Below are 144,179 nucleotides of genomic sequence, written 5' to 3'. Positions count from 1 at the left end.
TATAAGGAGCATCTATGGGGCCATAATCAAAGGTGCAGAGCATATATGGCACAGCATTATAAGGAGCACCTATGGGGCCATAATCAAAGGCGCAGAGCATATATGGCACAACATTATAAGGAGCATCTATGGGGCGATAATCAACGGTGCAGAGCATTCTATATGGCACAGCTTTATAAGGAGCATCTATGGGGCCATAATGAACGGTGCAGAGCATTTTATATAGCACAGTTGTATATGGAGCATCTATGGGGCAATAATGAACGGTATGGAGCATCTATTTTTATTTTTGAAATTCACCGGGAGCTGCTGCATTTTCCACCCTAGGCTTATACTCGAGTCAATAAGTTTTCCCAGTTTTTTGTGGCAAAATTAGGGGGGTCGGCTTATACTCGGGTCGGCTTATACTCGAGTATATACGGTAATTATTTGCTAATTACTACAGAGAAATATAAAGTGACACGTGCAGTTAATCATACCTGTAAGGAAAAATGAAACTAACAATACGTGTCTACATGAATCATTATTAATATAACCAGCCTCAAATGAGGCATAGAGTGGTAAGTGCAATTAGGCATGTTTATCATATGAAATATAATCCAAACTAGATATACCACCATATTGTATTTAAACCTGGTTATGATCAATATAGTCTAATGGACTTTATTTAAAGATAGAGTGTAAGAAAATTGGAACACTTGCATATTATTCGGAGGTTTGAGTGATGTCCCCTCTGCTCCTACGCATGTTTCACCCTTTATTCATCAGGGCATGAGAAATAAAGGGAAGGAATGGCAAAATAAGCGTTGGGGCAGCAGAAACATAACTCAAACCTCCGAATAATATGTAAGTGTTCCTACTTTCTTGTACTCTATCTTTAAGCAAAGTCCTTTAGACTATATTGATTATAACCAGGTTTAAATACAATACTGTAGTATATCTAGTTTGGATTATTTTCCATATGATAAGACATGCCTAATTGCTCTAACTTTATTTGAGACTGGTTATCATAATAAAACAGTTTATGTAGACACTTATTGTCATTTTCATTTAACATTTCAGGTATGATTAACTGCACGTGTCACTTTATATTTCTCTGTAGTCATTAACATATAAATATATCTTTGTTTAATTGTTTACTTATTATTTTAGTTGCCATATAGATTGTCGTTCTTATACTACAAGTTAATGCACTTCTTTACTTCTAGTAGGGTTGAGCGAAACGGGTCGAACATTTTCAAAAGTCGCCGACTTTTAACAAAGTCGGGTTTCATGAAACCCGATACGACCCCTGTGCGGGGTCGGCCATGCGGTACGCGACTTTCGCACCAAAGTCGCGTTTCAATGACGCGAAAAGCGCCATTTCTCAGCCAATGAAGGTAAACGCAGAGTGTGGGCAGCGTGATGACATAGGTCCTGGTCCCCACCATCTTAGAGAAGGGCATTGCAGTCATTGGCTTGCTGTCCGCTGCGTCACAGGGGCTATAAAGGGGCGTTCCCGCCGACCGCCATGTTACTGCTGCTGATCTGAGCCTAGGGAGAGCTTGCTGCCGCTTCGTCAGAAGCAGGGATAGCGTTAGGCAGGGTCCATTAACCACCAAACCGCTTGTGCTGTAGCGATTTCCACTGCCCAACACCACCTTCGGTGTGCAGGGACAGTGGAAGCTACATTTTTTTTTTCCCCTCAGCGCTGTAGCTCATTGGGCTGCCCTAGAAGGCTCCCTGATAGCTGCAATGCTGTGTGTACGCCGCTGTGCAAACCAACTGCTTTTTTCAAAGCACAAATCCTCTTGTTCCTTCCTTTATGCACAGCTATCTTGTTTGTTTGTCCACACTTTTTATTTAATTTGTGCATTAGTCCACTCCTTATTGCTGCCTGCCATACCTGGCTGAGATTACTGCAGGGAGATAGTAATTGAAGGACAGTTCCTTTTTTTTTTTTTTTTTTTTGTGGGCGATTAAGATTGGCATTTCTGCTAGAGTGCCATCCCTGTCTGTGTCATCTCTCACTCAGTGGGCCATAGAAAGCCTATTTATTTTTTTGCTTGATTTGGGTTCTAAAATCTACCTGAAAAAATCACTACATCAATCAGTGGGAGAAAAATATTGGCCTCAGGGCTTGTGTGCCACTCCTTACTCCTGTGTGTGCCATCTCTCAGTCAGTGGGCCATAGAAAGCCTATTAATTTTTTTGCTTGATTTGGGTTCCAAAATCTACCTGAAAAAATCAATAAATCAATCAGTGGAAGATTAATATTGGCCTTTGGGCTTGTGTGCCAGTCCTAAGCGTGCCATCTCTCTCTCTCAGATAGTGGGCCATAGAAAGCCTATTTATTATTTTTTTTATTGGGTTTATAAATTTTCCCTGGAAAAAAAAAAAAAAGTGGGAGATTAATATTGGCCTCTGGGCTTGTGTGCCAGTCCTGAGCGTGCCATCTCTCTCACAAATAGTGGGCCATAGAAAGCCTATTTATTTTTTTGGTTGATTTGGGTTCTAAATTCTACCTGAAAAAATCAATAAATCAATCAGTGGGAGATAAATATTGGCCTCTGGGCTTGTGTGCCACTCCTGACTCCTGTGTGCGTCCTCTCTCACTCAGTGGGCCCTAGAAAGCCTATTTTTTGTTTTATTTGTTTTCTAAATTCTCCCTGAAAAAATCATTTGATTTTATTTGGTTTCTAAATTATTCCTGAAAAAAATCATTTTTTTTTTTTCTAAAGTCTCCCTGAAAAAAAAAACAAAAAAACAAATCAGTGGGAGATTAATATTGCCCTTTCTGCTTGTGTGCCAGTCTTGACTCCTGGGTGTGCCATCTCTCTCTCTCCAATTGTGGGCCATAGAAAGCCTATTAATTTTTTTGCTTGATTTGGGTTCCAAAATCTACCTGAAAAAATCACTAAATCAATCAGTGGGAGATAAATATTGGCCTCTGGGCTTGTGTGCCACTCCTGACTCCTGTGTGCGTCCTCTCTCACTCAGTGGGCCCTAGAAAGCCTATTTTTTGTTTTATTTGTTTTCTAAATTCTCCCTGAAAAAATCATTTTATTTTATTTGGTTTCTAATTTATTCCTGAAAAAAATCATTTTTTTTGTATTTTTTTTTTCTAAAGTCTCCCTGAAAAAAAAAAAAAAAACAAATCAGTGGGAGATTAATATTGCCCTTTCTGCTTGTGTGCCAGTCTTGACTCCTGGGTGTGCCATCTCTCTCTCTCCAATTGTGGGCCATAGAAAGCCTATTAATTTTTTTCCTTGATTTGGGTTCCAAAATCTACCTGAAAAAATCACTTAATCAATCAGTGGGAGATAAATATTGGCCTCTGGGCTTGTGTGCCACTCCTGACTCCTGTGTGCGTCCTCTCTCACTCAGTGGGCCCTAGAAAGCCTTTTTTTGTTTTATTTGTTTTCTAAATTCTCCCTGAAAAAATCATTTTATTTTATTTGGTTTCTAAATTATTCCTGAAAAAAATCATTTTTTTTGTATTTTGTTTTCTAAAGTCTCCCTGAAAAAAACAAACAAAAACAAATCAGTGGGAGATTCATATTGCCCTTTCTGCTTGTGTGCCAGTCTTGACTCCTGGGTGTGCCATCTCTCTCTCTCCAATTGTGGGCCATAGAAAGCCTATTAATTTTTTTGCTTGATTTGGGTTCCAAAATCTACCTGAAAAAATCACTTAATCAATCAGTGGGAGATTAATATTGGCCTTTGGGCTTGTGTGCCAGTCCTAAGCGTGCCATCTCTCTCTCTCAGATAGTGGGCCATAGAAAGCCTATTTATTATTTTTTTTATTGGGTTTATAAATTTTCCCTGGAAAAAAAAAAAAAAGTGGGAGATTAATATTGGCCTCTGGGCTTGTGTGCCAGTCCTGAGCGTGCCATCTCTCTCACAAATAGTGGGCCATAGAAAGCCTATTTATTTTTTTGGTTGATTTGGGTTCTAAATTCTACCTGAAAAAATCAATAAATCAATCAGTGGGAGATAATTATTGGCCTCTGGGCTTGTGTGCCACTCCTGACTCCTGTGTGCGTCCTCTCTCACTCAGTGGGCCCTAGAAAGCCTATTTTTTGTTTTATTTGTTTTCTAAATTCTCCCTGAAAAAATCATTTTATTTTATTTGGTTTCTAAATTATTCCTGAAAAAAATCATTTTTTTTTTTTTCTAAAGTCTCCCTGAAAAAAAAAAAAAAAAAAAATCAGTGGGAGATTAATATTGCCCTTTCTGCTTGTGTGCCAGTCTTGACTCCTGGGTGTGCCATCTCTCTCTCTCCAATTGTGGGCCATAGAAAGCCTATTAATCTTTTTGCTTGATTTGGGTTCCAAAATCTACCTGAAAAAATCACTAAATCAATCAGTGGGAGATAAATATTGGCCTCTGGGCTTGTGTGCCACTCCTGACTCCTGTGTGCGTCCTCTCTCACTCAGTGGGCCCTAGAAAGCCTATTTTTTGTTTTATTTGTTTTCTAAATTCTCCCTGAAAAAATCATTTTATTTTATTTGGTTTCTAATTTATTCCTGAAAAAAATCATTTTTTTTGTATTTTTTTTTTCTAAAGTCTCCCTGAAAAAAAAAAAAAAAACAAATCAGTGGGAGATTAATATTGCCCTTTCTGCTCGTGTGCCAGTCTTGACTCCTGGGTGTGCCATCTCTCTCTCTCCAATTGTGGGCCATAGAAAGCCTATTAATTTTTTTGCTTGATTTGGGTTCCAAAATCTACCTGAAAAAATCACTTAATCAATCAGTGGGAGATAAATATTGGCCTCTGGGCTTGTGTGCCACTCCTGACTCCTGTGTGCGTCCTCTCTCACTCAGTGGGCCCTAGAAAGCCTATTTTTTGTTTTATTTGTTTTCTAAATTCTCCCTGAAAAAATCATTTTATTTTATTTGGTTTCTAAATTATTCCTGAAAAAAATCATTTTTTTGTATTTTTTTTTCTAAAGTCTCCCTGAAAAAAAAAAAAAAATCAAATCAGTGGGAGATTAATATTGCCCTTTCTGCTTGTGTGCCAGTCTTGACTCCTGGGTGTGCCATCTCTCTCTCTCCAATTGTGGGCCATAGAAAGCCTATTAATTTTTTTGCTTGATTTGGGTTCCAAAATCTACCTGAAAAAATCACTAAATCAATCAGTGGGAGATAAATATTGGCCTCTGGGCTTGTGTGCCACTCCTGACTCCTGTGTGCGTCCTCTCTCACTCAGTGGGCCCTAGAAAGCCTATTTTTTGTTTTATTTGTTTTCTAAATTCTCCCTGAAAAAATCATTTTATTTTATTTGGTTTCTAAATTATTCCTGAAAAAAATCATTTTTTTTGTATTTTTTTTTCTAAAGTCTCCCTGAAAAAACAAAACAAAAACAAATCAGTGGGAGATTAATATTGCCCTTTCTGCTTGTGTGCCAGTCTTGACTCCTGGGTGTGCCATCTCTCTCTCTCCAATTGTGGGCCATAGAAAGCCTATTAATTTTTTTGCTTGATTTGGGTTCCAAAATCTACCTGAAAAAATCACTTAATCAATCAGTGGGAGATAAATATTGGCCTCTGGGCTTGTGTGCCACTCCTGACTCCTGTGTGCGTCCTCTCTCACTCAGTGGGCCCTAGAAAGCCTATTTTTTGTTTTATTTGTTTTCTAAATTCTCCCGGAAAAAAATCATTTTATTTTATTTGGTTTCTAAATTATTCCTGAAAAAAATCATTTTTTTTGTATTTTTTTTTTCTAAAGTCTCCCTGAAAAAAAAAACAAAAAACAAATCAGTGGGAGATTAATATTGCCCTTTCTGCTTGTGTGCCAGTCTTGACTCCTGGGTGTGCCATCTCTCTCTCTCCAATTGTGGGCCATAGAAAGCCTATTAATTTTTTTGCTTGATTTGGGTTCCAAAATCTACCTGAAAAAATCACTTAATCAATCAGTGGGAGATAAATATTGGCCTCTGGGCTTGTGTGCCACTCCTGACTCCTGTGTGCGTCCTCTCTCACTCAGTGGGCCCTAGAAAGCCTATTTTTTGTTTTATTTGTTTTCTAAATTCTCCCTGAAAAAATCATTTTATTTTATTTGGTTTCTAAATTATTCCTGAAAAAAATCATTTTTTTGTATTTTTTTTTTCTAAAGTCTCCCTGAAAAAAAAAAAAAAATCAAATCAGTGGGAGATTAATATTGCCCTTTCTGCTTGTGTGCCAGTCTTGACTCCTGGGTGTGCCATCTCTCTCTCTCCAATTGTGGGCCATAGAAAGCCTATTAATTTTTTTGCTTGATTTGGGTTCCAAAATCTACCTGAAAAAATCACTAAATCAATCAGTGGGAGATAAATATTGGCCTCTGGGCTTGTGTGCCACTCCTGACTCCTGTGTGCGTCCTCTCTCACTCAGTGGGCCCTAGAAAGCCTATTTTTTGTTTTATTTGTTTTCTAAATTCTCCCTGAAAAAATCATTTTATTTTATTTGGTTTCTAAATTATTCCTGAAAAAAATCATTTTTTTTGTATTTTTTTTTCTAAAGTCTCCCTGAAAAAACAAAACAAAAACAAATCAGTGGGAGATTAATATTGCCCTTTCTGCTTGTGTGCCAGTCTTGACTCCTGGGTGTGCCATCTCTCTCTCTCCAATTGTGGGCCATAGAAAGCCTATTAATTTTTTTGCTTGATTTGGGTTCCAAAATCTACCTGAAAAAATCACTTAATCAATCAGTGGGAGATAAATATTGGCCTCTGGGCTTGTGTGCCACTCCTGACTCCTGTGTGCGTCCTCTCTCACTCAGTGGGCCCTAGAAAGCCTATTTTTTGTTTTATTTGTTTTCTAAATTCTCCCGGAAAAAAATCATTTTATTTTATTTGGTTTCTAAATTATTCCTGAAAAAAATCATTTTTTTTGTATTTTTTTTTTCTAAAGTCTCCCTGAAAAAAAAAACAAAAAACAAATCAGTGGGAGATTAATATTGCCCTTTCTGCTTGTGTGCCAGTCTTGACTCCTGGGTGTGCCATCTCTCTCTCTCCAATTGTGGGCCATAGAAAGCCTATTAATTTTTTTGCTTGATTTGGGTTCCAAAATCTACCTGAAAAAATCACTTAATCAATCAGTGGGAGATAAATATTGGCCTCTGGGCTTGTGTGCCACTCCTGACTCCTGTGTGCGTCCTCTCTCACTCAGTGGGCCCTAGAAAGCCTATTTTTTGTTTTATTTGTTTTCTAAATTTTCCCTGAAAAAATCATTTTATTTTATTTGGTTTCTAAATTATTCCTGAAAAAAATCATTTTTTTTGTATTTTTTTTTTCTAAAGTCTCCCTGAAAAAAAAAAAAAATCAAATCAGTGGGAGATTAATATTGCCCTTTCTGCTTGTGTGCCAGTCTTGACTCCTGGGTGTGCCATCTCTCTCTCTCCAATTGTGGGCCATAGAAAGCCTATTAATTTTTTTGCTTGATTTGGGTTCCAAAATCTACCTGAAAAAATCACTAAATCAATCAGTGGGAGATAAATATTGGCCTCTGGGCTTGTGTGCCACTCCTGACTCCTGTGTGCGTCCTCTCTCACTCAGTGGGCCCTAGAAAGCCTATTTTTTGTTTTATTTGTTTTCTAAATTCTCCCTGAAAAAATCATTTTATTTTATTTGGTTTCTAAATTATTCCTGAAAAAAATCATTTTTTTTGTATTTTTTTTTCTAAAGTCTCCCTGAAAAAAAAAAAAAAAAACAAATCAGTGGGAGATTAATATTGCCCTTTCTGCTTGTGTGCCAGTCTTGACTCCCGGGTGTGCCATCTCTCTCTCTCCAATTGTGGGCCATAGAAAGCCTATTAATTTTTTTGCTTGATTTGGGTTCCAAAATCTACCTGAAAAAATCACTTAATCAATCAGTGGGAGATAAATATTGGCCTCTGGGCTTGTGTGCCACTCCTGACTCCTGTGTGCGTCCTCTCTCACTCAGTGGGCCCTAGAAAGCCTATTTTTTGTTTTATTTGTTTTCTAAATTCTCCCGGAAAAAAATCATTTTATTTTATTTGGTTTCTAAATTATTCCTGAAAAAAATCATTTTTTTTGTATTTTTTTTTCTAAAGTCTCCCTGAAAAAAAAAAAAAATCAAATCAGTGGGAGATTAATATTGCCCTTTCTGCTTGTGTGCCAGTCTTGACTCCTGGGTGTGCCATCTCTCTCTCTCCAATTGTGGGCCATAGAAAGCCTATTAATTTTTTTGCTTGATTTGGGTTCCAAAATCTACCTGAAAAAATCACTAAATCAATCAGTGGGAGATAAATATTGGCCTCTGGGCTTGTGTGCCACTCCTGACTCCTGTGTGCGTCCTCTCTCACTCAGTGGGCCCTAGAAAGCCTTTTTTTTTTTAATTTGTTTTCTAAATTCTCCCTGAAACAATCATTTTATTTTATTTTGTTTCTAAATTCTTCCTGAAAAATTCATTTTTTTGTATTTTTTTTTCTAAAGTCTCCCTGAAAAAAAAAAAAAAATCAAATCAGTGGGAGATTAATATTGCCCTTTCTGCTTGTGTGCCAGTCTTGACTCCTGGGTGTGCCATCTCTCTCTCTCCAATTGTGGGCCATAGAAAGCCTATTAATTTTTTTGCTTGATTTGGGCTCCAAAATCTACCTGAAAAAATCACTAAATCAATCAGTGGGAGATAAATATTGGCCTCTGGGCTTGTGTGCCACTCCTGACTCCTGTGTGCGTCCTCTCTCACTCACTGGGCCCTAGAAAGGCTATTTTATGTTTTATTTGTTTTCTAAATTCTCCCTGAAAAAATCATTTCATTTTATTTGGTTTATAAATTCTTCCTTAAAATATCATTTATTTATTTTTTTTTCTAAAGTCTCCTTTTTAAAAAAAAAAACACAAATCAGTGGGAGATTAATATTTACATTTGCGCTTCAGTGACAGTCCTGCGTGTGTGGCATCTCTCTCATTTGTTGCCACCAACAACAGAGTGTGTAACATTGTGCCTGATTTTCGTTGTGGTCTCACCCACCTGTAAAGGGGTAGCTAAATCATACTGAAGTTATAGCTCACCGTGTAAGTTGTGTGACTGCAACAAATACCGTTAGTTTGGTAACGTTTTTAAAACAATGAGGAAGTCTGGTGGAAGAGGTCGTGGCCGGGGGCGTTCATTGTCAGCTGGTAATGAGGGTAGTGGTAGTGGTGGAGCATCAGGTGGTCGTGGGAAAAAAAATATTGCACCTAAGTCTGGAGCTGTGGAGCCAGGTTCGTCGTCTGGCTACACAAGGCCTCGAACGCTCCCTTTTCTGGGAGTAGGAAAACCGCTTTTAAAGCCGGAGCAGCAAGAGCAAGTTTTGGCTTATCTTGCTGACTCAGCCTCTAGCTCTTTTGCCTCCTCTCGTGAAACTGGTAAAAGTAAAAGCAGCGCATCGTTAGTGGATGTTCACGGTCAGGGACAAGTCGCTTCCTTGTCCTCTTCAGCAAAAACAACAACAGAGAAGAATGCAGCAGGCGACACAACGGGTTACTCCATGGAACTCTTTACACATACCGTCCCTGGCTTAGAAAGTGAAGCAGTTAACAGTCCATGCCCATTACAAGTTGAATCTGACATGGAGTGCACTGATGCACAGCCACAGCCAGACTACTATGCTGGTCCTTTGACTCAGACCACAACATTGCCCTCGCAGGGTGCTGATCAAGAATCAGACCCTGATGAGACTATGTTGCCCCATCACGAACGCTATACCACTGACCGACAAGGTGACACAGACGAAGTTGCACACGAGCTACAAGAAGAGGTAATAGATGACCCAGTTCTTGACCCCGATTGGCAGCCATTGGGGGAACAGGGTGCAGGCGGCAGCAGTTCTGAAGCGGAGGAGGAGGGGCCGCAGCAGGCATCAACATCGCAACAGGTTCCATCTGCCGGGCCCGTATCTTGCCCAAAACGCGTGGCAAAGTCAAAACCTGTTGGAGGACAGCGTGGCCATCCGGTTAAAGCTCAGTCTGCAATGCCTGAAAAGGTATCCGATGCTAGAAAGAGTGCAGTCTGGCATTTTTTTAAACAACATCCAATTGATCAGCGCAAAGTCATCTGTCAAAAATGTTCAACTACCTTAAGCAGAGGGCAGAATCTGAAAAGTCTCAATACAAGTTGCATGCATAGACATTTAACCACCATGCATTTGCAAGCTTGGACTAACTACCAAACGTCCCTTAAGGTTGTAGCACCCTCGGCCAATGAAGCTAGTCATCAACGCAACATCCCTTCCGGCAGTGTAGGGCCACCATTTTCTGCACCACCTGCAGTATCTGTGCAGGTTTCTTTGCCAGGCCAAAGAAGTCAGGGTCAGGGAATCACCAGTTTCGTAGTAGGAAACACTGCATCTAGGGCACCGGCGGCAACAATACCATCTCCCACCGTCTCTCAGTCTGCCATGTCCACCGGCACCCCCGCTAGTTCCACGATCTCCAGCTCTCCAGTCCAGCTCACCCTACATGAGACTATGGTTAGAAAAAGGAAGTACTTAGCCTCGCATCCGCGTACACAGGGTTTGAACGCCCACATAGCTAGACTAATCTCGTTAGAGATGATGCCCTACCGGTTAGTTGAAAGCGAAGCTTTCAAAGCCCTGATGGACTACGCTGTACCACGCTACGAGCTACCCAGTCGACACTTTTTTTCCAGAAAAGCCATCCCAGCCCTCCACCAGTATGTTAAAGAGCGCATCGTCCATGCACTCAGGCAATCTGTGAGCACAAAGGTGCACCTGACAACAGATGCATGGACCAGTAGGCATGGCCAGGGACGTTACGTGTCCATCACGGCACACTGGGTAAATGTGGTGGATGCAGGGTCCACAGGGGACAGCAAGTTTGGGACAGTTCTGCCTAGCCCACGGTCTAGGAAGCAGTTGGCTGTAGCCATTTGCACCCCCTCCTCCTCCTTCTCGTCCTCCTGCAGAAGCGAGACCTCGTCCACAGACCGCAGTCGCACAACCACTCCATCCGCAGCTGCCACTGTTGCACACCAGGTCTCCCATTATGGGGCAGCTACTGGCAAACGTCAGCAGGCTGTATTGGCTATGAAGTGTTTGGGCGATAACAGACACACCGCTGAAGTTCTGTCCGAGTTCTTGCAGAAAGAAACGCAGTCGTGGCTGGGCACTGTAGATCTTGAGGCATGCAAGGTAGTGAGTGATAACGGAAGGAATTTCATGGCTGCCATCTCCATTTCCCAACTGAAAGACATTCCTTGCCTGGCTCACACCTTAAACCTGGTGGTGCAGTGCTTCCTGAAAAGTTATCCGGGGTTATCCGACCTGCTCCTCAAAGTGCGTGGACTTTGCTCACATATCCGCCGTTCGCCCGTACACTCCAGCCGTATGCAGACCTATCAGCGTTCTTTGAACCTTCCCCAGCATCGCCTAATCATAGACGTTGCAACAAGGTGGAACTCAACACTGCACATGCTTCAGAGACTGTGTGAACAGAGGCGGGCTGTTATGTTTTTGTGGGAGGATACACATACACGGGCAGGCAGTAGGATGGCAGACATGGAGTTGTCAGGTGTGCAGTGGTCGAAGATTCAAGACATGTGTCAAGTCCTTCAGTGTTTTGAGGAATGCACACGGCTGGTTAGTGCAGACAACGCCATAATAAGCATGAGCATCCCCCTAATGCGTCTGCTGATGCAAAGTTTGACGCACATAAAGGATCAGGCGTCTGCAGCTGAGGAAGAGGAAAGCCTTGATGACAGTCAGCCATTGTCTGGCCAGGGCAGTGTACAGGACGAGGTAGCGGGCGAAGAGGAGGAGGAGGACGAGGAGGATGATGGGGATGATTATATTTTTAATGAGGAAGCTTTTCCGGGGCCAGTGGAAATTGTTGGCGCGGCAAGGCCGGGTTCTGGTTTTTGGAGGGACACAAGTGACGTGGATTTGCCTGAAACTGCCCCTCAACCAAGCACAACCACAGATTTGAGAACTGGAACTTTGGCCCACATGGCGGATTATGCCTTACGTATCCTCAAAAGGGACACACGCATAACAAAAATGATGAACGATGACGATTACTGGTTGGCCTGCCTCCTTGATCCTCGCTATAAAGGCAAATTGCAAAATATAATGCCACATGAGAACTTGGAACTAATATTAGCAACCAAACAATCAACTCTTGTTGACCGTTTGCTTCTGGCATTCCCTGCACACAGCGCCCGTGATCGTTCTAACACGAGCTGCAGGGGCCAGCAGACCAGAGGTGTTAGAGGGGCAGAAATCAGAAGTGTCGTTGGCCAGAGGGGTTTTCTGACCAGGTTGTGGAGTGATTTTGCTATGACCGCAGACAGGACAGGTACTGCAGCATCAATTCAAAGTGACAGGAGACAACATTTGTCCAGTATGGTTACTAACTATTTTTCATCCCTTATCGACGTTCTCCCTCAACCGTCATTCCCATTTGATTACTGGGCATCAAAATTAGACACCTGGCCAGAATTGGCAGAATATGCATTGCAGGAGCTTGCTTGCCCGGCAGCTAGTGTCCTATCAGAAAGAGTATTCAGTGCTGCAGGTTCAATACTAACAGAAAAAAGGACTGGCTACCCAAAATGTAGATGATCTAACCTTCATTAAAATGAACCACAACTGGATTTCGAAATCTTTTGCCCCACCTTGCCCGGCTGACACCTAGCTTTCCTATGTAAAGGTCTTGCCTGTGGACTATTCTGAACGACTTTTCCAATCTCGTAATTTGCAGCACCTGATTGTCCAGCATCCGACATGTTAACACCTCCCTAAATGGCCAAAGTCCCCACACGGGGCCGTGGTATCGCCACTTGGCGCCAGCACCCGTGAGAGTACTGTTTGTCTGAAGAGGTGGGTGTGCCCGCTTTTGGTCGACGGCACTGCCACTAGGTCCCTCATAGTACAATAAAGTGTCTGGCGGTGGTGGTGCGCACCCAACGTCAGACACACCGTTGTAATATGAGGGGCCCTGGGCCTGTACCGCCGGCCACAAGACAGTCCCCCCCCCAGGTCAAACAGTGCTCTACCACTTGCAAAATTTTCTCTCACAGCTCCACCAATGTTTAGTCTATGCGCTGACATCCTTCAATGCCTGGCACTGTCAATACCATTGTATTGACATTTTTCTTATGTTAGGCCTTCGAAGCCTGTCTGCGGTCACTCCTTCCACTAGGCCTCCACTGACCTGTCTACTGCTGCCCGGGTTCCCCTGGAACCAATTTTAAATTGCCTACAGCCAGCCCAATTTATTATGTTAGGGCTTCGAAGCCTGTCTGCGGTCCCTCCTTCCACTAGGCCTCCACTGACCTGTCTACTGCTGCCCGGGTTCCCCTGGAACCAATTTTAAATTGCCTACAGCCAGCCCAATTTATTATGTTAGGGCTTCGAAGCCTGTCTGCGGTCCCTCCTTCCACTAGGCCTCCACTGACCTGTCTACTGCTGCCCGGGTTCCCCTGGAACCAATTTTAAATTGCCTACAGCCAGCCCAATTTATTATGTTAGGGCTTCGAAGCCTGTCTGCGGTCCCTCCTTCCACTAGGCCTCCACTGACCTGTCTACTGCTGCCCGGGTTCCCCTGGAACCAATTTTAAATTGCCTACAGCCCGCCCAATTTATTATGTTAGGGCTTCGAAGCCTGTCTGCGGTCCCTCCTTCCACTAGGCCTCCACTGACCTGTCTACTGCTGCCCGTGTTCCCCTGGAACCAATTGTAAATTGCCTACATCCCAATTTTTGTTATCCAGAAAAAAAAGAAGAAAGCAGATGCACTCACCAGATGCAGTTACAAAGTGTCCTTTATTTCAGTGCCAGCCGGCACATAATTCACGGCACGGGGGAGAGGGAAGTGGACAGGGAGAGTGCGACAGGTAAGACGACGGCCGTTTCGCGCTGCCTGAGAGCACTTCTATAGGTCCATCTGAATGAATGGACCCGTAGAAGCGCTCTCAGGCAGCGCGAAACGGCCGTCGTCTTACCTGTCGCACTCTCCCTGTCCACTTCCCTCTCCCCCGTGCCGTGAATTATGTGCCGGCTGGCACTGAAATAAAGGACGCTTTGTAACTGCATCTGGTGAGTGCATCTGCTTTCTTCTTTTTTTTCTGGATTGTCATGGACTATTTTTCTGCAGATTGCACCTCCTGGTTCATTTCTTAGACTGCTACACACCTCGTTGGTTTGTCACCGGTTTTCTCTATCTTTCAGAGCTGTGCCGCTCTCTCTCTCTTTTTGGTCTTTCAATTTTTGTTATGTTAGGCCTTCGAAGCCTGTCTGCGGCCCGTTTTTCCACTACTACTACACTGACCAGGCCACTGCTGCCCGTGTTCCCCTGGAACCAATTTTAAATTGCCTACAGCCAGCCCAATTTATTATGTTAGGGCTTCGAAGCCTGTCTGCGGTCCCTCCTTCCTCTAGGCCTCCACTGACCTGTCTACTGCTGCCCGTGTACCCCTTGAACCAACATCAGAAAATATAAAAATAAGTATTTTGCTTATAAAAAAGAAAATACTGGAGAGATATCAAATGCAGACATTTTAACATTAAAAACAAACACATGCAACAAAAATCTGGTACAGTACTAAAAATGGCCACCAGCTACAATAACTTTCTCCTGCAAGTAGTTAACTGAAAGTTTTTTTCAATTTAAAACACAGATATGGCATCCACCGAGTGTTGTCCTGTCGCGTCTTCTTTATATTATTGCCAAGAAGATGCAAAACAATGAAAATAATAAAATCATTATTTACCAAAAAAATAGAGTAAGTCAAAACAACATTGCAAATAAACATTCATTACAAATAAAGAAGCAGGGCGCGTCCGAGGGTGAGTATATACCTAATAAGAATATAATCACCCTCGGACGCGAACTGCTTCTTTCCGACAGCCTTCCTTCCTAAGAATCAGCCCTTCCGTGGTGTAGAGAGAGGGCTTGTTACACTCCGAGGTGTTCCCCAGGTTGCCTTTCCTGAGCTTCGATCTTCATGCTCTCGTTTAGTAGTTGTTGGAAACTACACTGCATTAGGCCTACAAATTGGGTATGGGGTGTAGAGAGATGGTGTGTTCAACTCCAAGGTGTTCTCCAGGTTGCCTTTCCTGAGCTTCGATCTTCCGGCTCTCGTTTAGTAGTTCTTGGAAACTACACTGCATTAGGCCTACAACTTGGGTATGGGGTGTAGAGAGATGGTGTGTTCCACTCCAAGGTGTTCTCCAGGTTGCCTTTCCTGAGCTTCGATCTTCCGGCTCTCGTTTAGTAGTTCTTGGAAACTACACTGCATTAGGCCTACAAATTGGGTATGGGGTGTAGAGAGATGGTGTGTTCCACTCCAAGGTGTTCTCCAGGTTGCCTTTCCTGAGCTTCGATCTTCATGCTCTCGTTTAGTAGTTGTTGGAAACTACACTGCATTAGGCCTACAAATTGGGTATGGGGTGTAGAGAGATGGTGTGTTCCACTCCAAGGTGTTCCCCAGGTTTTCTCGCCAATGCTTCGATCTTCATGCTCTCGTTTAGTAGTTGTTGGAAACTACGCTGCATTAGGCCTACAAATTGGATATGGGGTGTAGAGAGATGGTGTGTTCCACTCCAAGGTGTTCTCCAGGTTGCCTTTCCTGAGCTTCGATCTTCCGGCTCTCGTTTAGTAGTTCTTGGAAACTACGCTGCATTAGGCCTACAAATTGGGTATGGGGTGTAGAGAGATGGTGTGTTCCACTCCAAGGTATTCCCCAGGTTTCCTCGCCAATGCTTCGATCTTCATGCTCTCGTTTAGTAGTTGTTGGAAACTACACTGCATTAGGCCTACAAATTGGGTATGGGGTGTAGAGAGATGGTGTGTTCCACTCCAAGGTGTTCTCCAGGTTGCCTTTCCTGAGCTTCGATCTTCCGGCTCTCGTTTAGTAGTTCTTGGAAACTACACTGCATTAGGCCTACAAATTGGGTATGGGGTGTAGAGAGATGGTGTGTTCCACTCCAAGGTGTTCTCCAGGTTGCCTTTCCTGAGCTTCGATCTTCCGGCTCTCGTTTAGTAGTTGTTGGAAACTACACTGCATTAGGCCTACAAATTGGGTATGGGGTGTAGAGAGATGGTGTGTTCCACTTCAAGGTGTTCTCCAGGTTGCCTTTCCTGAGCTTCGATCTTCCGGCTCTCGTTTAGTAGTTGTTGGAAACTACACTGCATTAGGCCTACAAATTGGGTATGGGGTGTAGAGAGATGGTGTGTTCCACTCCACGGTGTTCCCCAGGTTTTCTCGCCAATGCTTCGATCTTCATGCTCTCGTTTAGTAGTTGTTGGAAACTACGCTGCATTAGGCCTACAAATTGGATATGGGGTGTAGAGAGATGGTGTGTTCCACTCCAAGGTGTTCTCCAGGTTGCCTTTCCTGAGCTTCGATCTTCCGTCTCTCGTTTAGTAGTTCTTGGAAACTACGCTGCATTAGGCCTACAAATTGGGTATGGGGTGTAGAGAGATGGTGTGTTCCACTCCAAGGTGTTCCCCAGGTTTCCTCGCCAATGCTTCGATCTTCATGCTCTCGTTTAGTAGTTGTTGGAAACTACGCTGCATTAGGCCTACAAATTTGGTATGGGGTGTAGAGAGATGGTGTGTTCCACTCCAAGGTGTTCCCCAGGTTTCCTCGCCAATGCTTCGATCTTCATGCTCTCGTTTAGTAGTTGTTGGAAACTACGCTGCATTAGGCCTACAAATTGGGTATGGGGTGTAGAGAGATGTAGGTGTTCCCCAGGTTTCCTCGCCAATGCTTCGATCTTCATGCTCTCGTTTAGTAGTTGTTGGAAACTACGCTGCATTAGGCCTACAAATTGGGTATGGGGTGTAGAGAGATGGTGTGTTCCACTCCAAGGTGTTCTCCAGGTTGCCTTTCCTGAGCTTCGATCTTCAGGCTCTCGTTTAGTAGTTGTTGGAAACTACGCTGCATTAGGCCTACAAATTGGGTATGGGGTGTAGAGAGATGGTGTGTTCCACTCCAAGGTGTTCCCCAGGTTTCCTCGCCAATGCTTCGATCTTCATGCTCTCGTTTAGTAGTTGTTGGAAACTACGCTGCATTAGGCCTACAAATTGGGTATGGGGTGTAGAGAGATGGTGTGTTCCACTCCAAGGTGTTCTCCAGGTTGCCTTTCCTGAGCTTCGATCTTCCGGCTCTCGTTTAGTAGTTCTTGGAAACTACACTGCATTAGGCCTACAAATTGGGTATGGGGTGTAGAGAGATGGTGTGTTCCACTCCAAGGTGTTCTCCAGGTTGCCTTTCCTGAGCTTCGATCTTCCGGCTCTCGTTTAGTAGTTCTTGGAAACTACACTGCATTAGGCCTACAAATTGGGTATGGGGTGTAGAGAGATGGTGTGTTCCATTCCAAGGTGTTCTCCAGGTTGCCTTTCCTGAGCTTCGATCTTCCGGCTCTCGTTTAGTAGTTCTTGGAAACTACACTGCATTAGGCCTACAAATTGGGTATGGGGTGTAGAGAGATGGTGTGTTCCACTCCAAGGTGTTCTCCAGGTTGCCTTTCCTGAACTTCTCTCTTCAGGCTCTCATTAAATTGTGGTTAAACGGAACAACTGCATTTGGCGTACTAGTTGGTTTGGGGCCTACTATCGGTGTCTGCCACTCCTTGCTGTTCTCCTGGTTTCCTGTCCTGAAATTCCGTTTTCAGGCGCTCGTTAAGTAGTTGTTAATGTTAGACTGCATTTGGCCTACTAGTTGGGTTGGGGCCTACTATCGGTGTCTGCCACTCCTTGCTGTTCTCCTCCACTGAACAAAGCTGTGCCGCCTGTTTACTACGGTTGCCAATTTTGAACTGCATTTCGACTACTTACTGATTTGGGCCTACTCTCTGTGTCAGCCTCTCATTCCAGTTGTCCTCCACTGCAATGCCCCCTGGTTATTCCTGTGTTGCCAATTTTGAACTGCATTTAGCCAACTTTATTCTTTGGGCCTATATCTGTGTTTCCTCCTCATCCTGCCCATTGCCCAGCCAGTGATAGATGAGTCTCCTGGTACATTGACCCATAACGCAACATTCCCCGTGCACGCTACACAACAACATTGTGACCCTGCTGAAAGTCAGGTTGCTCTTCCCGCATACCATACCACCTTACACGGGGACAAAGAGGAAGGTGCAGATGAAAGTGCAGGTTCCTTCATCAGGTGGGGGGAGGAATACTAGTTGGCGACGTCACTGGCACAGGGCCTCTCATAGTACGCAAAAGTGTTGCTGCCGGTGGGAGGCGCCCCCGCCGTGCAAACACACCGCTGTACTTTGAGGGGCCCTGTGCCAGTGCCAATGCCAACGAGTGGGCCCCCCCTGCTTGCTCAGGTTCACAGCACTTGCAAAGTTGAAATACTTACCTCTCCCTGCTCCACTGCCGTGACGTGGTCCATATTTCCTGGGCCCACTAATTACTTGAACCAGCCCTACCCACCACAACTTTAGCCAAATGACCCCCAATTTCAAATGCCTTCCAATTATTATAAGGTAAGTTACGCTTGACAAGCTTCATTAAGAAGAATGGATGGTTTTGACATTAAAATGGGCACTCTAGGTGTTTTCCTGGCCCCCACTCACTGCCGACTATGCTGCCCCATTGACTTGCATTGGGTTTCGGGTTTCGGTCGATCCCGACTTTACGTCATAATCGGCCGATTTCACTCGACCCGACTTTTGAGATAGTCGGGTTTCGCGAAACCCGGCTCGACTCTAAAAAGGTCAAGGTCGCTCAACTCTAACTTCTAGTATTGGCAATTGTTATGGATAACGTATAAACATTGGCTATAGATCCCCACACCTTCTTAGCAGCACTATGTTTTTTAATTGTGAATTTTACATTTAATAATAAAGTTTATAATGGTTGAGAATATAGTCTGAGTCTCTGGGAGTTTTTTCATGCTTGAATTTTATATGTCGATGTTCAATTAGTTATTTCCTTTAAATAAGTGCAGTCATTCCAGAGGGGTAATTTTTCTGTGTTCAATAGAGAATTTTATAACATTTGGGAAGAATTCAATTTCACTCAAAACAATTGCTTTTTCTTTTACATGAGTCCCCCAACTCAAGCAAATAAAAGTGTTTTTTTTTAAATCAGGGGTCATCTAAAAATTTTTTTAGAAATATTATTGAAACAACTACAAAATATCAGAGGGTAGCAAAGCAACCGAGGAAAAAACAGGTAACACATTAAATGCCAGTTTTTCTGTTCTGAACAAGTAAAAAAAGTGCAGCTAATTCAATGTAAGCTAGAGCTAAGTCAAACTATACTCTTAGGAAATAAGAACTCAAAAGATCACATTAGTTAGTAGCTACAGCAATCCTATATTCTATACTTTCATTTAATGATAAGCACCTGCTTTTTTATTTATTAGATTTTTATTGATATTATCAGAGATTGTTGGCCTGCGCTTTGGGTTTTAATGTGGAGAAATAAAATGCACCAAGGATTACAAAAGATGAAACATTTGTAATCTTTATTATTTGTATATGTTTTCCTTGAAAAGCTAAAAAAACACATCTATTATGTATGAGATTAGCAATCATATGCTGTTCCTGGAAGCAATGTAAGCTAGATATAATGGCACAGTTTCAGACTCTACCTGTAAATATTATTTCTCACTGTTAAATGCATTTATATAATAAATGAAGAATGCATTAAACGTAATTTAAAGGTACCAATACAATCTTTTTTTAAATATATTTTATTTTGTAGTTTTAACATGCATGCTATGCTGTTTGTAGTGGCATGAAGACTTATAAAATGAGGTACAATATGCAACAATATATATATATATATATATATATATATATATATATATATACAGGTCCTTCTCAAAATATTAGCATATAGTGTTAAATTTCATTATTTACCATAATGTAATGATTACAATTAAACTTTCATATATTATAGATTCATTATCCACCAACTGAAATTTGTCAGGTCTTTTATTGTTTTAATACTGATGATTTTGGCATACAACTCCTGATAACCCAAAAAACCTGTCTCAATAAATTAGCATATCAAGAAAAGGTTCTCTAAACGACCTATTACCCTAATCTTCTGAATCAACTAATTAACTCTAAACACATGCAAAAGATACCTGAGGCTTTTATAAACTCCCTGCCTGGTTCATTACTCAAAACCCCCATCATGGGTAAGACTAGCGACCTGACAGATGTCAAGAAGGCCATCATTGACACCCTCAAGCAAGAGGGTAAGACCAAGAAAGAAATTTCTCAACAAATAGGCTGTTCCCAGAGTGCTGTATCAAGGCACCTCAATGGTAAGTCTGTTGGAAGGAAACAATGTGGCAGAAAACGCTGTGCAACGAGAAGAGGAGACCGGACCCTGAGGAAGATTGTGGAGAAGGACCGATTCCAGACCTTGGGGAACCTGAGGAAGCAGTGGACTGAGTCTGGTGTGGAAACATCCAGAGCCACCGTGCACAGGCGTGTGCAGGAAATGGGCTACAGGTGCCGCATTCCCCAGGTAAAGCCACTTTTGAACCATAAACAGCGGCAGAGGCGCCTGACCTGGGCTACAGAGAAGCAGCACTGGACTGTTGCTAAGTGGTCCCAAGTACTTTTTTCTGATGAAAGCAAATTTTGCATGTCATTCGGAAATCAAGGTGCCAGAGTCTGGAGGAAGACTGGGGAGAAGGAAATGCCAAAATGCCTGAAGTCCAGTGTCAAGTACCCACAGTCAGTGATGGTGTGGGGTGCCATGTCAGCTGCTGGTGTTGGTCCACTGTGTTTCATCAAGGGCAGGGTCAATGCAGCTAGCTATCAGGAGATTTTGGAGCACTTCATGCTTCCATCGGCTGAAATGCTTTATGGAGATGAAGATTTCATTTTTCAGCACGACCTGGCACCTGCTCACAGTGCCAAAACCACTGGTAAATGGTTTACTGACCATGGTATTACTGTGCTCAATTGGTCTGCCAACTCTCCTGACCTGAACCCCATAGAGAATCTGTGGGATATTGTGAAGAGAAAGTTGAGAGACGCAAGACCCAACACTCTGGATGAGCTTAAGGCCGCTATTGAAGCATCCTGGGCCTCCATAACATCTCAGCAGTGTCACAGGCTGATTGCCTCCATGCCACGCCGCATTGAAGCAGTCATTTCTGCCAAAGGATTCCCGACCAAGTATTGAGTGCATAACTGAACATTATTATTTGATGGTTTTTTTGTTTGTTGTTAAAAAACACTTTTATTTGATTGGATGGGTGAAATATGCTAATTTATTGTGACAGGTTTTTTGGGTTATCAGGAGTTGTATGCCAAAATCATCAGTATTAAAACAATAAAAGACCTGACAAATTTCAGTTGGTGGATAATGAATCTATAATATATGAAAGTTTAATTGTAATCATTACATTATGGTAAATATTGAAATTTAACACTATATGCTAATTTTTTGAGAAGGACCTGTATATATAAATATATTCCTTATATTTGTTGTTATCTATAAAATGTGATTAATAATGAGTTTGAACAGGGAAAAGTCAAACAAGAAGAAATCATATAATTCATGATATTTATAAATGATGGTAGTATATTTTTATGAATATTGTATCACATATACACTGCTTAAAAAAAAGGGAACACTAAAATCCCACATCCTAGATATCACTAAATGAAATATTCCAGTTGTAAATCTTTATTCATTACATAGTGGAATGTGTTGAGAACAATAAAACCTAAAAATGATCAACGTAAATCACAACTAATATCCCACGGAGCTCTGGAGTTGGAATGATGCTCAAAATGGAAGTGGAAAATGAAGTTACAGGCTGATCCAACTTCAGTGGAAATGCCTCAAGACAAGGAAATAATGCTCAGTAGTGTGTATGGCTTCCACATGCCTGTATTACCTCCCTACAATGCCTGGGCATGCTCCTGAAGAGGCGGCGGATGATCTCCTGAGGGATCTCCTCCCAGACCTGGACTAAAGCATCCATCAACTCCTGGACAGTCTGCTGTGCAACGTGATGTTGGTGGATGGTGCGAGACATGATGTCCCAGATGTGTTCAATCAGATTCAGGTCTGGAGAATGGGTGGGCCAGTCCATAGCTTCAATACCTGTATCTTGCTGGAACTGCTGACACACTCCAGTCACATGAGGTCTGGCATTGTCCTGCATTAGGAGGAACCCAGGGCCAACCGCACCAGCATATGGTCTCACAAGGAGGATCTCATCTCGGTACCTAGTGGCAATCAGGCTACTTCTGGCGAGCACATGGAGGGCTGTGCTGCCTTCCAAATAAATGCTACCACACACCATTACTGACCCACTGCCAAACCGGTCATGCTGAAGGATGTTACAGGCAGCAGATCCCTCTCCATGGCATCTTCAGACTCTATCAAGTCTGTCACATGTGCTCAGTGTGAACCTGCCTTCATCTGTGAAGAGCACAGGGCGCCAGTGGCGAATTTGCCAAACCTGGTGTTCGATGGCAAATGCCAAGCATCCTGAAGAGTGTTGGGCTGTGAGCACAACCCCCATCTGTGGACGTCGGGCACTCAGACCATCCTCATGGAGTTGGTTTTTAACCATTTTTGCAGGCACATGCACATTTGGGGCCTGCTGGAGGTCATTTTGTAGGACTCTGGCAGTGCTGCTCCTGTTTCTCCTTGCACAAAGGCTGAGATAGCGGTCCTGCTGCTGGGTTGTTGCCCTCCTACGGCCCCCTCCACATCTCCTGGTGCTCTGGCCTGTCTCCTGGTAGCACCTCCAGCCTCTGGACAGAACGCTGACAGACACAGCAAAGCTTCTTGCCACAGCTCACATTGATGTGCCACTTGTGTGGTTTGAAGAGTCCGTCTCATGCTACCACGAGTGTGAATATGCAAGCAACATTCAAAAGTGACCAAAACATCAACCAGAAAGCATTGGTTCTGAGATGTGGTCTGTGGTCCCCACTTGCAGAACCACTCCTTTATTGAGTGTGTCTTCATAATTGGCAATAATTTCCATCTGTTGTCTATTCCATTTGCACAACAGCATGTGAACTTGATTGTCAAACAGTGTTGCTTCCTAAGTGGACAGTTTGATTTCACAGAAGTTTGATTTACTTGGAGTTATATTCTCTTGCCTACGTGTTCCCTCTATTTTTTGAGCAGTGTATATACAGTATATATACACATCTTGATATATCTATAGATGCATCTATCTACCTATGTATCTGTCAAATTATCCATCATCTTTTCATAAACCTAATATGTCTCTTTGAAGTGATTGACAGGAAAAATGGAGAGACAGTGCTGGACCTGGCTAATGAGTACAGGCGAGTTTGTTATTTTCTAAAGCTGCAAACTGATTTAAAAAAATGCTTATTTAGACAACACATGTATTACCATAAAGTATTGATGATTTTTCGATAATGACAAATTGTACAGATTTAATATTTATCCATAAAATATTTCACATATCTAGCCTATTATGGAGTTTTAGCAATTGTAACAGCACCCTTAAAATTATTCACAAATACACCTGTCATGCTGAAGAAGCATACACTTCCTCTGCTTAGGATATACCCTGTATGTTTGCTTATCGGTGTCAGCCCTGAAGCCTGACTCCCAATAATTGATTCAAATCCAGCTGGTATAGTTAGATATGGAAAGTGTTTGCTACATATCTTTTTTGTATCACTCAATCAAAGAAAAAAATGTGCCTAATGGTGAAGATTTTCTAAAACTGCAGATTTTACAAAAAAGATATACAGTGGGTACGGAAAGTATTCAGACCCCTTTAAATGTTGCACTCTTTGTTTAATTGCAGCCATTTGGTAAATTCAAAAAAGTTCTTTTTTTCTCATTAATGTACACTCTGCACGCCATGTTGACTGAAAAAAACAGAAATGTAGAAATCTTTGCAAATTTATTAAAAAAGAAAAACTGAAATATCACATAGTCATAAGTATTCAGACCCTTTGCTCAATATTGAGTAGAAGCACCCTTTTGAGCAAGTACAGCCATAAGTCTTCTTGGGAATGATGCAACAAGTTTTTCACACCTGGATTTGGGAATCCTTTGCCATTTTTCCGTGCAGATCCTCTTCATTTCAGTCAAGAATGCAACAGTCAAGAATGATCACAGAGTTGTTCTGAAGCCACTCCTTTGTAATTTTAGCTGTGTGCTTATGGTCATTGTCTTGTTGGAAAGTGAACCTTCGGTCAAGTCTGAGGTCCAGAGCACTCTGGAAGAGGGTTTCATCTAGGATATCTCTGTACTTGGCCGCATTCATGTTTCATTCAATGGAAAAAGTTGTCCTGTCCCTGCAGCTGAAAAACACCTTCATAGCATGATGTGCCACCACCATGTTTCACTGTTGGGATTTTATTGGGCAGGTGATGAGCAGTGCCTGTTTTTCTCCACACATACTGCTTAGAATTATCACTGAAAAGGTCTATCTTCTGCCCATTCTGCAAATTCAGTACCCTGATCCGGTTCATCCTCGTTGAGATGCTGCAGCAGCTGGATTTTGTAAGGGTGCCACTTGTGAGTAGCTAATATACGCCGAAGGGATGATCGACTGATGCCAGATCGGCTTGCTGAATTTGCAGAATTGGCAAAACAAAAATTGGAACAGGACCCTCAGTTTACACAGAACATTATGTGCAGTGATGAGGCAAACTTTTTTGGGTGGGCCATTTATATGGATACACCTAAATCAAATGGGAATGGTGACAGTTTTCTTGCGTAGGGTGCCTTGCATTGAAATCTGCTGCAATGACCCGGGTACTGCATTTGCCATACATCAACACAATTTCTATCTGCTCCTCACATGTTAACCTCTGTGACATGTCAATAGCTGTAAACAAAAGGAAATTTGTAAATAACTCTTTAAATAAAATTGTTACGTTAAAACCAAGCACACCATTGTTTTTCTTGCGAAATTCTCAATAAGTTTGATGTGTCACATGAACTTCTTCCCATTGGAAAAAAATAAAGTTGGATTAAAATGGCCAACTTCAAAATGGCAGCCATGGTCACCATCCATCTTGAAAAGTTTTCCCCCTCCCATATACTAATGTGCCACAAACAGGAAGTTGATATCACCAACCATTCCCATTTTATTTAGGTGTATCCATTTACTGTATATGGCCCACCCTGTACATATAAATAAACATGCCATGCACATGCTGTAAATACTCGAGTTTAAGCCGACCCGAGTATAAGCCGAGGCACCTAATTTTCCAACAGAAAACTGGGTAAGCTTATTGACTCGAGTATAAGCCGGGTATGCATTGTCCCCTCATCCCTGTCCTGGTATGTGTGGCTCTCCCTGTTGTGTGCATGGCTCCTCCGTCCTCCCCCTGTTGTATGCATGGCTCTCATCCGCCCTCCCCCTGTTGTGTGCATGGCTCCTCCATCCTCCCCTTGCTGTATGCATGGCTCCTCCATCCTCCCCTGTTGTATTCATGGCTCCTCTGTCCTCCCCCTGTTGTATGCATGGCTCCTCCATCCTCCCCCTGTTGTGTGCATGGCTCCTCCGTCCTCCCCCTCTTGTGTGCATGGCTCCTCTGTCCTCCCCTGTTGTATGCATGGCTCCTCTGTCCTTCCCCTGTTGTACGCATGGCTCTGCTTGGCTCCCCTGTCCTCCTTCGTCCTTCTCCATCCTCCCTGTCCTCCTCACCCTGCTCGCACTGTCGTTGCACGCCCCTGCATCTCTCTGTTGTCCTGCAACAGCTTCTTCCTGTGTTCAGCAGTCACGTGGTACCACTCATTAAAGTAATAAATATGCACTCCATGCCTATGGGAGTGGAGACTCATCCATATTCATTACTTTAATGAGCGGTACCACGTGACCACTGAACACAGGAATGAGCTGCCTCACCGGGACAACAGAGTGCTGCAGGGGGGACTTGCAGCTATCGCGCCTGGGACAATGGCTCGTGTATAAGCTGAGGGGGGAGTTTTCAGCACAAAAAAGTGCTGAAAATCTCAGCTTATTCACGAGTATATACTGTATATAGTGTTTATGCACACATTACATAGTTACTTATATTTTCTTAAAATAGTACAACAAAAAATGAAATTATTGGCTGTTGAGAGCAGCTGTTGTGTGGGTAGCTGAGGTGTGGACTAGAAAAGAAAAGATTAGAGATGGTTGTTGGAATGTGGGACAGAGAATAGGGAAAGGCAGCTGTTAGAGAGTTAGGGGACAGTAGAGTGCAGCTGTGCTGGAGATATAAAACAAGAATGTTCTATATTTGATCCCTGCACTGTCATATCACACCACAGCCTACCTTCCACCTCTTGACACATAGCTTTGCTGCTGTAGCTGTGCAGGACAGAATATCTATATATCCATCTGGACAGGGTCTTGACTGTGAAAAAACAGCTGGCTAATGGGTGATGTTCGCTGCTTTGGAGCTGTTTAATGAATGTAGGAAAGGATCAGTGTTGTGCCTTTGATCACTGCTGTAACCTCTGAATACACAGAGTAGCAGATGAATAAAAAAGCTGATTGCTGCCGTGAAGGACGCTGTGACTTCAGCGACAGCAGCAACTATCATGTGTTGTGGGGTATACTGAGCTTTCGGCAATCCACTTCCCCTAATGCTAATTATGACTGGGATGCAATCCCTGCTTGACCCTCCCCCAACATTCCTAGATATGCCCCTCCTGGAATGGCCTTATTGTGTGTGTCAAATATGGAAAGAGCAATTATACTTGAAATGGTTGATTCATTTAAACAATCAGGAGCATGAGGGGACTCGCTGTGGGTAGATATCTTCCCTTTGTGATTAGTGCGATTTGCAGCTTCTAGCTACAACAAATGCCCACCCTAAGATCATCCAGAAACCTATCACTCCGGGAGCTATTTACACGCACAAAAATATTAAGGAACAGGCTTACGGCCATAAAGAGCTAGCTCTCCTGGCCCTGTTCAAAACACAGCAACCAGCCCACATACTGTACTTAACCAATTTAAGAAAAGGCAATTTCCCCCTGTCCATGGGCAGGCAGATTTTCATTATTCATATACATGCACTTTTGAGAGCTCTACATTTTTTAGACCACTAAAATACATTAGAACATATGATTGCCTTACCATAACAATTGTTTAACTGACTTTTTTTTTCTTTGGTGGGGGGAGGGGCTAGAATCCACTGATTCGAACTGGCAGTGACTTTTTCTATTACTATCGTTTTATTTAGTTATTTTGTTCTTGTGTTTCTTTCCGTGAAATGGTGGTTGAGGATGAGGAAAAAGCCAATATGCTAAATGACTTTTTTTCATCAGTATTTACAAAAGAAAATCCCATGGCAGACAATATGATCAGTGATAACAAAAATTCCATATTAAATGTCACCTGCTTAACCCAGCAGGAAGTACGGCGGAGTCTAAAAATCACTAAAATTGACAAATCTCCGGGCCCAGATGGGATACACCCCCGATTACTGCAGGAGTTAAGTACAGTCATTGATAGACCATTATTTTTAATCTTTAAAGAGTCCATAATAACAGGACTGGCGTATAGCAAATGTGGTGCCAATATTCAAAAAGGGGACAAAAACTGAACTCGGTAACTATAGGCCAGTAAGCTTAACCTCTACTGTGGGTATAATCCTGGAGGGCATTCTAAGGGATGCTATGCTGGAGTATCTGAAGAGGAATAACCTCATGACCCAGTATCAGCACGGCTTTACTAGGGATCGTTCATGTCAGGCTAATTTGATCAGCTTCTATGAAGAGGTAAGTTCCGGACTGGACCAAGGGAACCCAGTAGATGTAGTGTATATGGACTTTTCAAAAGCTTTTGATACAGTGCCACACAAAAGGTTGATACATAAAATGAGAATAATGGGGATAGAGGAAAATATGTGTAACTGGGTTGAGAGCTCGCTCGGGGATAGGAAGCAAAGGGTGGTTATTAATGGAACACACTCGGACTGGGTCGCAGTTAGCAGTGGAGTACCACAGGGGTCAGTATTGGGCCCTCTTCTTTTTAACATATTTATTAATGACCTTGTAGGGGGCATTCAGAGTAGAATTTCAATATTTGCAGATGACACTAAACTCTGCAGGGTAATCAATACAGGGGAGGACAATTTTATATTACAGGATGATTTATGTAAACTGGAAGCTTGGGCTGATAAATGGCAAATGAGTTTTAATGGGGATAAATGTAAGGTCATGCACTTGGGTAGAAGTAATAAGATGTATAATTATGTGCTTAATTCTAAAACTCTGGGCAAAACCGTCAATGAAAAAGACCTGGGAGTATGGGTGGATGATAAACTCATATTCAGTGGCCAGTGTCAGGCAGCTGCTACTAAGGCAAATAAAATAATGGGATGCATTAAAAGAGGCATAGATGCTCATGAGGAGAACATAATTTTACCTCTATACAAGTCATTTGTTCAACCACACTTAGAATACTGTGCACAGTTCTGGTCTCCGGTGTATAAGAAAGACATAGCTGAACTGGAGCGGGTGCAGAGAAGAGCGACCAAGGTTATTAGAGGACAGGGGGGTCTGCAATACCAAGATAGGTTATTACACTTGGGGCTATTTAGTTTGGAAAAACAAAGACTAAGGGGTGATCTTATTTTAATGTATAAATATATGAGGGGACAGTACAAAGACCTTTCTGATGATCTTTTTAATCATAGACCTGAGACAGGGACAAGGGGGCATCCTCTACGTCTGGAGGAAAGAAGGTTTAAGCATAATAACAGACGCGGATTCTTTACTGTAAGAGCAGTGAGACTATGGAACTCTCTGCCGTATGATGTTGTATAGAGTGATTCGTTACTTAAATTTAAGAGGGGACTGGATACCTTTCTGGAAAAGTATAATGTTACAGGGTATATATACTAGATTCCTTGATAGGGCGTTGATCCAGGGAACTAGTCTGATTGCCGTATGTGGAGTTGGGAAGGAATTTTTTTCCCCAATGTGGAGCTTACTCTTTGCCACATGGTTTTTTTTTGCCTTCCTCTGGATCAACATGTTAGGGCATGTTAGGTTAGGCTATGGGTTGAACTAGATGGACTTATAGTCTTCCTTCAACCTTAATAACTATGTAACTATGTTTGTTCTGCCTTTCTTTTTTTCTTTCTTTTCCTTCTTTCCTTCTTACTTTCTTTCTTTCTTTCCTTCATTCTCTCTGTCTTCTTTCTTTCTTTCCGCACATATCATCATAAAATACCTTTGTGGCATTTTAACATATAAATACATTTAAATTCATTGCTGATCTCACCTGTAACTATCTTTAGTTTAAAGACTCCTGACTGCTTTCCTTCTTCCTTGTAATCACATATTTAACTACAACTGAAGAAGCAAGTTCTGCTTCTGCTCCCTAAACTGCTTACACGGCACTCATTTAGCACTGTGAATATAATTACAAGGAAGGCAAACATGGTAAAAAAGGTCTTTTTTTCTCTCTATGGGGATCTTGGACACCTGTAAGAGCTCCTGACTTTCCATGCAGCTGCTGACTCTACAGAGGTGTGCTAAAGCTTGCTTGCAGAGTTACTTTAAGACCAGCCCATTGTTTTTAGGCATTGGGTGGTCCGTAATTACTTAAACATGTCACTGACTCCTCCATTGCTGTTTCGTATATTCATAGAAACAAATTTGGAGAAACGCTTACCGTGGAAATTTGGCAACAAGCTTGTGAATTAATATAAAAAGGAACAAGTTAAGGCAGCAAGATGTACATAGTCCCTACCTAATGCTTTCAAGCTGTTAATGAATCAAAAGTAGTGTGTGATTCACCACAAATCTTACTTCAGTTAGAGATTGATTTGTGGAGTAAAGTATCCCGAATTAGGTGAGCTGACATTGCCACACCAAGTCCTAGCTTCACTCAGTGATAGTTGAAACTAGCATGAAAATGCAAAAGTCTCATAAGTTTTGCGCATTTCCATGCTGAGCTAATTTTCTTTTACTTTTTAAAGCATTTTATATGAGATTTTTGGTGTAACCTCTTTAATAAATAAAGACCTGAATTTTTACATTTTTTTTATTCCTTAAGATGGTTCCTCACACATTGCTGGATTGTACCATCTTATGAATTACTTTTAATTAGTGTTGAGCATTCCGATACTGCAAGTATCGGGTATCGGCCGATATTTGCTGTATCGGAATTCCGATCCCGAGTTCCGATATTTTTGTGATATCGGAAATCGGAATCGGAAGTTCCTATAAGTTCCCAGTCATCTTCGGCGTGTGCGGTGCATATGGTTCCCAGGGTCTGGAGGAGATGAGACTCTCCTTCAGGCCCTGGGATCCATATTCATGTAAAAAATAAAGAATAAAAATAAAAAATATGAATATACTCATCCCTCTGACGAACCCTGGCTGTCACTGCTGCGAGCGTCTGCCTCCGTTCCTGAGAATGCAGAGAGTAAAGGACCTTCGATGACGTTGTGGTCACGTGAGCGGTCAGTCATCGAAGGTCCTTCACTCTCTGCATTCTCAGGAACGGAGGCAGACGCTCGCAGCGGTGACAGCCAGGGTCCTTCGGAGGGGTGAGTATATCCATATTTTTTTTATTTTTATTCTTTATTTTTTACATGAATATGGATCCCAGGGCCTGAAGGAGAGTTTCCTCTCGTTCAGACCCTGGGAACCATCCAGGATCACTTCCGATATTTGTGTCCCATTGACTTGTACTTGTATCGGGTATCGGTATCGGCGATATCCGATATTTTTGGGATATCGGCCGATACCATTCGATACTGATACTTTCAAATATTGGAAGGTATCGCTCAACACTACTTTTAATACATGATTTTAAGGCAACAAATAAAATGTTCTAAATTTAAATTCACGTAAAAACTATTTGCAAATGCTCTGTACACAATGTTTTGAATTAACCATACGTGCTTTTATTTTTTTGACAATGATATTGAGAATTTTGGGACTATGTGCCTCACCAGGAAATTAGAAATAAAGAAATTAACATAACAGCTTTGCTAAAGTTACTTGTTTCTATGACTAGCACTCATAGGAGAATTGGGATGTATGACCCATGGTGTACATTAAGTCAAATCTATATTAGTGTAATAAAACAAAAACAAATTGTAAAAAAACCCATTGTCACCACAGGATACCACTCTATAGTGAATGCTAAAGACAATGACCAAGGGTTGTTATGCCTCTGTAATTGGCCAAAGCCTCAGTGGTGCAATTCTCTAAAATGTAGCTTCCATAGTTGTAAATATTGCATTGAGTTTGGCTGCCGTATGCAAAACTCATTGCATTTTTTGACATAATGATGAGCCATAAACATACATATTTTAGCAGATGTCAGAAATTAAAATGAGACAACAATATTGTTTGTAATTATAGTTCATGTAGTATCATCTCTGCCCAATAGACACACCATTTTGTAATCATTATGGTAAAGTCGAGTTTTTCAGTGCTTGGTTTAGATTTTATAGCTGTAATTGATGAGCTAATTCCCAAAGTTGCTTTCATGAAGCTGTGAATTTTTTTTATGGATTATCATGCCATTTTACATCACTTCTGGGACAGCAAAATACTAAAATGTTAAGTGCTTATAATAAATTAATTATCATCCTTGATAATTTAACTTTAAATATTAAAAATACTGCTAAATATTTGCCTAATCTATTGCAAATCTAGTATTTTGATCAGCGGAATAAATATAGTTTATTTAACAATGCAAGTGTATATTTTTACCATTTGCTGTGCTCTAAGTTTCAGTCTTTTAAATACATTTGTACTTACCATTGAGACTATCTGAAGCATACACACAAATGTATGCAATGGCTAAGAAAATAGAAAGTAGAAATGAACGGATCTTTTGAAAGTAAAATTTGTTGACTTCAACAAATTCCCCCCCTCCCCTCAATTTTTTCTTATTTTAGGTGAATAAATTAGTGCAAATCTCAATATTGGAAAGCTTGTAATTGCTTGTATAATAAACAAGGAGAGAGAAAGAGAGAACCCTGCTGACCATAAGACATTGCAATCTACAGGAGTTTAAGTTCAGTGACTTTCATCCCTCCCTGCATTTCTCCTGGCTCACTCTCCACATTTGATCCCATCACAGAAGAAGAAGTCTCCAGGCTCCACTCTTCTTCTCGTCCAACTATATGCACTACTGACCCGTACCCTCTCATCTCCTCCAGTCTCTCTCCAGTCGTCACAACTCACCTAACTACAATCTTTAATCTCTCCCTCTCCTCAGGTATTTTCCCCTCCTCCTTCAAACACTCTATCATTACTCCATTATTAAGGAAACCCGCTCTCAACCCATCCTGCACAAATAACTACATACCAGTCTCCAATCTCCCCTTCATCTCTAAACTCTTGGAGCGCCTGGTTTACTCCCACCTTACCCATTACCTCTGCACTCACTCCCTACTAGACCCTTCACTGTCCGGCTTCTGCCCCCTACATTCGACAGAAACTGCACTCATCAAAGTGACCAATGAACTTCTGACAGCAAAATGTAACAGTGATCACTCTCTGCTCATTCTTCTCGACCTTTCTGCAGCTTTCGACACTGTTGACTACCATCTCCTACTCTCTAGGCTCCAGTCATTAGGCATTAATGACACTGCTCTATCCTAGATCTCTTCCTATATTTATGACGGCTCCTTCAGTGTTCTGTTCACTGGCTCCACTTCATCTCCTCTTCCTCTTGCAGTCAGGGTACCTCAGGGCTCAGTCCTTGGACCCCTTCTCTTCTCTCTCTACATGGCCCCAATTGGACAGACCATCAGCAAATTTGGCATAAAGTACCATCTTTACGCTGATGACACACAACTATACGCATGATCCCCTGACCTTACTCCCACAGTACTACAGAACGCCAGTGACTGACTGTCTACAGTCTCCAACATCATGTCCGCTCTCTATCTGAAACTCAGCCTCTCCTAAACTGATCTGCTCCCGCCATCTACTAACCTCCCAAAATCTGACATTTCCCTCTCCGTGGGTGGCAACATAATAACACCTCGGCAGCAGACGCGCTGTCTGGATATTATGTTTGACTCCGATGTCTCCTTCACATCCCATATACAATCTCTTGCCCACTCTTGCCTCTTACACCTAAAGAACATCTCTAGAATCTGCCATTTTCTTACCATGGAAACAACAAAAATCGCCTCCTACTCTCTAGGCTCCAGTCATTAGGCATTAAAGGCACAGCTCTCTCCTGGTTCTCTTCCTATCTTTCTGACCACTCCTTCAGTGTTCTGTTCTCTGGCTCCACTTCATCTCCTCTTCCTCTCACAGTCGGGCTACCTCAGGGCTCAGTTCTTGGCCCCCTTCTCTTCTCTCTCTACATGGCCCAAATTGGACAGTCCATCAGCATATTTGGCTTTCAGTACCATCTTTACACTGATGACACACAAGTATACGCGTCATCCCCTGACCTTACCACCACAGTACTACAGAATGACAGTGACTGTCTGCCCGCAGTCTCCAACATCATGTCCACTCTCTATCTGAAACTCAACCTCTCCAAAACTGAACTTCTTCTCCCGCCATCTACTAACCTCCCTAAATCTGACATCTCCCTCTCCGAGGGTGGCACCATAATAACACCCTGGCAGCAGATGCGCTGTCTGGGTATTATGTGTGACTCCAATCTCTCCTTCACATCCCATATCCTCACCCTGCTATTCCTGGTATATCCGCTGGCTGCACCCTCAATCCCATCACCATCACCCAACTTTCCTGATCTTTCTCACCCTGCTATTCCTGGTATGTCCGCTGGCTGCACCCCCAATCCCATCACCATCACCCAACTTTCCTGATCTTCCTCACCCTGCTATTCCTAGTTTGTCTGCTGGCTGCACCCCCAATCCCATCACCATCACCCAACTTTCCTGATCTTCCTCACCCTGCTATTCCTGGTATGTCCGCTGGCTGCACCCTCAATCCCATCACCATCACCCAACTTTCCTGATCTTTCTCACCCTGCTATTCATGGTATGTCCGCTGGCTGCACCCTCAATACCATTACCATCACCCAACTTTCCTGATCTTCCTCACCCTGCTATTCCTGGTATGTCCGCTGGCTGCACCCCTAAGCCCATCACCATCACCCAACTTTCCTGATCTTCCTCACCCTGCTATTCCTGGTATGTCCGCTGACTGCACTCCCAATCCCATCACCATCACCCAACTTTCCTGATCTTCTTCACCCTGCTATTCCTGGTATGTCCGCTGGCTGCACTCCATATCCCATCACCATCACCCAACTTTCCTGATCTTCTTCACCATGCAATTCCTGGTATGTCCGCTGGCTGCACCCCCAACCCCATCACTATCACCCAACTTTCCTGATCTTTCTCACCCTGCTATTCCTGGTATGTCCGCTGGCGGCACCCCCAATCCCATCACCATCACCCAACTTTCCTGATCTTCCTCACCCTGCTATTCCTGGTATGTCCGCTGGCTGCACCCCCATTCCCATCACTATCACCCAACTTTCCTGATCTTCCTCATCCTGCTATTCCTGGTATGTCCACTGGCTGCACCCCGAATCCCATCACCATCACTCAACTTTCCTGATCTTCCTCACCCTGCTATTCCTGGTAGGTCTGCTGGCTGCTACTGCTGTTTTTTTCTCCTTCCCCTGCATGTTTTCTCCTTTTAATTCTTTGATGACAATACACAGTTTGGCTTTATCTTTCCATTTGGATCTATTTCCCCTTGCATTTTCCCTTCTGACATCTAATTAATCCCCTCTTGTGTCTGTGACCAGTCTCCCTACTCCTCCCTCCTGATCACACATGGTCTATTTCATGTGCATTATTTAGCTTGTTATAAATTCAGAGACACAGGTCTGTCTGGACTGTGGTCTGTCTCTAGAAGGATGTCTCTAAAAGGATAACAGCAAATATGACAGCAGAAATATGCCAAAATGAGACAGAAGTGAACAGAAGGTTAGACTAACCACTATTAATAAATGTATTAAATTTATTTCCCTTTCTACCACACTAACTAATCTTGCTGACATACACTGTAACAGTTTTGGCTCCATTACTCCTCTGCCTCCTTCGCTATCCCCAAACCCCAGCACCCTCTAACCAAGTAATAATCTCTCTTTCCCTCCTGCCTCCCCACCTGACCTCCTCTGTGGACCTGCTCCTCAACCTCAGATCTTTCCTAATAAAACACAAAACAAACCACCACTCTCCTTCTCCCACCTGCTCTGTCTCTCTCTGCTTCTCCTCACTGCTGGAGACATATCTCCCAATCCTGGACCCCCACAGCTCATATCTCCTATTGCTACTCCCTTCTATTGCTCCCAATCCAATATAAACACCCAAAATCTTGCCCACCTCAAATCTGTGCCCATGACGCCCACCCCCCGCACCCTCTCTCTGGATCACTATGGAATGCCCGCTCCATCTGCAATAAGCTCCATGTGATTCACGACCTCTTTACCTCTCGTAATCTTTTCTTTCTGGGCATCACCGAAACATGGCTGACATCCTCTGGCACAGCCTCCCCCGCTGCACTATGTTACGGTGGCCTACACTTCACCCACACTCCTCGCCCTGGCAATAAACATGGTGAAGTAGTGGGCCTTCTCCTTTCTTCCAACTGTACCTTTAACCCAATCCCACCTTTACCCTACCTTATCTTCCCTTCTTTTGAAGTCCACACTGTCCGCATCTACTTCCCCTACAACCTACAAATGGCCGTCATATACCGACCTCCGGGCCAGACCACTGCCTTTATTGGCCAACTCTCCACCTGGCTCCTTCACTTTCTCTCTGCTGAGAATACAATGTAGGAGAATGTGGTCAAATTCTGCGCTGCTGAATTATGTAGTCCAAAGGTATTGTGAAAAAGTGGTCTTTATTCAACGCGTTTCTGAGTTTCAAAGAACTCCTTCATCAGGAAATACCACATACATGTGATATTTCCCGATGAAGGAGTTCTTTGAAACTCAGAAATGCTTTGAATGAAGACCACTTTTTCACAATACCTTTGGACTACATGATTCAGCAGCGTAGAATTTTACCACATTCTCCTACATTGTATTCTCAACGGCCGGTTCCTCGTGGATCTGTGGATCTGCAGCAGCAAATCTTTCCAATGCTTGTCTTAAGCTACGTCTGGTGAGTGCTTTTACTTTGCATTGACTGCTTAATCTCGGATAAAACCCTATTGTGCTATTTTCCTCCAACAGTTTTCATAGCACTTTCTCTCTGCTGACATTTCCACCATCATCATGGGTGATTTCAACATCCCCATTGACACCCACCAGTCAGCAGTCTCCAAACTCCTGTCCCTTACTTCATCCTTTGGACTTACTCAGTGGTCCTCCTCAGCCACCTACACAGATGGACACACATTAGACCTTGTCTTCACCCATTTATGCTACCTATCTAACTTCACAACCTCCCCTCTCCCTCTATCTGAGCACCATCTACTCACTTTCTCATCCCTGTCCTCCTCACCTGTCATCCATGTCCAGCAACATGCACACCCACACAGGAACATCAAACACCTAGACACCCACACACTCTCTGACTCAATCCTACCACTAGCATCCATATCCTCACTCCACAACACAGACACTGCCACTGCTTTCTACAATGCCACTCTTGCATCAGCTATTGACATGGTCGCCCCTGTCATGCATAGCAGAGTGTGGCGAACCAATAGACAACCCTGGCACAATAACATCACTAAAAATCTTTGGCAAGTATCCAGAATTGCAGAACGACGTTGGAAGAAAACACATTAGCAAGATGATTTCACTGCACTCAAACAAGCAACACTCACATTCAATTCAGCTCTCACCTCTGCTAAACAGGCCTACTTCACAACTCCGCCCACCACTGCCCCCTCCAAGTTCCATAATCGTTACCGAGGACTTTGCCATGCACTTCAAAAATAAGATCGACCAAACAAGGCAAGTCTTTGTCATCAAACCACCACAACCCCTTTGTAAACCAGACCAATGCCAAAACCCCATAACTTCCCTCTCCAAAATCACTGAAGGGGAGCTTGCAGCTTGCTCATCTTCTCTCCAAATCACACCTCACCAATTGTGCACTTGACCCCATCCCATCCCACCTCCTCCCCAACCTCACCACCACACTAATCCCATCCCTAACCCATCTCTTCAACCTATCACTAACTTCTGGTACCTTCCCCATTGATTTCAAACAAGCCACAATCACACCTATCCTCAAAAAGCCATCACTTGACCCAAGCACTATGTCCAGCTATTGCCCCATATCTTTGCTCCCATTTGCATCTAAACTCCTTGAGCAGCACGTCCATGGTGAACTTTCCTCTCAATTTGCATCTAACTCTCTTCGACAACCTACAACCTGGCTTTTGTCCCCACCATTCCCTGATCAAAATTACTAACGACTTACTTACAGCCAAAGCTAACAGACAATTCTCTATACTCCTCCGTCTAGACCTGTCCTTTCTCTTCAACACAGTTGACCACTGCCTACTACTGCAGATTCTCTCCTCCTTTGGGGTCAAAGACCTCTCCCTATCTTGGATCTCCTCATACCTTACCAACTGCACATTTAGCATTTCCTACTCCCATACTAACTCTCCTTCTCGCCCCCTCTCTGTTGGTGTCCCTCAAGGCTCTGTCCTTGGGCCCTTACTCTTCTCAATCTGTACACTCGGCCTGGGACAACTCATAAGGTCCTATGGCTTCCAGTACCATCTATATGCTGATTACACTCAGATCTACCTCTCTGACCCAGATGTCACCTCTCTGCTTTCCAGAATCCCAGAGTGTCTTTCAGCCATATCCTCCGTCTTCTCCTCTCACTTCCTCTAGCTCAATGTGGACAAATCTGAACTAATTATCTTTCCTCCATCTCGCGTATCTTCCCTACCTGATCTATCTATCAAAATAAATGAAATCACACTTTCCCCTGTCCCCAAAGTCCGCTGCCTCTGAGTAACCCTGGATTCTGCCCTGTCCTTCAAACCGCACATCCAAGCTCTCGCCACCTCCTGTCACCTCCAGCTCAAAAATATTTCCAGAATTCGTCCTTTCCCAACCCTCACTCTACCAAAATGCTTGTGCATGCCCTAATCATCTCCCGCCTCAACTACTGCAACATCCTCCTCTGTGGCCTACCTTCTAACACTCTCGCACCCCTCCAGTCCATCCTTAACTCTGCTGCCCGACTAATTAATCTCTTTCCTCGTTACACTCCCGCTTCCCCTCTTTGCAAATCTCTTCACTGGCTCCCAATTTCCCAGCATATCCAGTTTAAACTACTAATACTGACCTACAAAGCTATCCATAATCTTTGTCCTCCGTATATTTCCAAACTAATCTCTCAATATCTTCCCTCATTTAATCTCCGGTCCTCCCAAGACCTCCTTCTCTCCTGCACGCTTGTTCACTCCTCACCCAATCGCCTCCAAGACTTCTCCCGAATATCCCCCATCCTCTGGAATTCAGTGCCCCAACACATCCGGTTATCCACCACATTTGGATCCTTCAAATGAAACCTGAAAACTCACCTGTTCAAAGAAGCTTACAACCTGTAATAACCACACGGCCACCTCAACATCATGGGAGCTACTGCAACCCTCAACCCACTGTCTCCTTCCCCATAATCCTGTAGAATGTAAGCCCGCAAGGGCAGGGTCCTCTTTCCTCTGTATCAGTCTGTTATTGTTAGATTTGTTTACTGTAAGTGATATTTGTATTTTGATGTAACCCCTTCTCATGTACAGCACCATGGAATTAATGGTGCTTTATAAATATATAGTAACAATAATAATAATAATATTAATATACAATTTCTTGCCCGCTCTTGCCGCTTACACCTATAGAACATCTCTAGAATCTGCCCTTTTTTCACCTGGAAACAACAAAAACCCTCACTGTCGCCTTGATCCACTCCCGCCTGGACTACTGCAATGTTATATTAATTGGCCTCTCCCTTACTCGACTTTCTCCTCCTCTCTAGCAAATCGGTATTCAGACGTGTCCGCTCTTCGCCAGTCGTTACACTGGCTGTCCATTCATTATAGAATCAAATTGAAAGTATTTGTTGTCACCCACAAAGTTCTCCACAGAGCAGCACCCCTTACATCACCTCCCTCATTTCTGTCTATCAGTCTAACCGACCACGACGCTCTGCAAACGACTTTCGACTAACCTCTGCATTAATCTGTACCTCTCACTCCTGACTCCAAGACTTCTCCCATGCTGCGCCAATCCTCTGGAATGCTCTACCCCCAGATTATAGGACCATCCACAATTTGCATAGCTTTAGGCACTCCCTCAAAACACACTTGTGCAAAGCAGCCTATCACGTTCCCTAATCAAAGTCATTTTATGTGTAAGTGTGTGACTAGCCCATTCATTATTTCCATCTATTCCCCACCACCCCCTGAAAATGGCTGGACCATCATTGTAAATGCACACCTCTACCTTGTATCTTCCCCACCTCATTGTAGATTGTAAGCTCTCACGAGCAGGGTCGTCTCATTTTGCTTTAATTATTATATTGTTAACATTGTTACCTATGACTGTTGTGTTTGAAATTGTTAAACTGTAAACTGCGGAATATGTTGGCACTATATAAAGATTATTATTATTACAGGAGAGAGATGACCCTGCACATCATAAAAGCTTACACTCTACAGGTGAGAGAAAGAGGACCCCGCTGACCATAAGAGCTTATAATCTACAGGAGAGAGAGGACCACTCTGAAAAAATCTTACACTCTATAGGCGAAAGAGAAATAGGACCTTTCTGAACATAGGTGCTTACAGGACAGAGATACTTACCAAGTGAACCTAGAAAGGGAAAATGACCCTGCCATACAAACTGTACTCTACTTGAAACTGATGATTTGTGATGACCCAGGTACTGACCACCACTGTACAAGGTATGATAATCTGCTAGATTTCATAGCTCAAAGCACTTTGGGAAGGCTCACATGGCAATACAAAATTATGCTAGCTCGATCTCTGTTGATTCAGCAGTATGAGAAAAAATGACAATTTTGCTTTTGCTAATCAAATCTCAAAATGTTCAAATTTGGATGAAACCACTAATTTCAGGATCAATTTGCTCATCTCTAGTAGAAATTCAATATCGAGTAATTACGAACCTGTGCTAACTTACTCTTAGGATTATTGATAGGATAAACCTAAATTTTTATGATCAATTTGGCATATCAAGCTAAACAGTTTCATTTATGATAAAATATCAACTGCTAGATGCAATTAATAATTGATGCTGCCAATGGTTTTCATTTTTCAAATTAGTTTTGTCTGGCGCCTGGAAATTAAAGGAACATATCATTTATTTTATTTTATTGAGTTAAAATACATACTGAAACATGTTAAAACTTTTATTTGTTACTGATTTATATATTTTTTTCCACATGTTTAACTTCACAGAGCTGGAAAGGACCCAATCTGTTCTAACAGGGTGTTACAAAAAATGTTTTGTTTCTCTCATCCCCTCGAGCACTGACTATAGATTACTCTTTATCTTTCCGATTAGCCAATCACATAGCATCTTTGAATGGTCAAGCTATTGGCTGGTGACACAGTTTCTGTATGCATGAACAGTCACAGATAATGTGAGAAAAGTGAATTAACCCTCAACTGGTGAGGTGGGGTTTGCCACACCCCAGGGAATTTTCGTTCGGCTTCCATTCATTGAAAAATACTGGTATGAGGATGCGTGTCTCACTAGCTTCCATCCATTTCCTTGTCAACAGGATGTCATCAAGGCCTCTCTCTTCTGGCCATGCATAACAGAGCTAGCTGTCACTAAGTGCTGTCTTGGCCTTGCTGAACCCCATCACCACTCATGTAATTCTTTTTTACACATTTTCAAATGTTGAAAACGTCTTTATTTTTATCACAGTATTACATTTCCGATACTTGTGGGTGTCAAAAATGTGTTATACTCATGTGTAATCAATTGCCAATAAGAAAATGATTAAAACAAACGTGATCTTTGCATTTTCTGTAAAAATAAGAGATTTCTACACACTGGGGTATAGGAAACACCGCATCATCAGTTGCGTGACAAAAACCCCACCTCACCAGTTGAGGGATCCTTTAAAATGGACCAATAATCTGGAAAAAAAACATTCTTGGGAACAATAAAGAGAATCAGATCAGCGATCTGACAGGCAGGGAAGGAGGCATGCCAGTGCCTCCTCCCAGCAGGCGCTAACAAGCAACCTTCACTGCAGGATCTGGAAGGACCCTGCGGCCATCTTGGGGCTTGGGTCTCCATGGAGACCATGAGGACAACACGATTGCATCGCATTGTCCTCTTGGAAGGATGCAGGGAGCCCCCTCCCTGCATGATGCCCCACTATGTTGCTGTCACTACTAACAGAAACATCAGAGGGGTTAAATGCCCATGTTTGGTGGGCCGCGCGATCGGTGCACCATACTAGTACTGCTGTTTCCAGGAACGCAATTCCCGCAGAACAGTACTAGTACGGCGCATGTCGGGAAGGGGTTAATGCTTAGTATTGTAGGATTTAAGACATACTGTATAGTTGCACAGACTGCAGTTTTTTAATAGATATGCAATTGCACTTCTAGATGACTCATGTAACAAGGTTACATATTGTTGCATATTGTTGCATCTTTACATGCACGTATTTGAACAAAGTTTAAAGTATGGTCATCTGACCGGGGTGTGAACTCCCTAATCCTTCATAATTGTGTCTTACTATTTGCATATTTGTTGATAGTGTGTATAATTAAATAAATTAATTTTATATTTTTGCAATCTATTGTGTTTATTTTAAAAAACAAGGATCCTGTACTTGTTATTTGTTACATGGAATAGTCTACTTTTCTTATAAAATAAAGAATACAGCAGGACTTTGTAAGTGCTAAGATGATTGCATAGATTGAAAATATGAAATTTTGACTGCATAACTAATATATTGAATAATAATAATAATAATATATCTTATGCAAACCTAGATAGATCCACCAGGGTCTTCTCAGCTGTTATCTTGATAGCATCAAGCCATCGGTTTGCTGGTCTTCCTCTTTCTCTTAATCTTTCTATTCACCCAACCATGATGTTCTTCTCCAGCAATTTCTCTCTTCATATGACATGTCTACAGTAAACAAGTTTTAGCATGGTGTTCCTTGCTTTGAGTGACTTGTCTGGCTTGATTTGTTCCAAAATTGATTTACCGGTAGTGTTGAGCATTCCGATACCGCAAGTATCGGGTATCGGCCGATATTTGCGGTATCGGAATTCCGATACTGAATTCCGATACTTCCCGCGTATCGGATACCGGAATCGGAAGTTCCCAGAATTCAAATTGAACGCAGCAGCCAATGAGGAATGAATGAAAGTGTGGGCACATCCTGTTTAGCATGGTGGGCATGTAAGTACTGGCAAGGCTTGGATTGGCTGCTGAAATGATGTCACTCTGCACTATAAAAAAGCGCTGCCGCCATTTTGCGCTCACTCTGCTGTGATTTCAGTTAGGGACAGGACGCTGTGTTCTAACTGAGGGCCAGTTGAGCTAGCTAATTGCTTTATTTTCCTTTCCAAAGGCTAATTTAGCAAAACGCTGTGTGTTCTTCACTGTTCACCTTGCTCTTGCCTTGCAGCGCTGTTTTAACAGCGTTCTGCAAGGTCTCTGTGTGTGTGTGTGTGCAGCTCACTCTGTAGTCTGTGTGCAGCCATATACCCGGTTGTATTCAGCTCAGGGGGGGTTCACACTGCCTCACACAGTTGTTCTTTTTTGCTCTTAGTGCAGCCTGCTGCACATTTTTTCTCAAATTTCCTATTAGTGTTTTTCCACCAGTCTCCAGCTCTATTGTGGAAAAACACTACATAGGATAACCTAGAGGGGGGTTTTTGGGCCTTGCAGCGCCGTTTACGGCTGTCTGCACGGTCTCCGTGTGAGCCCAGCTCGCCCTGTAGTCTGTGTGCAGCCATAGCCGGTTGGATTCAGCTCAGGGTTCGTTACTGGCTCATACCTTGAGAAAAATTTTCCTTTTTTTCAAATAGTGCAGCCTGTTTAAAATTTGAAAAAAAAAATTCCTATTAGTGTCTTTCCACTCGTATCCAGCTAAATAGTGGAAAAACACTATATAGGATAACCTAGAGGAGGGTTTTTTGGCCTTGCAGCGCCGTTTACGGCTGTCTGCACGGTCTCCGTGTGAGCCCAGCTCGCCCTGTAGTCTGTGTGCAGCCATAGCCGGTTGGATTCAGCTCAGGGTTCGTTACTGGCTCATACCTTGAGAAAAATTTTCCTTTTTTTCAAATAGTGCAGCCTGTTTAAAATTTGAAAAAAAAAATTCCTATTAGTGTCTTTCCACTCGTATCCAGCTAAATAGTGGAAAAACACTATATAGGATAACCTAGAGGAGGGTTTTTTGGCCTTGCAGCGCCGTTTACGGCTGTCTGCACGGTCTCCGTGTGAGCCCAGCTCGCCCTGTAGTCTGTGTGCAGCCATAGCCGGTTGGATTCAGCTCAGGGTTCGTTACTGGCTCATACCTTGAGAAAAATTTTCCTTTTTTTCAAATAGTGCAGCCTGTTTAAAATTTGAAAAAAAAAATTCCTATTAGTGTCTTTCCACTCGTATCCAGCTAAATAGTGGAAAAACACTATATAGGATAACCTAGAGGAGGGTTTTTTGGCCTTGCAGCGCCGTTTACGGCTGTCTGCACGGTCTCCGTGTGAGCCCAGCTCGCCCTGTAGTCTGTGTGCAGCCATAGCCGGTTGGATTCAGCTCAGGGTTCGTTACTGGCTCATACCTTGACAAAAATTTTCCTTTTTTTCAAATAGTGCAGCCTGTTTAAAATTTGAAAAAAAAAATTCCTATTAGTGTCTTTCCACTCGTATCCAGCTAAATAGTGGAAAAACACTATATAGGATAACCTAGAGGAGGGTTTTTTGGCCTTGCAGCGCCGTTTACGGCTGTCTGCACGGTCTCCGTGTGAGCCCAGCTCGCCCTGTAGTCTGTGTGCAGCCATAGCCGGTTGGATTCAGCTCAGGGTGCGTTACTGCCTCATACCTTGAAAAACAATTTCCTTTTTTTCAAATAGTGCAGCCAGTTTAAAATTTGAAAAAAAAAATTCCTATTAGTGTCTTTCCACTTGTATCCAGCTAAATAGTGGAAAAACACTATATAGGATAACCTAGAGGAGGGTTTCTTGGCCTTGCAGCGCCGTTTACGGCTGTCTGCACGGTCTCCGTGTGATTTAAACTAGCTCTGTAGCCCGATCTGCACCAAAAAAAAGGTTAAGTTCACCAAACACAACTTACACTTGTGTAGGCCACATTTGAAAAATAATAAAGTTTAGTCCACAATTTACAACATTAGTGTTTCTTACACCTGTTAGGAGGAGCATTACAGGAATAAGCACACTAAGGCCTTAGTACTTTTCTGCTTATCTTTATCTGTCAACCAAGATGAAGAGGGCAGGGAGTAAGGCACGTGGGCGTGGGCGCGGAGCAGGGAGAGGAGCAGGGAGAGGACGTGGTGATTCTGTGCCTGCTGCGGGCGCCGGTGACTCGTCGTCACTCAGTTTCAGCAGGGAACAGTCCTTCATGCGCAGCTTTGTCGGAGAGCGCCGTGCACCGCTGCTGCGTGAAGACCAAATTGAAGCCGTTGTCGGGTGGATGGCAGCTAACGCCTCGGCATCGACTTCAGTTAGTGCCACATCCTCTCAGGCACAGAGCACTGGAGAGCAGCCATCTGTCTCTTCACCACCTGCCAAATTGGCCAGGCAGTCAGAGAGCCCAGGACAGGAGCCGTCTCTACTTCTGTTCTCTGAATCTCTTGGCTTGGAAACAGGGGGCCAGCCAAGCAGCATTGGAGAAATGGAAGAAGAGGCAGTGTGCAGTGATGCCCAACACCTTTTTCTCTCTGACTCTGAAGAGGCAGGTGGGCCAGTGCCTCCGGTGACCACAGCGCAGTACGCATCTGATGATGAAACTCAGGTGCCGCTTTCTCGTGCGTACTGTGCTGCTGAGACTACCCAGGAGGAGCAGTTGGTGGCAGAGGGTAGTGGAGATGATGAGGTCCTTGACCCATCGTGGCGTGAGGAACAGGAAGGTGGTGGGAGCAGCTCAGAGGAAGAGCTTCCTCTTACGGGCCAAAGAGGGAGAGGGAGGGGGAAGACTGCGGAGCCTGTAGCCTCCACTTTGGCACCCGTTAGGAGCCTGTCTCTTTCCAAAGCCAAAAAGGGCGCTCCCAAGACTTGCAGTGCCTGGTCCTTTTTTGACACAGTTGCAGATGACATTTGTTTTGTCAAATGCAAGCTGTGTCATCATAAAGTAAAAAGAGGGAAAAATGTCAGCAACCTCAATACCACAAATATGTGGAAACATGTGCGGACCAGGCACGCGGTGGAGTTACAGAAACACACTGAAGATGTAGGCCAACCAACAGCGGCAGCTACCACCTCTTCAGCTCGTGTTGCCTCTTCCTCCAGCTCACGCACAGCTGGTTTGGCTTCCTCCCAGAGACCTTGTGTAATTCCACCCACAGCACCACCTTCCCAGTCATCCTCACACTCCCAGTCTACTCTACAGCCATCGGTAGTACAGGCATGGGAGAAAAGGCGGGCATTCTCGGCCAACCACCCCCGAGCACAGGCTCTGAATGCAGGCATTGCCAAACTGTTGTCCCTGGAAATGCTCTCGTTCAGGCTGGTGGAGACTGACAGCTTCCGTGACTTGATGGCATTGGCAGTCCCACAGTACAAGGTGCCCAGCCGCTTTTACTTCAGCAGGCAGGCTGTCCCTGCCCTGCACAGGCATGTTGAGGCAAACATAAAACATGCGCTACTGAACGCCGTCAGTAGCAAGGTCCACCTCACCACCGATGCGTGGACCAGTCAGCATGGACAGGGGCGATATGTTTCCCTCACTGCCCATTGGGTTAATGTTGTTGAGCCAGGTACAGATCGTGCGAGTGGCGCAGGACGTGTCCTGCCCACTCCAAGGATTGCAGGAATCCAGTCTGTACGCATCGACTCCTCCTCTTACACCAGTTCCTCTGATTCCTCTCTGCAGGATCCGTCACAGTCCACCCCCACATGGACCCGTGAACGTTTACCTATGACCGACATGAGCACAGCCGTGGCCAAACGTCAGCAGGCCGTCTTGAAACTAGTTTCATTGGGGCATCGAAGCCACACAGCGCAGGAGCTCTGGAATGCCATAAAGCAGGAGAGCGATGTGTGGTTACTGCCAGCGAATCTCCAGCCAGGCATGGTAGTGTGTGACAATGGCCGAAATCTGGTGGCAGCTTTGGCCCTTGGCAACCTCACTCACATCCCATGTCTGGCACATGTGCTCAATTTGGTTGTGCAGAGTTTTCTGAGGGACTATCCGGATCTTGATGCCCTGCTGCACAAGGTCCGCCTAGAGTGTGCTCACTTGCGGCGTTCCAGCTTGGCCAGATCCCGCATTGCTGCTCTGCAGCGCCGATTCCGCCTTCCGGAACACCGCATCATATGTGACCTACCTACCCGGTGGAATTCCACGTTACATATGTTGGAGCGGTTGTGTGAGCAGCAGCAAGCAGTTATGGAGTACCAGCTGCATCAGGCGCAAAGAAGTCGCAGTCAGCGCCGATCAGACTTCACAACCACAGAGTGGGCCACTATGAAGGACGTCTGCCAGGTTTTGCGTCCTTTTGATTATTCCACGCGGATGGCAAGTGCAGATGATGCACTAGTCAGCATGACTGTCCCCCTTATCTGCCTGCTTCAGCAAACTTTGCAAGGGTTAAGGGATGATGTGGTGGAAGAGGTGGAGGATGAGGAGTCACCTTTTCCATCAGCTTCTGGAGAGTCAGCGCCACGTGGTTCCTCACAAAGGGGTACGCAGGGGCCAATTTGTGAGGAGGATGAGGAGGAGTCAATGGAGGAGGAAGAGCTCCGTCCAGAGGAGGGAGCGACACAATTGTCCAGTGGTCAGTGTGTACAGCGAGGGTGGGGTGATGACGAGCGGGCAGAGATCATGTCTCAAGCAGGGGACAGCGTTTCTGGGCCGGTTGGCACTCTGCAGCACATGGTGGATTTCATGCTGCAGTGCCTGAGAAACGACCGCCGCATCGACCACATTCTCAACATGCCTGATTATTGGGTGTTCACCCTCCTCGATCCTCGCTACCGGGACAACGTCCAAAACCTCATCCCTGCGTTGACCCGGGAGCGTAAATTGCGGGAGTACCACGACACACTGGTGAATTCCATCATCTTCTCCTGTCCAACTGAGAGGAGTGCTGCTAGTGCTTTACAAAGCAGCTCAGTGCGTCGAGGCAGTGGGGGAGGCTCTGCCCAAAGAGGGAGCAGAAGCAGTGCCTCTGCCCAAGGCAAGCCCAGTATGGCACAACTCTGGCACACTTTTGTGTGCCCGCCCCAAATGTCTACACCATCACCGGCGGCTCCAGTCAGCAGGAGGCAACGGTTCCGTCAGATGGTGACAGACTACATGGCTTGCCCTCTTACTGTACTCCCAGACGGCTCTTCCCCGTTCAAGTTTTGGGTCTCTAAGCTGGATACATGGCCAGAGCTAAGCCAGTATGCATTGGAGGTGCTGGCTTGCCCTGCGGCTAGTGTCTTATCGGAACGTGTCTTTAGTGCCGCAGGTGGTGTACTAACAGACCGTCGCATGCGACTATCCTCCGATAACGTTGACCGGCTTACTTTCCTGAAAATGAACCAGGCCTGGATCTCGCAGGAATTTGCCACTCCTCTGCCTGATTAAGTAATTGGGTGTCATCCAGGTCTCCTGCTGTGTTCATCTTTCTACCACCTGAACTGCTATTCCTGGGCTCCAACACCGCCAGTTGCGGCTCAGAAGTGCAGGCTGCACAGTAAAAACATACGACCCAGTGTTATTGGGTTTCAGTAACGTCAGCTGATCCCCAGCTGTGTAGCCGGCAATGTGTCCTGCGACCGCCACGCTGGCACAACAACCTAAATGTAAGGGAACCTGTCCCCCCCCCCCCCCCGTCGTTTGTTACTGAAAGAGCCATCTTGTGCAGCAGTAATGCTGCACAAGGAAAAGGTAGCTCTTTTTTTTTAGCTCTTTGCACACGCAGAACTTAACACTTATAAAATGTGTTCACTGATACCGTTATACCGTCCCGGAGCTGGGACTTTCCTTCGTAATGTGACGCAGCACAGCCGTCATTCCTACCCCCTTGGTGCCATGCGCTGCCTCCTCAGCGTTGTTTTAAGCTGTCACGGAGCCTGCGCTGTTCTGTTATCCCTTGGGCATGCCCTATTTGCGCTGCCTGTCTTCTGACATAATTTGGTGTCAGGCTGGCTGCGCCTGTGCGGCCGCGGTGCCCGAGATCCCGCCTCGCAGTGTCTTCTGATTGAGTCACACTGCGGGCCTGGGATCCATGGGCATGCGCAGTGCATATCTTCCCCTCGGGCTCTCGCTCATTTCCCTCCACCTTCTTTAGACTGTGCGCCGTCAGCTGATCCCTAGCATGCCACGGCCGTGACACCGCACAGTCTGAAGAAGAGGGAAGGAGGGGAGTGAGAGTCGAGGTTATGCACTGTGCATGCCCATGGTTCCAAGGCCCGCAGTGGGATTACGTTAGATGAGACTGCGAGGTGGGATCTGGAGCAGCGTGGACGCACAGGCACTGACAGCCTGACACCAAATTATGTCAGAAGACAGGCAGCGCTAATTGGGCATGGCCAAGGGCTAACAGAACAGCGCAGGCTCCGTGGCAGCTTAAAACAACGCTGAGGAGGCAGCGCACGGCATCAAGGGGATAGGAATGACAGCTGTGCTGTGTCCCATTACGAAGGAAATTCGCACCTCCGGAACGGTTTAACGGTATAAAGGGACACATTTTTAGTGTTTACTTCGGTGTTTGCAAGGAGCATAATTAAAAGAGCAACCTTTTCCTTTTGCATCCTTAGTGCTGCACAACATGGCTCTTTCAGCTACAAACGTCTTGGGGGGGGGGGTTAAAGGTTTCCTTTCAACTTGCTCCAATCAGGCTTCGGCCTACACTCTGTTCCTCTGCTCCTCCTGCTGTCCCTGGGCTCTAACACCGCCAGTTGGTGCCTGGAAGTGCTGTGTGCACAGTCAACAGTCGCTCCTCTGTTATTGGGGTTCAGTAACGTCAGCTGATCCCCAGCTGTGTGTGCGGCAATACCTCCAATCTGCTCCTCCTGCTGTCCCTGGGCTCTAACACCGCCAGTTGGTGCCTGGAAGTGCTGTGTGCACAGTCAACAGTCGCTCCTCTGTTATTGGGGTTCAGTAACGTCAGCTGATCCCCAGCTGTGTATCCGGCAACGTGTCATGCGACCGCCACGCTGGCACAACTAAAATGTAAGGGGACCTGTCCCCCCCCCCCCCTAGGCGTTTGTTACTGAAAGAGCCACCATGTGCAGCACTAATACTGCACAAGGGAAAGGTCGCTCTTGAAATTATGCTCCTTGCAAACGCTGAACTACACACTCATGTAATGTGTCCCCTCACACCGTCCAACCGTCCCGGAGGTGGGACTTTCCTTTGTAATGTGACACAGCACAGCCGTCATTGCTACCCCCTTGGCACCGTGCGCTGCCTCCTTAGCGTTGTTTGATTCCGTCATGGACCCTGCGCTGTTATGTTATCCCTTGGCCATGCACAGTTTGCGCTGCCCGTCCTCTGACATCATTTGTTGTCGTCCTGGCTGCGCCTGTGCGTCCACGCTGCCCGAAATCACACCTCGCAGTGTCGTCTAATGTGATCCCACAGTGGGCCTGGTATCCATGGCCATGCGCAGTGCATATACTAGCCTCTCACTCCCCTTCTTCACGCTTCTTCAGACTAGGCGGCGTCAGCTGATCCCTAATAGCATGCCACGGCCGTGACGCCGCACAGTCTGAAGAAGCAGGAAGGAGGTGAGTGAGAGGCGATGATATGCACTGCGCATGCCCATGGATCCCTGGCCCGCAGTGGGACTACATTAGATGACACTGCAAGGTTGGATCTCGGGCAGCTTGGACGCACAGGCACTGCCAGCCTGACACCTACATGATGTCAGAAGACGGGCACCGCTAACTGTGCATGGCCAAGGGATAACATTACAGTGCGGGCTCCGTGACAGAACCAAACAACGTTGAGGAGGTGGTGTCCGGCACCAAGGGGGTTGGAATGACGGCTGTGCTGTGTCACATTACAAAGGAAAGTCCCACTTCCGGGATGGTTTGACGGTGTGAGGGGACACATTATATGAGTGTGTACTTCAGCGTTTGCAAGGAGCATAATTTTCGGAGCCACCATTTTCCATGTGCAGTATTACTGCTGTACAAGATGGCTCTTTCAGCAACAAATGCCTGGGGGGGGGGGTTAAAGGTTCCCTTTCAACTTGCTCCACTGCAGGCTTCGGCCTACACTCTGCTCCTCTTTGATTCCCTGGGTTTCAACACTGTCAGTTGCCACCTGGAAGTGTTGTCTACACAGAAAAAAACACTAGGTGATGTGTCAGTGGGGTTCAGCACCGCCAGCTGTTCCCCTGCTGTGTAGTCGGCAACGTGTCCAGCACAAGCCACGCTGGCACAACAGAACAAAAGCTGCCACCAGTGCAGGCTTCGGCCTACACTCTGCTCCTCTCCTCCTCCTGCTGACCCTGGGCTCAAACACCGCTAGTTTTTGCCCGGAAGTGCTAGCTGCACAGAGAAAAACACCAGCCAATGTGTTAGTGGGGTTCAGCAACGCCAGCTGTTCCCCTGCTGTGTAGCCGGCAACGTGACCTGCAAACGCCATGCAGGCACAGGAACTGAAATTAAAAGGGAACCTGGCCCCACCCCCCCAGGTGTTTCTATGTATAACAGCCACCTAGTACAGCAGTACTGCTGCATTTGTACAAGGTGGCTGACTTTTTCTCCTTGCCCACGTGGAACTCAACACGTACAAAATGTGTCTCATTGAGACCATTCCACTGTCCCTGAGGTGTGACTTTCCTTTGTAATGATACGCAGCACCCCCCTTGGTAGCGTTTCCCGTCTTTTGTCATCATGGTTAGCTGGCTGCGCCTGTGCATCCGCCCTGCTAGAAACAACGCCCCTCGTTGTCATATTTATTTTGTCAGCGAGGGTGTGGTTTATGGGCACGAGCAGTGCATATGTTCGCCTGTCTTAACTCATCTCCTTCCGCCTTCTTCAGACTGTGCGGCCTCCTGGCCGTGGTAGGCGATAAGGGATCAGCTGAGGCCGCCCAGTCTGGAGCAGGTGTAAGGACATGTGTAAGCGGCAAACCTATTTACTGCACAAGGCCACGAATCCCAGCCACGCAGTGTGATTTTTTGAAAACACACTGTGGGTCTGGGATTCATGTCCATCGCTAACCGCAACGGCCGACATGAAATGAGGTCAGAAGACAGGAAGCGCTCACAGCGCATGGCCAAGGGATCACAATAGCGCAGACTCCTGTACAGCAAATAACAACGCTCAGGAATCTGCGCCCAGTACCTAGGTGCAAATTTTGACACCTGTGCTGCGTCTCGTTAAAAAGACAAGTCACGCCTCCACAACTGTTTGACAGTATAATGGGCTAAATAGTGTACGTGTTTTAGTCAGCGTGTGCAAGGAGCAAAACAAATAGAGCAACCTTTTACTTGTGCAGCATTAATGCTGCACAAGGTGTGGCTCTTGTACCTTGCAACACCTGAGGGGGGGGTTAAAGGTAACCTTTGAAATTGGTTCAACTAGGCTTCGGCCTACACTCTGCTCCTCTACTCCTCCTGCTGACCCTGGGCTCAAACACCGCTAGTTTTTGCCCGGAAATGCTAGCTGCACAGAGAAAAACACCAGCCAATGTGTTAGTGGGGTTCAGCACCGCCAGCTGTTCCCCTGCTGTGTAGTCGGCAACGTGTCCAGCACAAGCCACGCTGGCACAACAGAACAAAAGCTGCCACCAGTGCAGGCTTCGGCCTACACTTTGCTCCTCTCCTCCTCCTGCTGACCCTGGGCTCAAACAACGCCAGTTTCTGCCCGGACATGCTAGCTGCACAGAGAAAAACACCAGCCAATGTGTTAGTGGGGTTCAGCACCGCCTGCTGTTCCCCCGCTGTGTAGCCGGCATCGTGTCCAGCACAAGCCACGCTGGCACAACCGACCAAAAGCTGCCACCAGTGCAGGCTTCGGCCTACACTTTGCTCCTCTCCTCCTCCTCCTGCTGACCCTGGGCTCTAACACCGCTAGTTTTTGCCCGGACATGCAATCTGCACAGAGAAAAACACCAGTCAATGTGTCAGTGGGGTTCAGCAACGCCAGCTGTTCCCCTGCTGTGTAGCTTGCAACGTGACCTGCAAACGCCACGCAGGCACATGAACTGAAATTGAAGGGAGCCTGCCCCCCACCCACAGGTGTTTCTATGTATATCAGCCACCTTGTACAGCAGTACTGCTGCATTTGTACAAGGTGGCTGACTTTTTCTCCTTGCCCACGTGGAACTCAACACGTACAAAATGTGTCTCATTACAGACCATTACAATGTCCCTGAGGTGTGACTTTCCTTTGTAATGACACGCAGCACCACCCTTGTTAGCGCTGCCCGTCTTTTGACATCATTGGTTAGCTGGCTGCGCCTGTGCATCTCCCCTGCTCGAAACAACGGCCCTCGGTGTCTTATTTTTTTGGACAGCGAGGGTGTGATTGATGGGCATGTGCAGTGCATATGTTTGCCTGTGTTCACTCATCTCCTTCCGCCTTCTTCAGACTGTGCGGCCTCCTGGCCGTGGTAGGCGATAAGGGATCAGCTGAGGCCGCCCAGTCTGGAGCAGGTGTAAGGACATGTGTAAGCGGCAAACCTATTTACTGCACAAGGCCACGAATCCCAGCCACGCAGTGTGATTTTTTGAAAACACACTGTGGGTCTGGGATTCATGTCCATCGCTAACCGCAACGGCCGACATGAAATGAGGTCAGAAGACAGGAAGCGCTCACAGCGCATGGCCAAGGGATCACAATAGCGCAGACTCCTGTACAGCAAATAACAACGCTCAGGAATCTGCGCCCAGTACCTAGGTGCAAATTTTGACACCTGTGCTGCGTCTCGTTAAAAAGACAAGTCACGCCTCCACAACTGTTTGACAGTATAATGGGCTAAATAGTGTACGTGTTTTAGTCAGCGTGTGCAAGGAGCAAAACAAATAGAGCAACCTTTCACTTGTGCAGCATTAATGCTGCACAAGGTGTGGCTCTTGTACCTTGCAACACCTGAGGGGGGGGTTAAAGGTAACCTTTGAAATTGGTTCAACTAGGCTTCGGCCTACACTCTGCTCCTCTACTCCTCCTGCTGACCCTGGGCTCAAACACCGCTAGTTTTTGCCAGGAAATGCTAGCTGCACAGAGAAAAACACCAGCCAATGTGTTAGTGGGGTTCAGCACCGCCAGCTGTTCCCCTGCTGTGTAGTCGGCAACGTGTCCAGCACAAGCCACGCTGGCACAACAGAACAAAAGCTGCCACCAGTGCAGGCTTCGGCCTACACTTTGCTCCTCTCCTCCTCCTCCTGCTGACCCTGGGCTCTAACAACGCCAGTTTCTGCCCGGACATGCTAGCTGCACAGAGAAAAACACCAGCCAATGTGTTAGTGGGGTTCAGCACCGCCTGCTGTTCCCCCGCTGTGTAGCCGGCATCGTGTCCAGCACAAGCCACGCTGGCACAACCGACCAAAAGCTGCCACCAGTGCAGGCTTCGGCCTACACTTTGCTCCTCTCCTCCTCCTCCTGCTGACCCTGGGCTCTAACACCGCTAGTTTTTGCCCGGACATGCAATCTGCACAGAGAAAAACACCAGTCAATGTGTCAGTGGGGTTCAGCAACGCCAGCTGTTCCCCTGCTGTGTAGCTTGCAACGTGACCTGCAAACGCCACGCAGGCACATGAACTGAAATTGAAGGGAGCCTGCCCCCCACCCACAGGTGTTTCTATGTATATCAGCCACCTTGTACAGCAGTACTGCTGCATTTGTACAAGGTGGCTGACTTTTTCTCCTTGCCCACGTGGAACTCAACACGTACAAAATGTGTCTCATTACAGACCATTACAATGTCCCTGAGGTGTGACTTTCCTTTTTAATGACACGCAGCACCCCCATTGTTAGCGCTGCCCGTCTCCTGACATCATTGGTTGGCTGGCTGTGCCTGTGCGTCCCCCCTGCCCGACACAACGCCCCCCGTTGTCTCATATATTTTGACTGCGAGGGTGTGATTGATGGGCACGAGCAGTGCATATGTTCCCCTGTTTTCACTCCCCTCCTTCCGCCTTCTTCTGACTGTGCGGCCTCATGGCCGCGGCATGCGATAAGGGATCAGCTGAGGCCGCCCAGTCTGAAGCAGGTGTAAGGACATGTGTGAGCGGCGAACATATTTACTGCACAAGGCCACGAATCCCAGCACCGCAGTGTGACTTTAGGAAAAGCCACTGTGGGTCTGGGATTTATGGCCATCGTTAACCGCACCGGCCAACATGAAATGAGGTCATGAGACGGCCTGCACTAACAGGGTATTGCCAAGGGATAACACAAGAGCGCAGTTTCCTGTACTGCAAATAACAACGGTAAGGAATCTGCGCACAGCACCTAGGTGTAAATTTGTACACCTGTGCTGCGTCTCCTTAAAAAGACTAGTAGTCACGCCTCCACTACTGTTTGACAGTATAATGGGCTAAATAGTGTACGTGTTTAATTCAGCGTGTGCAAGGAGCAAAATTAAATAGAGCAACCTTTGACTTGTGCATCATTAATGCTGTTCAAGGTGTGGCTCTTGTACCTTGCAACACCTGAGGGGGGGGGTTAAAGGTAACCTTTGAAATTGGTTCAACTAGGCTTCGGCCTACACTCTGCTCCTCTACTCCTCCTGCTGACCCTGGGCTCAAACACCGCTAGTTTTTGCCCGGAACGGCTAGCTGCACAGAGAAAAACACCAGCCAATGTGTTAGTGGGGTTCAGCAACGCCAGCTGTTCCCCTGCTGTGTAGTCGGCAACGTGTCCAGCACAAGCCACGCTGGCACAACTGACCAAAAGCTGCCACCAGTGCAGGCTTCGGCCTACACTTTGCTCCTCTCCTCCTCCTGCTGACCCTGGGCTCAAACAACGCCAGTTTCTGCCCGGACATGCTAGCTGCACAGAGATAAACACCAGCCAATGTGTTAGTGGGGTTCAGCACCGCCAGCTGTTCCCCTGCTGTGTAGCTGGCAACGTGTCCTGCAAACGCCACGCAGGCACATGAACTGAAATTGAAGGGAGCCTGCCCCCCACCCCCCCAGGTGTTTCTATGTATAACAGCCACCTTGTACAGCAGTACTGCTGCATTTGTACAAGGTGGCTGACTTTTTCTCCTTGCACACGTGGAACTCAACAAGTACAAAATGTGTCTCATTACAGACCATTACAATGTCCCTGAGGTGTGACTTTCCTTTTTAATGACACGCAGCACCCCCATTGTTAGCGCTGCCCGTCTCCTGACATCATTGGTTGGCTGGCTGTGCCTGTGCGTCCCCCTGCCCGACACAACGCCCCCCGTTGTCTCATATATTTTGACTGCGAGGGTGTGATTGATGGGCACGAGCAGTGCATATGTTCCCCTGTCTTCACTCCCCTCCTTCCGCCTTCTTCTGACTGTGCGGCCTCATGGCCGCGGCATGCGATAAGGGATCAGCTGAGGCCGCCCAGTCTGAAGCAGGTGTAAGGACATGTGTGAGCGGCGAACATATTTACTGCACAAGGCCACGAATCCCAGCACCGCAGTGTGACTTTAGGAAAAGCCACTGTGGGTCTGGGATTTATGGCCATCGTTAACCGCAGCGGCCAACATGAAATGAGGTCATGAGACGGCCTGCACTAACAGGGTATTGCCAAGGGATAACACAAGAGCGCAGTTTCCTGTACTGCAAATAACAACGGTAAGGAATCTGCGCACAGCACCTAGGTGTAAATTTGTACACCTGTGCTGCGTCTCCTTAAAAAGACTAGTAGTCACGCCTCCACTACTGTTTGACAGTATAATGGGCTAAATAGTGTACGTGTTTAATTCAGCGTGTGCAAGGAGCAAAATTAAATAGAGCAACCTTTGACTTGTGCATCATTAATGCTGTTCAAGGTGTGGCTCTTGTACCTTGCAACACCTGAGGGGGGGGGTTAAAGGTAACCTTTGAAATTGGTTCAACTAGGCTTCGGCCTACACTCTGCTCCTCTACTCCTCCTGCTGACCCTGGGCTCAAACACCGCTAGTTTTTGCCCGGAACGGCTAGCTGCACAGAGAAAAACACCAGCCAATGTGTTAGTGGGGTTCAGCAACGCCAGCTGTTCCCCTGCTGTGTAGTCGGCAACGTGTCCAGCACAAGCCACGCTGGCACAACTGACCAAAAGCTGCCACCAGTGCAGGCTTCGGCCTACACTTTGCTCCTCTCCTCCTCCTGCTGACCCTGGGCTCAAACAACGCCAGTTTCTGCCCGGACATGCTAGCTGCACAGAGATAAACACCAGCCAATGTGTTAGTGGGGTTCAGCACCGCCAGCTGTTCCCCTGCTGTGTAGCTGGCAACGTGTCCTGCAAACGCCACGCAGGCACATGAACTGAAATTGAAGGGAGCCTGCCCCCCACCCCCCCAGGTGTTTCTATGTATAACAGCCACCTTGTACAGCAGTACTGCTGCATTTGTACAAGGTGGCTGACTTTTTCTCCTTGCACACGTGGAACTCAACAAGTACAAAATGTGTCTCATTACAGACCATTACAATGTCCCTGAGGTGTGACTTTCCTTTTTAATGACACGCAGCACCCCCATTGTTAGCGCTGCCCGTCTCCTGACATCATTGGTTGGCTGGCTGTGCCTGTGCGTCCCCCTGCCCGACACAATGCCCCCCGTTGTCTCATATATTTTGACTGCGAGGGTGTGATTGATGGGCACGAGCAGTGCATATGTTCCCCTGTCTTCACTCCCCTCCTTCCGCCTTCTTCTGACTGTGCGGCCTCATGGCCGCGGCATGCGATAAGGGATCAGCTGAGGCCGCCCAGTCTGAAGCAGGTGTAAGGACATGTGTGAGCGGCGAACATATTTACTGCACAAGGCCACGAATCCCAGCACCGCAGTGTGACTTTAGGAAAAGCCACTGTGGGTCTGGGATTTATGGCCATCGTTAACCGCAGCGGCCAACATGAAATGAGGTCATGAGACGGCCTGCACTAACAGGGTATTGCCAAGGGATAACACAAGAGCGCAGTTTCCTGTACTGCAAATAACAACGGTAAGGAATCTGCGCACAGCACCTAGGTGTAAATTTGTACACCTGTGCTGCGTCACCTTAAAAAGACTAGTAGTCACGCCTCCACTACTGTTTGACAGTATAATGGGCTAAATAGTGTACGTGTTTAATTCAGCGTGTGCAAGGAGCAAAATTAAATAGAGCAACCTTTGACTTGTGCATCATTAATGCTGTTCAAGGTGTGGCTCTTGTACCTTGCAACACCTGAGGGGGGGGTTAAAGGTAACCTTTGAAATTGGTTCAACTAGGCTTCGGCCTACACTCTGCTCCTCTACTCCTCCTGCTGACCCTGGGCTCAAACACCGCTAGTTTTTGCCCGGAAATGCTAGCTGCACAGAGAAAAACACCAGCCAATGTGTTAGTGGGGTTCAGCACCGCCAGCTGTTCCCCCGCTGTGTAGCCGGCATCGTGTCCAGCACAAGCCACGCTGGCACAACCGACCAAAAGCTGCCACCAGTGCAGGCTTCGGCCTACACTTTGCTCCTCTCCTCCTCCTCCTGCTGACCCTGGGCTCTAACACCGCTAGTTTTTGCCCGGACATGCAATCTGCACAGAGAAAAACACCAGTCAATGTGTCAGTGGGGTTCAGCAACGCCAGCTGTTCCCCTGCTGTGTAGCTTGCAACGTGACCTGCAAACGCCACGCAGGCACATGAACTGAAATTGAAGGGAGCCTGCCCCCCACCCACAGGTGTTTCTATGTATAACAGCCACCTTGTACAGCAGTACTGCTGCATTTGTACAAGGTGGCTGACTTTTTCTCCTTGCCCACGTGGAACTCAACACGTAGAAAATGTTTCTCATTAGAGACCATTACAATGTCCCTGAGGTGTGACTTTCCTTTGTAATGACACGCAGCACCACCCTTGTTAGCGCTGCCCGTCTTTTGACATCATTGGTTAGCTGGCTGCGCCTGTGCATCTCCCCTGCTCGAAACAACGCCCCTCGGTGTCTTATTTTTTTGGACAGCGAGGGTGTGATTGATGGGCATGTGCAGTGCATATGTTTGCCTGTGTTCACTCATCTCCTTCCGCCTTCTTCAGACTGGGTGTCCTCATGGCCTCGGCAGGCGATAAGGGATCAGATGAGGCCGTCCAGTCTGAAGCAGGTGTAAGGACATGTGTGAGCGGCAAACATATTTACTGCACCAGGGCACGAATCCCAGCACCGCAGTGTGATTTTTTAAAAACACACTGTGGGTCTGGGATTCATGTCCATCGCTAACCGCAACGGCCAACATGAAATGAGGTCATAAGACAGGAAGCGCTCACAGCGCATGGCCAAAGGATCACAAGAGCGCAGACTCCTGTACAGCAACTAACAACGCTCAGGAAGCTGCGCCCATGCAAAAAGGTGTTGTTTTCGACACCTGTGCTGCTTTTCTTTAAAAAGACAAGTCACGCCTCCACTACTGTTAAACAGTATAATGGGCTAAATAGTCTACGTGTTGCATTCAGCTTGTGCAAGTAGACAAATTAATAGAGCAACCTTTTACTTGTGCAGCATTAATGCTGCAGAAGGAGTGGCTCTTGTTCTTTGTAACACCTGAGGGGGGGTTAAAGGTAACCTTTGAAATTGGTTCAACTAGGCTTCGGCCTACACTCTGCTCCTCTCCTCCTCCTGCTGACCCTGGGCTCTAACAACGCTAGTTTTTGCCCGGAAATGCTAGCTGCACAGAGAAAAACACCAGCCAATGTGTTAGTGGGGTTCAGCAACGCCAGCTGTTCCCCCGCTGTGTAGCCGGCATCGTGTCCAGCACAAGCCACGCTGGCACAACCGACCAAAAGCTGCCACCAGTGCAGGCTTCGGCCTACACTTTGCTCCTCTCCTCCTCCTCCTGCTGACCCTGGGCTCAAACACCGCTAGTTTTTGCCCGGAAATGCTAGCTGCACAGAGAAAAACACCAGCCAATGTGTTAGTGGGGTTCAGCAACGCCAGCTGTTCCCCCGCTGTGTAGCCGGCATCGTGTCCAGCACAAGCCACGCTGGCACAACCGACCAAAAGCTGCCACCAGTGCAGGCTTCGGCCTACACTTTGCTCCTCTCCTCCTCCTCCTGCTGACCCTGGGCTCAAACACCGCTAGTTTTTGCCCGGAAATGCTAGCTGCACAGAGAAAAACACCAGCCAATGTGTTAGTGGGGTTCAGCACCGCCAGCTGTTCCCCTGCTGTGCAGCTTGCAACGTGACCTGCAAACGCCACGCAGGCACATGAACTGAAATTGAAGGGAGCCTGGCCCCCACCCCCAGGTGTTTCTATGTATAACAGCCACCTTGTACAGCAGTACTGCTGCATTTGTACAAGGTGGCTGATGTTTTCTCCTTGCCCACGTGGAACTCAACACGTACAAAATGTGTCTCTTTGAGACCATTCCACTGTCCCTGAGGTGTGACTTTCCTTTCTAATGATACGCAGCACCCCCCTTGGTAGCGCTTCCCGTCTTCTGACATCATTGGTTGGCTACTTGCGCCTGTTCGTCCGCCCTGCCTGAATAAAATGCTCCTCGTTGTCTTAATTATTTTGACTGCGAGGGTGTGATTGATGGGCACGAGCAGTGCATATCTTCGCCTGTCTTAACTCATCTCCTTCAGCCTTCTTCAGACTGTGCAGCCTCATGGCCGCGGCATGCGAGAAGGGATCAGCAGAGGCCGCCCAGTCTGAAGCAGGTGTAAGGACGTGTGTGAGCGGCCAAAATATTTACTGCTCAAGGCCACGAATCCCAGCACCGCAGTGTGGCTTTATGAAAAGACACTGTGGGTCTGGGATTTATGGCCATCGTTAACCGCACCGGCCAACATGAAATGATGTCATAAGATGGGCAGCGCTAACAGGGCATTGCCAAGGGATAACACAAGAGCGCAGACTCCTGTACAGCAAATAACAACGCTCAGGAAGCTGCTCCAAGCACCAAGGCGTTATTTTGGACACCTGTGCTGCGTCTCATCAAAAAACCAAGTCACGCATCCACTACAGTTTGACTGTAGAATGGGGTAAATTGTGTATGTCTTTCATTCAGCGTGTGCAAGTAGACAAATTAATAGAGCAACCTTTCACTTGTGCAGCATTAATACTGCACAAGGTGTGTCTCTTGTACTTTGTAACACCTGAGGGGGGGGTTAAAGGTTTCCTTTGAAATTGGTTCAACTAAGCTTCGGCCTACACTCTGCTCCTCTCCTCCTCCTCCTGCTTCAACACGGGCTCTAACATCGCTAGTTTTTGCCCGCAAGTGCTAGCTGCACAGAGAAAAACACACGCCATTGTGTTAGTGGGGTTCAGCAACGCCAGCTGTTCCCCCAGTGTGTAGCCGGCAAAGTGTCCTGCAAACGCAACGCAGACACAAAGCTGCCTCCAGTGCAGGCTTCGGCCTACACTCATCTCCCCCTGCTTACCCTTTGCTCCAACACCGCTAGTTGGGGCTCTAGGAAGACAATCTTTAATAGGCAAGGCAACGCATCCGTGTTCCAGCACCGCCAGCTGGTTCTCGGCAGTGTTCTTGTCACAGGTACTCCCTCGTGCCAAGCCTGGTTTCAGCACCGTCAGCTGTTTCCGGGTTGTGTCAACTTCACTGAGACGCCTATGCTTGCCCCGTCGTGGTGCGGTCGAGTTAGCCAACTCCAGGGTGCCTCCAGTTTAGGAGCTTCCTATGTGGGCTGCGTGAACTGGTAGTCAAGGCTGGTTCTGTAGTGCCAGTAGGCCCAGCTCCCCCTGTAGGACTGTTGGGGTTCGGTAACTGCGGCTGCCTCGCGGCCTAGCTGTTCTCTCCTCTCCTGTGGGCCTTGGGGTCCACCACCTGGTTCCAGCACCGTCAGCTGGTTCCGGGCCGAGCCTTTGGCTTAGGTGCCTCCTCATGGGTATCCGAGTTCCGCCAACGCCAGGCGGTCCTTGGTAGTGCTTTTAAGCGCGGGCACCTACAGCTTAGTAACCGGGTTCCAGCACCGTCAGCTGGTCCTCGGTCGTGCCATTGGCTCTTGCACACTGGGGCAACGCATCCGGGTTCCAGCACCGCCAGCTGGTTCTCGGCAGTGTTTTTGTCACAGGTACTCCCTCGTGCCAAGCCTGGTTTCAGCACCGTCAGCTGTTTCCGGGTTGTGTCAAGCTCACTGAGACACCTATGCTTGCCTCGTCGTGGTGCGGTCGGGTTAGCCAACTCCAGGGTGCCTCCAGTTTAGGAGCTTCCTATGTGGGCTGCGTGAACTGGTAGTCAAGGCTGGTTCTGTAGTGCCAGTAGGCCCAGCTCCCCCTGTAGGACTGTTGGGGTTCGGTAACTGCGGCTGCCTCGCGGCCTAGCTGTTCTCTCCTCTCCTGTGGACCTTCGGGTCCACCACCTGGTTCCAGCACCGTCAGCTGGTTCCGGGCCGAGCCTTTGGCTTAGGTGCCTCCTCCTGGGTATCCGAGTTCCGCCAACGCCAGGCGGTCCTTGGTAGTGCTTTTAAGCGCGGGCACCTACAGCTTAGTAACCGGGTTCCAGCACCGTCAGCTGGTCCTCGGTCGTGCCATTGGCTCTTGCACACTGGGGCAACGCATCCGGGTTCCAGCACCGCCAGCTGGTTCTCGGCAGTGTTTTTGTCACAGGTACTCCCTCGTGCCAAGCCTGGTTTCAGCACCGTCAGCTGTTTCCGGGTTGTGTCAAGCTCACTGAGACACCTATGCTTGCCTCGTCGTGGTGCGGTCGGGTTAGCCAACTCCAGGGTGCCTCCAGTTTAGGAGCTTCCTATGTGGGCTGCGTGAACTGGTAGTCAAGGCTGGTTCTGTAGTGCCAGTAGGCCCAGCTCCCCCTGTAGGACTGTTGGGGTTCGGTAACTGCGGCTGCCTCGCGGCCTAGCTGTTCTCTCCTCTCCTGTGGGCCTTGGGGTCCACCACCTGGTTCCAGCACCGTCAGCTGGTTCCGGGCCGAGCCTTTGGCTTAGGTGCCTCCTCCTGGGTATCCGAGTTCCGCCAACGCCAGGCGGTCCTTGGTAGTGCTTTTAAGCGCGGGCACCTACAGCTTAGTAACCGGGTTCCAGCACCGTCAGCTGGTCCTCGGTCGTGCCATTGGCTCTTGCACACTGGGGCAACGCATCCGGGTTCCAGCACCGCCAGCTGGTTCTCGGCAGTGTTCTTGTCACAGGTACTCCCTCGTGCCAAGCCTGGTTTCAGCACCGTCAGCTGTTTCCGGGTTGTGTCAAGCTCACTGAGACACCTATGCTTGCCTCGTCGTGGTGCGGTCGGGTTAGCCAACTCCAGGGTGCCTCCAGTTTAGGAGCTTCCTATGTGGGCTGCGTGAACTGGTAGTCAAGGCTGGTTCTGTAGTGCCAGTAGGCCCAGCTCCCCCTGTAGGACTGTTGGGGTTCGGTAACTGCGGCTGCCTCGCGGCCTAGCTGTTCTCTCCTCTCCTGTGGGCCTTGGGGTCCACCACCTGGTTCCAGCACCGTCAGCTGGTTCCGGGCCGAGCCTTTGGCTTAGGTGCCTCCTCCTGGGTATCCGAGTTCCGCCAACGCCAGGCGGTCCTTGGTAGTGCTTTTAAGCGCGGGCACCTACAGCTTAGTAACCGGGTTCCAGCACCGTCAGCTGGTCCTCGGTCGTGCCATTGGCTCTTGCACACTGGGGCAACGCATCCGGGTTCCAGCACCGCCAGCTGGTTCTCGGCAGTGTTTTTGTCACAGGTACTCCCTCGTGCCAAGCCTGGTTTCAGCACCGTCAGCTGTTTCCGGGTTGTGTCAAGCTCACTGAGACACCTATGCTTGCCTCGTCGTGGTGCAGTCGGGTTAGCCAACTCCAGGGTGCCTCCAGTTTAGGAGCTTCCTATGTGGGCTGCGTGAACTGGTAGTCAAGGCTGGTTCTGTAGTGCCAGTAGGCCCAGCTCCCCCTGTAGGACTGTTGGGGTTCGGTAACTGCGGCTGCCTCGCGGCCTAGCTGTTCTCTCCTCTCCTGTGGACCTTCGGGTCCACCACCTGGTTCCAGCACCGTCAGCTGGTTCCGGGCCGAGCCTTTGGCTTAGGTGCCTCCTCCTGGGTATCCGAGTTCCGCCAACGCCAGGCGGTCCTTGGTAGTGCTTTTAAGCGCGGGCACCTACAGCTTAGTAACCGGGTTCCAGCACCGTCAGCTGGTCCTCGGTCGTGCCATTGGCTCTTGCACACTGGGGCAACGCATCCGGGTTCCAGCACCGCCAGCTGGTTCTCGGCAGTGTTTTTGTCACAGGTACTCCCTCGTGCCAAGCCTGGTTTCAGCACCGTCAGCTGTTTCCGGGTTGTGTCAAGCTCACTGAGACACCTATGCTTGCCTCGTCGTGGTGCGGTCGGGTTAGCCAACTCCAGGGTGCCTCCAGTTTAGGAGCTTCCTATGTGGGCTGCGTGAACTGGTAGTCAAGGCTGGTTCTGTAGTGCCAGTAGGCCCAGCTCCCCCTGTAGGACTGTTGGGGTTCGGTAACTGCGGCTGCCTCGCGGCCTAGCTGTTCTCTCCTCTCCTGTGGGCCTTGGGGTCCACCACCTGGTTCCAGCACCGTCAGCTGGTTCCGGGCCGAGCCTTTGGCTTAGGTGCCTCCTCCTGGGTATCCGAGTTCCGCCAACGCCAGGCGGTCCTTGGTAGTGCTTTTAAGCGCGGGCACCTACAGCTTAGTAACCGGGTTCCAGCACCGTCAGCTGGTCCTCGGTCGTGCCATTGGCTCTTGCACACTGGGGCAACGCATCCGGGTTCCAGCACCGCCAGCTGGTTCTCGGCAGTGTTCTTGTCACAGGTACTCCCTCGTGCCAAGCCTGGTTTCAGCACCGTCAGCTGTTTCCGGGTTGTGTCAAGCTCACTGAGACACCTATGCTTGCCTCGTCGTGGTGCGGTCGGGTTAGCCAACTCCAGGGTGCCTCCAGTTTAGGAGCTTCCTATGTGGGCTGCGTGAACTGGTAGTCAAGGCTGGTTCTGTAGTGCCAGTAGGCCCAGCTCCCCCTGTAGGACTGTTGGGGTTCGGTAACTGCGGCTGCCTCGCGGCCTAGCTGTTCTCTCCTCTCCTGTGGGCCTTGGGGTCCACCACCTGGTTCCAGCACCGTCAGCTGGTTCCGGGCCGAGCCTTTGGCTTAGGTGCCTCCTCCTGGGTATCCGAGTTCCGCCAACGCCAGGCGGTCCTTGGTAGTGCTTTTAAGCGCGGGCACCTACAGCTTAGTAACCGGGTTCCAGCACCGTCAGCTGGTCCTCGGTCGTGCCATTGGCTCTTGCACACTGGGGCAACGCATCCGGGTTCCAGCACCGCCAGCTGGTTCTCGGCAGTGTTTTTGTCACAGGTACTCCCTCGTGCCAAGCCTGGTTTCAGCACCGTCAGCTGTTTCCGGGTTGTGTCAAGCTCACTGAGACACCTATGCTTGCCTCGTCGTGGTGCGGTCGGGTTAGCCAACTCCAGGGTGCCTCCAGTTTAGGAGCTTCCTATGTGGGCTGCGTGAACTGGTAGTCAAGGCTGGTTCTGTAGTGCCAGTAGGCCCAGCTCCCCCTGTAGGACTGTTGGGGTTCGGTAACTGCGGCTGCCTCGCGGCCTAGCTGTTCTCTCCTCTCCTGTGGGCCTTGGGGTCCACCACCTGGTTCCAGCACCGTCAGCTGGTTCCGGGCCGAGCCTTTGGCTTAGGTGCCTCCTCCTGGGTATCCGAGTTCCGCCAACGCCAGGCGGTCCTTGGTAGTGCTTTTAAGCGCGGGCACCTACAGCTTAGTAACCGGGTTCCAGCACCGTCAGCTGGTCCTCGGTCATGCCATTGGCTCTTGCACACTGGGGCAACGCATCCGGGTTCCAGCACCGCCAGCTGGTTCTCGGCAGTGTTCTTGTCACAGGTACTCCCTCGTGCCAAGCCTGGTTTCAGCACCGTCAGCTGTTTCCGGGTTGTGTCAAGCTCACTGAGACACCTATGCTTGCCTCGTCGTGGTGCGGTCGGGTTAGCCAACTCCAGGGTGCCTCCAGTTTAGGAGCTTCCTATGTGGGCTGCGTGAACTGGTAGTCAAGGCTGGTTCTGTAGTGCCAGTAGGCCCAGCTCCCCCTGTAGGACTGTTGGGGTTCGGTAACTGCGGCTGCCTCGCGGCCTAGCTGTTCTCTCCTCTCCTGTGGGCCTTGGGGTCCACCACCTGGTTCCAGCACCGTCAGCTGGTTCCGGGCCGAGCCTTTGGCTTAGGTGCCTCCTCCTGGGTATCCGAGTTCCGCCAACGCCAGGCGGTCCTTGGTAGTGCTTTTAAGCGCGGGCACCTACAGCTTAGTAACCGGGTTCCAGCACCGTCAGCTGGTCCTCGGTCGTGCCATTGGCTCTTGCACACTGGGGCAACGCATCCGGGTTCCAGCACCGCCAGCTGGTTCTCGGCAGTGTTTTTGTCACAGGTACTCCCTCGTGCCAAGCCTGGTTTCAGCACCGTCAGCTGTTTCCGGGTTGTGTCAAGCTCACTGAGACACCTATGCTTGCCTCGTCATGGTGCGGTCGGGTTAGCCAACTCCAGGGTGCCTCCAGTTTAGGAGCTTCCTATGTGGGCTGCGTGAACTGGTAGTCAAGGCTGGTTCTGTAGTGCCAGTAGGCCCAGCTCCCCCTGTAGGACTGTTGGGGTTCGGTAACTGCGGCTGCCTCGCGGCCTAGCTGTTCTCTCCTCTCCTGTGGACCTTCGGGTCCACCACCTGGTTCCAGCACCGTCAGCTGGTTCCGGGCCGAGCCTCTGGCTTAGGTGCCTCCTCCTGGGTATCCGAGTTCCGCCAACGCCAGGCGGTCCTTGGTAGTGCTTTTAAGCGCGGGCACCTACAGCTTAGTAACCGGGTTCCAGCACCGTCAGCTGGTCCTCGGTCGTGCCATTGGCTCTTGCACACTGGGGCAACGCATCCGGGTTCCAGCACCGCCAGCTGGTTCTCGGCAGTGTTTTTGTCACAGGTACTCCCTCGTGCCAAGCCTGGTTTCAGCACCGTCAGCTGTTTCCGGGTTGTGTCAAGCTCACTGAGACACCTATGCTTGCCTCGTCGTGGTGCGGTCGGGTTAGCCAACTCCAGGGTGCCTCCAGTTTAGGAGCTTCCTATGTGGGCTGCGTGAACTGGTAGTCAAGGCTGGTTCTGTAGTGCCAGTAGGCCCAGCTCCCCCTGTAGGACTGTTGGGGTTCGGTAACTGCGGCTGCCTCGCGGCCTAGCTGTTCTCTCCTCTCCTGTGGACCTTCGGGTCCACCACCTGGTTCCAGCACCGTCAGCTGGTTCCGGGCCGAGCCTTTGGCTTAGGTGCCTCCTCCTGGGTATCCGAGTTCCGCCAACGCCAGGCGGTCCTTGGTAGTGCTTTTAAGCGCGGGCACCTACAGCTTAGTAACCGGGTTCCAGCACCGTCAGCTGGTCCTCGGTCGTGCCATTGGCTCTTGCACACTGGGGCAACGCATCCGGGTTCCAGCACCGCCAGCTGGTTCTCGGCAGTGTTCTTGTCACAGGTACTCCCTCGTGCCAAGCCTGGTTTCAGCACCGTCAGCTGTTTCCGGGTTGTGTCAAGCTCACTGAGACACCTATGCTTGCCTCGTCGTGGTGCGGTCGGGTTAGCCAACTCCAGGGTGCCTCCAGTTTAGGAGCTTCCTATGTGGGCTGCGTGAACTGGTAGTCAAGGCTGGTTCTGTAGTGCCAGTAGGCCCAGCTCCCCCTGTAGGACTGTTGGGGTTCGGTAACTGCGGCTGCCTCGCGGCCTAGCTGTTCTCTCCTCTCCTGTGGGCCTTGGGGTCCACCACCTGGTTCCAGCACCGTCAGCTGGTTCTCGGCAGTGTCTTTTGCTCTTGTACCTTCTGCTCCCCATCCTGGTTCCAGTACCGTCAGCTGGTTCCGGGCAGAGCCTTTGGCTTAGGTGCCTCCTTCTGGGTATCCAAGTTCCACCAACGTCAGGTGGTCCTTGGTAGTGCTTTCAGGCACGGGTACCTCCTGCTTAGTAACCGGGTTCCAGTAACGTCAGCTGGTCCTCGGTAGTTCCATTGGCTCTTGGACCTTCGGCTACCCATCCGGGTTCCAGTACCGTCAGCTGGTTCTCGGCAGTGTCTTTTGCTCTTGTACCTTCTGCTCCCCATCCTGGTTCCAGTAACGTCAGCTGGTTCCGGGCAGAGCCTTTGGCTTAGGTGCCTCCTTCTGGGTATCCGAGTTCCGTCAACGTCAGGCGGTCCTTGGTAGTGCTTTTTAGCACGGGTACCTCCTGCTTAGTAACCGGGTTCCAGTAACGTCAGCTGGTCCTCGGTAGTTCCATAGGCTCTTGAACCTTCGGGTAGCCATCCGAGTTCCAGTTCCATCAGCTGGTTCTTGGCATTTTCTCAGCCTTCTTGTACCTTCTGCTACATTTCCAAGTTGAAGACCCTAACGTCGACGACCCGGAAGACCACCACGATGACGACGACACGGAAGACCACCCCGATGACGACGACGACGACGGCGGAGACGACGACGGCGGAGATGACGACACTGGAGACGACGACCCTGGAGACGACAACATGGAAGACCGAGAAGCAGAAGAACAAGAGGCTGCAGAACAAAGAGCAGAAGAACATTAAGCATAAGACTTAATATCAGAGCAAAAGATATTATCTAAATTATATGCAGAAGAAGACTAAGCAGTGTATGGGGGTGAGTCCGTTCCTCCTCGTGGTGCCCCTGGATAAAGCCTGATGCTGCAGGCCAAACTGAACGCGGACAAATGTAACTTTTGTGACTGGCAGAACGGAAGGTGTAATCTTCAAACTTTTATAGATAACAACTACGGGAATGCCTGTCACAAATGAGAATATGATGAAGAAGTAGAATAGGAAGAATAATAACAGTGGAATAAAAAGAATATGTAGAATAAGAAGAATAATAATAGTTGAATAAAATGAATATGAAGAATGTAATAAAAAAAAAAAAATAGGTAGAAGATGAAGAAGAAGATGAATAAGGTGAAGAAGTTGATGTCAAAGATGCTGATGATGATGAAGATGAAAGTGTGGGAAAAGAAAAAAAAAAAGAAAAAAAAGAAGGGGAAGGGCGTGGAATAGTGAAACATCAATATCTGACAAAATAAAAAAAAAATTTACATAGTCAATATCTTTGTCACTCCGAACGTCTTAAAAAAAAACAAAAAACATGCTATTCTATTTGATTGGGATAAACCTCTATGACTTTAATGTCTCCGCCACCTCCCCAAATACATCCGGCATTATTCTTAGTTGTTTTCCTTCATGTAGAATGAACCTACAAGGAAAGAAAGGGTTTATTTTAATTCCGATATTTTGGTCCCATTGACTTGCATTGGGATCGGGTATCGGTATCGGCGATATCCGATATTTTTTGAATATCGGCCGATCCAAACCGATACCGATACTTTCCGATATCGGAAGGTATCGCTCAACACTATTTACCGGTAGTTGTTCGTATTGCGATCCATGATATTGTTTTTCATCCTTTTTTCAGCACCACATTTTGAAGGTTTTGATTCTTCTTCTGTCTAATTTTTTAAATCCAGGTTTCGTATCCATATGTTACCACAGAATACTTTAATAGACTATTGTAATCTAATTCCTTTCAGCCATTTTTCAGAGTGAATAATGAGTTCAAAAGGTGGGAGAGGGTAGAATTATTGTATTGTAAGTATGAAAAGAAATATATCTCTCCAATGTATAATGAAAGTTTCTTATAATTGTTTATACTCTTGATTTATGAAAAGTCTGTTGAAAGGAAATTGACAATCTAAGTAGCCCAGAGAAAGACAGTTTTATTGCTTGTAAAGAGTAGACATGAATGTTGTGGTCTACCTTTTTAAGAGTATGAGGATGACCACCCAGCAACAGGATGTTTTTCCATTCTAGATAGGAGAGAATGAACCATGAAAGACATAGATTCCAAAATATTAAGGTGTTTAAGCCAGAATTATGGCGTAAAACACGTTAAAAAGTCCTACATTTTTGGCATAATTTGGAGTTGCTCAAACATTTTGTGACTTTAGGTGTTTTCATGCCAGTTTTGGTCAGCTCTCACAAAGTAGGTGGAGCTGGGATGGAGTGAGGCATGGCAGTGTCAACCCATCTAATTCTTGGTCAGTTGTGGCTTACCTTATGCTACAAATCTTACTCCAGTCCTTGACAGGAGTAACATTTTTGGCAGGAAGCATGGAGGCACACACCACGTGCCATATTTATTAAGTGTTGTGTGCCTCCTTATGAATCAGAGGTGTTGTGAATTCCGCTCTTGGGCTCCCTCCAGTGGTTGTAAGTGGCACTTTTGTGAGTTCTGCTCTTGGGCTCCCTCCGGTGGTTTTAAGTGGAATGGCTGCTCCTTGGATTTAGCTGTCAGCAGCTGCTTCCACTGATTGTCTATTCTACTCGGCTATTTAGCCTGGCTCTTTCCTTCAGCTTGTGCCACTTGTCTATGGTTCCTGGTTGGATTCACATCTCTTTGGATTTCCCTGAGATCCTGACCAGTTCAGCAAAGCTAAGTCCTTGCTTGCTCTTTTCTGTCTACAGGTTGTGGACTTATCCGTTCTGTGCTGTTTACGTTTGTCCAGCTTGTCAGTATGAATTAATTCAGTGATGCTGGAAGCTCTGGGAAGCAGATTTACCCTCCACACCTTTAGTCAGGTGTGGAGATTTTTGTAAACTCTGTGTGGATTTTTTGTAGTGTTTGATACTGACCGCACAGTATTCCATCCTGTCCTATCTATCTAGCTAGACTGGCCTCCTGTGCTCATCCTGGTTTCATTCTGTGTATGTCTTTTCCCTCTCCACTCACAGTCATTACTTGTGGGGGGCTATCTATCCTTTGGGGATTTTCTCTGAGGCAAGATAGTTTTCCTGTTTCTATCTTTAGGGGTAGTTAGTTCTCAGGCTGTGACGAGGTGCCTAGGGAGTGTCAGGAGCATCCCACGGCTACTTCTAGTGTTGTGTTGAGCTTAGGGACTGCGGTCAGTACAGGTACCACTTCCTTCAGAGCTCGTCCCATGTTGCTCCTAAACCACCAGATCATAACAGTACAAGTGGCCAAAAATGAATTTAATGCATCTCAAAAGAAGGAAAAAATTCTGAGCCATTTTTCTTTCTGTGCTCTCTTTTGTCTTTTTTTTCCTCTTGATCTCTGGGTGGTTCAGGATTTATGCTCTGGCATGGATGTTCAGGGTTTGTTTTCTCGTGTGGATCAACTTGCTGCAAGAGTACAGAGTATCCAATATTATGTTGTCCAGACTCCGGCTTTGGAGCCTAGAATTCCTACTCCTGATTTGTTTTTTGGAGACAGATCCAAGTTTTTGAACTTTAAAAATAACTGCAAATTGTTTTTTGCTTTGAAACCCCGTTCTTCTGGTGATCCCATTCAGCAAGTTAAAATCATCATATCCTTGCTGCGTGGTGACCCTCAGGACTGGGCATTCTCCCTTGAATCAGGGGATCCGGCATTGTTGAATGTAGACGCATTTTTTCAAGCGCTCGGATTATTGTATGACGAACCTAATTCTGTGGATCATGCAGAAAAAACCCTGTTGGCCTTGTGTCAAGGTCAGGAAGCGGCAGAATTATACTGCCAGAAATTTAGGAAATGGTCTGTGCTCACTAAATGGAATGAGGATGCTCTGGCTGCTATTTTCAGAAAAGGTCTTTCTGAAGCCCTTAAAGATGTTATGGTGGGCTTCCCTACGCCTACTGGTTTGAGCGAATCTATGTCTCTAGCCATTCAGATTGATCGGCGTTTGCCCGAGCGCAAAGCTATGCACCATATGGCAGTGTCCTCTGAGCAGAGTCCTGAACCTATGCAATGTGATAGGATTTTGACTAGAACAGAACGGCAGGAATTCAGACGTCAGAATAGGCTGTGTTTTTACTGTGGTGATTCTGCTCATGTTATTTCCGATTGCCCTAAACGTACTAGGAGGGTCGCTAGGTCTGTTACCATTAGTACTGTACAGCCTAAATTTCTTTTATCTGTGACCCTGATTTGCTCATTGTCGTCCATTTCTTGCAGTCTTGCAGTCCTCATTGGCCCCTATCTCCTCCATCTCATGTCCTGATTCTGCATTGAATCATTACAATGAAACCCTGCAAAGTGCTCTGGATGAAGCTGCTCCTCCTATGCATAAAACAACTCAGCACAGACGGCAACAACCGTGGCATACGCTGCAAACACGTTTCCTGCAGCGGTGCTCCAGGTGCGCAGAACGTCTGTGGAGAAAATCTAATCTACCCGAAGATTTCATCCATTATAAGTTCATGCTAAAGACATACAATTCTGCCCTTCACCTCTCCAAACAAACCTACTTCAACACCCTCATCACCTCCCTGTCCAATAACCCTAAATGTCTCTTTGACATGTTCCAGTCCCTACTCAACCCAAGAGAGCAGGCCCCAACCACGGATCTCCGTGCTTACGATCTGGCCAATTACTTCAAAGAAAAAATTGACCACATTCGACAGGAAATCATCTCCCAATCTCTTCATACCATGCACTGTCCTCCCTCCCCCACTGCATCTAGTTCACTCTCTGACTTTGAAGCAGTTACAGAAGAAGAAGTAAGCAGGCTCCTTGCATCTTCTCGCCCAACCACTTGCACCAGTGACCCCATTCCATCACATCTCCTCCAGTCCCTTTCCCCGGCTGTCACCTCTCACCTAACAAAAATATTCAACCTTTCCCTCACTTCCGGTATTTTTCCCTCCTCATTTAAGCATGCCATCATACATCCATTACTTAAAAAACCATCCCTCGATCAAAACTGTGCCGCTAATTATAGACCTGTCTCTAATCTTCCCTTCATCTCTAAACTCCTCGAACGCCTGGTCCACTCCCGTCTTACCCGCTATCTCTCAGATAACTCTCTTCTCGACCCTCTTCAATCTGGCTTCCGCTCTTTACACTCTACTGAAACTGCCCTCACTAAAGTCTCTAATGACCTACTAACAGCTAAATCTAATGGTCACTACTCCATGCTAATTCTCTTGGATCTCTCTGCAGCATTCGATACTGTGGATCATCAGCTCCTCCTCACTATGCTCCGCTCCATCGGCCTCAAGGACACCGTTCTCTCCTGGTTCTCCTCCTATCTCTCTGACCGATCCTTCACTATATGTTTTGCTGGTTCCTCCTCCTCTCACCTTCCCCTTACTGTTGGGGTTCCTCAAGGATCAGTCCTAGGCCCCCTACTCTTCTCGTTGTATACTGCCCCTATTGGACAAACAATCAGTAGATTTGGTTTCCAGTACCATCTCTATGCTGACGACACCCAATTATACACTTCTGCTCCTGATATCACACCGACCTTTTTAGAAAACACCAGTGATTGTCTTACCGCTGTCTCTAACATCATGTCCTCCCTCTATCTGAAACTAAACCTGTCAAAAACTGAACTCCTCGTGTTCTCTCCCTCTACTAACCTACCTTTGCCTGACATTGCCATCTCCGTGTGCGGTTCAACCATTACTCCAAAGCAACATGCCCGCTGCCTTGGGTCATCCTTGATTCTGAGCTTTCATTCACCCCCTACATCCGATCACTGGCTCGCTCTTCTTACCTGCATCTCAAAAACATTTCTAGAATTCGCCCTTTTCTTACTTTCGACTCTGCAAAAACTCTGACAGTTTCACTTATTCATTCTCGTCTGGACTATTGTAACTCTCTACTAATCGGCCTCCCTCTTGCAAAACTCTTCCCGCTCCAATCTGTCCTGAATGCTGCAGCCAGGATCATATTCCTCACCAACCGTTACACCGATGCCTCTACCCTGTGCCAGTCATTACACTGGCTACCCATCCACTCCAGAATCCAGTACAAAACTACTACCCTCATCCACAAAGCACTCCATGGCTCAGCACCACCCTACATCTCCTCCCTGGTATCAGTCTACCACCCTACCCGTGCCCTTCGCTCCGCTAATGACCTCAGGTTAGCATCCTCAATAATCAGAACCTCCCACTCCCGTCTCCAAGACTTTACACGTGCTGCGCCGATTCTTTGGAATGCACTACCTAGGTTAATACGATTAATCCCCAATCCCCACAGTTTTAAGCGTACCCTAAAAACTCATTTGTTCAGACTGGCTTACCGCCTCAATGCATTAACCTAACGATCCCTGTGTGGCCTATTTATAATAAAAAAAAAAAAAAAAAAAAAAAGTTCCTCGCATCATGTTCTCATACACTTTATGCAGTATTAGCCCTCTGTGTCTGTACTGCTACATACTGGTTCATGCAGCTTTACATGAACACCTGAGCCTTACACTATAGCTGGTCCGAATAACTAAAGCAATTGTTACCATCCACCTCTCGTGTCTCCCCTTTTCCCCATAGTTTGTAAGCTTGCGAGCAGGGCCCTCACTCCTCCTGGTATCTGTTTTGAACTGTATTTCTGTTATGCTGTAATATCTATTGTCTGTACAAGTCCCCTCTATAATTTGTAAAGCGCTGCGGAATATGTTGGCGCTATATAAATAAAAAAAAATTATTATTATTATTTTCTGTCATGGCATTTGTGGATTCAGGCGCTGCCCTGAACTTAATGGACTTAGAATTCGCCAGGCGCTGTGGTTTTTCCTTGCAGCCTTTGCAGAGCCCTATTCCTTTGAGGGGCATTGATGCTACTCCATTGGCCAAGGATAAACCTCAGTACTGGACGCAGATGACGATGTACATGGCTCCTGCACATCAGGAAAATTGCCGTTTTCTGGTGTTGCATAACCTGCATGATGTTGTTGTACTGGGTTTTCCATGGTTACAGGAACATAATCCGGTGCTGGATTGGAAAACTATGTCTGTGACTAGTTGGGGTTGTCAAGGGGTACATAGTGACGCTCCTTTGATGTCAATTTCCTATTCCTCCTCTTCTGAGGTCCCTGAGTTTTTGTCGGATTTGCAGGATGTATTTGATGAGCCCAAGTCCAGTTCCCTTCCTCCAAAAAGGGACTGTGATTGTGCTATTAACTTGATTCCTGGTTGTAAGTTCCCTAAGGGCCGACTTTTCAATCTGTCTGTGCCAGAGCATGCCGCCATGCGGAGCTATGTTAAGGAATCTTTGGAGAAAGGGCATATTCGGCCATCTTCGCCACCATTGGGAGCGGGTTTCTTTTTTGTTGCTAAGAAGGATGGCTCCTTGAGACCCTGTATAGATTATCGTCTTCCTAATAAGATCACGGTCAAATTCCAATACCCCTTGCCTTTGCTTTCTGATTTGTTTGCTCAGATTAAGGGGGCTAGTTGGTTTACTAAGAGTGACCTCCGAGGGGCATATAAACTTGTTCGTATTAAACAGGGTGACGAATGGAAAACTGCATTTAATACGCCCGAAGGCCATTTTGAATACCTTGTGATGCCATTTGGGCTCTCTAATGCTCCATCTGTGTTCCAATCCTTCATGCATGATATTTTCCTGCAATTATCTTGATAAATTCATGGTTGTATATTTGGATGATATTTTGATTTTTTCCGATGATTGGGAGTCTCATGTGAAGCAGGTCAGGATGGTGTTCCAGATCCTTCGTGATAATGCTTTATTTGTGAAGGGGTCTAAGAGCCTATTCGGAGTTCAGAAGGTCTCTTTTTTGGGTTTTATTTTTTCTACCTCGTCTATGGAAATGGATCCTGTTAAGGTCCAAGCTATTCATGACTGGATTCAACCCACATCTGTGGAGAGCCTTCAAAAATTTTTGGGCTTTGCTAATTTCTATCGCCGTTTCATTGCCAACTTTTCCAGTGTGGTTAAGCCCCTTACTGATTTGACGAAGAAAGGCGCTGATGTGACGAATTGGTCCTCTGCGGCTGTTGAGGCCTTTCGGGAGCTTAAACGCCGATTTACTTCTGCCCCTGTGTTACGTCAGCCGGATGTTTCTCTTCCTTTTCAGGTTGAGGTTGACGCTTCTGAGATTGGGGCAGGGGCCGTTTTGTCTCAGAGGGATTCTGATGGTTCTTTGATGAAACCGTGTGCTTTTTTTCCAGAAAGTTTTCACCTGCGGAACGCAATTATGATGTCGGCAATCAGGAGTTGTTGGCTATGAAGTGGGCGTTTGAGGAGTGGCGACATTGGCTTGAGGGAGCTAAGCACCGCGTTGTGGTCTTGACTGATCATAAGAATCTGATTTACCTCGAGTCGGCCAAGCGGCTGAATCCTAGACAGGCTCGATGGTCCCTGTTTTTCTCCCGTTTTGATTTTGTGGTCTCGTATCTTCCGGGATCTAAGAATGTTAAGGCTGATGCCCTCTCTAGGAGTATTTTGCCTGATTCTCCTGGAGTCCTTGAGCCGGTTGGCATTCTTAAGGAAGGGGTGATTCTTTCTGCCATCTCCCCTGATTTGCGGCGGGTGCTTCGGGAATTTCAGGCTGATAGGCCTGACCGCTGTCCGGTGGGGAAGCTGTTTGTTCCTGATGGATTGACAAGTAAGGTGATTTCTGAGGTTCATTGTTCAGTGTTGGCTGGTCATCCTGGGATTTTTGGTACCAGAGATTTGGTTGCTAGGTACTTTTGGTGGCCTTCCTTGTCGCGCGATGTGCGTGCTTTTGTGCAGTCCTGTGGGACTTGCGCCCGAGCCAAGCCTTGCTGTTCCCGCGCTAGTGGGTTGCTTTTGCCTTTGCCGGTCCATGAGAGGCCCTGGACGCATATTTCCATGGACTTTATTTTGGATCTTCCTGTTTCCCAGAAGGTGTCTGTTATCTGGGTTGTTTGTGACCGGTTCTCTAAAATGGTCCATCTGGTACCTTTGCCTAAGTTGCCTTCCTCCTCAGATTTGGTTCCATTGTTTTTTCAGCATGTGGCTCGTTTGCATGGCATTCCGGAGAATATTGTGTCTGACAGAGGTTCTCAGTTTGTCTCTAGGTTTTGGCGGGCCTTTTGTGCTAGGATGGGCATTGATTTGTCTTTTTCTTCGGCGTTTCATCCTCAGACTAATGGCCAAACTGAGCGAACTAATCAGACCTTGGAGACCTATTTGAGATGCTTTGTGTCTGCTAATCAGGATGATTGGGTGGCTTTCTTGCCGTTGGCCGAGTTTGCCCTTAATAATCGGGCTAGTTCGGCTACTTTGGTTTCACCTTTCTTTTGTAATTTTGGTTTTCATCCTCATTTTTCTTCTGGGCAGGTTGAGCCTTCTGATTGTCCTGGTGTGGATTCTGTGGTGGACAGGCTGCAGCAGATTTGGACTTATGTGGTGGACAATTTGACGTTGTCTCCGGAAAGGGCTCAACATTTTGCTAACCGCCGTCGGTGTGTTGGTCCCCGGCTTCGTGTGGGGGATTTGGTTTGGTTGTCTTCTCGTCATGTTCCTATGAAGGTTTCTTCCCCTAAGTTTAAGCCTCGGTTTATTGGTCCTTATAAAATTTCTGAAATTATTAATCCGGTGTCTTTTCCTTTGGCTCTTCCAGCCTCTTTTGCCATTCATAATGTTTTCCATAGATCTTTGTTGCGGAGATATGTGGTGCCCGTTGTTCCCTCAGTTGATCCTCCTGCCCCGATGTTGGTTGAGGGAGAGTTGGAATATGAGGTTGAGAAAATTTTAGGTTCCCGTTTTTCGAGGCGGAGGCTTCAGTATCTTGTCAACTGGAAGGGTTATGGCCAGGAGGATAATTCTTGGGTTGTTGCCTCCGATGTACATGCCACCGATTTGGTTCGTGCTTTTCACTTGGCTCGTCCTGATCGGCCTGGGGGCTCTGATGAGGGTTCGGTGACCCCTCCTCAAGGGGGGGGGTACTGTTGTGAATTCCACTCTTGGGCTCCCTCCGGTGGTTGTAAGTGGCACTTTTGTGAATTCTGCTCTTGGGCTCCCTCCGGTGGTTTTAAGTGGAATGGCTGCTCATTGGATTTAGCTGTCAGCAGCTGCTTCCACTGATTGTCTATTCTGCTCGGCTATTTAGCCTGGCTCTTTCCTTCAGCTTGTGCCACTTGTCTATGGTTCCTGGTTGGATTCACATCTCTTTGGATTTCCCTGAGATCCTGACCAGTTCAGCAAAACTAAATCCTTGCTTGCTCTTTTCTGTCCACAGGTTGTGGACTTATCCGTTCTGTGCTGTTTATGTTTGTCCAGCTTGTCAGTATGAATTAATTCAGTGATGCTGGAAGCTCTGGGAAGCAGATTTACCCTCCACACCTTTAGTCAGGTGTGGAGATTTTTGTAAACTCTGTGTGGATTTTTTGTAGTGTTTGATACTGACCGCACAGTATTCCATCCTGTCCTATCTATCTAGCTAGACTGGCCTCCTGTGCTCATCCTGGTTTCATTCTGTGTATGTCTTTTCCCTCTCCACTCACAGTCATTACTTGTGGGGGGCTATCTATCCTTTGGGGATTTTCTCTGAGGCAAGATAGTTTTCCTGTTTCTATCTTTAGGGGTAGTTAGTTCTCAGGCTGTGACAAGGTGCCTAGGGAGTGTCAGGAGCATCCCAAGGCTACTTCTAGTGTTGTGTTGAGCTTAGGGACTGCGGTCAGAACAGGTACCACTTCCTTCAGAGCTCGTCCCATGTTGCTCCTAAACCACCAGATCATAACACAGAGGCTCCTCTTACATCGCCATACCTCTTAATTGAGGATAGCATGTGCAATGCCAGTCTTAATTAATTGGGGCTAGAGTCTTCATAACAAGATGCTATTTACAACATTTAATTAACTTAATATAGTCTATATAGTTAGACACAGGTGTCAACAACAAACTCTATGTGGGCGCTTGCACTCGCTTAGACTTAGGTGACTTTCCCACAGCCACAGACAGGATGTTGTATCATGTTACTCAAGGGTTCATACTCGCCATTTGGCATCCCTAGGTATGTTTCTTTCTCACTCTCACAAACAGGGATATTTTTCATCTCTGATGGCTAATTACAAGCTCAACATCTCAACTAGTCATCTTTGTGTGTGTGTATCTCTCTCACTCTGAAAGACAGCCTTTTCATTTTTTTCTAGTGGTTGCTAACAGTCTCACCCTCTCCTCTAGGCATTTCTGGATCTTTATTTCTCACTTTCACACATCAATGATATATTTTCTCTTTGGTGGCCACTTGCAAGCACACTGTTCCGTGGCTTCCCTTTCTCTCATTCTCATAAGCACAAGTAATGGCTTTATTTGTCAAAAAGAAATGGTGCATCACTTGGTGATCCGGGCTTATTACCTCCTGTACTACCATGCAGGACTTTAACCCATTACTTTCATGCAATTTTATTCTTTATCATTCTAACGGGCAGGATTTCAAGTCATAACTGTCAGCCCACCACCAAGACATACTAATAGCGCTAAAAATCCCACATGAATAGGGTATCTATAGTACAGACCAAAAGTTTGGACACACTTTCTCATTTAAAGATTTTTCTGTATTTTCATGACTGTGAAAATTGTACATTCAGACTGAAGGCATCAAAACTATGAACTAAGGCTGGTTTCACATTTGCGTTTTTTGCCGCTGCGTTTAAACGCATATAAACGCATGCGTTTTTTTTCCTATATTTAACATAAAAATTGCATGCGTTTTTTTGTACGCGTTTGGCCGCATTTGACGATGCATGCATCGTTTCTATGCTTGTGTTTCTTTTTGCGGAAATGCAACATGTAGTAATTTCTAGAGGCGTTTTTTGCCGCAAAAAAAGCATGCGTTTTTTTGCGGCAAAAAAAACGTATTGCTGTCTATGTAAACGCATGCGTTTTTAACCACATGCATTTTGTTGCGTTTTTAAACACATGCGTTTCAATAGAAAAAAACAAGTCTACACACTGATAAGCCACCCCCCATCAACAAGGTGATAAAGGGATCCATACCCTAACCCTAACCCTAACCCTAGGGATCCAAACCCTAACACTAACCCTAGCCCTAACCTTAGGAATCCAAACCCTAACCCTAACCCTAGGGATCCAAACCCTAACCTTAACCCTAACCCTAGCCCTACCCCTAACCCTAACCCTAACCCTAGGGATCCAAACCCTAACCCTAACCCTAACCCTAGGGATCCAAACCCTAACCTTAACCCTAACCCTAGCCCTAACCCTACCCCTAACCCTAACCCTAACCCTAGGGATCCAAACCCTAACCTTAACCCTAACCCTAACCCTAGGGATCCAAACCCTAACCCTTACCCTAGGGATCCAAACCCTAACCCTAACCCTAGGGATCCAAACCCTAACCCTAACCCTAGGGATCCTAACCCTAACCCTAACCCTAGGGATCAAAACCCTAATCCTAACTCTAACTCTAGGGATCCAAACCCTAACCCTAATGCTAGGGATCCAAACCCTAACCCTACCCCTAACCCTTACCCTAACCCTAACCCTAGCCATTTCTATTCATAGTGGGTTTTCTAGCTGATTTTTATGAGTGGCAGCTGTCTGTCACACACTAAAGACGCTTTTTATTCCAAAAAATATTTTTTGTGTTACCACATTTTGAGAGCTACAATTTTTCCATATTTTGGTCCACAGAGTCATGTCACACGCCCTCTGTAGTCCCATTGGCGGTGTCTGGATCTTGATTTTTCTCTTGTGAAATTTCTCATCATGCGTATCAAAAACGCAAACGCAGGAAAAAACGCATGTAAACTCGTAAAAACGCGGCGTTTTTTTACCGCATAGGAAAACGCATGCGTCTAAAAAGCGCAGCGTTTGTACGCGTTTACATGCGTTTTTTTCACCACCTGAGGATGCGTTTTAAACTCAGCATTTTTAAACGCAAATGTGAAACTAGCCTAACACATGTGGAATTATATACTTAACAAAAAAGTGTTAAACAACTGAAATTATGTCTTACATTCTAGGTTCTTCAAAGTAGCCACCTTTTGCTTTGATAACTGCTTTGCACACTCTTGGCATTCTCTTTATGAGCTTCAAGAGGTAGTCACCGGGAATGGTTTTCAATTCACAGGTGTGCCCTGTCAGGTTTAATAAGTGGGATTTCTTGCCTTAAAAATGGGATTGGGACCATCAGTTGTGTTGTGAAGAAGTCTGGTGGATATACAGCTTACAGTCCTACTGAATAGACTGCTAGAATTTGTATTATGGCAAGAAAAAAGCAGCTAAGTAAAGAAAAATATGTGGCCATCATTACTTTAAGAAATGAAGGTCAGTCAGTCTGAAAAATTGGGAAAACTTTGAAAGTGTCCCCAAGTGCAGTGGCAAAAACCATCAAGCACTACAAAGAAACTGGCTCACATGAGAACCGCCCCAGGAAAGGAAGACCAAGAGTCACCTCTGCTTCTGAGTGTAAGTTTATCCGAGTCACCAGCCTCAGAAATTGAAGGTTAACAGCAGCTCAGATTAGAGACCAGGTCAATGCCACTCAGAGTTCTAGCAGCAGACACATCTCTACAACAACTGTTAAGAGGAGACTTTGCGCAACAGGCCTTCATGGTAAAATAGCTGCTAGAAAACCACTGCTAAGGACAGGCAACAAGCAGAAGAGACTTGTTTGGGCTTAAGAACACAAAGAATGGACAATCGACTAGTGGAAATATGTGCTTTGGTCTGATGAGTCCAAATTTGACATCTTTGGTTCCAACCACCGTGTCTTTGTGCAACGCAGAAAAGGTGAACGGATGGAGTCTACATGCCTGGTTCCCATCGTGAATCATTGAGGAGGAGGTGTGATTGTGTTGGGGTGCTTTGCTGGTGACACTGTTGGGGATTTATTCAAAATTGAAGGCATACTGAACCAGCATGGCTACCACAGCATCTTGCAGCGGCATGCTATTCCATCCGGTTTGCGTTTAGTTGGACCATCATTTCTTTTTCAACAGGACAATGACTCCTAACACACCTCCAGACTGTGTAAGGGCTATTTGACGAAGAAGGAGAGTGATGGGGCGCTACGCCAGATGACCTTGCCTCCACAGTCACCAGACCTGAACGCTGAACACAGAGTGAAGGCAAAAGGGCCAACAAGTGCTAAGCATCTCTGGGAACACCTTCAAAATTGTTGGAAGACCATTCCCGGTCTTCTTTTCCTGGGGCAGTCCTCATGTAAGCCAGTTTTTTTGTAGTGCTTGATGGTTTTTGCCACTGCACTTGGGGACACTTTCAAAGTTTTCCCAATTTTTCAGAATGACTGACCTTCATTTCTTAAAGTAATGATGGCGACTCATTTTTCTTTACTTAGCTGCTTTTTTCTTGCCGTAATACAAATTCTAACAGTCTATTCAGTAGGACTATCAGCTGTGTATCCACCAGACTTCTGCTCAACACAACTGATGGTCCCAACCCCATTTATAAGGCAAGAAATCCCACTTATTAAACCTGATAGGGCACAACTGTGAAGTAAAAACCATTTCCGGTGACTACCTCTTGAAGCTCATCAAGAGAATAGCAAGAGTGTGCAAAGCAGTTATCAAAGCAAAAGGTGGCTTCTTTGAAGAACCTAGAATATAAGACATAATTTCAGTTGTTTCACACTTTTTTGTTAAGTATATAATTCCACATGTGTTAATTCATAGTTTTGTTGCCTTCAGTGTGAATGTACAATTTTCATAGTCATGAAAATACAGAAAAATCTTTAAATGAGAAGGTGTGTCCAAAGTTTTGGTCTGTACTGTATGTATGTAGAAATATGGTAAATGATCATCAATAAAAGGAAGGCTTACCCAACACAATATAGCCCAACATGATCCAAAACAAGTGAGAGTGATCTCAGCAAAACACCCAGGGTCCAAAATGGCAACAATACAATTAATTTATAAATGGGTGGCAACCTACTTTTGAATCCTCTTTCAAGTATAGTGATTTTCATCCATACAATTCTGTAAGGGATTTCTTACAATTAAATAGCATTTATTCTTTCAAATAGTTAACACAATGTGCCATTGTACACAAGAGTAATATTGATTAAATTAACTGCATTCATTATGTTTGCAGAGAAAAAAGAACATTTTGTCATTCTAAACTTTTGAACATCAGTGTATTTATAGTCAATTTAAACATTTCATTGAGTAAATTTTATAGAAGATAGCAATTTAAGACAGAAATAATTGATAACATATTATTTATGTCCATTTTTCTATTTTTTTCACAGCAGTTTTTGAAGATTTTTGCTCATTGGCAAAAACAATTAAATCATACAGACACAGAGGAAATGTCAGGTTGGTGATTTTCTGGAATTGTCCTTGTGCCAGAGGAGATAAATATGCTGACATTTCAAGTATTGTTATCTGCTCATATGAATTGGGCTTTCAAAAATAAATATAATAATAATAACTTGACATCCAATATGCACATCATTAGTTTGGGGTGATGATCTGAATAATTTACAAGTTTAGTATTTATGGCATGTCTATATTTTAGATTGATATTTATTCTATTAAATCATTAAATTAGATAAAGCATTTAGTTTATTGCCCAGGAACCCTTATGGTTTATGTACTGTATAGGACAATAGCTTGATAAGGAACATTTCTTGAAACAGAGGTTTGCAATAAAGGAGTACCGTAGATTAAAAATGGTCCAACACTATAGATATAGAGTTTATAGAAAGTCAAAATTACATGACAGATTCATACTGCATCAATGTTAAATTCTGCAGCATATCAAACAGCATGTTAAAGTCGGCTTTGTGTTTTCCATTTTTAATGTTTACTGGCTCCGGGTAGTTTGGTATTTATTCTGAGTTCAATATTTAAAATTTTAAACATTTATAACTATTGAGGAAACTGATGATAATGGTTATATTATATAATCCATACTGTGCGAATAATGTCTTGGGAACTAAACTGAATAAACAGGCACTAAAGTTAATTTGTAATGTTCCGCAAAATCAGAATTTTTTAAAATCTTTTTATTGTCATAATGTTCTACTGTCACTCTATATTACTGCAGAATGTCATATCCTCAAAGCAATATGCTCTCTGTCAGGCTTACACTCTATTTCCAGCTCAAGTGTGTGATCACATGGCCACAAGTATGCGAATTTCATACTTGCGGTCATGTGTTCTTACTGTTCTATTGAGAGTTGCGGATAAAAAGATAAAAATTGCATACTGGTAGTTACAGTATGTGACTGTATTCAATGGTTAATACAAGCACTCAACAAAAAGATAATTCCCCATGCACTTGAATGATGCTTAGCAGATATGCATAGAAAGTACAAAATTATTTTAGAACAGAAGAATGAAATTGTGGTGCTCACCAATGCATAAAAATTAAGCAGACTTTATTCCAAATTAATAAAATTATGGCATGGCAGCTGTGAAGAATATGGTGAGATTTAATGGCAGCTTACAATCCTCCTTTAGGATGTGTAGCTGTAACAGGACACCTGCATCAGAAGGTGGTCCAGTCCGACCAGCTATATTTTAGAGAGCTTTGGAAAGGGCTGAAAGTCTTCCATGGTCTCAATCTGTTCTATCACCCCATTGTGGGAAGTTACACAGATTGGCTAGTAGAAGCCTGGTAGCAAAGCCGTGTTTGGTCTTCAAGCCTAACAGGTGCCCAGCCAAATTCGATGGTGCCAGAACCACTGCACAATGACTTTCCATTGGGAAGTTATGATAATAATAATAATAATTTTATTTATATAGCGCCAATATATTCCGCAGCACTTTATGATCTTTCATAGGCTTCATAAGAACCATCCCGGGAGCAGAAAAGGGTATGATCAGACAAGGAGATAAAGGCTTATGTTAGGCCATGAGCTCTCTCTCTCTTTATCATGCTTGCTGTTCACTTCTAAAATGGGGGCCACACTGAGTAACATGCTGAGAGGAACTGGAACCAGCTGGCAACCCATGTCCCCATGGGGCCAAGCACACATTGTCAAGCATCAAACCGGTAATTGACATGATTCATCTGCTTATATCTTTTGTACTTCACCAGTATTTGCATATCTGACCATGGTATATGTATAACCATTGTGTATATAGTGTATTGTCTAGTGTGCCCTTAAGGCGAATAAATATATAATATTTCCTTGGGCTGCCTGACGAAGATTGGCGAAATGCGCGTTGAGGCGGCAGGCTGGGGTCCAGGTCTCTCACCACATGTAGGTATATATTATATATAATCTGCTCTGATCAATTACTCTGCGTCAGATATGCACTTTAGTTAATCAATGCAGCTTTGCATCCTCCATTTCCCTCTGCCCTGTACTTTCTCTACACTTTGCTTTTGATTTTGTGGACATCGTATGCAATAACTTTTTTACATTGGCTGTATGAGGTTACCTGTTGGCTGCTAACAGCTGTGCTGTATACTACTTTCATGCAGACGCACTTTGAATACTTGTATAGAATAAATCATGCAATAAGTCTTAATTTGTTTTAGACTACTTGTAGATTGACTAATTGTTGTACTATTGCAATATTTTGATATGGCTTCTAATAGTGAGTCTATACTTTAAATCATTTATTTGGCAAAGCACAGAAGTATTTTATAGTGTGCATAAATGACCATTATTCATGTGGTGAATGTGTACCTTTCGGATCCTGCTTGGTTAGCTATACTCTGCTATGGATAATTGTATTTTAATTGTTTAATAAAATTATTACTTCCTATAAGATACTCTGGATTGGGTCTCTTTATACCTAGAGGTCCCATTTTCATTGTGTTAATCTGTTAGTGCATTTGTCTGGAGGCCTGGGCAGGTAAGCATCTCTGCTCTGCTTATACTTTTCTCAGGGGTAGCAACACTACCAGCCTGACCACCAACAGCATGATCAGGCACATGGCAGCAAAGCACCCAACTTTGTGGGCCGGACCCCAGGCTCCAGGAACACTGTCTGCAGGTGACACAACTGCTTCTTCCACTGTTTTATGTAGAAGCTTCTTCCACTGTTTTATGTAGAAGCCAATCCCAGTGCATTGTGCATGCGAAGATGCCTAGTTCCCTGCACCTGTTGTTGCCCACAGTCAAGTAGCACCATCATCAAACCCATCCACATCCTTGACCCAGCAGAGCCTTCAGTTGTCTATACCCCAGTCATTGGAACGCAAGCAGAAATATGTAGCCAATGACCCACAGGCCACAGTACTAAATTCTAACATTTCTCATCTGCTTTCGCTCAAAATGTTGCCTTTTAGGCCCATTGAGATGGAAGCTTTCCACAACCTGATGGCGGCAGCCGTCCCAAGGTACTAGGTCCCAGTCGCCACTATTTCTCCCGGTGTGCCATACCAACATTTCACCAGCACGTGCACCGCAACATTACCCGTGCCCTCAACAATGCTGTTACTGGGAAAGTCCACCTAACCACGGACACGTAGACAAGTGCTAGTGGTCAGGGACAGTACATCTCACTGACAGCACACTGAGTTAACATAGTGGAATCTGAGACCAAGTCAGACCTTGGGATGGAACACATGCTCCGGACGCCAAGGATTGCGGGCACTATGTCAATCAGCGTTGCCCTCACAGTCTACAGCTTCTGCACCTCCTCCTCTTCAGCCTCCATCTCTGAAAAGAGCACATCAGTCAGAAGCTAGAACCACTACAGCACTGTGTCAGCCAAGTGGCAACAGGCTGTGCTGAAGCTAATATGCTTAGGTGAAAAACTGCACAATGCTGAAGAGTTGTGGACAGTGCTGAAAGAGCAGTCAGATTTTTGGATGACACCGCTGAACCTACAGCAAGGCATGGTCGTGTGTGACAATGGCCAGAACTTGGTGGCGGCTCTGAGGCAAGGTGAACTCACATATGTAACTTGCCTGGCTCATGTGCTTAACCTCGTCATTCAACGTTTTCTCAAAAGCTACCCGGAGCTGCCAGATCTGCTAGTGAGAGTACGCTGCCTGGCTGCCCATTTTAGAAAGTCAGCTACAGCTTCAGCCGCCCTTGCCATGCTTCAGCAGCGTTTGCATCTTCCAGCTCAATGACTGGTGTGTGATATCCCCACGCATTGGAACTCTACACTGCATATGTTGGAAAAGATTTGTGAGCAGTAGAGGGCTGTTGTTGACTAGCATAAACAACAAGGCCATCGTTATTCAGCTCAGACTCCACACATTAGACCTCAGGAGTGGACATTAGGGTTGAGCGAAACGGATCGGTCATTTTCAGAAGTCGCCGACTTTTGGCAAAGTCGGGTTTCATGAAACCCGACCCGATCCATGTGTGGGGTCGGCCATGAGGTCGGCGATCTTCTTATCGGGTATCGGAATTCCGATACCGAGTTACGATATTTTTGCGATATCGGGAATCGGTATCGGGATCCATATTTATGTGTAAAATAAAGAATAAAAAAAAAAAATATTGATATACTCACCCTCGGACGCGCCCTGGTTCTAACTGGCAGTCTCCCCTCCTAAGAATGAGCGAGTGAAGGACCTGCGGTGACGTCGCGGCTTGTGACTGGTCGCGTGAGCGGTCACATGAGCGGTCACGCGACCAATCACAAGCCGCGACATCATCAAAGGTCCTTCACTTGCTCATTCTTAGGAAGGCAGGCTGCCGGCTAGAACCAGGGCGCGTCCGAGTTTCCTCTCCTTCAGTCCCTGGGAACCATTAGTATCCCATTGCACTGCATTGGTTTCGTGTTTCGGCCGACCCCGACCCCGACTTTTCTATAGGATCGGCCGATTTCACTCGACCCAACTTTTGAGAAAGTTGGGTTTTGTGAAACCCGACTCGACCCTATAAAAATAAAAGTCGCTCAACCCTAGTGGACATGGATGTCCCACATATGTACCATACTCAAAAACTTTAAGAACTGCACCAATATGTGAGCAGCGATGATGCCATAAATAGGATTACCATCCCACTTCTCTTTATTCTAAAAACCTTTCTTCTCTGCTCACAATTAAAGAGGATGCATTGCAGGTGGAGCAAGAGGACATGGAGCAAGGAACGATACAGAGTGATTACACTTAGCCCAGCCTCATGTTGTCCCAACATGGATTGGTAGACAATGAGAAAGAGTAGGAGGAGGAAGAACAGGAGCTACAAGAATGATGATACTACAAGCACAGCTGTCATTCTGTCTGTTCAGCGTGGATGGCATGAGGACAGGGAGGAGGAAGAGGAGGATGGGGAGGAGGACAGCATGGTCAGTTGTCCTGTTGGTGAGGACACGGACGTCTTGCCTGTTAGCAGTCTGGCGTGCATGGCTGACTTTATGTTGTGCTGCGTTTCCCGTGACCCTTGCATTATTACAAGGTAAGTATATAGAAAAATGGGGTGCTCACTACCAAATTTTGGTGCTGCATTATTACAATTTTTAGTGACACTCATTACTGGTGGTGACACTTTTAGACCCACGCTACAAGGAGAACTTTCAATCTCTTCTTCCAGAGGCAGACAGGTGTACTAAAATGTTGCAGTACTAGAGGGCCCCTGTAGGGAAATTGATAGAAATATTCCCATCTGAGAACACTGGCAGCAAACGTCAGAGTTTGTTGTACAACCAAGGAGTCCAAGCGAGAGAGACAGAAGTACAATCCAGCTCAGGCAAGGGAACAATGGCAAAGTTCTGGGACAGTTTTCTCAGACTCTCCCATTGTTGCTGGCACAGAGGCAACGGGGCTGTCACAAGAAGTGTAATGTTTAAGAAGATGCTGAGGGAATACCTTGCTGATCTAACAAACATCCTCCATGAATCCTCTGTGCCTTTTAATTATTGGGTATCCATGTTGGACACGTGGCATGAACTGACTGTGTATGCCTTGGAAGTCCTGGCCTGCCCTGCTGCTAGCTTTCTGTAACAGCGGGTTTTTAGTGCCGCTGGCACAGATAAGCGCATCCGCCTGTCAAATGAAAATGCTGACAGACGGACTCTTATGAAAATAAACAAGGGATGGATAGGGCAAGACTTCTGTACACCACCGAATGAAAACAGCGAAACATAACTTCAAATACATTGTCATTTTTGTGGAGGTGTATTCTCATGCACCGCTTCACAACCACACATGGGTATACGCTTCCTGATTTGGTCTGTTTGGTGTTTTCCTCCCTATCTTCATCCTCATCATCCACAATCACTGGAACACCAGGGTGAATGTATTCCGTGATGCAAAAGTCACTCAATTTTTGTGCAAGGGTGTTTTTTACTCCCTCAGGGGGAAATGTTTGTCAGCCCATACACTTAGTGTATGAGCATTACGAATCTAGGACACCCACTCCTTTAAATATTTCCTAATTTTTAATGAGGCCTTCATCAATGTCTCATCATTCTCTGCCACTAGATCACCAGGATTATCGTGTTCCTTGCTGCTAAAGCCAGTCAATTTTTGGGAAAGGGTGTCTATGATACCCATAAAATATTTTTTAAAAATGTACCCCCCATGGGGAAATGTTTGTCAGCCCCTGTACTTAGTGTATGAGCATTATGATTCTAGGAGACCCGCTCCTTTAAATTGGTCCTAATTTTTAATGAGGCCTTCATCAACATCTCATCATTCTCTGCCACTAGATCACCAGGATTATCGTGTTCTGTGCTGTTACAGCCAGTCAATTTTTGGGCAAGGATGTTTATGATGCCCATAAAATATTTTTTTTAAATGGACCCCCATGGGAAAATATTTTTCAGCCCATGAACTTAGTGTATGGGCATTACAAGTCTAGGAGACCGGCTCCATTAAATTGGGCATGGTTTTAAATGAGGCCTTCCTCCACATCTCATCATTCTCTGCTACCAGATCACCAGGGTTAACGTGTTCCGTGCTGCTACAGCCAGTCAATTTTTGGGCAAGGGTGTCTACGATGCCCATAAAAATTTTTTAAAAAAACATAGCCCCCATGGGGAAATGTTTGTCAGCCCATGCACTTAGTGTATGCGCATTACGAGTCTAGGAGACCCGCTCCTTTAAATTGGCATAGTTTTTAATGAGACCTTCCTCCACATCTCATAATCCACCACCACTAGACTACCAGAGTTATCGTGTTCTGTGCTGCTACAGCCAGTCCAATTTTTGGCAAGGGTGTCTATGATGCCCATAAAATATTTTTATAACAATTATACTCCCCCAGGGGGAAATATTTGTCAGCCTATGCACTTAGTGTATGGGCATTACGAGTCTAGGAGACTCACTCCTTTGTAATAGGATAGCTTTTATTTATGAGGCCCTCCTCCATGTTTCTTCCAAGGGGGATTGTGTTTCATGCAAATTTGGGTCAAGGTGGCCCTTGCATTCAATGCATAAGGAAACAGTATGGTAGAACCAACTGAAGAAAGTGAAGTGGGTTTTCCTGTGGTTATCCAGTACCTGGGTTCAAAGCCTTATTGGGGTGCATATTTGCATATGACTTGGTAGCACGGCAGGCCTTGCAGTTAATACATAAGAAAACAGTATGGGATTACAAAATGAAAAATGTTTAGTGGATTTTTCTGTGGCCATCCAGTACCAGGGTTCAAAGGATTCTTGGGGTGAATATGACATGATAGCAGGGCAGGCCTTGACTTCAATGCAATATTTTTTCAGGAAGCCCTCCTGTACCTCTTGTGAAAGGGGTATTGGGGTGCGTCTTAATTCTTGGCAGCCCAGCCACTCACTGCATAGGCATTAACAGCATAGGAGTCCCACTGTTTAATAATGGCCTTTAAGAATATTAATTCCACCTGATACCCCTCTATAAATAGGCTTTGTGACTTTAAGAGTCCCTCCTCCATAAATGAAACAAGATGTCTCATTATGTGTCACACACCACATGGCCAGCTAGGGTTGTTAAATGTTACAATGACATTTCACAGTGAATGCATTTGTATTGGTTGAAAGCAATGTTAAATTTGAAAAACACTTCAAAAACGCTGCGTGTGAACATCGCTCAAGTGGTGGAGGAACATTTTGGTCTGGGGTTAATTATTTTGCTTTATATACAAGTCATTACCCTGGAAAGGATGTATCTTATCATATTTCCCAGCAAAATCCATTTTGGTTTCATTTTTGTATGTTTTTTTGCACCTGTAAAAATGGCGTGAAATGCTGACACCATTGCTTACAGCCGTGACCTAGGATTCAGAAGGGCTTCCTGGGGCGATCCCCATGATGTTCCAGTGTCATTTGAGCAGTTCTTCCATCATTTTCAGACGATTATAGACCTTAAACGGACCCCCGGGGGGATCGTGGTAAAAATACTTGCGTTTCCCATATACTTAAACTGGGCTCGTTACTCGGGTCAAGTACCCGAGTATTCCAATTTGCTCGACCAGAGTAACGAGCACCCGAGCATTTTAGTGCTCGCTCATCACTAATTTTTAGCATTTCCCCATCACTCATTTGATTGACACTATTCCTTTCTCACAAGAAACACCTTTATTGCATACATTTGTGCTTTCCCTTTTGATTACAGACAAACTGTGATATTTATCTATTGTCACTATATACTATATTACCTGCTTGGTATGCCCCATCTTCATTTAATGATCCATGGTTGGATCTTCATGTTTTTCCGAATGGTCCACTATGACATGAATAACAAAAATCCCACAAATAAAGCTTACCCATGCCTAACAAGCAACCATGGACCAATACACCCTATTATGATCTATAAGTTACCGAAACAAAAAGAGATGGAATATTTGCTTGTGTGATCTGCTTTAAAGACAACCTGAAGTATGTATGAAGACATGCATGCAGGTACTAATATAAACAATATATAACAAAGGGACAGCAATATGTACAAATCCAAATTAATAATATGTATTGAACAACACTTTGCAGACCTCTAGAAATATACTGAATGCAAAGAGCCTCTGATGTTATGTCAAAGTAATTAACAACAAAAGTAAAAGCATGAATATGCCAAAGATATACAATATGTGGAGAGAAAATATGAAGCTAAATACAATCGCACACATTCCAAATTACCGTGGCATCTGCAAACTCTCAAAACCACAAGGCAAATGCAATGAAAATACAGATACAATTTCTCCATACCAACATCAGTTTGTGTCTGACATGAAATAATTTCAGCACAACACTATTTCAAACCTGGGTAATGCTAATAAGTGCAAAAGATCCTGAAATGCATCATGGTTGATGAGAACAAGCAGAGAATAAGTGCCCAATGCGTATCGCCACACACAGTGGCTTAATCAGGGGCCTGAATTTCAGCTGCAAGTGCCAAGATTTAAATAGGAAGTTAATGAAAATGAAATATGAATGAAATATGAATAAGAATAGATAAACAGGTTTCATATCACATGTGTGAGAAGAGTGACAAACCCTGTGAACAAGATAAAAAAAAAGTGAAAAGGTAATAGAATGAAGGGTCTAAACCCTGTGAAAAAAATTAATGATAGAAAAGCATTTTACAAGCGTACTTTAAAGTTTAAACATATAACCCTAGAGACATTTAGACTGACGTTAAATTTGTTTTTAACCCCTTAGCGACCGCCGATACGCCTTTTAACGGCTAAGGGTATTTAAACCACAGCGCCATTAATTAGCGCCCCCCAGAGTCGGATTTTCTCCGGGGTCTCAGCTGCCGGGGGTAGCCGAGACCCCAGAGAACATGATTCGGGGTTTTTTTACCCACCCCACATTTGCGATCGCCGGTAATTAACCGTTTACCGGCGATCGCAAAAAAAACAAAACGCGATCTCTTTTTAATTTCTCTGTCCTCCGATGTGATCGCACATCGGAGGACAGAGAAAAGGGGTCCCAGGTAGCCCCCAATACTCACCTATCTCCCCCGGTGCTCCTTGTGGCTCCCGGTGGGCGCCGCCATCTTCTTCTTCTTCATCTTCGGGGGCAGCCGAGACCCCAAAGAGCATGATCGGGGTCGGTTTTACCGACCCCTGTTTTGCGATCGCCGGTAATTAACTGTTTACCGGCGACCGCAAAAAAAAAAAAAAAAAAAAAAGTAAAGTGTAATTCTCTGTCCTCTGATGTGATCGCACATCAGAGGACAGAGAAATAGGGGGATTCGGGGACCCTATCATACTCACCTGTGTCCCTGGATCCTCCTGCAGTTGGGGCTAAAATTAGGGTTAGGGTTAGGGTTAGGGCTAGGGTTAGGGCTCGGGTACGGGTTAGGGTTAGGGCTAGGGTTAGGGCTAGGGTTAGGGTTAGGGTTAGGGCTAGGGTTAGGGCTAGGGCTAGGGTTAGGGCTAGGGTTAGGGCTAGGGTTAGGGTTAGGGCTAGGGCTAGGGTTAGTGCTAGGGTTAGGGTTAGGGCTAGGGTTAGGGCTAGGGTTAGGGTTAGGGCTAGCGTTAGGGCTAGGGTTAGGGCTAGGTTTGGGGCTAAATTTAGGGTAGGGGCTAAATTTAGGGTTAAGGTTGGGGCTAAATTTAGGGTTAGGCTTATTTCACACTTACGTCGGTACGGGGCCGTCGCAATGCATCGGCCCGACATACCGATGCACGTTGTGAAAATTGTGCACAACGTGGGCAGCGGCTGTAGTTTTTCAACGCATCCGCTGCCCAATCTATGTCCTGGGGAGGAGAGGGCGGAGTTACGGCCACGCATGCGCGGTCAGAAATGGCAGATGCGACGTACAAAAACGTTTCATTGAACGTTTTTTTGTGCCGACGGTCCGCCAAAACACAACTGATCCAGTGCACGACGGACGCGACGTGTGGCCATCCGTCACGATCCGTCGGCAATACAAGTCTATGGGCAAAAAACGCATCCTGCGGGCACATTTGCAGGATCCGTTTCTTGTCCAAATCGACGGATTGCGACGGATGCCAAACGATGCAAGTGTGAAAGTAGCCTTAGGGCTAGGGTTAGAGTTGGGGCTAAAGTTAGGGCTAGGGTTGGGGCTAAAGTTAGGGTTAGAGTTGGGATTAGGGTTAGGGTTTGGATTAGGGTTGGTATTAGGGTTAGGGTTGGAATTAGGGTTACGCTTGGGATTAGGGTTAGGTTTGGGATTAGGGTTAAGGTTGTGATTAGGGTTGAGCGAAACGGGTCGTTCATTTTCAAAAGTCGCCGACTTTTGGCAAAGTCGGGTTTCATGAAACCCGATCCGACCCCTGTGTGGGGTCGGCCGTGCGGTACGCGACTTTCGCGCCAAAGTCGCGTTTCAATGACGCGAAAAGCACCATTTCTCAGCCAATGAAGGTGAACGCAGAGTGTGGGCAGCGTGATGACATAGGTCCTGGTCCCCACCATCTTAGAGAAGGGCATTGCAGTGATTGGCTTGCTGTCTGCGGCGTCACAGGGGCTATAAAGGGGCATTCCCGCCGACCGCCATCTTACTGCTGCTGATCTGAGCATAGGGAGAGGTTGCTGCCGCTTCGTCAGAAGCAGGGATAGTGTTAGGCAGGGTCCATTAACTACCAAACCGCTTGTGCTGTAGCGATTTCCACTGTCCAACACCACCTTCGGTGTGCAGGGACAGTGGAAGCTACATTTTTTTTTTTCTCAGCGCTGTAGCTCATTGGGCTGCCCTAGAAGGCTCCCTGATAGCTGCATTGCTGTGTGTACGCCGCTGTGCAAACCAACTGCTTTTTTCAAAGCACAAATCCTGTTGTTCTGCACAGCTATCTTGTTTGTTTGTCCACACTTTTTATTTAATTTGTGCATCAGTCCACTCCTTATATTGCTGCCTGCCATACCTGGCTGAGATTACTGCAGGGAGATAGTAATTGTAGGACAGTCCCTGTTTTTTTTTTTTTCTTTTGTGGGAGATTAAGATTGGCATTTCTGCTACAGTGCCATCCCTGTGTGTGCCATCTCTCACTCAGTGGGCCATAGAAAGCCTATTTATTTTTTTGCTTGATTTGGGTTCTAAAATCTACCTGAAAAAATCACTACATCAATCAGTGGGAGATAAATATTGGCCTCTGGGCTTGTGTGCCACTCCTGACTCCTGTGTGTGCCATCTCTCACTCAGTGGGCCATAGAAAGCCTATTTATTTTTTTGCTTGATTTGGGTTCTAAAATCTACCTGAAAAAATCACTACATCAATCAGTGGGAGAAAAATATTGGCCTCAGAGCTTGTGTGCCACTCCCGACTCCTGTGTGTGCCATCTCTCACTCAGTGGGCCATAGAAAGCCTATTTATTTTTTTGCTTGATTTGGGTTCTAAAATCTACCTGAAAAAATCACTACATCAATCAGTGGGAGAAAAATATTGGCCTCAGGGCTTCTGTGCCACTCCTGACTCCTGTGTGTGCCATCTCTCACTCAGTGGGCCATAGAAAGCCTATTTATTTTTTTGCTTGATTTGGGTTCTAAAATCTACCTGAAAAAATCACTACATCAATCAGTGGGAGAAAAATATTGGCCTCAGGGCTTGTGTGCTACTCCTGACTCCTGTGTGTGCCATCTCTCACTCAGTGGGCCATAGAAAGCCTATTTATTTTTTTGCTTGATTTGGGTTCTAAAATCTACCTGAAAAAATCACTACATCAATCAGTGGGAGAAAAATATTGGCCTCAGGGCTTGTGTGCCACTCCTGACTCCTGTGTGTGCCATCTCTCACTCAGTGGGCCACAGAAAGCCTATTTATTTTTTTGCTTGATTTGGGTTCTAAAATCTACCTGAAAAAATCACTACATCAATCAGTGGGAGATAAATATTGGCCTCTGGGCTTGTGTGCCACTCCTGACTCCTGTGTGTGCCATCTCTCACTCAGTGGGCCATAGAAAGCCTATTTATTTTTTTGCTTGATTTGGGTTCTAAAATCTACCTGAAAAAATCACTACATCAATCAGTGGGAGAAAAATATTGGCCTCAGGGCTTGTGTGCCACTCCTGACTCCTGTGTGTGCCAGCTCTCACTCAGTGGGCCATAGAAAGCCTATTGATTTTTTTGCTTGATTTGGGTTCTAAAATCTACCTGAAAAAATCACTACATCAATCAGTGGGAGAAAAATATTGGCCTCTGGGCTTGTGTGCCACTCCTGACTCCTGTGTGTGCCATCTCTCACTCAGTGGGCCATAGAAAGCCTATTTATTTTTTTGCTTGATTTGGGTTCTAAAATCTACCTGAAAAAACCACTACATCAATCAGTGGGAGAAAAATATTGGCCTCAGGGCTTGTGTGCCACTCCTGACTCCTGTGTGTGCCATCTCTCACTCAGTTGGCCATAGAAAGCCTATTTATTTTTTTTTGCTTGATTTGGGTTCTAAAATCTACCTGAAAAAATCACTACATCAATCAGTGGGAGAAAAATATTGGCCTCTGGGCTTGTGTGCCACTCCTGACTCCTGTGTGTGCCATCTCTCACTCAGTGGGCCATAGAAAGCCTTTTTTTGTTTTTTTATTTGGTTTCTAAATTGTCCCTGAAAAAATCATTTTATTTTATTTGGTTTCTAAATTCTTCCTGAAAAAATCATTTTATTTTATTTTGTTTCTAAAGTCTCCCTGAAAAAAAAAAAAAAAATAGGTGGGAGATTAATATTGCCCTTTCTGCTTGTGTGCCAGTCTTGACTCCTGGGTGTGCCATCTCTCTCTCTCTCTCAAATTGTGGGCCATAGAAAGCCTATTTATTTTTTTTAGCTTGATTTGGGTTCCCAAATATACCTGAAAAAATCACTACATCAATCAGTGGGAGAAAAATATTGGCCTCTGGGCTTGTGTGCCACTCCTGACTCCTGTGTGTGCCATCTCTCACTCAGTGGGCCATAGAAAGCCTTTTTTTGTTTTTTTATTTGGTTTCTAAATTGTCCCTGAAAAAATCATTTTATTTTATTTGGTTTCTAAATTCTTCCTGAAAAAATCATTTTATTTTATTTTGTTTCTAAAGTCTCCCTGAAAAAAAAAAAAATAGGTGGGAGATTAATATTGCCCTTTCTGCTTGTGTGCCAGTCTTGACTCCTGGGTGTGCCATCTCTCTCTCTCTCTCAAATTGTGGGCCATAGAAAGCCTATTTATTTTTTTTAGCTTGATTTGGGTTCCCAAATATACCTGAAAAAATCACTACATCAATCAGTGGGAGAAAAATATTGGCCTCTGGGCTTGTGTGCCACTCCTGACTCCTGTGTGTGCCATCTCTCACTCAGTGGGCCATAGAAAGCCTTTTTTTGTTTTTTTATTTGGTTTCTAAATTGTCCCTGAAAAAATCATTTTATTTTATTTGGTTTCTAAATTCTTCCTGAAAAAATCATTTTATTTTATTTTGTTTCTAAAGTCTCCCTGAAAAAAAAAAAAAAAAATAGGTGGGAGATTAATATTGCCCTTTCTGCTTGTGTGCCAGTCTTGACTCCTGGGTGTGCCATCTCTCTCTCTCTCTCTCAAATTGTGGGCCATAGGAAGCCTATTTATTTTTTTTTGCTTGATTTGGGTTCCCAAATATACCTGAAAAAATCACTACATCAATCAGTGGGAGAAAAATATTGTCCTCTGGGCTTGTGTGCCACTCCTGACTCCTGTGTGCGTCATCTCTCACTCAGTGGGCCCTAGAAAGCCTATTTTTTGTTTTATTTGTTTTCTAAATTCTCCCTGAAAAAATCATTTTATTTTATTTGGTTTCTAAATTATTCCTGAAAAAATCATTTTTTTTGTATTTTTTTTTTCTAAAGTCTCCCTGAAAAAAAAAAAAAAAAAAATCAAATCAGTGGGAGATTAATATTGCCCTTTCTGCTTGTGTGCCAGTCTTGACTCCTGGGTGTGCCATCTCTCTCTCTCTCTCAAATTGTGGGCCATAGAAAGCCTATTTATTTTTTTTAGCTTGATTTGGGTTCCCAAATATACCTGAAAAAATCACTACATCAATCAGTGGGAGAAAAATATTGGCCTCTGGGCTTGTGTGCCACTCCTGACTCCTGTGTGTGCCATCTCTCACTCAGTGGGCCATAGAAAGCCTTTTTTTGTTTTTTTATTTGGTTTCTAAATTGTCCCTGAAAAAATCATTTTATTTTATTTGGTTTCTAAATTCTTCCTGAAAAAATCATTTTATTTTATTTTGTTTCTAAAGTCTCCCTGAAAAAAAAAAAAAAAAAAATAGGTGGGAGATTAATATTGCCCTTTCTGCTTGTGTGCCAGTCTTGACTCCTGGGTGTGCCATCTCTCTCTCTCTCTCAAATTGTGGGCCATAGGAAGCCTATTTATTTTTTTTTGCTTGATTTGGGTTCCCAAATATACCTGAAAAAATCACTACATCAATCAGTGGGAGAAAAATATTGTCCTCTGGGCTTGTGTGCCACTCCTGACTCCTGTGTGTGCCATCTCTCACTCAGTGGGCCATAGAAAGCCTTTTTTTGTTTTTTTATTTGGTTTCTAAATTGTCCCTGAAAAAATCATTTTATTTTATTTGGTTTCAAAATTCTTCCTGAAAAGAATCATTTTATTTTAATTTGTTTCTAAAGTCTCCCTGAAAAAAAAAAAAAATAGGTGGGAGATTAATATTGCCCTTTCTGCTTGTGTGCCAGTCGTGACTCCTGGGTGTGCCATCTCTCTCTCTCTCTCAAATTGTGGGCCATAGAAAGCTTTTTTTTTTTTTTGCTTGATTTGGGTTCCAAAATCTACCTGAAAAAATCACTACATCAATCAGTGGGAGAAAAATATTGGCCTCTGGGCTTGTGTGCCGCTCCTGACTCCTGTGTGTGCCATCTCTTACTCAGTGGGCCATAGAAAGCCTTTTTTTGTTTTTTTATTTGGTTTCTAAATTCTTCCTGAAAAAATCATTTTTTTTAATTTTGTTTCTAAAGTCTCCCTGAAAAAAAAAAAAAATAAATAAAACAGTGGGAGATTAATATTGACATTTGTGCTTGAGTGACAGTCCTGCGTGTGTGGCATCTCTGTGATTTGGTGCCACAGAAAACAACAGAGTGTGTAACATTGTGCCTGATTTTCCTTGTGGTCTTACCAACCTGTAAAGGGATATTGAAATCATACTGAAGTTATAGGTCACCGTGTAAGTTGTTTGACAGCAACAAATAAAGTTACTTTGGTTAAGTTTTTAAAACAATGAGGAAGTCTGGTGCAAGAGGTCGTGGCCGTGGGCGTTCATTGTCAGCTGGTAATGATGGTAGTGGTAGTGGAGCATCAGGTGGTCGTGGGAAAAAATATATTCCACCTAAGTCTGGAGCTGTGGAGCCAGGTTCGTCATCTGGCTACACAAGGCCTCGAACGCTCTCTTTTCTGGGAGTAGGAAAACCGCTTTTAAAGCCGGAGCAGCAACAGCAAATTTTGGCTTACCTTGCAGACTCAGCCTCTAGCTCTTTTGCCTCCTCTTCTGAAACTGGTAAATGTAAAAGCAGCGCGTCGCTTGTGGATGTTCACGGTCAGGGACAAGTCGCTTCCTTGTCCTCTTCAGCAAAAACAACAACAAGAGAGAAGGATGCAGCAGGCGACACAACGGGTTACTCCATGGAGCTCTTTACACATACCGTCCCTGGCTTAGAAAGTGAAGCAGTTAACAGTCCATGCCCATTACAAGTTGAATCTGACATGGAGTGCACTGATGCACAGCCACAGCCAGACTACTATCCTGGTCCTTTGACTCAGACCACAACATTGTCATCGCAGGGTGCTGATCAAGAATCAGACCCTGATGAGACTATGTTGCCCCGTCACGAACGCTATACCACCGACCGACACGGTGACACAGACGAAGTTGCACACGAGCTAGAAGAGGAGGTAATAGATGACCCAGTTGTTGACCCCGATTGGCAGCCATTGGGGGAACAGGGTGCAGGCGGCAGTAGTTCAGAAGCGGAGGTGGAGGAGGGGCCGCAGCAGGCATCAACATCGCAACAGGTTCCATCTGCCGGGCCCGTATCTGGCCCAAAACGCGTGTCAAAGCCAAAACCTGTTGGAGGACAGCGTGGCCATCCGGTTAAAGCTCAGTCTGCAATCCCTGAAAAGGGATCCGATGCTAGGAAGAGTGCAGTCTGGCATTTTTTTAAACAACATCCAATTGATCAGCGCAAAGTCATCTGTCAAAAATGTTCAACTAGCTTAAGCAGAGGTCAGAATCTGAAAAGTCTCAATACAAGTTGCATGCATAGACATTTAACCACCATGCATTTTCAAGCCTGGACTAACTACCAAACGTCCTTTAACGTTGTAGCACCCCCGGCCAATGAAGCTAGTCAGCAACGCAACATCCCTTCCGTCACTGTAAGGCCACCATTTTCCGCACCACCTGCAGTATCTGTGCAGGTTTCTTTGCCAGCCAAAAGCAGTCAGGGTCAGGGAATCACCAGTTTTGTAGGAGGAAATATTGCATCTAGGGCACCGGCGGAAACAATACTGTCTCCAACCGTCTCTCAGTCTGCCATGTCCACCGGCACACCCGCAAGTTCCACGATCTCGAGCTCTCCAGTCCAGCTCACCCTACATGAGACTCTGGTTAGAAAAAGGAAGTACTTATCCTCGCATCCGCATACACAGGGTTTTAACGCCCACATAGCTAGACTAATCTCGTTAGAGATGATGCCCTACCGGTTAGTTGAAAGTGAAGCTTTCAAAGCCCTGATGGAGTACGCTGAACTACGCTACGAGCTACCCAGTCGACACTTTTTTTCCAGAAAAGCCATCCCAGCCCTGCACCAGCATGTTAAACAGCGCATCGTCCATGCACTCAGGCAATCTGTGAGTACAAAGGTGCACCTGACTACAGATGCATGGACCAGTAGGCATAACCAGGGACATTACGTGTCCATCACAGCACACTGGGTGAATGTGGTGGATGCAGGGTCCACAGGGGACATCAATTTCGGGACAGTTGTGCCTAGCCCACGGTCTAGGAAACAGTTGGCTGTAGGCGTTCGCACCCCCTCCTCCTCCTCCTGCAGAAGCGACAGCTCTTCCACAGACCGCAGTCGGCCAACCACTCCATCGGCAGCTGACACTGTTGCACACCAGTTGTCCCATTATGGGCCAGCTACTGGCAAGCGTCAGCAGGCTGTATTGGCTGCAAAGTGTTTGGGCGACAACAGACACACCGCGGAAGTTCTGTCCGAGTTCTTGCAACAAGAAACACAGTCGTGGCTGGGCACAGTAGATCTTGAGGCAGGCAAGGTAGTGAGTGATAACGGAAGGAATTTCATGGCTGCCATCTCCCTTTCCCAACTGAAACACATTCCTTGCCTGGCTCACACCTTAAACCTGGTGGTGCAGTGCTTATTGAAAACTTATCCTGGGTTCTCCGACCTGCTCCTCAAAGTGCGTGGACTTTGCTCACATATCCGCCGTTCGCCCGTACACTCCAGCCGTATGCAGAGCTATCAGCGTTCTTTGAACCTTCCCCAGCATCGCCTAATCATAGACGTTGCAACAAGGTGGAACTCAACACTGCACATGCTTCAGAGACTGTGCCAACAGAGGCGGGCTGTTATGTTTTTGTGGGAGGATACACATACACGGGCAGGCAGTAGGATGGCAGACATGGAGTTGTCAGGTGTGCAGTGGTCGAAGATACAAGACATGTGTCAAGTCCTTCAGTGTTTTGAGCAATGCACACGGCTGGTTAGTGCAGACAACGCCATAATAAGCATGAGCATCCCCCTAATGTGTCTGCTGATGCAAAGTTTGACGCACATAAAGGATCAGGCGTCTGCACCAGAGGAAGAGGAAAGCCTTGATGACAGTCAGCCATTGTCTGGTCAGGGCAGTGTACAGGACGAGGTAGCGGGCGAAGAGGAGGTGGAGGACGAGGAGGATGATGGGGATGAGTTTATTTTTAATGAGGAAGCTTTCCCGGGGCACTGGAAATTGGTTGCGTGGCAAGGCCGGGTTCTGGTTTTTTGAGGGACACAAGTGACGTAGATTTGCCTGAAACTGCCCCTCAACCAACCACAACCGCAGATTTGACAACTGGAACTTTGGCCCACATGGCGGATTATGCCTTACGTATCCTCAAAAGGGACACACGCATTACTAAAATGATGAACGATGACGATTACTGGTTGGCCTGCCTCCTTGATCTACGCTATAAAGGCAAATTGCAAAATATTATGCCACATGAGAACTTGGAACTAATATTAGCAACCAAACAATCAACTCTTGTTGACCGTTTGCTTCAGGCATTCCCAGCACACAGCGCACGTGATCGTTCTCACACGAGCTCCAGGGGGCAGCAGACCAGGAGTGTTAGGGGTGCACACATCAGAAGTGAGGTTGGACAGAGGGGTTTTCTGACCAGGTTGTGGAGTGATTTTGCTATGACCGCAGACAGGACAGGTACTGCTGCATCAATTGAAAGTGACAGGAGACAACATTTGTCCAGTATGGTTACTAACTATTTTTCATCCCTTATCGATGTTCTCCCTCAACCGTCATTCCCATTTGATTACTGGGCATCAAAATTAGACACCTGGCCAGAATTGGCAGAATATGCATTGCAGGAGCTTGCTTGCCCGGCAGCTAGTGTCCTATCAGAAAGAGTATTCAGTGCTGCAGGTTCAATATTAACCGAAAAAAGGACTCGTCTGGCTACCCAAAATGTTGATGATCTAACATTCATTAAAATGAACCACAACTGGATTTCGAAATCTTTTGCCCCACCTTGCCCGGCAGACACCTAGCTTTCCTACGAAAAGCTCTTGCCTGTGGACTACTGTGAATTACTTTTCGAATGTCTAATTTGCTGCAGCTGATTGTCCAGCATACGACATGTTTACACCTCCCTAAATGGCCAAACTCCCTACACGGGGCCGTGGTATCGCGACTTGGCGCAAGCACCCGTGAGAGTGCTGTTTGTCTGAAGAGGTGGGTGTGCCCGCTTTTGGTCGACGGCACTACCACTGGGTCCCTCATAGTACAATAAAGTGTCTCTGGCGGTGGTGGTGCGCACCCAACGTCAGACACACTGTTGTAACATGAGGGGCCCTGGGCCTGTACCGCCGGCCACAAGAGAGTTCACCCAACCCCAGGTCAAATATTGCTCTACCACTTCCACAGTTATCTCTCACACTTCCACCAATGTTTAGTCTATGCGCTGACATCCTTCCATTCCTGCCACTGACAATACCATTGTGTTGACATGTATGATGGTACTTAACATAGTCAGGGGCAGTGTCCTCTATTTACCACAGTAAATACTTTGCGCTAAATTAGTAGGTCTGAAACTACGCAGAGGATCCCACCCCTGAACCTAATGATTGCACCCTTTAGTGTTTTCGTTTTGTTTTAATGCGAGACATTCACATTTATTTATTATTTTGGACTACTAACTGGCAGACACTCAATACAATCGGCCTCCGCTGACCAGACCACTGCTGCCGTCTACCCCTGGAACCAATTTTAAATTGCCTACAGCCTGTCCAATTTTATTATGTTAGGCCTTCGAAGCCTGTCTGCGGTCCCTCCTTCCACTAGGCCTCCACTGACAATTCTACTGCTGCCCGTGTACCCCTGGAACCAATTTTAAATTGCCAACAGCCCTATTTTGTTATGTTAGGCCTTCGAAGCCTGTCTGCGGTCCCTTCTTTCTACTACTACTACACTGACCAGACCATTGCTGCCCGTGTACCCCTGGAACCAAATTTAAATTGCCTACAGCCAGCCCAATTTTTTTTATGTTAGGCCTTCGAAGCCTGTCTGCGGTCCCTCCTTCCACTAGGCCTCCACTGACCATTCTACTGCTGCCCGTGTACCCCTGGAACCAATTTTAAATTGCCAACAGCCCAATTTTTTTATGTTAGGCTTTCGAAGCCTGTCTGCGGTCCCTCTTTCCACTAGGCCTCGACTGACCATTCTACTGCTGCCCGTGTACCCCTGGAACCAATTTTAAATTGCCTACAGCCAGCCCAATTTTTTTTATGTTAGGCCTTCGAAGCCTGTCTGCGGTCCCTCCTTCCACTAGGCCTCCACTGACCATTCTACTGCTGCCCGTGTACCCCTGGAACCAATTTTAAATTGCCAACAGCCCTATTTTGTTATGTTAGGCCTTCTAAGTCTGTCTGCGGTCCCTTCTTTCTACTAGTACTACACTGACCAGACCATTGCTGCCCGTGTACCCCTGGAACCAAATTTAAATTGCCTACAGCCAGCCCAATTTTTTTTATGTTAGGCCTTCGAAGCCTGTCTGCGGTCCCTCCTTCCACTAGGCCTCCACTGACCATTCTACTGCTGCCCGTGTACCCCTGGAACCAATTTTAAATTGCCTACAGCCCAATTTTTTTATGTTAGGCCTTCGAAGCCTGTCTGCTGTCCCTCCTTCCACTAGGCCTCCACTGACCATTCTACTGCTGCCCGTGTACCCCTGGAACCAATTTTAAATTGCCTACAGCCAGCCCAATTTTTTTTATGTTAGGCCTTCGAAGCCTGTCTGCGGTCCCTCCTTCCACTAGGACTCCACTGACCATTCTACTGCTGCCCGTGTACCCCTGGAACCAATTTTAAATTGCCAACAGCCCTATTTTGTTATGTTAGTCCTTCGAAGCCTGTCTGTGGTCCCTTCTTTCTACTACAACTACACTGACCAGACCATTGCTGCCTGTGTACCCCTGGAAGCAATTTTAGATTGCCAACAGCCCAATTTTGCTATGTTAGGCCTTCAAAGCCTGTCTGCGGTCCCTCCTTCCACAAGGCCTCCACTGACCATTCTACTGCTGCCCGTGTACCCCTGGAACCAATTTTAAATTGCCAACAGCCCTATTTTGTTATGTTAGGCCTTCGAAGCCTCTCTGCAGTCCCTTCTTTCTACTACTACTACACTGACCAGACCATTGCTGCCCGTGTACCCCTGGAACCAATTTTAAATTGCCAACAGCCCTATTTTGTTATGTTAGGCCTTCGAAGCCTGTCTGCGGTCCCTTCTTTCTACTACTACTACACTGACCAGACCATTGCTGCCCGTGTACCCCTGGAACCAAATTTAAATTGCCTACAGCCAGCCCAATTTTTTTATGTTAGGCCTTCGAAGCCTGTCTGCGGTCCCTCCTTCCACTAGGCCTCCACTGACCATTCTACTGCTGCCCGTGTACCCCTGGAACCAATTTTGAATTGCCTACAGCCCAATTTTTTATGTTAGGCCTTCGAAGCCTGTATGCGGTCCCTCCTTCCACTAGGCCTCCACTGACCATTCTACTGCTGCCCGTGTACCCCTGGAACCAATTTTAAATTGCCTACAGCCAGCCCAATTTTTTTTATGTTAGGCCTTCGAAGCCTGTCTGCGGTCCCTCCTTCCACTAGGACTCCACTGACCATTCTACTGCTGCCCATGTACCCCTGGAACCAATTTTAAATTGCCAACAGCCCTATTTTGTTATGTTAGTCCTTCGAAGCCTGTCTGTGGTCCCTTCTTTCTACTACAACTACACTGACCAGACCATTGCTGCCCGTGTACCCCTGGAAGCAATTTTAAATTGCCAACAGCCCTATTTTGTTATGTTAGGCCTTCAAAGCCTGTCTGCGGTCCCTCCTTCCACAAGGCCTCCACTGACCATTCTACTGCTGCCCGTGTACCCCTGAAACCAATTTTAAATTGCCAACAGCCCTATTTTGTTATGTTAGGCCTTCGAAGCCTCTCTGCGGTCCCTTCTTTCTACTACTACTACACTGACCAGACCATTGCTGCCCGTGTACTCCTGGAACCAATTTTAAATTGCCAACAGCCCTATTTTGTTATGTTAGGCCTTCGAAGCCTGTCTGCGGTCTCTTCTTTCTACTACTCCTACACTGACCAGACCACTGCTGCCCGTGTACCCCTGGAACCTATTTTTTATTGCATAGAGCATCCTTTTTTTAATAGTAGGCGTACAAAGTCTGTCTGCGGTCCACTATTGAAATTGTCCTCCACTGCCCAGAGCAATGCTGCCTGTGTACCCCTGTAACCTTTTTTAAGCTGCAGTGAGCCACAATTTTTGGTTTAAGGCCTACTACCTGTGTCTGTCTGCGCCACTCAATTCAGCTGTGTTCCTTTGAAAAAAGCTGAGCGTCAATAGTCTTGTTTTCAGCCTCTAGGAATTTTAAAACTGCATTGGGGGTACAACTTTGGTAGGGCCTACTAACGGTGTCTGCCGCCCCAAGGTGTGCCCCAAGTTTCGTCCACATTGCTTCGGTCTTCCGACTCTCGTTTAGTAGTTGTAGAAAACTACACTGCATTAGGCCTACAAATTGGGTATGGGGTGTAGAGAGATGGTGTGTTCCACTCCAAGGTGTTCCCCAGGTTTCGTCCACATTGCTTCGGTCTTCCGACTCTCGTTTAGTAGTTGTAGAAAACTACACTGCATTAGGCCTATAAATTGGGTATGGGGTGTAGAGAGATGGTGTGTTACACTCCAAGGTGTTCCCCAGGTTTCGTCCACATTGCTTCGGTCTTCCGACTCTCGTTTAGTAGTTGTAGAAAACTACACTGCATTAGGCCTACAAATTGGGTATGGGGTGTAGAGAGATGGTGTGTTCCACTCCAAGGTGTTCCCCAGGTTTCCTCGCCATTGCTTCGATCTTAATGCTCTCGTTTAGTAGTTGTTGGAAACTACACTGCATTAGGCCTACAAATTGTGTATGGGGTGTAGAGACGGTGTGTTCCACTCCAAGGTGTTCTCCAGGTTGCCTTTCCTGAGCTTCTATCTTCAGGCTCTTGTTAAATAGTGTAGTTAAATGGAACAACTGCATTTGGCGTACTAGTTGGTTTGGGGCCTACTAACAGTGTCTGCCGCTCCTTGCTGTTCTCCTGGTTTCCTGTCCTGAAATTCCATTTTCAGGCTCTCGTTAAGTAGTTATTAATGTTCGACTGCATTTGGCCTACTAGTTGGGTTGGGGCCTACTATCGGTGTCTGCCACTCCTTGCTGTTCTCCTCCACTGAACAATGCTGTGCCGCCTGTTTACTACGGTTGCCAATTTTGAACTGCATTTCGACTACTTACTGATTTGGGCCTACTCTCTGTGTCAGCCTCTCATTCCAGTTGTCCTCCACTGCAATGCCCCCTGGTTAGTCCTGTGTTACCAATTTTGAACTGCATTTAGCCCACTTTATTCTTTGGGCCTATATCTGTGTTTCCTCCTCATCCTGCCCATTGCCCAGCCAGTGATAGATGAGTCTGCTGGTACATTGACCCATAACGCAAAATTCCCTGTGCACGCTACACAGCAAGATTGTGACCCTGCTGAAAGTCAGGTTCCTCTTCCCGCATACCATACCACCTTACACGGGGACAAAGAGGAAGGTGCAGATGAAAGTGCAGGTTCCTTCATCAGGTGGGGGGAGGAATACTAGTTGGCGACGTCACTGGCACAGGGCCTCTCATAGTACGCAAAAGTGTTGCTGCCGGTGGGAGGCGCCCCCGCCGTGCAAACACACCGCTGTACTTTGAGGGGCCCTGTGCCAGTGCCAATGCCAACGAGTGGGCCCCCCCTGCTTGCTCAGGATCTCAGCACTTGCAAAGTTGAAATACTTACCTCTCCCTGCTCCACTGCCGTGACGTGTTCCAGATTTCCTGGGCCCACTAATTACTTGAACCAGCCCTACCCCCCACAACTTTAGCCAAATGACCCCCAATTTCAAATGCCTTCCAATTATTATAAGGTAAATTATGATTGACAAGCTTCTGTAACAAGAATGGATGTTTTTGCCATTAAAATGGGCAGTGTAGGTGTTTTCCTGGCCTCCACTCACTGCCGACTATGCTCCCCCATTGACTTGCATTGGGTTTCGTGTTTCGGGCGATACCCGACTTTTCGCGATAATCGGCCGATTCCACTCGACTCGACTTCTAAGATAGTCGGGTTTCGCGAAACACGACTCGACTCTAAAAAGGTCAAGGTCGCTCAACCCTAGTTGTGATTAGGGGTGTATTGGGATTAGGGTTAGGTTTGAGGTTAGGGTTGAGATTAGGATTAGAGGTGTGTTGGATTTAGGGTTTTGATTAGGGTTATGGTTAGGGTTGACATTAGGGTTGTTTTGGGGTAAGGGTTGTGATTATGGTTAGGGTTAGTGATTAGGATTATGGATCAGGTTGAGATTAGGGTTAGGGGTGTGTTGGGGTTAGGGTTGGAGCTAGAATTGGGGGGTTTCCACTGTTTAGGTACATCAGGGGGTCTCCAAACACGACAGCCAATTTTGCGCTCAAAAAGTCAAATGGTGCTCCCTCCCTTCTGAGCTCTGCCGTGCGCGCAAACAGTGGGATACCCCCACATATGGGGCATCAGCGTACTCGGGATAAATTGGACAACTTCTGGGGTCCAATTTCTCTTGTTACCCTTGTGAAAATAAAACTTGGGGGCTACAAAATCTTTTTTGTGGAAAAATATATATATATTTTTTTATGACTCTGCATTCTAAACTTCTGTGAAGCACTTGGGCATTCAAAGTTCTCACCACACATCTGGATAAGTTCCTTGGGGGGGTCTAGTTTCCAAAATGGGGTCACTTGTGGAGGGTTTCTATTGGTTAGGTACATCAGGGGCTCTGCAAACGCAACATAATGCCCGCAGACCATTCTATCAAAGTCTGCATTTCAAAACGGCGCTCCTTCCTTCTGAGCTCTGCCGTGCGCCCAAACAGTGGTTTACCCCCACATATGGGGTACCAGCACACTCAGGACAAATTGGACAACAATTTTTGGGGTCCAATTTCTCTTGTTACCCTTGTGAAAATAAAAACTTGGGGGCTAAAAAATCTTTTTTGTGGAAAAAAAAAATATTTTTTATTTTCACGACTCTGCATTATAAACTTCTGTGAAGCACTTGGGCATTCAAAGTTCTCACCACACATCTAGATAAGTTCCTTAAGGGGTCTAGTTTCCAAAATGGTGTCACTTGTGGGGGGTTTCCACTGTTTAGGCACATCAGGGGCTCTCCAAACGCGACATGGCGTCCAATCTCAATTCCAGCCAATTCTACATTGAAAAAGTAAAACGGCACTCCTTCACTTCTAAGTTCTGCGGTGCGCCCAAATAGTGGTTTACCCCCACATATGGGGTATTGGCGTATTCAGGAGAAATTGCATAACAAAATTTATGGTTACATTTCTGTTTTTACACTTGTGAAAATAAAAAAAAATGGTTCTGAATTAAGATGTTTGCAAAAAAAAGTTAAATGTTCATTTTTTCCTTCCACATTGTTTCAGTTCCTGTGAAGCACGTAAAGGGTTAATAAACTTCTTGAATGTGGTTTTGAGAACCTTGAGGGGTGTAGTTTTTAGCATGGTGTCACACTTCATTATTTTCTATCATATAGACCCCTCAAAATGACTTCAGATGTGATGTGGTCCCTAAAAAAAAATGGTGTTGTAAAAATGAGAAATTGCTGGTCAACTTTTAACCTTTATAACTCCCTAACAAAAAAAAATTTTGTTTCCAAAATTGTGCTGATGTAAAGTAGACATGTGGGAAGTGTTATTTATTAACTATTTTTCGTGTCATATCTCTCTGATTTAAGGGCATAAAAATACAAAGTTTGAAAATTGCAAAATTTTAAAAATTTTCGCCATATTTCCGTTTTTTTCATAAATAATCGCAATTAATATCGAAGAAATGTTACCACTAACATGAAGTACAATATGTCACAAAAAAAATCTCAGAATCAGCGGGATCCGTTGAAGCGTTCCAGAGTTATAACCTCATAAAGTGACAGTGGTCAGAATTGCAAAAATTGGCTCGGTCATTAAGTACCAAATTGGCTCTGTCACTAAGGGGTTAAAACAGTAAATTGTAAACAGTAGCTCCTCATTGAGGCCCAGAGGGGCAAGGCTAGAAAGATTGTGTATCCAATTAGATGCACACCTCAAGAGATGATTTACAATGTTACCCTCTAATATTCATGTGGACTGATTCAAGGCAGAGAGCTTTGAGTGTACCTAAACAACCATGGTGCTGATCAACAAAATGGGTTGCCACTGTATATAAATTTAAACAAATAAAAATATTAATACATTGCTCTTTTCTGTTACACCTCCTTATACAAAGCACAAATATTTAAGAAAATAAATTGTGGTGTTGCTCATAATTTGGTAGCCTAGAGTAAAGGTTGCTGTAAGCATTGGTATCTGCACCTTGTTGTGTTTACTTTTTTCATGCTTTTTCAGTAGCGTAGCTACCGAGGGGGCATAGGATGTGGGCGCCTCGGGCCCGGTGCTCTGAGGGGGCCCACCCGGAGCTACGCTACTATAACTGTATCGGGCTGCAGCGCGCCGGTACAGTTACTTTCTGCCCCAGAGCAGGGAGAATCAATCTCCCTGCTCTGCCGACCAGCCACTATGGGGCCCCTGAGCAGGCGGGGGGGAAGGCCCGGTGCCAGCAGTGGGCCCCCCGCTGTCATCGGAAGATCAGCTGTACCGGCATTTTGCCGATACAGCTGATTGCAATGATGGGAGAAGAAGCGCTACGCTTCTTCTCTCATCATCACCCTGTCAATATCGGCGTCTGACGTCACCGACACTGATAGTGGGTGCGATAAAGTCACTGCCCGGCGCCCGCTGTCAGGACATCAGCGGGAGCAGTGCAGGAATCAGGAAGAAGAGAAGTGAGTATTTATTTCTTTATTTTTTAATGGGTGCTGCTGCCTTATTACAGGGCCTGCCTATGGGGGGCTGCCTTATTACAGGGTCTGACTATGGGGGCTTCCTTATTACAGGGTCTGCCTATGGGGGGCTGCCCTATTACAAGGTCTGCCTATGGGGGGCTGCCTTATTACAGGGTCTGACTAAGGGGGCTGCCTTATTACAGGGGCTGCTTTTTTACAGGGACTGACTATGGGGGTTCTCCCTTATTCCAGGGTCTGACCATGGGGGCTTCCTTATTACAGGGTCTGCCTTTGGGGGGCTGCCTTACTACACGGTCTGCCTATTGGGGGCTGCCTTATTACAGGGTCTGACTAAGGGGGCTGCCTTATTACAGTGGCTGCCTTTTTACAAGGTCTGACTATGGGGGTGCTGCCTTATTACAGGGGCTGCCTTTTTACAGGGTCTGACTATGGGGGTGCTGCCTTTTTACAGGGTCTGACTATGGGAATGCTGCCTTATTACAGGGGCTGACTATGGGGGCTGCCTTATTACAGTGTGTGACTATGGGGGCTGCCTTATTACAGGTTCTGACTATGGGGGTGCTGCCTTATTACAGAGTCTGACTATGGGGGTGCTGCCTTATTACAGGGTCTGACTATGGGAGCTGCCTTATTACAGGGTCTATGGGGGGCTGCCTTATTACAGGGTCTGACTATGGGGGCTGCCTTATTACAGGGTCTGACTATGGGGGCTGTCTTATTACAGGGGATGACTATGGGGTGCTGCCTTATTACAGGGTTTGACTATGGGGGCTGCCTTATTACAGGGTCTGACTATGGGGGCTGCCTTATTACAGGGTCTGACTATGGGGGCTGCCTTATTACAGGGTCTGACTATGGGGGTGCTGCCTTATTACAGGGGCTACCTTTAACCAGGCTCTGACTATGGGGGTGCTGCCTTATTACAGGGTCTGACGATGGGGGTGCTGCCTTATTACAGGGTCTGACTATGGGGGTGCTGCCTCATTACAGGGTCTGACTATGGTGGTGCTGCCTTATTACAGAGTATGACTATGGGGGTGCTTCTTCATTACAAGTTCTGACTATGGGGGTGCTGCCTTATTACAGGGCCTGCCTATGGGGGTGCTGCCTTATTACAAGGTCTGCCTCTAGGGGTGCTGCCTTATTACAGGGTCTGACTATGGGGGTGCTGCCTTATTACAGGGTCTGCCTTGATGGGGGTGCTGCCTTATTACAGTGTCTGGCTATGGGGGCTGCTGTATGCTATAGAGTCTGCCTATGGGGAGTGCATTATACTATATTGTGGACTATTTGGTGCATTATGCTAGTGTATATGGAGGCTATCTAGGAGGCCATCATACAGTATGGAGATTACAGTGTGGGGGTCATTATACATTGTTGGAGCCATCAAACAGTTTGGGGGCTACTAAGGGGTCAGTATACTATAAGAGAAAAAGCTCACCGACACAAAAAGAGGGCTTAGAAAGCCTCCAAAAAATTGAAAAAAGTCACAGAGAAAAAAGCAGAGATGTTTACCTGCTGAAGCCTCCAACCAAATGCACTAGCAGGGTGCAGCGGACCCGATAAATGATGGCAAAGACACAGGTGCAAAAAATACCAATGAAGCAACTAATTTCATTCCAGTGTTGGCTGTTTGGTATTAGTGCACAAAAAGATAAAAGATAATGTTCTGTATGTGGCATTGTTCACACAGGCAATGCAGAGCATCTGGTTTACGGCCTATTGCTAATGCACATACAGGCGGGCCGCCCAGTGCTACAAAAGGCATGCTATGTGAACAGAGGCCAGCAGTTTACAGAGCCATCTTGGTCCGACTGCACCCTGCAGGATAAAGTGCAAAAAAGCCCACATATCAATGTATGTAATGTATTAGTTTATATTGGGGCCTCAATACGTAAGCTGGCAACCCACGTCAAGGGTCCTTACATTTTGCCAGGGGTTAATGTGCCGGGGGCGGTCCGTGAACACTCCTGGCACATAGTGCCAGATGTCAACTGTGATAGTCAGCTGACACCCGGCCGTGATCGGCCGTGCTCCCCCCGTAAGCACGGCCGATCACTATGACATACTATCCCATCCCTGGGAATTACATCTCAGGTCACCTTGACGGGATAGTACGTCATATGGGATTAAGGGGTTAAACACATGTGATAATTAGTTTTCCAGGTGATTCTAATTAAAGGACAAAAACTTAAAAATGATGTTCCACACTATTAAGCAGGCCACAGTTTTCAAGTAACATGGGAAAGGATCTCTCTGCTGCCAAAAAGCATCATATATTGCAATGCCTTGGTCAAGGGATTAAAACATTAGATAATTCCCGAAAACGTATGAGTGATCATCATTCTGTGAAAAGATTTGTGACTGAAGCAGAGCACAGACAGAGTTCATGCAGATAAAGGCATAATAAGGAAGGTTTCTGCCAGACAAATTCATTGGATTAAGAGAGCAGCTGCCAAAATACCATTGCAAAGCAGCAAACAGATATTTGAAGCTGCTGGTGCCTCTGGAGTCCCTCGAACCTCAAGATGTAGGATCGATCCTTCAAAGGCTTGCTGTGGTGCATCAACCTACTATTCGGCCACCCCTAAACAGTGTTCACAAGCAGAAACATTTGCAGTGGGCCCAGACATACATGAAGACTAAATTTCAAACAGTCTTGTTTACTGATGAGTGTCGAGCAACCCTGGATGGTCCAGATGGATGGAGTAGTGGATGTTTGGTGGATGGCCACCATGTCCCAACAAGGCTGCGATGTCAGCAAGGAGGTGGAGGAGTCATGTTTTGGGCCAGAATCATGGGGAAACAGCTGGTAGGGCCCTTTAAGGTTCCTGTAGGTGTGAAAATGACCTCTGCAAAGTATATAGTATTCTGACTGACAACTTTCTTCCATGGTATAAAAAGTAGAAATGTGTCTTCAGGAGCAAAATCATATTCATGCATGACAATGCACCATCTCATGCTGCAAAGAATACCTCTGAGTCATTGGCTGCTATGGGCATAAAAGGAGATAAACTCATGGTGTGGCCACCATCTTCCCCTGACCTCAACCCTATAAAGAACCTTTGGAGTATCACATCAAAACAACAGCTCTGGGAGGCTATTCTGACTTCATGCAAAGAAATACAAGCAGAAACTCTCCAAAAAGTCACAAGTTCAATGGATGCAAGAATTGTGAAGGTGATATCAAAGAAGGGGTCCTATGTAAACATGTAACTTGGCCTGTTAGGATGTTTTGGAGTTAATGAGCATTTTCAGTTCTTTAAAATATATCAAATGTTTAGAAATTCTACTGTGCCTAATAATTTGGAACAGTGCATTTTGAGTTTTTATTCATTTTGGAGATTATACTGTTATCATTTGGAGGTTTCTTCAATAAATTTTGTTGTATACTGTAACAGATGATGACTTTTATTAGACTGACTGTCATTTGCACCAACCATTTAGGAAAATCCGAGAACAATATCATTTGCATAACAATTTGAAACATGGTGTAGTTTCAAACAAAGTTTTGCTGTACCAACTATTAACTTTTATTTTTCTATTGAATGGAATACTTATTGCATGCAATAAAATGCTAATTAGTTATGTAAAAATCATACAATGAGATTTTCTGGATTTTTTAAAGATTTTGTCTCTCATAATTGAAATATACCTACATTAAAAAATTACAGACCTCTCCATTCTTTGTAGGTGGGAAAACTTTCAAAATCATCAATGTTTCAATTACTTATTTTCCCTTTTGTACAGTATGTGGAGACTCGAGGGTCAGTGGGTGCTCTTGTTCGCTGGCCTGGCTGTCTTTTTACTGACTGGATGGACCAGGTTTCATCCCACTGAATGCCCTTACTCCTTCTCCATGGGCAGTATACTAGTCAGACAACCCAGGATGAGGGTAACACAGTGTGGCAATGCTTCATTGAACCACCAACAGACAATGATGTATAGTACATTACCAGAAAATATACAAGATGCTGCAAATTACTGAGTCTCTCACTTCCGCTGACTCACCCGAAAACAGTACATCTACAACTTTGGGGCGTCCAAAGCCAACCACCCCAACCAGTAGCACCCAGTAGCATATGAGCAATGGCTCATGTGCCTGGGCCTACTGAGTAATACATCTGGCATACCTAAGAATAAAAACAGTGTAATCACTATATATATATATATATATATATATATACAGTGGGGCAAAAAAGTATTTAGTCAGTCAGCAATAGTGCAAGTTCCACCACTTAAAAAGATGAGAGGCGTCTGTAATTTACATCATAGGTAGACCTCAACTATGGGAGACAAACTGAGAAAAAAAAATCCAGAAAATCACATTGTCTGTTTTTTTATCATTTTTTTTGCATATTATGGTGGAAAATAAGTATTTGGTCAGAAACAAACAATCAAGATTTCTGGCTCTCACAGACCTGTAACTTCTTCTTTAAGAGTCTCCTCTTTCCTCCACTCATTACCTGTATTAATGGCACCTGTTTAAACTTGTTATCAGTATAAAAAGACACCTGTGCACACCCTCAAACAGTCTGACTCCAAACTCCACTATGGTGAAGACCAAAGAGCTGTCAAAGGACACCAGAAACAAAATTGTAGCCCTGCACCAGGCTGGGAAGACTGAATCTGCAATAGCCAACCAGCTTGGAGTGAAGAAATCAACAGTGGGAGCAATAATTAGAAAATGGAAGACATACAAGACCACTGATAATCTCCCTCGATCTGGGGCTCCACACAAAATCCCACCCCGTGGGGTCAGAATGATCACAAGAACGGTGAGCAAAAATCCCAGAACCACGAGGGGGGACCTAGTGAATGAACTGCAGAGAGCTGGGACCAATGTAACAAGGCCTACCATAAGTAACACACTACGCCACCATGGACTCAGATCCTGCAGTGCCAGACGTGTCCCACTGCTTAAGCCAGTACATGTCCGGGCCCGTCTGAAGTTTGATAGAGAGCATTTGGATGATCCAGAGGAGTTTTGGGAGAATGTCCTATGGTCTGATGAAACCAAACTGGAACTGTTTGGTAGAAACACAACTTGTCGTGTTTGGAGGAAAAAGAATACTGAGTTGCATCCATCAAACACCATACCTACTGTAAAGCATGGTGGTGGAAACATCATGTTTTAGGGCTGTTTCTCTGCAAAGGGGCCAGGACGACTGATCCGGGTACATGAAAGAATGAATGGGGCCATGTATCGTGAGATTTTGAGTGCAAACCTCCTTCCATCAGCAAGGGCATTGAAGATGAAACGTGGCTGGGTCTTTCAACATGACAATGATCCAAAGCACACCGCCAGGGCAACGAAGGAGTGGCTTCGTAAGAAGCATTTCAAGGTCCTGGAGTGGCCTAGCAAGTCTCCAGATCTCAACCCTATAGAAAACCTTTGGAGGGAGTTGAAAGTCCGTGTTGCCAAGCGAAAAGCCAAAAACATCACTGCTCTAGAGGAGATCTGCATGGAGGAATGGGCCAACATACCAACAACAGTGTGTGGCAACCTTGTGAAGACTTACAGAAAACGTTTGACCTCTGTCATTGCCAACAAAGGATATATTACAAAGTATTGAGATGAAATTTTGTTTCTGACCAAATACTTATTTTCCACCATAATATGCAAATAAAATGTTAAAAAAACAGACAATGTGATTTTCTGGATTTTTTTTTCTCGGTTTGTCTCCCATAGTTGAGGTCTACCTATGATGTAAATTACAGACGCCTCTCATCTTTTTAAGTGGTGGAACTTGCACTATTGCTGACTGACTAAATACTTTTTTGCCCCACTGTATATATATACATTGCGTGTAGAATTATTAGGCAAGTTGTATTTTAGAGGATTCTTTTTATTGTTGATCAACAACTATGTTCTCAATCAACCCAAAAGACTCATAAATATCAAAGATTAATATATTTGGAAGTTGGAGTGGTTTTTTTTTATTTGGCTATCTTAGGAGGATATCTGTTTGTGCAGGTAACTATTACTGTGCAGAATTATTAGGCAACTTAATAAAAACCAAACATAATCCCATCTCACTTGTTTATTTTCACCAGGTAAACCAATATCACTGCACAAAATTTAGAAATAAACATTTCTGACATGCAAAAACGAAACAAAACAAAAATTAGTGACCAATAAAGCCACCTTTCTTTATGATGACACTCAGCAGCCTTCCATCCAGAGATTCTGTCAGTTGCTTGATCTGTTTACGATCAACAATGCGTGCAGCAGCCACCACAGCCTCCAGACACTGTTCCGAGAGGTGTACTGTTTTCCCTCCCTGTAGATCTCACATTTTATGAGGGACCACAGGTTCTCTATGGGGTTCAGATCAGGTGAACAAGGGGGCCATGTCATTATTTTTTCTTCTTTGAGACCTTTACTGGCCAGCCACGCTGTGGAGTAGTTGGAGGCATGTGATGGAGCATTGTCCTGCATGAAAATCATGTTTTTCTTGATCGATACTGACTTCTTCCTGTACCACTACTTGAAGAATTTGTCTTCCAGAAAATGGCAGTAGGTCTGGGAGTTGAGCTTCACTCCATTCTCAACCCAAAAAGGTCCCACAAGTTTATCTTTGATGATACCAGCCCATACCAGTACCCCACCTCCACCTTGCTGGCGTCTGAGTTGGAGTGGAGCTCTCTGCCCTTTACTGATCCAGCCTCTGGCCAATCAAGAGTCACTCTCATTTCATCAGTCCATAAAACCTTTGAAAAGTCAGTCTTCACACAACGAAGAAAATCCATATATATTTTATTGAAAACATGATTAAAAATAAATGTCAGGTAAGTAACCACAACACAGGCAAAGAGGTGGGTAACACAAGGAAGCAAAACTCCATAATGTAATAACAAGGTTCAATCATGATATGTACCATGAACACATAATTGTGCTAGGTGACCATGTACAGATATGCAGTATAATAAATAGACAATAGTGCCATACAAATGTAATAACAGTAAGTAATAATCACCTATGAAGAGCTCCTCGTGACCTACCACACCCTACGCGTGTTTTGCAATGAAATGCTTCGTGGACGAAGCATTTCATTGCGAAACGCGCGTCGGGTGTGGTGGGTCACGAGGAGCTCTTCATAGGTGATTATTACTTACTGTTATTACATTTGTATGGCACTATTGTCTATTTATTATACTGCATATCTGTACATGGTCACCTAGCACAATTATGTGTTCATGGTACATATCATGATTGAACCTTGTTATTACATTTTGGAGTTTTGATTCCTTGTGTTACCCACCTCTTTGCCTGTGTTGTGGTTACTTACCTGGCATTTATTTTTAGTCATGTTTTCAATAAAATATATATGGATTTTATTTGTTGTTTGAAGGATGACTCTTTTTGGTGTGCTTAGATCTGAAATATGGCAAAACTGGTGGCAAATGGCATCTTGGCAGCTTCATGTTTGATTTTCCTCAATTCATGTGCAGTTATTTTGCGCCTTTTTTGCCCAACACGCTTCTTGAGACCCTGTTGGCTACTTGCCTTGAATCGCTTGATTGTTTGGTGATCACGCTTCAAAAGTGTGGCAATTTCAGCACTGCTGCCTCCCTCTGCAAGACATCTCACAATTTTGGACTTTTCAGAGTCCGTCAAATCTCTCTTCTGACCCATTTTGCCAAAGGAAAGGAAGTTGCCTAATAATTAAGCACACCTTATGTAGGGTTTTGATGTCATTAGACAACACCCAACTCATTACAGAGATGCACATCACCTGATTTACTTAATTGGTAGTTGGCTCTAAAGCCTGAACAGCTTGGAGTAGGACAACATGTATAAAAAGTATTGTGTGATCCAAAAAAACATCTTGCCTAATAATTCTGCACACAGTATATATATATATATATATATATATATATATATATATATATATACATACATACAGTATATAACTTTAGATCTGCATCAAGCTAGGCTATTGGGATTATGGAAAAAAATATTTTTGTCACTTGGCACTGGACTTTTGAATGTAGTGTTATACACACATAGGCCGGTGTCACACTTGTGAGTGCAATGCGAGAAACTCGCAAGAGTCTCTCGCATCAATATCCGGCAGCTGCCGGCTCTCGGGAATGGAGCGTTCAGCTGCGTAGAATTACATGCTACGGTCCTGAGTGTCGGCGGCAGTGTCAGGTATTGATGCGAGAGACTCGTGTGAGTTTCTCACTTTGCACTTGCAAGTGTGACTCCGGCCTTAGTGTCAGTATGCCATAATCGCAAATAAAGTATATCAAACTTAATAAGGATAATTGTAAAAAAATATTTATCTGGATTAAGATGCACAGATTTATAATACAATGCCTATAGACAATTTCTGTATGCTGTACAAATGTCCACAGATTACTGTGTTTAACCCCTTTCTGCCATCAGACGTAATAGTACGTCGAATTGAAGAACTCCCACTTTGATGATGGCTTGGCTGTAAATGTGCGACCGGTGACTCCCGTCACAGGATCGGGGTCATCAGTGCATTGGCATAAAAACCAAATGTCTCCTGCAGACATCTATGGTTTTTGATGCCGGACTGCTATGAACGCCACCCTGTGGTCGGCGCTTATAGAAAGTCTGCAATTCTACTACATAGAGGCGATGTGAGCATCTCCTCTATGTAGCAGAGGCAATCGAGTTATGGCAGCTTCTAGCCTCCCATGGAGGCTATTGAAGCATGGCAAAATAAAAAAAAGTTTTTAAAAATATGAAAAAAAATAAAAAAGTTTAAATCACCCCTCTTTTGCCCCATTCAAAATAAAACAATAAAAAAATGAAACCTACACATATTTGTCATCACCACGTTCAGAATCGCCCGATCTATCAATAAAAAAAAGAATTAACCTGATTGCTAAACGGCATAGAGAAAAAAAAAGGCAAAACGCCCAAATTTTTTGGGGGGTCGCCGCAACATTGAATTAATATGCAATATCGGGCGATCAAAGGAATATATCTGCACCGAAATGGTATAATTAAAAATTTCAGCTTAGCACGCAAAATATAAGCCCTCGCATGGTCATGTTGATGGAAAAATAAAAAAGTTATGGCTCTGGGAAAACTGGGAGCGAAAAATGAAAACGCAAAACCGAAAAAAGCTCCGGTGATTAAGGGGGTTAAAAAAAATACTGAATAGTGAATTCTGCTACTTTATGAGACAATGCAAAAAATAAAATATAAATTAGTTTTTTGTTTAAATATTAACATCAAATGGCAGGTGGGTTGAAACATATGGCTTATTATTACCTGTTTTCAATTCTATAGGAAAAAATATTTATACACATATGCATGAAGAAAAGAAAGTCACAGACACTATCAACAGGCCATAGCCAAATCCAATCACTCAATTTTTCGGTAGAGGCGGGAATTTGGAATTCAGCTGGGTTATGCTTACAAGCTAGTTCTCAGTGGTAAAATAATATTGATAAAAAAGCATTTGACGATTTCAGAGATTATAGTCCACAGTACTCTCCAACAGTCCATTCAGTTTCATTTATTTTTCAAAGATTGCAGATTTCTGGAAAGACTAATATTCCCAGATGACCTAGGGCTCATTTGCAAGGTATTAACAAAGCATGTTTTACTCAAGAAAAAACTGTAGGTCATCTCAGAATATTCTTTCTCATCTGCAATTGCTACTTTGAATAATAAATGAATCTAAATAAACATTTGATAAGTGCCGGCGACAAACTCTTTGAAATATTGGATTCACATACACATATGTTTTATGGAGCATATATTTGAACCCCATACATATGTCAATATATAGTGGTGCTTGAAAGTTTAGGAACACCCCAGAAATTTCCATATTTCCTTTTTCACACATATCCTAAAACTAGGTAACGAGAACCAGATGAAGTAAATGAGTCAAAAATATTACATTTTTCAGTTTGGATTGGAAATGGTTTTTTTTCAAATTTGTTTATGTGTTTAGAGTGTGGAGAATATATTTGCAAACCAATTTAGTTCAACTTCTCTGCAAACTAAATTTCCATGTAAAATCCGTGAGAACAGATTAATTCAAATTTTGGCTTATCTCTACTGGAGATGTTTACATGCAGTTATTGCTGTATAAGGTGGTATTACCAGATCCTGAAAACAAAGGTTCACATACTTTTGGCACTGACAGACATTTTTTATTGCATCATTTTCCTCATTTAAACACATTTATAAAATAACAAAGCCTAATATTTTTGACTCATTTGATTTGGTTCTCTTTGTCTACTTTTAATACTTTTGTGAAAGTTTGAATTAGTTTTAAGTCAACTTTGCACAGAACTTTCAAGCACCACTGTATATTTATGTACGTACAGTATATATACAAGTAAAATAGCTTTTTTCCCCTAACTTTGCTTTTCAGTTTTGATGTGAACAAAGGCCTAAACAAACTTGGAAAACATAAATTTTCAAGCAACAATGAATGGTAGACACATCAGTTTAGCAAAACTGGAGAACGTAATGTTAAAATTAAATTTCAATAAAAAATCTTTTTAGGCAGTCATGCTTCACTGTTCATGTTTAATTATTTGCGCTGCTCAAGTCTTACTGGTTATTTCTCCATAGAGCATGTTACATCCATTCGACCTTGTTATCAGCAGTGAAATAAGGAAGACATTAAAAAAATGACACAGCCCGATTCTTCATGATAGCTTCAGAATAAAATGTTTACATGAAAATTAATAGAAATATGTTGTTACATACGTAGTAATTGCTGTTTTAGAGTCTTAGTGAGAAAAATATTATCTTTCTTCTACAGAAAAATTCAGGTGCTTGGTTCTGCTATTACAACAGTAATAAAAAATCAATATAACATTGCTACCAGACAATACTCAGAATGTCATAGTTTAGATACGTTTTAGGATATATACTGCTCTATAAATGAAATGTCTTTCCCACTTACAAAAAGGGTTTATTTTAGTTGTGTTCTCATAAAACTATTTTTTCCAGAAATAAATTTCTATTCCATACTATAACTTTACTGAGACCATCAATATCATATATCTATATTACCAAAGCTAAACTAACTTGGACATTCAAATTACTTCCTAGATAAAAAAAAAAAATCAGTTAAAAAATGGTCACACTCATTTTCTTCAAAGGCATTTATTGGAACACTTATGTTGAACTTCAGCACAATTTAATTTGATCTATTCAATGTTTTAACAGAGAAAGATAAAATGCTTTCAACTCGGCAAGTGGCACTAGATATATTTAGATTCACTGCTATTTGTTTCGGTAGATAACATTTAGGAGACCAGGGTTTGTGGTATAAGAAAGAAAATTGGTAAAAATAATTCCAGCATGGCCAGTCATCACAATGCACTTTATAAGAAATCTCCAAGATTATATACAGTGGGGCAAAAAAGTATTTAGTCAGTCAGCAATAGTGCAAGTTCCACCACTTAAAAAGATGAGAGGCGTCTGTAATTTACATCATAAGTAGACCTCAACTATGGGAGACAAACTGAGAAAAAAAAAATCCAGAAAATCACATTGTCTGTTTTTTTAACATTTTATTTGCATATTATGGTGGAAAATAAGTATTTGGTCAGAAACAAAATTTCATCTCAATACTTTGTAATATATCCCTTGATGGCAATGACAGAGGTCAAACGTTTTCTGTAAGTCTTCACAAGGTTGCCACACACTGTTGTTGGTATGTTGGCCCATTCCTCCATGCAGATCTCCTCTAGAGCAGTGATGTTTTTGGCTTTTCGCTTGGCAACACGGACTTTCAACTCTCTCCAAAGGTTTTCTATAGGGTTGAGATCTGGAGACTGGCTAGGCCACTCCAGGACCTTGAAATGCTTCTTACGAAGCCACTCCTTCGTTGCCCTGGCGGTGTGCTTTGGATCATTGTCATGTTGAAAGACCCAGCCACGTTTCATGTTCAATGCCCTTGCTGATGGAAGGAGGTTTGCACTCAAAATCTCACGATACATGGCCCCATTCATTCTTTCATGTACCCGGATCAGTCGTCCTGGCCCCTTTGCAGAGAAACAGCCCCAAAGCATGATGTTTCCACCACCATACTTTACAGTAGGTATGGTGTTTGATGGATGCAACTCAGTATTCTTTTTCCTCCAAACACGACAAGTTGTGTTTCTACCAAACAGTTCCAGTTTGGTTTCATCAGACCATAGGACATTCTCCCAAAACTCCTCTGGATCATCCAAATGCTCTCTAGCAAACTTCAGACGGGCCCGGACATGTACTGGCTTAAGCAGTGGGACACGTCTGGCACTGCAGGATCTGAGTCCATGGTGGCGTAGTGTGTTACTTATGGTAGGCCTTGTTACATTGGTCCCAGCTCTCTGCAGTTCATTCACTAGGTCCCCCTGCGTGGTTCTGGGATTTTTGCTCACCGTTCTTGTGATCATTCTGACCCCACGGGGTGGGATTTTGCGTGGAGCCCCAGATCGAGGGAGATTATCAGTGGTCTTGTATGTCTTCCATTTTCTAATTATTGCTCCCACTGTTGATTTCTTCACTCCAAGCTGGTTGGCTATCGCAGATTCAGTCTTCCCAGCCTGGTGCAGGGCTACAATTTTGTTTCTGGTGTCTTTTAACAGCTCTTTGGTCTTCACCATAGTGGAGTTTAGAGTCAGACTGTTTGAGGGTGTGCACAGGTGTCTTTTTATACTGATAACAAGTTTAAACAGGTGCCATTACTACAGGTAATGAGTGGAGGAAAGAGGAGACTCTTAAAGAAGAAGTTACAGGTCTGTGAGAGCCAGAAATCTTGATTGTTTGTTTCTGACCAAATACTTATTTTCCACCATAATATGCAAATAAAATGTTAAAAAAACAGACAATGTGATTTTCTGGATTTTTTTTTTCTCAGTTTGTCTCCCATAGTTGAGGTCTACCTATGATGTAAATTACAGACGCCTCTCATCTTTTTAAGTGGTGGAACTTGCACTATTGCTGACTGACTAAATACTTTTTTGCCCCACTGTAGGTACCTTATCTTTTTTTCCATAACCACTTACCATATTCTTACAGCTTAAATGGAATCTGTCAGTAGGAGCTGCCTTCATAGGAAGCAGAATAAAATTATATCTTGATATCTGTGATCCGATGTCTTATTCCAGAAAAAAACGTTTTTCTTATATGTAAATTAGCTGTTAAGAATTTTGGGCCAGACACTGGTCTACATGAGAATCTGCCTCCACGGCTTACTTTTAAAAAATACGGGCATTACCAGTATGAGACATGTAATTAACACAATACAGTAGAACTGAACTTTGTCATCTTACAAACATATTTGCTACAGCTCTCTCAGCACTGCTGTATTTCAACATGATTAAAACCTAGGAAAGAAAATGGGCAAATACCCTGCAGTAAGTAAATTAATAGTAATAGTACATGTAACATAGGACACTTAGTTGATAGATAAAAAAAAGCATAAATGTTATCCCTCTGCAACAAGGTTTACTCAATCATGATGGTCTTTAAGTCTAGTAGTTCACCTTGCATATGTAGAAAAAGTAGATGGAGGCACAGCAGGACCCAGACTTGAGTGTTTTGCGCCAGCTTAAGTAGAAGAAGGCACAGCAGGACCAAGACCTGACTGTTTTGCACCTGCCCATGGAAAGCCATAAAGACAAAATGCACAGCTCAACATTAGGGGGCTGCATTGGTATATGTACAGAGTACAAGGATCTAAAGCAAAACCAAAAAAATGGACCTGCACACCTGTGGGAATAAGTGTAAGGGCAGTCTCACACGTCCAGATAAGTCCGGTACCGGAGTTATCCATGTTCGTGTGTCCGTGTGTGCACATAGTTCATCCGTGTGTCATGCGTGTGCTATTCGTGTGTCCGTGTTTGTCATCCGTGTGCTGTCCGTGTGCTTACGAAGCTCACACAAAGGTTTTGAGGTCCATATGAGGGGTTAAGGCATTAATTAAAGGCTTGGAACTTGCAAAGGTGTGATCCATTAGTGATGATGTCTTAAAACAGTTCCTAAAAATTTTTGGGCAATGACATATCATCTTAGGGGTGTGTTAGGACTCCTTGGGTGTCACAAATATGTCTACTGACAATGAGGCGTTGTTGTGCTTGGCATGGCTCATGTCACGTCGCTTTGGGGTTCGCTACCATATGCTTGATGAGGAACCACAGCTGCAAAAGATGCTGTGGGTTCACCCTCTACTCTTGCTACATGGGGCATATGGTCATTTTACAAAATTGTATAATGAACATAATTTTTAATCTGTGATGGAATAATCTTACCACCATTCTGGTTGTAAATTGTGTATGGGCCAGATATGGATGACTTCGTGGGACATAACGATGTCCAGGTATGGTATATTGCTTATTTTTTCAAAAAATATTTTCTTTCGTTCATATCAATTAATTATTGTTCAAATTATATAGACTTTGAAAAATAAACAAGACATATTAATGCTTTAACAATGTGTTTTATTTTTCAGACAACACATGTATTCATCTGACTGTTTTGCCAAAATTAACCAAAAATGTTAACAACATAATGAAGGTAACCTACTTAGTTAGGTTAGTCATATATCCACAAAGTCACCAGACTGGAGAAAGATTCATCCGTGGTAGTTTCTGTGCTTACACGTTCGGGGCTGGAGGACTGTGTGGCCATTTGTTCTGTAGTCATTGTGGTCTGGCGTGTGGTTGTTTGAGAATGTTGATTTTGCATGACTGATGCCGTTCCAGATGTAGATGGGGGATAAGGTTGTGTTTTCTAAGACTTATCCAAAAATGTTTGTGAAACACTTTGTGGCTGAGGTAATGTTGTTTGCAAGTCAACAATCTGGCTCAGATATGATTGGGAACTACTATAGCTATCACCTCTTGGAATACGGTTGTGCATACCAAATTGGCTGACACCAGGTGTCTGGTGCCTTGATGGCAGATTGTAGGGCTGTGGCCTAGCAAAATGAGCACCACTACTATCACCCACAGACATGTTGGAGGACATTGTTTCCGAAGGTTGCCTGTAGGTGGGGTTTGGATCAGACATTTGCCCATATTGCTGAGTAGTGGCACGGGCATGAGGCACTGAGGCAGGATCAGACATTTGCCCATATTGCTGAGTAGTGGCATGGTCATGAGGCACTGAGGCAGGATCAGACATTTGCCCATATTGCTGAGTAATGGCACGGGCATGAGGCACTGAGGCAGGATCAGACATTTGCACATATTCATGGGTGCAGCAAAGGGCAGGAGGAAACCAAACAGGAGCAGACATTTGTGGATAAGGCTGTCTGGATGCAGGAGGTGGAAACATGGACGAGGGTGCAGGCATTTGCTGGGATTGTTGTGTTTCTGCCCCAGGATTGGCCCCTGAAGATATTGTACCTACATTTTGTGCATGTGTTATGTTGGTAGCAGATGGCATCTGTCTTTGATTTTGTTCAGCTCGCCATTGTTCAATGGGCCCTAGCACTGGGTTTGGGTCCTGCTCTCCTTGGCTTGCAGCAATGAGGGTCAAGATTGCAGCTCGTACCCATTCCTGCCAGTCATCTGGAACTTTGCCAAGGCAAGGAGATAGGGAGCAACAAAACCGATCTACTGAATTTTCTGATGTCATGGAATTTAGTATAGATAAAACTCGAGCATCAGTGAGCTCGGGAAGCATACATGGCTGTTCATGTCGCCTGGTTCGCCTATCTCAGAGAGTGTGTGAAAGATATGGAGGTAGATTGGATGTTGATGCTGCCTGTGATGCTGGGAATACTGTTTGTGATGTTGTTGGGGCTGTTGTTTGGGTGCTTCCAGGGCCAGCATCAGTGGAGGTTTCAGCAGCATCAGACAACTGTTCATGAGGCTGTGTTGCTGGAGTGGGGTCTGCTGGGCCTTCGGTCTCTGATGCCGAGGAACATGGCACTGATCTTGCTGTTGGCGATTTCTCAGAGTCATCAAGGTTGTCATCAGTCCTAGGATAAAACAACATTAACAGTTTATGTCACAATGTTAAAGTAATCAAAAAGAACATTGAAAATCCTTTTTTTTAGAAAAAATTGTTAGGTTTTGAATATGCTGCTTTTTGCTAATTGAAAATTTAAACATGAGTATTATTTAAAACACAAATGTATTTATGAAAGATAGCTAGTGATCACAGATTTACATGAATGTTTTTAAATGTTAAATATTAAGAAATCTGAAAAAAAACAGTGTAGTTTAATATGTTGTTAAAATCATACACAGTGACACTTATGGATTTAGCTCCAGGAGTGGGCGAAGAAAGGCTAAGTTTCTGTAGAACACATATTGACACTTTTTTGAAGCACCTGTCGTGGAGGGGAGGGGATTAAATTCCCACCTAAACTGGTCCCTCGCTGAGCGCCATCACCGTTTAACCAAATCATCTGTTGGGAACGTTTAAAAACAACAAGTCACATTACTCCAAATAACAAAATATTCATTAAACAAGAACGCAATGTGTTCAGCTATGTTAGATTTAAAAAGTGGTATGATTTTGATCATCATGCCTTATCCCAAAAAATAATTTTAAACAAAAATGCTTATCACTTGCCATTGAGACTAAGAAGTGTGTGACCATTTATCACCATGGTGTAATTTAACAAATTAAGGATTGTCCACTATGAGCAGTGTTCTAAACTGTTTGAACAAACATAGCCTGGAGGACTTTGGCTGGGTATAACAACACAAACATTACCACAATTACCAATGAGCATTAGCCATATGTAAGGGCTTGCCTTGTGTGAATAATTGTGTGTGATGGCATGAATTAAGTCTAAACATTGGCGTTAACTCAGTCACACACATAAACTGTGATGTGGGCAGCAAGAAATGTTAAAAGCTAACACTCCAAGGGGCTACTATGTTTGAATTTTTGTGTATATTGGATTAAAAATAGCAGGCAGCACATGATTATCCTATAATGCTTAACATTTTAATCTTCACAAACTTATTTTGGAATAATGTATGAGAGACTTTAAGTGCAAACCTTTTTGCATATATTACACAAGTCAATTAACAAATATAAAAAAACAACATAGTTAAGCATAATAGCAACTAATGTTAGACATCTGTAGAGATATGCTTGAATACAGTTACATAGTTACATAGTTACATAGTTATTAAGGTTGAAGGAAGACTATATGTCCATCTAGTTCAACCCATAGCCTAACCTAACATGTTGATCCAGAGGAAGGCAAAAAAAACCCATGTACAAAGAGTAAGCTCCACAATGGGGAAAAAAATTCCTTCCCGACTCCACATACGGCAATCAGACTAGTTCCCTGGATCAACGCCCTATCAAGGAATCTAGTGTATATACCCTGTAACATTATACTTTTCCAGAAAGGTATCCAGTCCCCTCTTAAATTTAAGTAATGAATCACTCATTACAACATCATACGGCAGAGAGTTCCATAGTCTCACTGCTCTTACAGTAAAGAATCCGCGTCTGTTATTATGCTTAAACCTTTTTTCCTCCAACCGCAGAGGATGCCCCCTTGTCCCTGTTTCAGGTCTATGATTAAAAAGATCATGAGAAAGGTCTTTGTACTGTCCCCTCATATATTTATACATTAAAATAAAATCACCCCTTAGTCTTCGTTTTTCCAAACTAAATAGCCCCAAGTGTAATAACCTATCTTGGTATTGCAGACCCCCCAGTCCTCTAATAACCTTGGTCGCTCTTCTCTGCACCCGCTCCAGTTCAGCTATGTCTTTCTTAAACACCGGAGACCAGAACTGTGCACAGTATTCTAAGTGTGGTCGAACTAGTGACTTGTATAGAGGTAAAATTATGTTCTCCTCATGAGCATCTATGCCTCTTTTAATGCATCCCATTATTTTATTTGCCTTTGTAGCAGCTGCCTGACACTGGCCACTGAATTTAAGTTTGTCATCCACCCATACACCCAGGTCTTTTTCATTGACGGTTTTGCCCAGAGTTTTAGAATTAAGCACATAATTATACATCTTATTACTTCTACCCAAGTGCATGACCTTACATTTATCCCCATTAAAGCTCATTTGCCATTTATCAGCCCAAGCTTCTAGTTTACATAAATCATCCTGTAATATAAAATTGTCCTCCTCTGTATTGATTACCCTGCAGAGTTTAGTGTCATCTGCAAATATTGAAATTCTACTCTGAATGCCCCCTACAAGGTCATTAATAAATATGTTAAAAAGAAGAGGGCCCAATACTGACCCCTGTGGTACCCCACTGCTAACCGCTACCCAGTCCGAGTGTGCTCCATTAATAACCACCCTTTGTTTCCTATCCCTGAGCCAGCTCTCAACCCACTTGCACATATTTTCCCCTATCCCCATTATTCTCATTTTATGTATCAACCTTTTGTGTGGCACCGTATCAAAAGCTTTTGAAAAGTCCATATACACTACATCCACTGGGTTCCCTTGGTCCAATCTGGAACTTACCTCTTCATAGAAACTGATCAAATTAGTCTGACATGAACGGTCCCTAGTAAACCCGTGCTGATACTGGGTCATGAGGTTATTCCTCTTCAGATACTCCAGTATAGCATCCCTTAGAATGCCCTCCAGTATTTTACCCACAGTAGAGGTTAAGCTAACTGGCCTATAATTTCCGAGTTCAGTTTTTGTCCCCTTTTTGAATATTGGCACCACATTTGCTATACGCCAGTCCTGTGGCACAGACCCTGTTATTATGGAGTCTTTAAAGATTAAAAATAATGGTCTATCAATGACTGTACTTAATTCCTGCAGTACTCGAGGGTGTATCCCATCCGGGCCCGGAGATTTGTCAATTTTAGTGATTTTTAGACGCCGCCGCACTTCCTGCTGGGTTAAGCAGGTGACATTTAATTGGGAATTTTTATCACTAGACATTTTGTCTGCCATGGGATTTTCTTGTGTAAATACTGATGAAAAAAAGTCATTTAGCATATTGGCTTTTTCCTCATCCTCATCCACCATCTCACCCAGACTATTTTTAAGGGGGCCAACACTATCATTTTTTAGTTTCTTACTATTTATGTAGTTAAAGAATATTTTAGGATTATTTTTACTCTCTCTGGCAATGAGTCTCTCTGTCTCAATCTTTGCTGCCTTGATTTGCTTTTTACAGAATTTATTTAATTTTCTGTATTTATTTAATGCCTCCTCACTACCTACTTCCTTTAATTCTCTAAATGCTTTCTTTTTGTCACTTATTGCGCCCCTTACAGCTCTATTTAGCCATATTGGTTTCCTCCTATTTCTAGTATGTTTATTCCCATACGGTATATACTGTGCACAGGTCCTATCCAGGATGCTAATAAACGTCTCCCATTTTCTTTGTGTATTTTTGTGTCTCAGGATATCGTCCCAGTTAATTGCACCAAGATCCTCTCTCATCCGTTGGAAATTTGCCCTCCTGAAGTTTAGTGTCCTGGTAACCCCTCTACTACACATCTTTTTAAAGGATACTTGAAAACTTATTATTTTGTGATCGCTATTTCCCAAGTGACCCCCAACCCTTATATTTGATATGCGGTCTGGCCTGTTGGTTAATATTAGGTCTAGCAGTGCCCCCCTTCTTGTTGGGTCCTGAACCAGTTGTGAAAGGTAATTGTCTCTCATAATTGTCAAAAACTGATTACCTTTGCTGGAACTGCAGGTTTCTATTCCCCAATCTATTTCAGGGTAGTTGAAGTCCCCCATAATAATGACTTCTCCTTGAGTCGCAGCTTCATCTATTTGCTTTACGAGGATATTCTCCATTGCTTCCATTATTTTTGGAGATTTATAACAAACCCCTATCAGTAATTTATTATTTTTTCCCCCTCCCCTTATCTCCACCCACAGGGATTCTACATTTTCATTAAATTCACCTATATTATCGCGCAGGATGGGTTTTAAGGATGATTTTACATATAGACACACCCCTCCCCCTCGCTTATCTGTACGGTCATTTCTGAACAGGCTGTAGCCCTGCAAGTTAACAGCCCAGTCATGGCTCTCATCCAGCCATGTCTCAGATATCCCCACCATGTCATAATTATGCTCCAACAACATTAGTTCTAATTCGTCCATTTTGTTGCCAAGGCTTCTGGCATTAGTATACATGCACTTTATGTTCCTCTCTGTACTTCTATTTCTTAAATTATTAACTGTTCTGACCCCACCCCCCATGCCACCGCCACCCCCAACTTCCTTATTTGTGCCCAGGACTCTGTCTGCACTATCTTCCCCTCCTATAAAATGAATACCCTCCCCCCCAATTCCTAGTTTAAACACTCCTCCAACCTTCTAGCCATTCTCTCCCCCAACACAGCTGCACCCTCCCCATTGAGGTGCAGCCCGTCCCTAGCGTAGAGCCTGTAGCCAACTGAAAAGTCGGCCCAGTTCTGCAGGAACCCAAACCCCTCTTTCCTACACCAATTCTTGAGCCACTTATTAACCTCCCTAATCTCCCGTTGCCTCTCTGGCGTGGCACGTGGTACCGGCAGTATTTCGGAAAATACCACGTTGGAGGTCCTTGCTTTCAGCTTGCAGCCTAATTCCCTGAAATCATCTTTAAGGACCTTCCACCTACCTCTAACTTTGTCATTAGTGCCAATGTGCACCATGACCGCTGGGTCCTCACCAGCCCCTCCCAATAATCTGTCCACCCGATCAGCGATGTGTCGGACTCGAGCGCCAGGTAGGCAGCACACCGTTCGACGATCCCTGTCTTTGTGACAGATTGCCCTATCTGTTCCCCTAATAATTGAGTCCCCCACTAACAGCACCTGTCTGGCCTGCCCTGCTCTCCTATTTCCCTCCTTACTGGAGCAGTCACTCCTCCGGCTTTCAGAGGACATGCATGGCTGCAGCAGTGCTACCCCTGTACTGGCACCCCCCTCATCTGCCAACTTAGCAAACTTATTGGGGTGTTCCAGATCAGGACTAGCCTCCCTGGCACTCTTCCCTCTACCCCGCTTCCTAACTGTCACCCAGCTTGCTACTTCATTGTCCTGCAGCTCCATCCCACCATCACCCCCCTCATCTGTCCCATTGAGCGTCTGCTCCGTGAGCAGAAGACTCCTCTCCATATTGTCTATGGATCTCAGTGTTGCCAGCTGCACATTTAGAGTCAGAATCTGGGTTTCCAAATGCACAACGTGCTCACATCTCGCACAGCAGTATGCACCCTCGATCGGCTGCTCAAGGACTGCATACATGTGGCAAGATGTGCACTGGATGGCATTAACAATCGTGGAGCACATTTCCTAATGGGGATTGCACCAGACAGAACAGTTCAATTAAAAAATAAATAAATAAATAAATACAAAGTATTAATAAAAATCAGACAGCAATTCCTCCCCTGGAACTCCCTGAATCCAAAGTCACTGAATCACAAGTCACACTTACCGCCGTCCACACTTACACTCAGCTCACACTCAGCTCGCTCACACTCGCTCTGCTGAAGATTTATAGATTTTTTTTTTTTTTCTAGTTCCCCTCAACAGCAATCAACCTTGCTGTTCAAATGCACTTCCAAAAAAGGTCACAGTGTAAAATATGATGTAACATGTTTTGGTACGCCAGGGATGTGTGGGCAAAAAATGTAGTTTGTGCACATGGCAGACAAGTAGGCCTTGAGTTACCCAGGTATTAATTTGTGTTCCAAAACAAAAAAAAGCAAAAAATCTTTTTCATCAATAAAGATGCACACCACAACTAAAATGCTGCCGCAGACACACACACTGTATTTTTGAGCCATTTCTAACAAGCATGGTTCATGAGTAATAATGATATTAAACACAGGGAACATACTGTAAAGTACTAATAATATTGTAAAGTGTATATGATAAGGTCCATGTAAATATAAAGCTTAATCACACCTAAGCCTAATGCTTAGGATGGTAAGACATGTACCATAACATATATAAAGCACAATGTGAAGTAGTTTAATATGTTTATATTTTTTCCATGTAAAATTAAACAAGGAACATCTATGGGGTAACTTACCAAACTTTGCCTGCTTTGCTGGGGAATATGTGGACCAACCAGGTCTGGGATACAGCTGCTCAGCTACAGCAAACCAACCACGTTCAATCGCCAGCCTGTCATGATATCCTTCGGATTGTGTGTCCCAAAGCTCTGGATGTTGCTCCACCAAACTTATTAGCCGCTCTGTGTCCACACATGAAGCCATAATATTATCCAAAGTCACCAAGGTATAAAGATGCCAGCACTCTGATAACTTGCCAACTTCACCTCAGAGCCTAAAATGCTGTCTAGACTTATGGTAAACGTTGGCCTAAGCAATGTCTAGACACCTGTCTGTTATTGATACAATTGCTTAGAATGTTAACCCTATACATTTTAAAACGCACACGGATTGCACACGGATGTTATCCATGTGCGCTACGTGTTTACATGCACCCGTTGACGTTAATGGGCCCGTGTGATCCATGTGCTCCCACGAACACTGACATGTCTCCGTGTTTTGCATACGGACTCACGGTCCGTTAAAACACACTGACATCTGCAGAGACACATTCATTTTAATGTGTCTACGTGTGTCAGTGTCTCCGGTACGCGAGGAAACTGTCACCACTAGAGTTGAGCGACCTTGACCTTTTTAGAGTCGAGCCGGGTTTCGCGAAACCCGACTATCTCAAAAGTCGGGTCGAGTGAAATTGGCCGATTATGACGTAAAGTCCGGATCGACCGAAACACGAAACCCAATGCAAGTCAATGGGGCAGCATAGTCGGCAGTGAGTGGGGGCCAGGAAAACACCTAGAGTGCCCATTTTAATGTCAAAACCATCCATTCTTCTTAATGAAGCTTGTCAAGCGTAATTTACCTTATAATAATTGGAAGGCATTTGAAATTGGGGGTCATTTGGCTAAAGTTGTGGTGGGTAGGGCTGGTTCAAGTAATTAGTGGGCCCAGGAAATCTGGACCACGTCACGGCAGTGGAGCAGGGAGAGGTAAGTATTTCAACTTTGCAAGTGCTGTGAACCTGAGCAAGCAGGGGGGGCCCACTCGTTGGCATTGGCACTGGCACAGGGCCCCTCAAAGTACAGCGGTGTGTTTGCACGGCGGGGGCGCCTCCCACCGGCAGCAACACTTTTGCGTACTATGAGAGGCCCTGTGCCAGTGACGTCGCCAACTAATATTCCTCCCCCCACCTGATGAAGGAACCTGCACTTTCATCTGCACCTTCCTCTTTGTCCCCGTGTAAGGTGGTATGGTATGCGGGAAGAGCAACCTGACTTTCAGCAGGGTCACAATGTTGTTGTGTAGCGTGCACGGGGAATGTTGCGTTATGGGTCAATGTACCAGCAGACTCATCTATCACTGGCTGGGCAATGGGCAGGATGAGGAGGAAACACAGATATAGGCCCAAAGAATAAAGTTGGCTAAATGCAGTTCAAAATTGGTAACACAGGAATAACCAGGGGGCATTGCAGTGGAGGACAACTGGAATGAGAGGCTGACACAGAGAGTAGGCCCAAATCAGTAAGTAGTCGAAATGCAGTTCAAAATTGGCAACCGTAGTAAACAGGCGGCACAGCTTTGTTCAGTGGAGGAGAACAGCAAGGAGTGGCAGACACCGATAGTAGGCCCCAACCCAACTAGTAGGCCAAATGCAGTCTAACATTAACAACTACTTAACGAGCGCCTGAAAACGGAATTTCAGGACAGGAAACCAGGAGAACAGCAAGGAGCGGCAGACACTGTTAGTAGGCCCCAAACCAACTAGTACGAAAAATGCAGTTGTTCCATTTAACCACAATTTAACGAGAGCCTGAAGATAGAAGCTCAGGAAAGGCAACCTGGAGAACACCTTGGAGTGGAACACACCATCTCTCTCCACCCCATACCCATTTTGTAGGCCTAATGCAGTGTAGTTTTCTACAACTACTAAACGAGAGTCGGAAGACCGAAGCAATGGCAAGGAAACCTGGGGAACACCTTGGAGTGTAACACACCATCTCTCTCCTCCCGATACCCAATTTGTAGGCCTAATGCAGTGTAGTTTTCTACAACTACTAAACGAGAGTCGGAAGACCGAAGCAATGGCAAGGAAACCTGGGGAACACCTTGGAGTGTAACACACCATCTCTCTCCACCCGATACCCATTTTGTAGGCCTAATGCAGTGTAGTTTTCTACAACTACTAAACGAGAGTCGGAAGACCGAAGCAATGGCAAGGAAACCTGGGGAACACCTTGGAGTGTAACACACCATCTCTCTCCACCCGATACCCAATTTGTAGGCCTAATGCAGTGTAGTTTCTACAACTACTAAACGAGAGTCGGAAGACCGAAGCAATCGCAAGGAAACCTGGGGAACACCTTGGAGTGTAACACACCATCTCTCTCCACCCGATACCCATTTTGTAGGCCTAATGCAGTGTAGTTTTCTACAACTACTAAACGAGAGTCGGAAGACCGAAGCAATGGCAAGGAAACCTGGGGAACACCTTGGAGTGTAACACACCATCTCTCTCCACCCGATACCCAATTTGTAGGCCTAATGCAGTGTAGTTTTCTACAACTACTAAATGAGAGTCGGAAGACCGAAGCAATGGCAAAGAAACCTGGGGAACACCTTGGAGTGTAACACACCATCTCTCTCCACCCGATACCCATTTTGTAGGCCTAATGCAGTGTAGTTTTCTACAACTACTAAACGAGAGTCGGAAGACCGAAGCAATGGCAAGGAAACCTGGGGAACACCTTGGAGTGTAACACACCATCTCTCTCCACCCGATACCCAATTTGTAGGCCTAATGCAGTGTAGTTTCTACCACTACTAAACGAGAGTCGGAAGACCGAAGCAATGGCAAGGAAACCTGGGGAACACCTTGGAGTGTAACACACCATCTCTCTCCACCCGATACCCATTTTGTAGGCCTAATGCAGTGTAGTTTTCTACAACTACTAAACGAGAGTCGGAAGACCGAAGCAATGGCAAGGAAACCTGGGGAACACCTTGGAGTGTAACACACCATCTCTCTCCACCCGATACCCAATTTGTAGGCCTAATGCAGTGTAGTTTTCTACAACTACTAAACGAGAGTCGGAAGACCGAAGCAATGGCAAAGAAACCTGGGGAACACCTTGGAGTGTAACACACCATCTCTCTCCACCCGATACCCATTTTGTAGGCCTAATGCAGTGTAGTTTTCTACAACTACTAAACGAGAGTCGGAAGACCTAAGCAATGGCAAGGAAACCTGGGGAACACCTTGGAGTGTAACACACCATCTCTCTCCACCCGATACCCAATTTGTAGGCCTAATGCAGTGTAGTTTTCTACAACTACTAAACGAGAGTCGGAAGACCGAAGCAATGGCAAGGAAACCTGGGGAACACCTTGGAGTGTAACACACCATCTCTCTCCACCCGATACCCAATTTGTAGGCCTAATGCAGTGTAGTTTTCTACAACTACTAAACGAGAGTCAGAAGACCGAAGCAATGGCAAGGAAACCTGGGGAACACCTTGGAGTGTAACACACCATCTCTCTCCACCCGATACCCATTTTGTAGGCCTAATGCAGTGTAGTTTTCTACAACTACTAAACGAGAGTCGGAAGACCGAAGCAATGGCAAGGAAACCTGGGGAACACCTTGGAGTGTAACACACCATCTCTCTCCACCCGATACCCATTTTGTAGGCCTAATGCAGTGTAGTTTTCTACAACTACTAAACGAGAGTCGGAAGACCGAAGCAATGGCAAGGAAACCTGGGGAACACCTTGGAGTGTAACACACCATCTCTCTCCACCCCATACCCAATTTGTAGGCCTAATGCAGCCTACTTTCCGACAACTACTAAACGAGAGCATGAAGATCGAAGCTCAGGAAAGGCAACCTGGGGAACACCTTGGAGTGTAACACACCCTCTCTCTACACCACGGAAGGGCTGATTCTTAGGAAGGAAGGCTGTCGGAAAGAAGCAGGGCGCGTCCGAGGGTGATTATATTCTTATTAGGTATATACTCACCCTCGGACGTGCCCTGCTTCTTTATTTGTAATGAATGTTTATTTGCAATGTGGTTTTGACTTACTCTATTTTATTGGTAAATAATGATTTTATTATTTTCATTGTTTTGCATCTTCTTGGCAATAATATAAAGAAGACGCGACAGGACAACACTCGATGGATGCCATATCTGTGTTTTAAATTGAAAAAAACTTTCAGTTAACTACTTGCAGGAGAAAGTTATTGTAGCTGGTGGCCATTTTTAGTACTGTACCAGATTTTTGTTGTATGTGTTTGTTTTTAATGTTAAAATGTCTGCATTTGATATCTCTCCAGTATTTTCTTTTTTATAAGCAAAATACTTATTTTTATATTTTCTGATGTTGGTTCAAGGGGTACATGGGCAGCAGTAGACAGGTCAGTGGAGGCCTAGTGGAAGGAGGGACCGCAGACAGGCTTTGAAGGCCTAACATAATAAATTGGGCTGGCTGTAGGCAATTTAAAATTGGTTCCAGGGGAACACGGGCGGCAGTAGACAGGTCAGTGTAGGCATAGTGGAAGGAGGGACCGCAGACAGGCTTCGAAGCCCTAACATAATAAATTGGGCTGGCTGTAGGCAATTTAAAATTGGTTCCAGGGGAACCCGGGCAGCAGTAGACAGGTCAGTGGAGGCCTAGTGGAAGGAGGGACCGCAGACAGGCTTCGAAGCCCTAACATAATATATTGGGCTGGCTGTAGGCAATTTAAAATTGGTTCCAGGGGAACACGGGCAGCAGTGGCCTGGTCAGTGTAGTAGTAGTGGAAAGAACGGGCCGCAGACAGGCTTCGAAGGCCTAACATAACAAAAATTGGGATGTAGGCAATTTACAATTGGTTCCAGGGGAACACGGACAGCAGTAGACAGGTCAGTGGAGGCCTAGTGGAAGGAGGGACCGCAGACAGGCTTCGAAGCCCTAACATAATAAATTGGGCTGGCTGAAGGCAATTTAAAATTGGTTCCAGGGGAACCCGGGCAGCAGTAGACAGGTCAGTGGAGGCCTAGTGGAAGGAGGGACCGCAGACAGGCTTCGAAGCCCTAACATAATATATTGGGCTGGCTGTAGGCAATTTAAAATTGGTTCCAGGGGAACCCGGGCAGCAGTAGACAGGTCAGTGGAGGCCTAGTGGAAGGAGGGACCGCAGACAGGCTTCGAAGCCCTAACATAATAAATTGGGCTGGCTGTAGGCAATTTAAAATTGGTTCCAGGGGAACACGGGCGGCAGTAGACAGGTCAGTGGAGGCCTAGTGGAAGGAGGGACCGCAGACAGGCTTCGAAGCCCTAACATAATAAATTGGGCTGGCTGTAGGCAATTTAAAATTGGTTCCAGGGGAACACGGGCAGCAGTAGACAGGTCAGTGGAGGCCTAGTGGAAGGAGTGACCGCAGACAGGCTTCGAAGGCCTAACATAAGAAAAATGTCAATACAATGGTATTGACAGTGCCAGGCATTGAAGGATGTCAGCGCATAGACTAAACATTGGTGGAGCTGTGAGAGAAGATTTTGCAAGTGGTAGAGCACTGTTTGACCTGGGGGGGGGGACTGTCTTGTGGCCGGCGGTACAGGCCCAGGGTCCCTCATATTACAACGGTGTGTCTGACGTTGGGTGCGCACCACCACCGCCAGACACTTTATTGTACTATGAGGGACCTAGTGGCAGTGCCGTCGACCAAAAGCGGGCACACCCACCTCTTCAGACAAACAGTACTCTCACGGGTGCTGGCGCCAAGTGGCGATACCACGGCCCCGTGTGGGGACTTTGGCCATTTAGGGAGGTGTTAACATGTCGGATGCTGGACAATCAGGTGCTGCAAATTACGAGATTGGAAAAGTCGTTCAGAATAGTCCACAGGCAAGACCTTTACATAGGAAAGCTAGGTGTCAGCCGGGCAAGGTGGGGCAAAAGATTTCGAAATCCAGTTGTGGTTCATTTTAATGAAGGTTAGATCATCTACATTTTGGGTAGCCAGACGAGTCCTTTTTTCTGTTAGTATTGAACCTGCAGCACTGAATACTCTTTCTGATAGGACACTAGCTGCCGGGCAAGCAAGCTCCTGCAATGCATATTCTGCCAATTCTGGCCAGGTGTCTAATTTTGATGCCCAGTAATCAAATGGGAATGACGGTTGAGGGAGAACATCGATAAGGGATGAAAAATAGTTTGTAACCATACTGGACAAATGTTGTCTACTGTCACTTTGAATTGATGCTGCAGTACCTGTCCTGTCTGCGGTCATAGCAAAATCACTCCACAACCTGGTCAGAATACCCCTCTGGCCAACGCCACTTCTGATTTCTGCCCCTCTAACACCTCTGGTCTGCTGGCCCCTGCAGCTCGTGTTAGAACGATCACGGGCGCTGTGTGCAGGGAATGCCAGAAGCAAACGGTCAATAAGAGTTGATTGTTTGGTTGCTAATATTAGTTCCAAGTTCTCATGTGGCATTATATTTTGCAATTTGCCTTTATAGCGAGGATCAAGGAGGCAGGCCAACCAGTAATCGTCATCGTTCATCATTTTTGTTATGCGTGTGTCCCTTTTGAGGATACGTAAGGCATAATCCGCCATGTGGCCCAAAGTTCCAGTTCTCAAATCTGTGGTTGTGCTTGGTTGAGGGGCAGTTTCAGGCAAATCCACGTCACTTGTGTCCCTCCAAAAACCAGAACCCGGCCTTGCCGCGCCAACAATTTCCACTGGCCCCGGAAAAGCTTCCTCATTAAAAATATAATCATCCCCATCATCCTCCTCGTCCTCCTCCTCCTGTTCGCCCGCTACCTCGTCCTGTACACTGCCCTGGCCAGACAATGGCTGACTGTCATCAAGTCTTTCCTCTTCCTCAGCTGCAGACGCCTGATCCTTTATGTGCGTCAAACTTTGCATCAGCAGACACATTAGGGGGATGCTCATGCTTATTATGGCGTTGTCTGCACTAACCAGCCGTGTGCATTCCTCAAAACACTGAAGGACTTGACACATGTCTTGAATCTTCGACCACTGCACACCTGACAACTCCATGTCTGCCATCCTACTGCCTGCCCGTGTATGTGTATCCTCCCACAAAAACATAACAGCCCGCCTCTGTTCACACAGTCTCTGAAGCATGTGCAGTGTTGAGTTCCACCTTGTTGCAACGTCTATGATTAGGCGATGCTGGGGAAGGTTCAAAGAACGCTGATAGGTCTGCATACGGCTGGAGTGTACGGGCGAACGGCGGATATGTGAGCAAAGTCCACGCACTTTGAGGAGCAGGTCGGATAACCCCGGAAAACTTTTCAGGAAGCACTGCACCACCAGGTTTAAGGTGTGAGCCAGGCAAGGAATGTGTTTCAGTTGGGAAAGGGAGATGGCAGCCATGAAATTCCTTCCGTTATCACTCACTACCTTGCCTGCCTCAAGATCTACAGTGCCCAGCCACGACTGCGTTTCTTTCTGCAAGAACTCGGACAGAACTTCAGCGGTGTGTCTGTTGTCGCCCAAACACTTCATAGCCAATACAGCCTGCTGACGTTTGCCAGTAGCTGCCCCATAATGGGAGACCTGGTGTGCAACAGTGGCAGCTGCGGATGGAGTGGTTGTGCGACTGCGGTCTGTGGACGAGGTCTCGCTTCTGCAGGAGGACGAGGAGGAGGAGGAGGAGGTGCGAACGGCTACAGCCAACTGTTTCCTAGACCGTGGGCTAGGCAGAACTGTCCCAAACTTCCTGTCCCCTGTGGACCCTGCATCCACCACATTTACCCAGTGTGCCGTGATGGACACGTAACGTCCCTGGCCATGCCTACTGGTCCATGCATCTGTTGTCAGGTGCACCTTTGTGCTCACAGATTGCCTGAGTGCATGGACGATGCGCTCTTTAACATGCTGGTGGAGGGCTGGGATGGCTTTTCTGGAAAAAAAGTGTCGACTGGGTAGCTCGTAGCGTGGTACAGCGTAGTCCATCAGGGCTTTGAAAGCTTCGCTTTCAACTAACCGGTAGGGCATCATCTCTAGCGAGATTAGTCTAGCTATGTGGGCGTTCAAACCCTGTGTACGCGGATGCGAGGCTAAGTACTTCCTTTTTCTAACCATAGTCTCATGTAGGGTGAGCTGGACTGGAGAGCTGGAGATCGTGGAACTAGCGGGGGTGCCGGTGGACATGGCAGACTGAGAGACGGTGGGAGATGGTATTGTTGCCGCCGGTGCCCTAGATGCAGTGTTTCCTACTACGAAACTGGTGATTCCCTGACCCTGACTGCTTTGGCCTGGCAAAGAAACCTGCACAGATACTGCAGGTGGTGCAGAAAATGGTGGCCCTACACTGCCGGAAGGGATGTTGCGTTGATGACTAGCTTCATTGGCCGAGGGTGCTACAACCTTAAGGGACGTTTGGTAGTTAGTCCAAGCTTGCAAATGCATGGTGGTTAAATGTCTATGCATGCAACTTGTATTGAGACTTTTCAGATTCTGCCCTCTGCTTAAGGTAGTTGAACATTTTTGACAGATGACTTTGCGCTGATCAATTGGATGTTGTTTAAAAAAATGCCAGACTGCACTCTTTCTAGCATCGGATACCTTTTCAGCCATTGCAGACTGAGCTTTAACCGGATGGCCACGCTGTACTCCAACAGGTTTTGACTTTGCCACGCGTTTTGGGCAAGATACGGGCCCAGCAGATGGAACCTGTTGCGATGTTGATGCCTGCTGCGGCCCCTCCTCCTCCGCTTCAGAACTGCTGCCGCCTGCACCCTGTTCCCCCAATGGCTGCCAATCGGGGTCAAGAACTGGGTCATCTATTACCTCTTCTTGTAGCTCGTGTGCAACTTCGTCTGTGTCACCGTGTCGGTCGGTGGTATAGCGTTCGTGATGGGGCAACATAGTCTCATCAGGGTCTGATTCTTGATCAGCACCCTGCGAGGGCAATGTTGTGGTCTGAGTCAAAGGACCAGCATAGTAGTCTGGCTGTGGCTGTGCATCAGTGCACTCCATGTCAGATTCAACTTGTAATGGGCATGGACTGTTAACTGCTTCACTTTCTAAGCCAGGGACGGTATGTGTAAAGAGCTCCATGGAGTAACCCGTTGTGTCGCCTGCTGCATTCTTCTCTGTTGTTGTTTTTGCTGAAGAGGACAAGGAAGCGACTTGTCCCTGACCGTGAACATCCACTAACGACGCGCTGCTTTTACTTTTACCAGTTTCACGAGAGGAGGCAAAAGAGCTAGAGGCTGAGTCAGCAAGATAAGCCAAAACTTGCTCTTGCTGCTCCGGCTTTAAAAGCGGTTTTCCTACTCCCAGAAAAGGGAGCGTTCGAGGCCTTGTGTAGCCAGACGACGAACCTGGCTCCACAGCTCCAGACTTAGGTGCAATATTTTTTTTCCCACGACCACCTGATGCTCCACCACTACCACTACCCTCATTACCAGCTGACAATGAACGCCCCCGGCCACGACCTCTTCCACCAGACTTCCTCATTGTTTTAAAAACGTTACCAAACTAACGGTATTTGTTGCTGTCACACAACTTACACGGTGAGCTATAACTTCAGTATGATTTAGCTACCCCTTAACAGGTGGGTGAGACCACAACGAAAATCAGGCACAATGTTACACACTCTGTTGTTGGTGGCAACAAATGAGAGAGATGCCACACACGCAGGACTGTCACTGAAGCGCAAATGTAAATATTAATCTCCCACTGATTTGTTTTTTTTTTTTAACAGGGAGACTTTAGAAAAAAAAAATAATAAAAAAAAAAGATTTTTTAAGGAAGAATTTATAAACCAAATAAAATGAAATGATTGTTTCAGGGAGAATTTAGAAAACAAATAAAAAAAAATAGGCTTTGTAGGGCCCACAATTGGAGAGAGAGAGAGAGATGGCACACCCAGGAGTCAAGACTGGCACACAAGCAGAAAGGGCAATATTAATCTCCCACTGATTTGATTTTTTTTTTTTTTTTTCAGTGAGACTTTAGAAAAAAAAAATACAAAAAAATGAATTTTTCAGGAAGAATTTAGAAACAAAATAAAATAAAATGATTGTTTCAGGGAGAATTTAGAAGACAAATAAAAAAAAAATAGGCTTTGTAGGGCCCACTGAGTGAGAGAGGACGCACACAGGAGTCAGGAGTGGCACACAAGCCCAGAGGCCAATATTTATCTCCCACTGATTGATTTAGTGATTTTTTCAGGTAGATTTTGGAACCCAAATCAAGCAAAAAAATTAATAGGCTTTCTATGGCCCACAATTGGAGAGAGAGAGATGGCACACCCAGGAGTCAAGACTGGCACACAAGCAGAAAGGGCAATATTAATCTCCCACTGATTTGATTTTTTTTTTTTTTTCAGGGAGACTTTAGAAAAAAAAAATACAAAAAAAATGATTTTTTCAGGAATAATTTAGAAACCAAATAAAATAAAATGATTTTTTCAGGGAGAATTTAGAAAACAAATAAAACAAAAAATAGGCTTTCTAGGGCCCACTGAGTGAGAGATGACGCACACAGGAGTCAGGAGTGGCACACAAGCCCAGAGGCCAATATTTATCTCCCACTGATTGATTTAGTGATTTTTTCAGGTAGATTTTGGAAACCAAATCAAGCAAAAAAATAAATAGGCTTTCTATGGCCCACAATTGGAGAGAGATGGCACACCCAGGAGTCAAGACTGGCACACAAGCAGAAAGGGCAATATTAATCTCCCACTGATTTGATTTTTTTTTTTTTTCAGGGAGACTTTAGAAAAAAAAAATACAAAAAAATGAATTTTTCAGGAAGAATTTAGAAACAAAATAAAATAAAATGATTGTTTCAGGGAGAATTTAGAAAACAAATAAAAAAAAATTAGGCTTTGTAGGGCCCACTGAGTGAGAGAGGATGCACACAGGAGTCAGGAGTGGCACACAAGCCCAGAGGCCAATATTTATCTCCCACTGATTGATTTAGTGATTTTTTCAGGTAGATTTTGGAACTCAAATCAAGCAAAAAATTAATAGGCTTTCTATGGCCCACAATTGGAGAGAGAGAGATGGCACACCCAGGAGTCAAGACTGGCACACAAGCAGAAAGGGCAATATTAATCTCCCACTGATTTGATTTTTTTTTTTTTTTTTCAGGGAGACTTTAGAAAAAAAAAATACAAAAAAAATGATTTTTTCAGGAATAATTTAGAAACCAAATAAAATAAAATGATTTTTTCAGGGAGAATTTAGAAAACAAATAAAACAAAAAATAGGCTTTCTAGGGCCCACTGAGTGAGAGATGACGCACACAGGAGTCAGGAGTGGCACACAAGCCCAGAGGCCAATATTTATCTCCCACTGATTGATTTATTGATTTTTTCAGGTAGAATTTAGAACCCAAATCAACCCAAAAAATAAATAGGCTTTCTATGGCCCACTATTTGTGAGAGAGATGGCACGCTCAGGACTGGCACACAAGCCCAGAGGCCAATATTAATCTCCCACTTTTTTTTTTTTTTTCCAGGGAAAATTTATAAACCCAATAAAAAAAATAATAAATAGGCTTTCTATGGCCCACTATCTGAGAGAGAGAGATGGCACGCTTAGGACTGGCACACAAGCCCAAAGGCCAATATTAATCTCCCACTGATTGATTTATTGATTTTTTCAGGTAGAATTTAGAACCCAAATCAAGCAAAAAAATTAATAGGCTTTCTATGGCCCACTGAGTGAGAGATGGCACACACAGGAGTCAGAAGTGGCACACAAGCCCTGAGGCCAATATTTTTCTCCCACTGATTGATGTTGTGATTTTTTCAGGTAGATTTTGGAACCCAAATCAAGCAAAAAAATAAATAGGCTTTCTATGGCCCACTGATTGAGAGATGGCACACACAGGAGTAAGGAGTGGCACACAAGCCCTGAGGCCAATATTTTTCTCCCACTGATTGATGTAGTGATTTTTTCAGGTAGATTTTAGAACCCAAATCAAGCAAAAAAATAAATAGGCTTTCTATGGCCCACTGAGTGAGAGATGACACAGACAGGGATGGCACTCTAGCAGAAATGCCAATCTTAATCTCCCACAAAAAAAAAAAGGAACTGTCCTTCAATTACTATCTCCCTGCAGTAATCTCAGCCAGGTATGGCAGGCAGCAATAAGGAGTGGACTGATGCACAAATTAAATAAAAAGTGTGGACAAACAAACAAGATAGCTGTGCAGAAAGGAAGGAACAAGAGGATTTGTGCTTCGAAAAATGCAGTTGGTTTGCACAGCGGCGTACACACAGCAATGCAGCTATCAGGGAGCCTTCTAGGGCAGCCCAATGAGCTACAGCGCTGAGGAAAAAAAAAATGTAGCTTCCACTATCCCTGCACACCGAAGGTGGTGTTGGGCAGTGGAAATCGCTACAGCACAAGCGGTTTGGTGGTTAATGGACCCTGCCTAACGCTATCCCTGCTTCTGACGAAGCGGCAGCAACCTCTCCCTAAGCTCAGATCAGCAGCAGTAACATGGCGGTCGGCGGGAACGTCCCTTTATAGCCCCTGTGACACCGCGGACAGCAAGCCAATCACTGCAATGCCCTTCTCTAAGATGGTGGGGACCAGGACCTATGTCATCACGCTGCCCACACTCTGCGTTTACCTTCATTGGCTGAGAAATGGCGCTTTTCGCGTCATTGAAACGCGACTTTGGCGCGAAAGTCGCGTACCGCATGGCCGACCCCGCACAGGGGTCGGATCGGGTTTCATGAAACCCGACTTTGCCAAAAGTCGGCGACTTTTGAAAATGAACGACCCGTTTCGCTCAACCCTAGTCACCACATGTACCGGAGCCACTGACGTGTGAAACTGGCCTAATGTTTAGGTGCACATTCACACTAATTTAGTATAAAAACAATGAGCAAATACCCTGCAGTAAGTAAATGTTAGGGCTAGCGGAACTCACCGAGTAAATAGAGATGTTTATTGATATTGGTGCATTCGCACCCCGGGGTCCACCGTGCAGGAGTACCTGCTGCTAGCAAACGGCGGAGCTATATGGCAGTATAGACTAACTCAGTTAATTCACTGAGTAGCCGTGAAAGGAA

This window comes from Ranitomeya imitator, chromosome 5 (genome assembly GCF_032444005.1).
Source record: "Ranitomeya imitator isolate aRanImi1 chromosome 5, aRanImi1.pri, whole genome shotgun sequence".
Taxonomy (NCBI): Eukaryota; Metazoa; Chordata; class Amphibia; order Anura; family Dendrobatidae; genus Ranitomeya; species Ranitomeya imitator.
The sequence above is the reverse complement of the archived record's forward strand: the minus strand, read 5'-3'. Positions refer to the sequence as shown.